At 36.5% G+C, this 144,179-nt stretch overlaps 2 protein-coding genes and 2 long non-coding RNA genes across 6 annotated transcripts; 3 read left to right on the plus strand and 1 right to left on the minus strand.

The window, feature by feature from the left end:
- Positions 1 to 24,478: 24,478 nt before the first annotated feature.
- Positions 24,479 to 37,369, plus strand: LOC116259394 (uncharacterized). Its single transcript, XR_004173917.2, has 3 exons — positions 24,479 to 24,624; positions 24,716 to 24,894; positions 36,822 to 37,369. It is a non-coding gene; the product is annotated as an uncharacterized LOC116259394 (long non-coding RNA).
- A 21,201-nt stretch (positions 37,370 to 58,570) lies between these two features.
- On the plus strand, positions 58,571 to 69,891 carry LOC116259691 (uncharacterized). Of its 3 annotated transcripts, none has more exons than XR_007574066.1 (7): positions 58,571 to 61,958; positions 65,492 to 67,880; positions 67,967 to 68,599; positions 68,737 to 68,774; positions 68,852 to 68,980; positions 69,107 to 69,254; positions 69,400 to 69,891. It is a non-coding gene; the product is annotated as an uncharacterized LOC116259691 (long non-coding RNA). The 3 variants fall into 3 exon arrangements; XR_007574065.1 differs by having other exon boundaries at positions 67,978 to 68,599; positions 69,397 to 69,891; XR_004173961.2 differs by having other exon boundaries at positions 67,978 to 68,599.
- Positions 69,892 to 121,462: 51,571 nt separating this feature from the next.
- On the minus strand, positions 121,463 to 134,401 carry LOC116258769 (glycerophosphodiester phosphodiesterase GDPDL3-like). Its single transcript, XM_031636149.2, has 9 exons — positions 134,103 to 134,401; positions 133,408 to 133,704; positions 132,835 to 132,944; positions 132,011 to 132,512; positions 126,571 to 126,609; positions 126,124 to 126,408; positions 125,277 to 125,416; positions 122,057 to 122,534; positions 121,463 to 121,890 (listed from the first exon to the last, which is right to left on the minus strand). The coding sequence occupies exons 1-9, from the start codon at positions 134,365 to 134,367 to the stop codon at positions 121,598 to 121,600; spliced, it is 2,409 nt and encodes an 802-aa protein (XP_031492009.2). The 5' UTR covers positions 134,368 to 134,401; the 3' UTR covers positions 121,463 to 121,597.
- On the plus strand, positions 126,616 to 131,602 carry LOC116258770 (insulin-degrading enzyme-like 1, peroxisomal). The gene has a single exon (XM_031636150.2). It carries the CDS (start codon positions 129,364 to 129,366, stop codon positions 130,390 to 130,392), a length of 1,029 nt encoding a protein of 342 aa, XP_031492010.1. The 5' UTR covers positions 126,616 to 129,363; the 3' UTR covers positions 130,393 to 131,602.
- Positions 134,402 to 144,179: the final 9,778 nt, after the last annotated feature.

A 144,179-nucleotide genomic window follows, 5' to 3' on the forward strand; every position in this document is an offset into this window, starting at 1 on the left:
GTGATACTGTGTAACCATGGCCAATGCAGTCACCGGCCGCCCTTACTCACTCCCGCAGCCTGGCCCTCTTTTATCTCACCATTTTTAACTTAAAATACACTGTAAAAAAAAAATTTAACCTGATTAGCCAAGTGGCCGAGTTAATCCACTTCAACGACCAATCAGCAGCCAAACTGAGCTAACCCAACCCCTCGGCCTGCCAACTTTGCTTGTTGCTATGAATTAAATGCAGTCACCTTTCATTACTGGGCCCTTAGTACCAAGTCGTTTATTACTTCTGACATAAGGAGTTAAGGTATCAACTTTCTGCAATACTTTCTTACGAATGTAATGAGTCCTGCACTGCGTTTGTCCCTTTCACCAAAAACATAAATGGATGCAATATGACTACAACATTGTCATTAGATGTACGTCTTCAGAGGAGTAGGAACTTGAAAACTCATTTCTTCTAAAATGGCCCTCCATGTATGTGATCGACTGATTACAAGTTGTTGTTGATGTCACTGAATTGTACTCGACCTTAGTTAGAACCGATTTGGGAGGAACAAGTTTTTTTGCTTCACCATGCAATAATACTATATCCCAACATACATAGAGAGACACATGAGGAAAGTTGTGTTGGACTTTGGGTCTAAGTCCGCCCCCTGATGTGCATCCAAACCATGAGCCAAGTGCTGTAGCACACCTCACCCGCAAGGTTGGGAGTTGCTTTTTTTCAATTTGATTGAAAACGTAAGGACTAATGGGAAGAAGGAAAATGGAAGAGCGAGTGGTGGGGTTGGCATTCGACACAAATGGAAAGATATCCATGCTAAGAGTGAGATGGGGATCACTTGGTTGATTGTTGGTAGATTGCAATAAGGATTGTGGATTTGGGCGTTCTTCAGGCTGCGAGTATGTCGTCCCCGTCGAGGCTTCAGAGTTGGTCTTCATCCGCTGCACTTTTGAGGTAACCAAACTAATCTGATGTTTAAGATAGATAGTATCTTTGTGTAATCCATGATTGGTATCAGAACCAGGTTATGGATCAACTTGTGACCTCGTGGAATTTTTCTTTTTTTCATCTTGACAATCAGTTAGCATGTTATTGCGGTTTTGTGGAAAAGAAATATCATCTTTGGGCACACAGTCATGCTGCCTCTAAAGCAAAGCCTGAGGGTGCATTTGCATGCCACAAACAAACGTCCATGGATGAAAAAACCATGGACGTCTGTCAATGGATTAAATACCATTGATGTTTGACATTGGACAAAAAATTGTCCACCGCTAGCACAAACAGACATCCATGGATGTGCCTCACCGTGTGTGGCTATAGCATGGATAAAAAATGGAGAGACAAAAAATGATACCGTTGAATGTTTAACACAAATAAAACGTGGAAAATGCCCACTGAAGCATGAGCATATGTTTCTTTGTTGGTTGACAGACAATCATTTGATGTTTGATGACAATTAAGTAGAATCTTATGGCGAATAATTGAAGCAAGGGAAAAAAGCAAAATTCAGTGAACAAGTTTACTTAAAGAATGCAATATGGAACCATGAAGCAGCATGATATCACAACAATTACAAAGATAAGGTTGATTCATCTTGTAAAGTTACATCTAACAAAAATCCACCATTGAAGTAGGTAGAACAGTACTTGGTTCCTTTCCAGATGAAAAGTGGGGATAATTTAAAAAAAATGTTTGGAAAGACATGGCAGTGCATTAAAGTCTAAAAAGGAAGTTATTGAGATTGAACTTGAGGAGGAGCATCGAATAAAACATGAGTTCTAGCGAGCTCGTGCTCAAGAAGACATTTATATTCTTAGGAATGGAAAAGTGCAACACCTATGTTCAAGGAACAATGTGATGGCACAGACCGCTCATCAGAAAAAATAACTTCATAACCTTCTTCAAATGTAGGTTGCTTTTGATTATAGATCGGAATTTCCTGATATAGTGTGAGAATGCGTTGAACTCTATAGTCAGTCTTTAGACATAGTCATTGTGGATTGACTTTATTATGTTTATTTTCTTAGAGCAATCTTCGAACATGATTATAGTGGGTCAATTTAGATTCATTTTTCATATTTGTTTTGTCAGCTTGTCATGCATGGACAATTTTTTGTTATGAAGAATTGATGAAATTGCATTATTTTACTAACAATATAATTTTTTTATGCATGAGTAATTCTTCAATTGTGCTTGTAATGTTTGGTTTCATGTGCATAATAATGAACATTGATTCCAATAGGATATTAGGGTTGAGGACAGCCTAGTTGTATAGTTAAAGATCATTAAGAGAGTGCGAGATGATTTTAAACTTAGTGACATTTTGATCCTACTACTAGTGTGAAGTACTATACAACTAGAGTTGTTGACTTAACTACATATATAGATGTGCAATACGTTTTCCTTGACATACATCAGTGACACAATTTAATAATTATGATGGTTGTTTTCTTTCTGATTGGCTTGGGTTATGTCTGCTCCAATTAAGTCAATCTTAGATTTGACATGTATTGAGAAGTTGAATGGAAATAATTACGATATATGACATAAAAATACAGTTTGCCTTAGAAGAGGCTGAAACTCTTGAAGCACTAAACCACATCATGACTAGACCTGAGGAAATAGTGCACAAGCACAAAAGAACTCTGATGCTTATAATGCATGGAAACACAAAAATAATGGCTAGATCACAATGTTGTGCTCTATCAAGGTAACATAATGTATCAGTTTGAAAATATACTACTGCAAAACAAATGTGACTAGCCCTTAAGGATAGATTTGTGGGACATCAGCCACTAAACTAAGAAAGCTCACTATTAAATGACTTTATATCATAAACAAAATCAACATACTATGAATCAGCATCTCAAGGAGATTGCTAATATGATTAAAGAGCTAAAGTCAACTAGACACACCTTTCCAAATGAACAACAAATTCAAGCAGTGATAAGGTCACTAGCAAATAATTGGGAGCACATGAAAAATTAATATGGCACATAACAAGAGCATCAAAACTTTTGATGACATATCTCAACACCTCAAACTAGAATATGAGCACTTGGAAGCTGCCAAATCTAGTGATTAGGCCTTCATGGCTGAAGTTTTAGGAAGGCTCCCAATCATAAAATAAAGATGGGTGATGGTCCCAGGTGGTTTAAAAATAAACGAGCAAAAGATCAGGGCAAGAAAAAACAAGATGGAAAATAAAGACGCCGTGAGACGCGTGGTGGGAATAAAGACAAAAGTAAGGTAAAATGCTTCATATGTGGGAAGCTAGGGCATTTCGCTTAGAATGTAGCGAACCAAAGAATGTGCACTTCTTTAACCTTGAGTCCTTATTCTTTTGCTTCAACTTATCTCTAATTGCAAAATCTCATCATTTGTGAATTGTAGACTCATAAGCAACATACCATGTAAAGCATGGTCGCAGTGCATTCATCGAATATCGAAAGTATCCAGCAAAAAAAAAAATGTAGTTGTTCTTAGAGAACAACAATAGTGTAGAAGTACGTGGGATTGACACTTGCCAACTGGTTTTGGCAAGTAGAGGAGATCTACTATTGCATGACGTTCTTTACGTCCTAGATATTTGACGAAATTTAGTATTTTTTCTTCTTTGATGACATTTGGCTATGAACTTACTTTTAAATATAACTATGTTGAGATATTGCCTGTAGACTCAGTTATTTGTTCTGGTGTATTAATGAATGGTTCTTTGTTTTAAATACTTATTCAAATTCCTGTTATGTGAATGATGAATGCTTTAATGTGCATGTTGATGTGGATGCATGTACCTGACATGCCCGCCTAGGGTACATTGTTAAAAATAGAATGATTAGACTAGTTCATGAGGGATTCATAGGGTTCCTTATAAATATCAATATGCTTAATTGTGAACATTGACTAGCAGGAAAAACAAGTTGAAAACCATTTGAGAAAGCAAGTAGGGCTTTTGTTCCATTATAGTTAATTTATTTTGACATATGTGGATCAATGGGTGTTGCATATACACATGGTGCATCATACTTAGCGGTCTTCTATTGACTACGACATATATCCTTAATCGTGTGCCCACAAAATCCATCTCATCAACTCCATTTGAATTATTGATGGACAGGCAGCTTAACCTTAGTCGTTTGAGGGACTATAGCATCTGTTTACAATCCCTCCCATCAGTATGGTAAACTGGTATCAAAGGAGAAGAAATGTATCTTCATTCGATATTGTGAACACTGAAAAGGTTATGTCATCCAAGGAAAAATGCTGATAGGAGTGTGACCGAGATAGGTTCCAAGGATGCTACATTCTTGGAAAATGATTTTCCAAGAAAGAAGATATAAATAGAGATGTTCAACTATACGAGTTAGATGACCCAAAACCTGCAAAGTCAAATGGTCAAGAGACAATGATACAAGATGTATGGTCTCAATCAATTATGATAGTGAGAGTGAACCACATGAGGGTTAGAGTCTAAATGTGTGCCTTGTCAGAGTGCGAGGAAAAGAATTTCACAACATAAATTTGAGATAGAAAGTGAAACTATGATGGAAATACCTGATGACATTGATGTTCCAAAATTTGTACATGAGGCTCTCTCTTGTGCAGAAAAAGAAGAGTGAGAGCAAGCAATAGAAGAGAAGATGAGATCCATGAGCAATAACAAGGTCTACGAACTTGTCGTTCTTCCTCTTGAAAGGAAGACCATTGGGAAAAAATAGGTTCTCAATGTCAAAAGAAATGTGTGTAGATCGATTGAAAGGTTCAAAGCTCAACTTATGGCAAAAGGATACACATAGAAAGAAGACATTGACTATGATGAGACGTTCTTTCTAGTTGTCAAGATGATTTCTATTCGCCTTATATTAGCTATTGTTTCATATGTGGATGTGAAACTACATCAAATGGATGTAAAGACAATGTTATATAAAATTTCATGAGATAGTAATATCTAATAATTTTGAAATAATTGATGAAGACTACTGTTTTTATATGAAATAACGAAAGGAGAAATTTGTCATTCTCTCCATGTATATCAAAGGCATTTTATTAGCTGGTAACGATAGAGAGTTAATCAAGTTAATCAATGATTAGCTATCAGATTATTTTGACATAAAAGCCATAGGCAAAGCAACAATTATATTGGGCATAAAGATTAAAAAGGATTGCTCAAAAAGGCTTCTTACTCTCTCACAAGAGTCTTATACTAAGGTCTTAAAGCGATTCCATATGCAAAGCTGCAAGCCAGTAGATACTGCCATGAGTAAAGGCGATAGTATTTTTGCTAGAATGTGTTCAGAAACACCAAAAAAAAAAATGTCAAATGTACCATATTCGAGTGGGGTTGGCAATCTAATGTACTTGACGATGTGTACAAGGCCTAATATATGATATGCAGTTGGGATGGCTAGTAGATATCAGTCAAATCCTGGACAGGTTCATCGGAAAGTTGTTAAAAAGATCATGCGATACTTAAAAGGCACTGAAAACTTGACATTATGCTATCACAATGGTGAATTACAATGTTAGGGGTTACTTGCAGATTAGAGAGGAGACTCTAGTAAACGTAAGTCTATGTCTAGATATGTATTTATGCTTAATCATGGTGTAATATCTTGGTGTAGCAAAAAACAAACGTGTAGCTGTATCTACCATGGAAGCTAAATTTGTAACTGGGTCCATGACAGTGCAAGAGGGTGTTTGGTTGAGGAAATTTTTCAAACACCTTAACATTGTCTCAGAAGCAAGAGCTCTGATTGATGTTTACTGTGATAATCAGACTACAAATGCTTTGCCAAGAATCCCAAATTCCATTGTAAAACTAAACATATCAATACAAGATGTAAGTACTTGCGAGATGTAGTACAAAAGGAAAAAGTGTCGTTGAACTACATTTTTACTCATGAAGTGGTAGCAAATCCTCTTACTAAGCCAATTACCATTGATGTATTTAAGAAACATGTAAAATTTATGAGATTCAATAAAATTTACGTTTCATTGGATGAAGAAAATCTCATGGCTAAATTCATGCATGTTGCACGTCTATATGTAAGTATGCAATTAGGTCTAGATTGTTTGCTTCCACAAATAGATCACCCCTGAGCGTCAAATGAGATGGACATAACCTAGAAATATATTTTTTTTATAGAGGTATAGGCTTTGTGGATCTTAAATGTCATCTATGAAATGATGACATTATATACAATTTTTTTTTATCGCATTGATTGGATCAAGATGATGTCTTATATTATGGAACTTAAAGACAAGCATGATCTCCAAAATCATATAGACTTGGTAACCAGATAAGAGGACTCAGATCATCTTAGTGAGATTAATAGAAACATCTTTTGTCGAGTTCATTCTATGGAATTGGACTCGTAGTGACCTGTATGACAATAAAAATTCCTTTTAGTGCTTGCATACACTCATTGAACATGAGTTCATCCATCGTAGTACGTAAGACATACCACATATGTTGTACTGACAAATAAGTAGACCAAAATGAGAGATGAAGAATTATTCTTGTTTCTTCATTGTGTGAGTCCCAACAAATACATGATGTAAGAATTATCCCCGTCTCCTTTTTGTTTGCCCTTATGAACTCTTGAGTATGTTCACAGATGTTGAATTAGTGTTGCTACTTTAGTATGCTTCCTGAGGCCATGAGAGATTCAGTTTAATGGGACATCTAGGAAAACAATTGATTCAAAATTTGTTGAATATATATAGCAGAGAAAGATCAAATTGTCACTACACTAGTGCTCATATTTACTACCGACAAAGTTGAATCACCAAAGAGAGAGGCTTGATTTAATAGTAAATATAAAGTACAATATGGGTTCTTAGTCTAACACATTTAGCATCATCAAGTGCTGAGGGATTGAATGTGTTGAGACTCATGTGGATGAATTTTTGATCTAGGGCACAACAAGTTATTATTGATGCATACAAATGCACAATAATTTTTTTTAAAGGAAAGGTCATTGTGTTACTCTAATCGGTATAAAGTTAGACAAGTTTACTATACTCACTGTTCACACGATCCTATTGCCACTATGTTGAATAACAACGTATAGAGAAGTCTTCCTGTCTCCTTACTGTCACATGTAAGTGGGAGAATGTTGTACTTCAGGTTTCAGTCTGCCCATGATGAGCAGGATCCAAACGATCAGCCAAGTGCGGTAACACACATCGCCCGCAAGGTTGGCAGTTGTTGTTTTCCAATTTGATTCAAAATGTAAAGATTAATGAGGAAAAGGAAAATGGAAGAGCAAGTGGTGGGGATGACAATCGACACAAATGGAAAGATATCCATGCTGATAGTGAGATGGAGATCACTTGGTTGATTGCTAGTAGATTGCGGTAAGCATTGTGGATTTGAGCATTTTCCAGACTATGAGTACGTCGTCCCCATCGAGCCTTCAAAGTTGGTCTTCACCCGTTGCACTTTTGAGGTAACCAAACTAATCTAATGTTTAAGATAGACAATATCATTGTAATCCATGAGTCATGTACATACTAACTTCTTTGGCAACATAAGCAGCATTTTGTTATAGTAATTAGATATATTAATTTCCTCACGACCATCTGATATTGTTTTAAATCAAATAATAACAAATCTTGTGCCATATCTAAATTATCATTTACTTCCATAGGATACTTAATAGGTTTTGGACCAATTTTTCTAGTTTCTATCAACATATCAAGAACATACCAAGAAGCACCACAATTTGCCCATTTTTTTTGCATCAAATATAACATGCAAACGTTTATTACATTTCGACATTATCATTCCCATTAATGATAATGTTATTAACATATAACAATACAAGGGCATAGCTATCTTGATAATACATTATAACCTGCAAAAAAATTGTCAGACATACTTTTTTCAAATACTACCTTAATGAGAGCCTTACTGGAGCTTAAGGAGATTGTTTCACCCATATATTATCATCTTTCAACTTACAAAACAAAGATTTCAACATCAACATTAGGAAGTGCTTGCATAGTATTTTTCTTCTATATCCCCTTAAAAAGAAAAATTGACATTAGATTGAAGTAAATTCTAGTTATAGTTTCATGCCATGGAGAGAAGGGTCCTTAAGATATTCATATTCTCAACAAGGGCAAAATACCATTTTAGTCTAATTCTAAGGTGCCATTATGCTTGAGCCAATAAATTCATTTGCAACTTACACTGCCTTCTTTCCTTTAGGAAGAAGTCATAATCCAACTGCTATTGAAATTTTCTAAGGCTTGTATTTCTTCCTTTTTGACTTTGTCATCATTTGGGGAATATTTCTTTAGCTTTAGTGGAAGAGCTGTTTGCTCTTCCATATGTCATGGCACTACCCTGGATCAGCGCCAATGAAGTCGCGACCCCAGCTTGTCAGGAACAGGTGTTTGTATGGGAGAGCAAGACTAGCTCTGGCACATCGGCATACAACCTCAAGGAGCCTCTTTCAATGGAAGGCACCACTAAAAGTCTAAAATGTCCATGATGGTGCCAAGTGATGAGATTAGGGCCATTTTCTATGACTTTGGTATGCAACTAGATGCAAATTAAATACATCCCCATTTCCAAAATAATAGAAATCTGCTTTCTGAGAAGGGTTTTATATCTTAAACGCCAAAACTTCTTTTTCGTGATAATCTGAATGGGGTTATTTTTCAGGACTAAGGTATGTATCTCGGTGGAAAGTACATCCCCATTTCAAAAATCATGCAAATTTGCTATCTGAGAAAGGTTCTAGATCTGAAACACCAAAATTTCTTTTCCATAATTATCTGAAAGATATTTTTCTTCTTAGATTGTGTTTTACAGTCAATCTCCGCTGTGTACTTAAACATAGTGAATACTCAACAGGAATATGGTACCACTACAACGGCCATAATTACATACTCGACTTCACTTTAAATTTTGGTTGTACAAATTAGTAAACTAAATTTCAACCGTTTTCAATCATTCATATACACTGAAATTTTTCTTGGTGTTAACCCAGCGCTAGTAGCTGCTCTATACGTGGTTGATTAATGCCCATGCCCAAAAGGTTTACACTCGGCGGAGAGTTGTAACATGCGGAAAGAATGCCATGGCGTTCACAGCCCCACCATCTCCCCAACTCAACGTTTTGGGTAAAATTAAACTTGGGGGGTCCAGGATTTTCACCCACCAAAGAAAACCGAGTTTCTACCGAAACTGGGTTTTTGCCAGACCTGGTTTAGGCGACACCCAAACCGAGCTTATAAACGAATCAAGCTGTCTGTACAAGGTCAACTCGAGCGGGACTCACTAGATTGAGTCATGGCTCGAGCGCGACTCGTTTCAGATTGTTTACAACTCTCCAGGTGACTTGATCTTTTTATTTGGTTTTTAAGTTTAGACATTACGAAAAAATAACCTAAATTAAATGAGCTTACTTGAGTTTAATCGAGTCGAGTCAATTTACTTGAATTCAACTTGTTTATAAGCTCGAGCTTTTAGTCAAACTTGAGCTCTACAAACAAGCCGACCTTAACCCAGTGGTAGAGATCAAGTTGGCTCAACCCATTGTACAGGAAGAGAAGAATAAGTACTCTGACGTAAAATTGGTGAATTAATGCCTTAATTAAATGCCATGTTATCGTGCCAGCCAGCCGCAGAAATGTACAATTGCTAGCTAGCCTACAGACCCACAGGGCATGCAGTACGCTGACATGAGGCTGCAAGATCACATTGTGATCCACTAAGCACGTCAGGGCGTGCAACTTGAACTTACGCACCGTAATTCAATGTGCATGGTGTCATTGATGTGGTTTGAATGCTCTTTATTTTTGTATCTGAACATATTTCAGGATTTGAAGACAGATTTAAATATGCACAAGATTTAACTGTCTTCCTATAATATTTTAAAAATTCAGAGGCGGGGCCATTGGGCCGAGTACTCAACGGGTGTCTGGCTCAATCGGGCCTGATCCCCAAAAACCCGACCCGGGTCGCCCCAACAGAGACTTGATTTTGCTGGATAAATTTTAAATATTATTTTTTATTAATAATATATATTTTATTGTTAAAAATATATTTTATATTCAAAAAAATTTATTTTTTTATATTTTAAAAAAATATTCTTTTATTGTAATCAAGTCGCGCCGAACCGGGCCAAGCCCGAGCTCGGGTTTCAAATATTGTGCCCACTCGAACCCAACTCTTATCGGTTCAGGCCTGCCCCCCCCCCCCCCCCCCCCCCCCCCCCCCGATGCCATTTTCAATCTAACGGTTACATTGGCAGCAAGTTGATTCCAGTGACATAGCCACGTATAAAATAACTTTATTTTCACATTTACTATATTTGATTATTTATATATTGGTATTCTTAAATGCATGAAAGTTCCTGAATTAGTATTTCTTCAGCCAAAATTTTCGCCACAAACACTGATTGATTCCATATTGTATAGTTGCTGATTAATCACATATCAACGTTTTAAGAATTGACAAAATACTTTGACAATTATTGGATTTTAAGTTTTTCAAAAAGTTGTTTTTGTAATGTTTTTAGCCTATTCACAGCCGAATCGTCAAACGGAAGGTTTCGCGCATCCGGTTCGCAAATCGTTTTTCACAGCAGTAGTTTTTTTAGGATTTCACTGTTTAAGTGGGATCCCAATCCATAATTTTGAAAAAAAAAAAATCAGAAACATTAGAATGAAATCCAGGATTTTAGGATAGACCACGGTGGGTTGAGAAAGTTTGGACTCCTTTTGATTAACCGACAATATTTTCGGTAAACTAGTTAGACTTAAAATGGGATCCAGAAACCCCGATTAACGAGTCGTCACCGCAGGATCCTCTAATCTTTGGGAAACTTGACTTGAACTTACATTTGAAAAGCTGTTTCTCTGTCCAAATGAGGACTCTACGAAATTTCATAAGAAAAACTCCCATCCCACCCTCCATCCCTTTCTACAGTCTATTTTGTTCATTTTTATTTCTGTTTTGTTTTTTAGTGTTGCATTAATTGCTTCTTTTTTTTTTTGTATTGTGGAGACAGTTTTTCACCAATTTTGTCAATGAATTTTTCCATATATATATATTAATGTGGCTTGTTTTTTTTAAGTTACACAACTATCTATTAGGCCTGTCCGATCAATCATGTGAACTGTTAAGAGAAAACAAGAAGAAAAAGGTGATCAGTATTTTCGTCATCTAATATTGGTTCATACATTTTTTTCAATGTATTTTCCTGTCATATGGGTTAGAAGGACGGTCAAGGACGGTCTTAGTTAGATGGCAGAGTGGCTATGGATAACTAGAGTCACATTATAAACCATTGCAGGATGTAGTATCTTGTTTTTTCTCATGCAGCTGCTTCATATTTTCTTGCTACACCAGCTATTAGATCCTTTAGGACCAGTATGAAGATGATATTCATTTCAGGTATTAGGTCTTCATATGAATGAAGCAAAATGTTCACTCACTCTTTTGAAATGCAGATGACAACCTAAAGGAAGCTCATGCATTTTTACCTCTCCAATTTTTAATCTTCCTACAAGCTTTTTGCAATTTCCTCTAAAGCTTGGGACATTTACTTCATCAGATTTGGCTGCCTGTGTCGACAAAATTAAGTCACGACCTTGCTCCTAGCAAGATAAATATCTTTATGTATATGGATGCACATTTGACTCTTATCAAACATGTTTTTTCTACTATAACTACACAGTTAATGTCCTTGGTTTCCATGCCTATCAAAGTTGCTAGCACTATTAATTCATGTGTGCTAAAGTTTTACTGCAATGATCCGCTTTGTAGCACCTCCAGGGTAGCTATTATTTGCCTCCCAGAAGAGAGGGGAGAGTTACCGGTGATGGATTCAAGAGTGAAAAGCAATGCATATACACGCACACGCACATTCACATATGATGACAGAAAATATATGATTAGAAAATATATAAAATTTTGCTTCCTAATATATAAAAATTATTTATGACATTTCATCTATATATGCCAAGGGTTTGTAATAGCTTTTTTCTAGCATGTAGTTTTGGACATTCCACATTCCTTTATGTAATTGGATTTGTATGGGATCAACACAAAAATGGTCGAACCAGTAACATTCCAACATTTAGGGGAGAGGGATCATGCATTATATATTTATGTATAAACAATTGAAATCTGCTGAATGTCAGATATTGTCAGACGATAAAAAAAATTAAAATCATCGCTAAAAAAGAGCCGTCACAGAGGTGTTAGCGACAGTTTAAGTGAAAGAGATAGTTTATGATGGTTTTAGAAATACGTCATTAATTTTTTTTTCGGCCATGATTTTTTATTTTTTTCAGATATTTTTTTTTCTCTCTGACAACGTCCTCGCAGCTAACAGATTTCAATTATATATATATATATCACATTATTAAGACATGTGATTTCATAGGTTTTTAGTCATATATTTTCAAATATTTTGCATTATATATATAAAAATCTATGAAATCACATGTCTTAATAATGTTATATATATGTAAACATTATTTAGACATGCGACCTCATAGATTTTCAGTTAAATATTATCAAATATTTTGCATTCGTTGATACTGTTAAATTTATAAAAAGTAATAACATTGAAAACGATGGGAGAAACAGATATGAAACACGTGAAGAGGCATTATATATATATGTAGATTGGGGTGAGGAGGGGAGGCCGATGCCCCTGCTGGTGAGAGGAGGCTCCGGTGAGGCCATCGGCGGTGGAGGGGCATCTTTCTCCCCTTGCCGTCGAAATAAAAAGGGCAGGAGGGTGAGGCCAATGCCCGTCGCAAAGGAAGGCGGCCGCGAAGGCATATGGGGCTTCTCCACTATGTGAGAACTGAGACATGTTCCATTAGCTAAAGCTAACCAGTATATGATTGTAATTTATTGGTCGGTGAGGTTTGAAAGGGACGTGGTGCACAGAACGACAACCTGGCTAAAATTTGTGATTGATTAAAGCTGGTAAGACATGAGATGGGAGGTGGAATGTTACTTTGATAGGTTCACTTTGGTCGCGCGTTCTCCATAAACCTTTTGAACAACTCGGTGCGTTGGCCTCTAACCTAGTTGATGCATTAGTAGAACTCAACGTGTTGGAGAAGCCAACAATAAAGTAGCAGTTAGCCTTTATATGTCCAACTTTTTCACAATGCTCGCATTTCATTCTTGACTTTCCTTTATCCCTTGCTTAATGAGTCTTATTGCACTCTTGAGTTTGGACAGTAGGAGTAGAAATATTTTCATCAACTTGAACAAGGTTTACATCTCCCTACCTTTCTTCTGGAATGAGAGGAGAATAGGCCTTCATGATCCATCGATAAAATTTGACCTCATTAAGACCCGTTAAGAATTGAATAGGTTGTTCTTGTTGTAGAAGGTCAGGTCAGCAAAGGCCTTGACCGACCTGCATGAGCAATCGGGGATGAAAATATATAACACTAACTCATCCCATAATCCCTTCCATTTAGTGTAGTATGGTGTGATGCAAGATTGGTGTTGTTTGCAATTAATGATTTGATAACACAAAACCCATTAGATTGGGAAAATCAAGTCTAAAGTCCCTTCCATGCTTCCTCAACACTTGGGCACAAATAGGGATGTCAACAGATTGAATATACCCTTAGTCATATCCGTCTTTTTAGATATTCACATATTCGATTTCAAATACGAATAAAGAAAAGTCATGTCCAAATCCAAAATCTGATTTTACAATCCAAATCCAATCTGAATCCATTTTTTATATTCATATCTGAATCCGAATCCAAATTTTGAAACAGATTTTGCCACTTTTCAAAATGTAATAGCATTAGATGCAGGATATTTGTCTAAAAATAAATCCAATCGGGCGTTTATGTAAAAAATGACATCCCTAGGCTTAAATAACATTAGCAAACAGGTTTTATGAACGAAACTGAAAATGACATCCCTAGGATATTTGCATCATTTCTATGGTGTCTTTAAGGAGGATGAAATTACATCCTTTGGAATGGAACCATCCATGAAAGCAAGTTTGTTTCTGGCAGTGACGAGGTCCACCTGAATGGTGCTTATGATATAGATTTGCAAGAGTTGGCTCATTGGTGGCACCATGCTCCAGAGGTTCTGAATTTTCTGGCGCATATTTCACTATCGAGTAGAGTTTTTAAGTACATAATGAGAGAACATTATCAAAGGAAAGTGGCAAATTATTCCACAAAATGTGGATCTTGATAGCCACGATATCTTATGTGGTAATTCCATTCTACGTCAATGCACTATACTTTCATTTGCACCTCTATTTTCAGGTGAGGTATTTCCATTGAGAGGTTAAAGCTTGGGGCAAAAACTACAAGGAATGGTTGCATAACCAAGAGAACTCAGGAGAGATACTTACATGAGCTTGGTTTACAATTTAAATTGATTTTATACATATTAATCTTCAGATTTCACTCGTCTTTCAAGAGCATAAATTACATTTACTGAAGTAACGTTGGGTTTCCAATTTTATTCAAGTTTGTTTGGATGTTTTCTTTCAACAAAAATATACAATTATAGCAAAAGTTTGTACATGTTAATTTTTCTGATAAGGGGATTTTTAAGTTAACAGAAAGAGCGTATAGATTTTATCCAAGTCCAATCAAGACAAACTCACCTAGTCTAAAACACATCTTAAGTCTCAAATAGATTGTAAGGTCAAGTTGAAATCCATATTCAAAATTCACTTGGATCCCTCGGGAATTTACATGTAAAACTCGATAATATATTTGGATAAGATTAATTCTTCATAGAGTCTAAGTTAACAATCAAATCCAACTTTTATTTATTTTTTTAACTCTCTATTACTCTTTATTAAGAGAAAAGCCTATAGAGAGAGGCTACGAGAAGGCACGTTTCTTCCACAGAGGAGTTCATTGGCTGCATTCTTTTCTATTCTCCTTCTTAAGCTAAAAAGTGTTATTCACTTTTCTTTTTACCAAAAAAAAAGTCATTGCAACTATTTCTATCAGCTTGGTTGATGTTTTAACAGGAGCTATTGGCAAGTTTAGGTAGAACGGGACTATGTCATGAAAATTAAAAACACGAGACCTGCTATTAAAATTATGGATCATGTTTGGGCATTTAAGATCTTGTAGTCCTTGGTTGATGCTCTCATTGTCATAGCTTATTGGCCCATACACATCAAACAACCTCTTTGTTATTGATGCAGGATATTTTTTTTTATTTTTATTTTAAAATCAATTTAAGTTACTTCTAAATAAATAAAAAATGGGTTGACATGGGTCATACTTAACTACAATATCACTTCCACAACATTGATAGAACTGTCTTTTCTATAACATTTACCATACCCTAATTAAAGTTAACAATCATCCCTCACTTGCTTGATGTAAACTGTTAATGAGCATGGAACATTATATCACATTTTCCAACAACATATTTTGAAAAGCAAGTTGTTTCCTTTTTAAAACACGATAATTCAAGCTCCTATTTTTTATATTCCAAAACTAACTATCCATACCAATATGATCGTAACGTCCAAAATGCTAAAGCAAAATAACGTGCATAAATTTTATGAGTATAATCAATCTGGACACACATTTTAAGTCTGGTCTCATGCAATACAATTCAATTCAATTTATACACCAAAAAACATGTTCTTTATGTTGATTTTAAAGGTCTTTAAACATTGATGTCAAATATGCAAAACTTGCATTCCACAACAACAGTCCAAAATGTAAGTTTTCTAAACAAAGCTATATTTAAAAATATGAGATTTCAATCCACATATGCTAGAAACCCTGCATTTATAAAGAGAAGACTTTATAAATTTTTAATGAAGTAATAGAGGAAGCCTAGACCAAAAAGTTCAATATTGAGAGCAAATGTTTCCTATAGAAGCTGTATCATTGTAAAAAACTGCATAATAAAGCAGTCTAATTGAAGAGCTGAGATTACCAATAAATAGAATAGGTAAGCCTGAGGTAGTTCCTTCAATCATGGAATATTGCTGTAGACTTCAAAGATCTAGAAACCAATGTTGTAAAACTTACAAGCCTGCCAATTATTCACCGATTCAGCTCAAATGGTTGTGGATTGACAAAAATTGTTAGATGTCTATAAAAAATGAAGGAAAATAAGTAAAAAACAACAAAATTCCAAAAATAGTATGAGAATGAAACATGCTGATTATAAAGAATTAGCCACCAAATTTAATTGGTTTGATTAAAATCAGCCGATTCACATGGAATTGGAGTCCAACCTCAGGATTGAATTACATGAGGTAGCTGGCTTTCATTTTGAAATGCTGTCATCTGTGGAGCTTTTTGATAGGTAAGGCACACTCAAGTTTTTGCTTATTGAAGGGTCTTGATGGGCATTTCCCAAAGAAAAAGAGAAAGGAAAGCTTTCTTCAATCAATCGGTTGGAACTTTTCTTTTACCCAAACAAACACATCAAAAGTTTTGACAAGAAAATAGTTTTTGAGAGCTCCTCATTTTGCGCTTGAAATTGTAGTTTTTTTTTATAAGTATTACTTTTGGCCCAATCAGATAAAAAATTCATTTGGGCCTAATCTAATTATAAACAAGGGCATGTTTAACTGCAACTTTACTATTTTGGAAACAGAAGGGCAGATAGAAAGGCTAGGCATTGGACAACATTACACATTTATAGTTAAAACATACTTTGAGTCTCAATGAATTAAGACCAAATTGAGATTTCAATTCCCCTTGCATTTTGATCTAAAAGGGAAGTTACTTGTAAAACTTAAGAACATGTTTGGATCAAATTGTCCCAAGAGTACTTCCAACAAACAAATCCAACTTTTAATGTGTCATTATGAAGGATTCCTATTTCTTTTTTATGTACATCACAAATCTCTTTTTCCTCATTTAATTCCTTCCATTATTTATTGTCTTCTTTGCATATACAAGTTATTTTTGAATTGAACATGGATTGGAAATAAAGTCATAACCCACACATTGATCTAGATCGGGTGCCATATCCAATTATATACATTAATATAATCAATCCGTTGACTACTCTGGCCCTTGTTGTTAATTTCTTTCTAGACACTTGACTATCCCTGTTAGGCTGCCTTTGTGTGTGTACATGTATTTCTATATATGTCAAATTCTTTCTTCTGCTTGATTACTTCTCATATATATATATATATATATATATATATATATATATATATATATATATATATGGCCTCTGCATCAAATCTTTCCTCCTAAATCTCAAGCCAATATATATATATATATATATATATATATATATATATATATATATATATATATATATATATATATATATATATGGTCTTCCTCTGCATCAAATCTTTCCTCCTAAATCTCAAGCCAATATATATATATATATATATATATATATATATATATATATATATATATGGTCTTCCTCTGCATCAAATCTTTCCTTCTAAATCTCAAGCCAAAAATTAGTGTGAGAATTGGTAAAAAGAGTTTAACGAAGTGATATCAGACCATTTTTTGGGATCAAATTGTCGAAGCTGCAGACCTAGTATTGAGTTTGGCTATATAATTACATCATCAAGACTTAATAGAACAACTTGAGTACTTTCACATGGACAATTAGACTTCATTTCAATGCATGTTCAAATCCAAGGACAAGCTTAATCACTTACTATATTGATTGACCACCATGTTCCCTGACTTAGACTCTATTAACATAGTAACAAGAAACCATGGTAAAGAAAGAAAGAAAAAAGATCAAATGTGAATGACACAAGATTTTACATGGTTCAACTAGATAGGGCCTACATCCAAGAGAAAGCTTTCTAATTATTTTGATAGTTTGATTAATTTCTCTAGTACATCATCCTCATTTTTTTTTTGTCAAAGATACATATGTAGTGTCACAAAGGCACATCTTTCTCTTTCATTACATATCCCTATCAGTTTGCACAAAGATGCACCAAAGGTTTTGAACTCTTGACTTCCCCCAACATAAAGGTTTTCAACTGCAAGTTTTTAGCCAGATAAATGAAGCTATTGCCAATATGCTGGGGCACATTGTCATTCAAATGTCACCACATCTAATCAAACATATCAGTGGAACCAAGCTACTTCCCATTCAAGTCAAATGAAACATGAATACACTACGAGATTAGGACAGCCCTCATTGTCCTGATCCTCAAGCATGTTGCCCTTAGTTGCATCCTAGCCTCATTCGATATTTCTACAAGTAGGCACAATAATTTCGAAGTTTACTTTCAACTACATATTGCCCAGGTAATGCTTTAGCAACAAATTGCACAAGATCCCCTAAAACTGAATTCTCCCCCTTAGTTTAAATTGTTCTCTTGATCATCTATGTGCAAAATACTTGTGCATATATGTTTCTCGATTCATTCCACACCTGAAATGTAACAATTTTAAAGTAAGATATATATTTCCTGATGAATACAAATTATGTGTACAAACAACTTGGCATCTATGAGAAAAACATTTACCTTGTTCATTTTTTGTGCATCCTAGATTTACATAAAAGTATGAAAATTGAAAAATATTTTGCCATACTATTCACGCTCCGAAACAATTACCAACAAAAATTATTCAAGTACTGCTATTCTTAGTAAATCAACCATGATATATAAACATATATGTAGGATTAGATTTGGTAGAAAGGAGGTTAAAATGCACTATAATTTGGTTTTGGTAATACAAAATATCTTATGTTTTCTTAAGTACAGTACACTTCTCTCATACATGTGATTGCAAATGATCTGTATAGAAATGCTCCCCAAAAGAATCAATATCTTTTGAGTAAGTAAGGAGAAAGAAACACCAATATCATTACCAACAAAAACTACTATACAAGTACTGCCTATTCTTAGTAAATCAACCATGATATATAAAAATATATGTAGTATTAGATTTGGCAAAAAGGGGGTTAAAATGCTTTATAATTTGGTTATGATAATGCATAAAAATCTTATGTTTTGTTAAATATATTATACTTCTCTCATGCATGTGATTACAAACAATATGTATAGAAAGCTCTCCAAAAGAATCAATATTTATTAAGTAAAGGGAAGAAAATATAGATAGCGGCAACGTAATTTGTTAAATGTACAGAGGACAAAGTAAATGGCTGAATACTTGGCAACGTACCATGGTAGCTGGGTTAGCTATGACCCTAATTTTCAAGGAAATTCGTTCATCATCAATTGCTTAAGGAAGGATGACCGCCATCTCTTCTTCTTCTTCTTCTTGTTCCTCTTCTTTACATGTTCTTTCACAACACTGATATCCTTCATCCACTCATAAAGAACTTCTTCACACACGTGTATGGCTTGAAGTGAATAACCAGGAAGAAGTGGAGCTCCTTCTGTGGAACACCTTAGCTTGCTTTCTTTACTCCCTTATATAACAAAGGCAAGTAAGGACAAAAGAAGGAGCGTTGCTTCCGAAAACAAAGCAGATTGAGGTGAAAATCAAAAATGGAAAAATCCAAATAAGGCAAACTATCTACTGTAACCTATATTTCTATCTAATAGTCAAGAAAATCATTTGTAGATATACAAATTAATGATTCATGATCTGATGAGATTGACAAGAGGGAACCCCATAATGACATACCATTTGAAAAATTTACTTTCTTAGAAATGGACATGCAAGGAGAAAGAGGGGAAAAAAGGCAAAGATTATTGCTTTGGGTTTGGCGCAGAGTGGGGGGATCAGAGACAAGCTGCAGAAAATCCAACAGGCCTGCATACTTGGTGGCTTAAGATGGGCAAGGTGAAAAAGTTGATAATTTTCATTTGGAGGTCTTTTTGTGGCTACAAGCCAGAAAAGCTGTTGCTTGTTTCTAATTTTGCTCATATGAGCCTCATTTTTGGTCTCCACTGTGATCAGTAAAGATTAAAGAACTCCAATTGAATCATTTGTGCTAAAGAGGGCAGGTTTAATATTTCAATATTATTCTTTTAACTTAGAGTTTAAAAAGTATTTTTCACCTTTATATGTGGAAGGGCATCAATGCCACTTCATTGAGCTAGACAGACGTTTCGACTATGGTTGTCAGGAAATGATACAATAGCAAAAGGGACTGACATTGTATCAGAAAAATGAAAAATGTACAAGGCATGTCTTTGGAATTATGGACAAAAAGGGATTTTCCATCTAAATTTTGTCTATGCATTTTCAAAAGTTCAAGAACTTATATTTTCGCATTGACTCAATAAATGAGATTTCACAATTGAAAAAAATCAACGTGTTATTGGTAATTCGTGGTAATTATTCAGTCATAAATACTATTAGGAGCTCTCTTCATAAATATTAAGGAGCTCCCTCCTATGACACGCAGCCCGGAGAGGCTTGCATGGAAGACGCTCTTTGCACGCATTGCCATAAACACAAGTTTGCTCTCCTTCATAAAGGGTGATATCGAGACCTACTAGAAACCGATCGACACGGGCGGATTTTCCATACATGGTATCAAATAACTGTTCAAATTTTAATATTTCTACAAATAACTGCATATTATTTTTAAAAATTGAAATGCTCACCTAATAGCTTCATCAAATTATTGACAAACAAGAGCTTCATGAATGAAAAAGTAGTAAAATATACTTAGAAAAGATATTTTTTTAAAAAATACAAATCTCACAAACTACGACATTTTAAGTCAATTTTTTTACAATTTCGTATCTTTCTCTTACTTTTCGTCTATATAGTAATACATATGCATACAAAAGCGAAATCACGAAGAGACTAGCAAAATAATGTAAAGTATAGTCATTCCATAAAAGCATCTTAAGTGTACTAGAAAGGTCTTTTAATGTTTTTCATTCATAAATTCTCCTGTTCGGGCTTCATTTTATGAAATTAGGAGGATATTTATAGTTTCTCAAATGTTAGGCATTCATTTGTAAGTATGGTAAAAATTGAAGTACGATTTTATGTAAATTTTTGAAAATACTTTTGTTAAAGTTGAATATTGACGGACAGGAAATACGGTCGGGTGAAGAGTCAAATTTAGTTGAAATAGTGGTTTGAAACATGACACCTTTGGGTTGTCTTTCACATCCTACACTGATGTCGGCACTTAGCCAACAGATTTGATTCTTCTTTCCTTTTCTTTTTTGGGCAACACCTGAAGAGAAATGGTCTCTCTCGTTCACTTTACTCATTCTCGTAGTAATCTTCGAAAAAATAAGCAGCTTGTACTTCTTCAAAAGAAATAGCAACATAAATCTGGAAGGGTTGGAATAGCGGGCCAGACATCGTCTATAAGTCGTATCCGTTTATTCTCACTGGGGATTTCAATGATTCCAACACAATCCAAACCTCAATTCAAGTTTAAATCCAAATACTTGGGTTTGATAAGTGACTTCTCCTTCCGATTAGCAGTCGGATGCAAACATGGGACTGAGGTCCACTGTTGCAAAGAAAACTAGTTGCCTTATTGTTCGCCTCTATCACTTCTGTCAACTGACACACAGGAAAGATTGGAGAATTATTAGGCAATTATAATTTTTTGGGTTTTTTTTAATGTATTGCAATAATTATTTTTTTGGTTAGTTTTTAAATAAAAAACAGAAAATAGCCTCATACGGGTCCATGCACATTGACCCAAATACTGACGAAAACTGGCCCTTAACAAGCACATATTCAAGCCTTAGGTTCATGAGTTCTGCAGCTGGCTACTTTGACAGAAACTGTGATGATCAAGAGACCGAAAGTAAGCCTTTCAAAAATCATTTTAGTTGCATGAATCTAATTTTCTATTAGATATTAATGGAGGAGTTCCTGGTGCAATTGGTTTGCCTATGTATGCCTGTGTGGGCAGGGAAGGAACAAAGGGGGGCATGGGCCCCCTCCCCAAGATTTTGAAATTAAAAAAATTACCTGTTAAAATTTTAAAAATTTTGTTTTGGTCCCTGTACGAATTTTGAAAAAATATATTGGCCCTTGTGGCAGTCAAACAGACAAAAATCCTGACTCTGCCCGTGCGTGGGAAGAACACATATTGTTGGTAGCTAAGGTTAATTTTCTGATGTTGCTCCAAGATGAAATTCACCTATTTTTAATGCTCTTACCCATTGGCTGTCAATGTGCGTTTGCCACATCTAGGGGCATTTGTGGAGAGACCTTTAAAAATAAATGAGATGAACATTGTTGCCTATGTCTTTACATTTGGATAAAAGCTGGCATTTGATAAATTGACAGCAGCAGAGCTATTTGCTGTGCCCACACCAGCCCATCAAAAGTCCATTACAATGTTTTAAAATCATATAGCCACGACTCAAAAATTACAGGCATTGCTCACACCAAACTTGTTTTGCCAACTGAAGTGGCCCTTGGCCAAAAAATCCTGACTTCGGCACTGATTGGAACTTGTCATGATCAGTGCAAGAGATACATGGGGGCTCGTGTGGGCAGTGGCCCGCACCACCCAATCAAAAATTTCTTTTAGGGTCAGGCACTTAAAGTTTACTATAATGATTCAAAAATTACTTGGGTTGTCCACACTAGGTGAAACGAGTGCCCCTCAGCAAAAAAATTCTGGCTCCACCACTGGTCATGATAATATAAAATGTCCCCTTCTAATTTTTTCACGCATATAAGATGCCCCATTCTAATTTTTTCACGCACGTTTGGGAGCGACTCAGGTATATTCAGTTGCCATGGTGTGGGGATATATTAGCAAGATTTTTCTTAGTGTGGGGATATATTAGCAAGATTTTTCTTACTTTTTGATAAGGGTGAGAGTTGCATGGAAGAAATGACTTCGAACTCGCTGGGATTGCTCGTCGCTTCTTCCTCCAGAGTGGGGACACTTCCTCAGTAGCATTCATATGTGGTCTCAGCGAACGGCCAAGGAAAATGCATGAATTGTGTGGGCAATTGCCAACACTGACCCATATAAATTATTTATTTACATAATAATCTCATTGTCTCATTTGCTTATTTACATATGATGCCCTTCAATGACTGACTGAATTTTCAAGGCAATGCATTTAATCAGCCATAAATTTCTGGCTTTGCTATTGCTTTCTTAAAATTAGATACCAATACGAATCCAATTGGATGCCATTCCTCAAATTTGAATTCGATCTGATGTTTTAATTTCTTTTCTATACCTAATTCTTTTAAAGTAGTTCAGTCAGATATATGATCCGAATCAGACTTATCGACATTCCACATTTTTAACTTCTTCCTAAATAGTTGATCATAGTATAGGATGAATGAAGGTGGTTCCAAAGAGCTTGAGAAAGATGGAGCAGTAATCCCCCAATAGTTGGGATTTTTTTTTTATTACTTTGAAACATTATAATTCCAGCTTGTTAGCCAGCCATTTTCACAAAGTAGCTATAACAATATGATTTTAATGGCTAATAGTCCAGAATCAAAACAAAAATCATGGTTAATTTTTAATTATTTATAAACTGGCCGACGTGTTCTATTCTCATAGGCGTTTTAGATTTAATTTAGGTTTTTTTAACATTGAGATACATAGACACACACACACACACACACACACACACACACACACACACACACACACACACACATATATATATATATATAACTCCCAATAAGATGATTTGAGAAGTAAAAGTTGCAGGGATCTTTTTTTTTAGCGATTATCTGACCATAATAAAAATAACTGATATGCACAAAAAAAACTCAGAGAAAAATGCAGTATCACTCTGAAACATTAACATGTTAAGCTGAACGCCCAAATTACCATCTTATTGAATTAGTTTCCCAGCTATCTGACTTTACCAGCGTGCCTTTTTGTGTTGCACGTGAACCACATTGCATTATTCTTTGGACTTTGCCGTCCCTTGTTGAGCAGTGCGGATCTGTAAGCCATTGAACTTGTTCAGACAAGTTGTTTAAATAACCACATCTATGTCAATCTGCTTACATGTTTTAAATTAAGAAAGAAAAGATACAGAGTCAGTCCATGCTCTATATATACACATGCGTACACACACACACACACACACACACATACATACACACAATTAGCCTCATAATTTGGCTTCTTATCCAATTCCTTTAATACTTCTAATGCAATATTAGGATTATTTTGTAAACAACCATTTATTAAAGTTCATGAGATTTTAATCCATACATTTAAAAAAACCTGTATTTAATCTTTAAGTAGAAAGTCTAGACTACAAAGTTCAATATTGAGAGCCAATATTCCATATTGAAGTTGTTTAATTTTTAAAAATTGCATAATAAAGCAATCTAACCCAAGAGGAGAGATTCCTACTAAAATTGAATGTTAAAGCCTGAGGCAATGCCTTCAACCATGGAATATTGTTACAAACATCAAAGATGTAGAAACTAGTGTGGTAAATTGTAAAGCATGCCAATTCATCAATAAAAATGTTATAAACAGGGGCAGGTCTGGCACTATTTTACTGTTTAGCTCTGGCACTGCAGGGAAAAGCGCAAGTGTTGGAATAAATCATTGGTGCTGAGTTTTGTTGATGCCATTAAACAATTTGGTGCTGAGTTAACCAGTAACAGAACCGGTCAGGGAGGCGCTTTTTGCCTTGAGAGCACCAGAGACACCATCGACGATTGATAGCTCCTGGTGCCAGGGGTTTGTGTAGCGCCAGTGAGAATTCTTTGGCATTGCTTAGGTAAGCACCAAAAATGAAGTATTTTACATGAATCACAGCTAACTGAAAGCTTCCCACTTTCATTATCTGCTTCTGTAACTTCCGGTGGTAGGTACCACTACCTTTGACCCTTCACGCCCGTCGAGAGTTCTACCTCTCTTGCAAGCATCTGCAATCGTGCGACGCTCGTTCTGCCTAAAGCTTCTCATGCCATTGATCCCGTCTGTTCGGCGACAACAGATTTTTAATCCTCTCGGTCTGGTGATAGCCTACTTGTGATGTAGGAGCAAGGTCTGCATTTCTCTCTCTATCCTCTTCCCGTCCTTGCACTGTTTTTTTGTTTTCGTTTGACATCAGTTACCACATACAATGGTGTGGAGATTTTTGCTTTTGATATGGGATTACAGCATTAAATCTCTTCCAGAAGAATCATTAATAAGGGATTTCAAGCTCTCCATGGAATAATATGATAATCGGAAAGCCACAAAGAGGGCAAAGAAGATCAGTCTTCCTGCATGGCTTTCTGAAGCATCATTTCATGGGGGAATGCTGCTCATTTCATTTCCTGATTTGCAGAAGAGTTATAATAGTAGAATTGAGCTCATATTTTTTGATTGCCAGCACTATATTTCATTTTGATCTAAGAAGTTAATGAAACTTGAAGTTGGCAGGATTGCTTAGGCTGTACATGATTACACATCTACTAGAATCTTATGCTTCAGTTCATATAGAGCATTGTGACTGTGTTCCTTGAATGCACACATTCTTCATATGTGACACTTAAATGTTGTGTGAAGTCGCAACATCTCCATCCTTTCCTCTCATTGTCATAACCAAGGAAAGCATGTCTACGTACTTTGTACCAAATTTGTTTATCAAGTTTCTTGTATAACAACATAACAAACATGTCTATTAGACACTTTTAAATAATTCATATTCACTTTTATCTTCCAAATTAAGATAATTAGCTTGTGACCAATTAGATTCCTAAGTTAAGCATGAATGTTCGCTTATTTGCTTGCTTAGAAACTTGAACCATTGGACCCAAAAGCCCCACAAGGACCATAGTCATACGTGTTGTTGATGCAGGAGCACAAGAAGGAAAAATCTAGTTATGGATTTGATTTTTATTTATTGTTTTGTTTTATGTGGATCCAGATTCAGGGATATGTTTTTAGTCTATATAAAGGTGTTTAGGCCTTATTTTTAATCAAAGATTAACTTCAATTAAACTCTAATCATTATTTTGTGTTTCCTTTTCCTTTTATGTTCCATTTCTCATCCTTTTCTGGTTCTTCTTAGTTTTGTTTAGGCGTTAATCATGGATTATAGGAGAAGTCGTCTTCCCCATTGTGCAATTGTATTCTAGCCCACTGCACTTCATCATGCTATCAACTCAAGCTAGTAGAACTGGCTACCCCAACTTCTCCTTGAAGAATCAACAAGCTGATGCTCTCTTACTTTTTCAGAACTAAGCTAGGCCCAACACCCATTCTCTGTTCTCATTTCAGTTCATTTAAATCCTCCTACTAGTCATTCTCAAGTATCTTTAGCTTTATGATCAAGCCAAGAAATATGATCTAGAGGTCCAACTTTTATTATTCTTTGGGACTGTTTTCCTTGACCGCACACATTCATGGAATATTGCATTCCAAAAAACTGTAGAGTTCTTGCTAACAAACATCCTCAAGCGTGAATGATATGAAAATTATTGTCTTCATATAACACGTTGTAAGGGCACTATTTTCTTATTTCAGGAAACATAATTTGTTACTTAGCTTTTTACTTTCTGAGGATGTTTACATCAACTTTTGTAATCATATTACTTGGAAAAACTTGGCGTTCTCCAGTATGTGTTCCAAAATAAGTGTACTAATAATGCTTAATATTTGTAATCACCTTAATGCTCACATGAAAACAACTGAATTTGTCTTTTAATTACTGAAAAGGGAATATCCTTTTTTATCTTGAGCACATTAATGCAGAATTATCCCTAATATATCAGTTCAGATAAGTTACAATACTCAAACCCAATTGTTTGAATGATGCCGATATAATCCAAACCTAAATAATTGGGTTTGATAAGGAAATTCACATCCGATTAGCAGTCAGATGCAAACATGGTATGAGATTTTTCTTACCGAATTCAGTTTACGTGTATTTGATTCTCAAATGCACCCTGAATCCAATTACAAGTAAAAATAGAAATTTGAATATGGTTATGCATTGTTTGACATTGGCATTCGAATCTAATTCCTGAATATCCATATAGGATATAGTCGGATAAGATGGTGGCTATATTTGATCTTGCCATCCAACGGACTTTCGTAATCCCCAATTGCAACTTAGTAATATGTAACATCCTGAACTAAGGGTTAATGTAGTATTCCATCATGGCTATGGTAACATCTAGGGATTAGAGGTCCCTCATTAGCAGCAAGAATTTGAATCTGGTACTGAAAGTGGGATGTATAAAGTAATTGAAATTTGGCGCAACTCAAACTCAAATACATACCACCACGAGATCCAACAAAGAAGGGGATTCAATATAATGCAAGATATAAAGTACTGGTTGTGTAAATTTGAGTCTGAGTTTGAACCCAATTAGGTTGGATTCAATATAATGCAAGATATAAAGTACTGGTTGTAAGCCATTCACATACCTAAGCTGTACTTTCCCAATAGCACCAACTTGCTAATTGAAAAGATGTCATCTGCCATAGCTAGCTGTACAATGTGTCGAGCCAACTTAAGCTCGACTCAAACTTGCTTGGTTAAGCTCGGCTATGAACGAGTCGAGCTCAAGCTTAACTGAAAGCTCAAGCTTATAAATAAACCAAGTTCGAGTTACATGAGCTCAACTTGATTAAACTCTCTCTCCCTCTCTCTCTCTCTCTCTCTCTATATATATATATATATATATATATATATATATATATAAATTTAAACCAAGGAAATATGGGAAGTTGGTAAAGAACTCATGCTGTTGCTAGGTCTATTGAGTCAAGCTCGAGGTGACGTTGTACAGCTAGATTCAAGCTTCGAGCTGGGCAAGATATGAGTCAAGTGGAGTTGGGTTGACTGAGCTCAAGCTCAACTCAGCTCATGTACAGCCCTTTAAACCAAGGAAAGATGGGAAGTTGGTAAATGTGTTTAAATGAGTTGAACTCAAGCTGTTGCTAGGTCTATTGAGTCAAGCTCGAGTTGACGTTGTACAGCTAGATTCGAGCTTCGAGCTGGGCAAGGTATGAGTCAAGTGGAGTTGGGTTGACTGAGCTCAAGCTCAACTCAGCTCATGTACAGCCCTAGGCATAGAACTAGGATCACTTGGGCAATACCTACATTAATTTAAGAGTCCATGATTCTAGAAATATCTCACAGTAATTAGGAAGACTATAACAGGCGAAACCAGTGTGACATAAGTTTTCAATGATTTCTCCACTATGGGGAGAAAAACACTTTAATTGCTACAAAGAAGCTGTTTGAAGATTCTGATGTGGTTTGAAATTGAGAGACGTTTGAGAATTCCAATCAATTTTGGCTTTTACAGTTCCAAGATAAAAAAAGAGATCGATTTTGTCAGAATGGTCTATGCTGGCTTTTGTGGTCCATTGTTCCAAGAAGACTAGTTGCCTTATTTTCAGCCTCTGTCACTGCCATCAAGATATACATATAGAAGATTGGAAAAATTAATGAGTAATTTCTTTGGTTTTTAAATGCTTTAAATTGATTACTTTTTTATTAGATTTTAAATAAAAAACAGAAAATAACCTGATGTAGAACCATTTATACTATCTCAAATATTGATAGCACTGGCTCTTAGCACTTAAGAGTCATTAATTCTGGAACCACTGTGATATAAAGTGTGATGAAGAGACAAAAAACAAGCCTGCCCAAAATCATTTTAATTGCATGATGCTAGTTTACTTTGAGACATTAATGGAGAAGTTCCTGGCTCAATTGGTTTGCCATGCCATTAAGGAGTGTTTGAATATCTTTGTGTGTGCCATGTTTGACTGAGTGATTCCTCACTTTCATGCATGATGTTCTTCAATAAAAGATAGGCATGGATTTCAAAAGGGACTTCCATTTTCTGTTGTCAAAACCGTTTAGAGTTCTCATTCCTCCCATCAAGCCCTAGGTTTCTTTCAATTTACCAAGGTCAAAAGTTCCATACATAATGTCTGAACCTCCTATTGGCTCTACCCTCGTAGACACTGTCACTTGATCTAGTATGATCATCTCTTTATCTCATGTGTTGATTTTCGTATCCGTTCAGGCCCCCATTGCACTTATTTTGTCAGTCACCATGATTAGGATGTTCTCTTGTGGCCATGTGGTTCACTTTATTTTTTAGAAGTGACCTAGACACTAGATGTACCCCCTCAGATGGATTTGTGCTCGACTGGTACCCACGGTAGCTTGAGTAGTTCATGGATGTTTTCTCTCAACGTCTGGCTGTAGCTTGGAGACTATGACGTATTCATGCATTGGTTGAAAGATAGAATCCATGTCAGCCTTTTGGCTTTCTTTTGGAGAAATGAGACCTCTCATAGATGAGTTCTCGTACATTTTATGATTGCCAAAACTAGCCAATCATCCCGAAGATCTTATGGACAATCAATTTGCAACTAACTTGAATGCTGAAGATGAAGGTAAAGTCACCCAAGGTGTAGCACATGACCAGAGAGGGGATGACTATCTGTACTGCCGGGTTGCTCATATTTCCCAATAGACAGGGTACCATGGATTTGCATATTCTCTAGTTTTTTCAGATGTGGGACAATGTCATGGCTCGACATTTGTCTCTCGCCATGGCAGTTTTAGCCTTTTTATACAATGCATTCACCCGGTTTGTTATATAGCACACTAATGATGTTAAGGGCTGTGTGTGGTTTCTACATAAGTGGTTTTATCAACATATCAGCTAGGATGGCGAAGCTTTCAGGCCCATGAGAGATAATGTTCTTTACGTCTACTCATATAGAGCATTGCTACATGATCTCATTGAGGTAAAAATATTCTAGGATTATTTTTACAGGAAAGAGCAACTGGCCTAGTACACTTATTATGACCAGAGGACAAATATTCTCCTTCCGGGACCATTCTTTATGGTCTCCTATCACCTAGAAAGATGTGTGGTGAAGTTCTCACGTAGATAGATGCTCTTTTATGCTGACAAAGGAGACTTTAGCACCATGACAGACTTTGACTTAGATAAAAAGGAATGGAAAAGGTGCTCGTGGCTTGGCCACTGTGGGGTGGTCATCTATGAGAAATGAGTTCTATGTATATGAGAAATCTACTAACGCTAGCATCTACATGGAATGGTAAAGGTGCTCGTGGCTTGGCCACTGTGGGGTGGTCATCTATGAGAAATGAGATCTATGTATATGAGAAATCTACTAACGCTAGCATCTACATGGAATGGTAAGAGTATGTCTGCCTTCTTCCTTACTGTTGTTGAGTTCACATCATGTCATGAACTCTGTTCAATTTAATAATATTTTGATTCAGTCTCCAATCTTCCAATGTGTACATGATTTCCTTTCAATTTTTTCAAAACAATATCAATTCAGTTTTAAATTAACCTATCGTTTTTCGGTGCAAAACAAGTAACAAATTTTTTTTATGGCTAAGTGCACCAGATCTTAAGGTGATGAGGATAGGGAGCCAAAGACTCCAAAGATCAAAAAGCCCCAAGCCAACCTGGCACTGATATTGGCCATCCAAAAGATGATTCAACAAATAATGAAGGAAAAAAAGTGCATCTGTAGGGGGACCTAACAATAAAAACTTTGAGAGCTTGACAAAGGGGAAGGATCATGAGACATCAACATGCTTAACACAAGACCCAGTGCAGTATAAGATCAAGGAGATGGAAAAACCATGAGAAGAATTCAATGGTCCTAAGTCTTGCAGCACTTCGTGCAACTAGCATCTATGTAGAACACTGGCATATGTTGCAGGCCTGGTAGCAAGAAATATTCAGGCCTATGAATACTTGGCAAATGAAGCCCTAGAGAATGTTTTGACATTATGTCATGACTGCAAGGTGGCCAATAAATTCCAGCTGCAAAAACAAGTCTCATCACCCCAGACCCCTTGGAGAAGAGGAGCAATGGGTTTTGGTATGAATACCATGTTTGATAACTTTGGGATTACATTGTAAAATATGAGGGCATAATACGGCCACTTAATGGTTTGAAGAGGATGTCATTATTTGGTAGGAGTTGGCATATGACAAAAATGCACTGGAAAAACATGGCAAGAGAAGGAAGAACAGACAAAAAAGCGATCCTTAAGAAGGAGATGAGTATGTTATGTTTAAAAACGGTGCAATTGAGACTTGTGTGCCATCGACATCTATGCAAGAGTTATATGATCATGGTGGTTTTACATCTCCTAATAAGTTTTTATATTATACACATTCTTTCCCAATTATGTGTTCTAGTTGTAAGCACATTTTGACGATCAATTTAATTGTTATAGATCCGTATGGATTTAGTTGGTCCTTTTGTGCACCATTTTGTACAAGAACATAAGAGCTACTTTCTTCAATTCTATCCAACGCAATGGCTCAGTTGGTCCTTTTGTGCACCATTTTGTACAAGAATGTAATAGCTAGTTTCCTCAATAATATCCAACGCAATGGGGAATATGTTATCTATAGCCATGTATGGGATAGTAAACATGTATTTTGAATATACGCCATAATGTTAATTATCAATTGCTACAACTTAAATGATTGCCATAAATTACTGCTTCTTTGAGTTAACCAATGTCTGTCTAACGATGTGATTAATGGTATGAGACAAAGAGTGTCTATTAGTGGTGTAAGATAAACGAATGTCTGCTAAACATAAGGACCGTCTGTTAATGGTGAGAGATAAGTATCTTCTACTAATGGTGTAAGATAATGAGTGCTTGTTAATTGTGTGAGATAACTACCATCTGTTAGTGGCATGAGATAGTGAGCATCTGTTAGAGATAACGACCATCTGTTAATGGTGAGAAGATAAGTTCTATTTGTTAATGGTGTAAGATAACAAGCGTCTATTATTGTTTCCATATAATGGTCGTTTGTTAATGTAGTGATTAATGGTTTGAGATAAGGACCATATGTTGACAGTGTGAGATAGCAAGTATCTATTAGTGGTGTGAGGCAATGATTGTTTAGTAGAGATAACCACACTTAATGGTGTGAGAAATAAGTGTCAATTAACGAAGTGATTAATGGTCTAAGATCAGGCAGTTTGTTGCTAGTGTGAGATAAACAATGTCAATTAGTAGTATGGGAAAACTAACATTTGTTAGAGATAATGACCGTCGGTTAATAAGGTGAGATAATGAGTATTTGTTAATTAAGTGATTATAGTATGAGATAAGGATCTTCTATTGATGGTGTGAGATCGTCAATATTTGTTGGTGGTGTTAGATAACAAGTGTCTATCAAAGATAACCGCTGTCTGTTGGTAGTGTGAGATAAGGATATTTGTTAACGTATTGATTAATGATCTGAGATAAAGACCATCTGTTGATAGTGAGTATCTCATATTGGTGTGGGATAATGTGTGTCTATTATATCTTTCCAACAGCGTTCGAGAGTGGTCTGTTAGTGGTGTGAGATAACAAGTGTCTGTTGCAACTTTTCAATACTTTTTGAGATTGGCAAAATGCAACCTTCACAAGCATTTGATATTTCTTAAAAAAACTTTTGCACACCTGTTTTCCAGTCATGCTTTTAAGATACAAGAAGCATGTTTCTAAGTGATTCTAATAATCCTGTAAACATCATCGTTGCTAAAGTTAGGTCTTATCCACTCATTATGTCACACATGTATTTGAACATGAACTCATCACAATCGTAGTTGTTTGCTTGTTGTAGACATTTAACTAGAGCAAGCTTGTAGTCCTAAAATAATTTGAGGTTGGAGACATCATTCATGCAATGATACTATGGAAGAACCACAAACTTTAGCATACCAAACACATGTTATCGTAAACACACTTAAGGTTAAACCATATACTAATTTACAAAGGTTTTCACTATTTAATTGTCGTCATGGCCCAATGATGTATATCCGCACTTGTTTTTTTACATTGTGGATGATGTACAGTGCTCAATGGTTTTGATCTTTTAACACACGAGGAAGTAAGACTTGAAACATAAGGGTATTACAGAGCAGTAAGGGAAAAACAAAGCGGTAAGTGAAAAATAGAGTAACAACCCTTTCAACTTCATCAAATTTCTATCACTAATTCCTGAATCGAGCTTAATATTGTCTAGTGTGGCAATCACATGTGAGTTCATTATTGGATGGAGAACAATTTACTATTATTATCCATCCATTTGAAGAATATTTTTTTGTATTCTAAATAATATAATAGAACAAGCAAGATGAAGGAAATGTGCAATGAAAGATGACTTTGTAGGAAACATTCCAAAGTTGTTATTTCCACGTGTATGCTCCAAAAGTTCAACAAAATAATTCATACTAACATCGCTGATTTGCTTGCAAGGGTGGAAATCTTCAATGTACATAGCAAGCATATTCTCGTTAAGTTGTCAACTATTGCACTTTGTTTCAGTCACCATAATAGAACTAGAGCTCAAAATGATATTATATATAATAGATAAAGTAGATGTTAATGGGTTAGACAAGCTAACTACATTACCTTTCCTCAAACCAATTGGATTTGCTAGTTTCTTCATCGCTGACAACATTTTTTGTGTAATACGTCATCCTTATTGGGCCAGTAGGTGGTTTGTTAGAGTCATCAGTGATATTTGTCATGAAACATGTCCTCCTCATTGGGCAGGTGGGAAGTTTGCCATCATGCAGGGTCTTCTTCTCCCTAGGCATTAATTATCTGTTCCCTTGATAGATATTTGTTAATAGGTTTGTTAGTAGTGATGGTTGTTCTTACTGGAGTCATTTGATATTCTGTCTTAATAAGATTTCTATAAACCACCTTTTGGGTATCCTGCCCCGCATAAAGGGAAATTGTCCTTTAGGCATCTCACATGTTTTAAGAAGAAACAAGCCAATCGCCTTTTGTCGAGTTTACCATTTTCAAAGCAAACCTTTGAAATTCAAACAAGGTGGATAATAGTTATACACATTCGTTATCTCGCACGTTCATTCAATTAATTTGATTATGAACATATATCTCAGTCTTGTGTATGTAATTGTTATGTTGATTACGAACTTTAAGTATTCCATGTGAATGTTATATTTAAACATTTTTGTTAATAAAGACTAATTTGATTAATTTGATTACAAACATATAGCTTGGTATTGTGTATATAATTGTTATATTGATGTTATTTATCATTGACTGTCGTTTAAGTCTTACATGTGGAGGTTATATTTAAACACATTTGTTAATGAACGTTGAGTCGATTGATTTGATTACAAAAAATATATCTTCGTATTGTGTATGTAATTATTATGCTAATGTTATTTATCACCAATCATAGTCTAAGTCTTACATCCGGAGGTTATATTTAAACATATTTATTAATAAAGATTGATTTGAATTTGAACTTATAGCTTGGTATGGTGAATACAATTGTTATATTGACGTTGTTAATCATTGATCGTCATCTAAGTCTTACATGTGGAGGTTATATTTAAACACATTTATTAATGAAGATTGATTTGATTGAATTGATTACAAACATACAACTTTCTAGTGCGTATGTAATTGTTATGTTGATGCTATTTATCACTATTCAACATCTAGCTCTTACATGTGGAGGTAATATTTAAACATATTCGTTAATGAATATTGATTCGATTGATTTGATTACAAACATATATTTTCATATTATGTATGTAATGGTTATTTTGATGTTATTTATCATCAATTATCATTTAAGTTTCATATGTTGATATTATATTTAGACACATTTGTTAATGATGATTGATTTGATTGATTTAATTATGAACTTATGTCTTCGTATTGTGTATGTAATCGTTATGTTGATGTTATTTGTCTTTGATCGTCATCTAAGTCTTGCATGCGGATGTTATATTTGAACACATTCGTTAATGAAGATTGATTAGGTTTATTTGATTATAAAGATATATCTTTGTATTGTATAAATAATTGTCATCTTCTTGTTCTTTATTATTAATCATCATCTAAGTCCTACATATGGATGTTAAATTTAAGTTTAGTTCAATTGTTTTGTTTACGAACATATATCTTGGTATTGTGTACATAATTGTTATATTGATATTGTTTATGCATTACATGTGGAGGTATATTTAAACACATTCATTAATCAAAATTGAATCGATTGATTTGATTACGAACGTATATATTGATTTGATTACGAACGTATATCTTCGTATTCTGTGTGTAATTGTGATGTTGATATTATTTGTCATCGATTGTCATCAAAGTCTTAATGTGAATGGTATATTTAAATACATTCATTCATGAAGATTCATTCGAGTGATTTGGTTAAGAACATATATCTTAGCATCATGTATGTAATTGTTACGTTAATGTTATTTATCATTGATTGTTGTCTAAATCTTACATGTGAAAATTATATTTAAACACATTCAATTATAAAGATTGATTTGATTAAATTGATTATGAATCTATAGCTTCATATTGTATATGTTACTGTTATGTTGTTGTTATTTATCATCGATCTTCGTCTAAGTCTTACATGTAGAGGTTATATTTAAACATATTCATTAATGAAAATTGATTCGATTGATTTGATTTCGAGCTTATATCTTTGTATTATATATGTAATTCTTATGTTGATGTTGTTTATCATCGTTCATCATCTAAGTCTTACATATGTAAGTTATATTTAAACACATTCATTAATGAAGATTGATTCAATCGATTTGTTTACAAACGTACATCTTCATATTGTGTATGTAATTCTTACGTTGATGTTATTTATTATTGATTATCATTTAAGTCTTATATGTGGTGGTTATATTTAAACACATTCATTCATGAAGAATGATTCAATTATGAGTGTATATCTTCATATTTGTATTGTGTATGTAATTGTCATGTTGATGTTATCTATCATCGACCATCGTTTAGGTCTTACATATAGAGATTATATTTAAATGCATTTGTTAATTAAGATTGATTTTATTACAAACGCGTATTATATATGTAATCACTATGTTGATGTTATTTATCATCAACCATCGTCTAAGTCTTACACGTGGAGGTTATGTTTAAACACATTCATTATTGAAAGTTGATTTGATTTATATGATTACGAATGTATATCTTGGTATAATGTATATAATTATTATGTTGATGTTTTTTTTATCATTGATCATCGTCTAAATCTTACATGTGGAGGTTAAATTTAAACACATTCGTTAATAAAGATTGATTCGATTAATTTGATTCCGAACGTATAACTTGCTATTGTTTATGTAATTGTCATGTTGATGTTGTTTTGTCATCGATTGCCGCCTAAGTTTACATGTAGAGGTTATATTTAAACACATTCATTTGTAAAATTTGATTCAATTGATTTGATTATGAGCACATATCTTCATATTGTGTATGTGATTGTTATGTTGATGTTATTTACCATTAATCACTATCTAATTATTACATGTAGAGGTTACATTTAAATGCATTTGTTATTGAAGATTGATTTGATTACAAACGTATATCTTATTATGTTGATAATATTTATCATCGATCATCATCTAAGTCTTACCTGTGGAGTTTACTAAACACATTTGTTAATGAAGATTGATTCAATTTGTTTGATTATGAATATATATCTTAGCATTGTGTATGCAATTGTTATATTGATAATATTTGTCATCAATCATCATCTAAGTCTTACATATAGAGGTTATTTACCATCGATCAATGTCTTACATCCCATAGATAACTGAAACAAAAAACCTTATGTAAGAACAACATGGAACATTAGTAGTGTCATATCACATGTATGTATTGCTGCAATGTACATTTCCCTTCTCGTTCTCATTCTGGTACAGCTAATGAAATTGTTGATTACTCCAATTGCATTAAATTAAAGCCATCAATAATTGCAACAAAAACAATTGTCAAAGAATATTCATTGTTCTATCGTGTGCATACTGCTAACACACAAACGACAAGATACAATTGAGATAAATGTTGTACTATTGTGTACTCTTGTTGTAGTGATGTGGTCATAATCAGTGTACTATTACATGCAGTTGCCTGCAGATGCATTAAATGTGCCATGGCAGGAAGAATTTAGAATGTATTAATAAATAAATGAGAGTCTCCAACATACCATTGCATTTGAGAATGTGAAAGCTATGAAGAAGGTGAAACAAAAGTTGTTCAGTGATGAGATACAACAGATTGTCGATGAGCTCAACCCAAACTAATGGATAAGTAATATCGTAAGTACACTATATCTTCATATAATAAGGGAATTGGTAGGTGGAACATTTACTTTGTCTATCTTCTCCTCATATGTTTTGCTTGATGCAATATATTTAATGTGACAAAGAGTAACAAATGAAAAGACTACATTCTCAGTCCTATTGTCATGGTTTTTTACATTTTGCAATACGTTTATTGCTTGCTTATTATTAATACGTTATTTATGATCTTGTATCATACTGTATGGAATGAAGCCCCTGGATGCCCTTCGGTTCTAGTTTCGTGCATGGTAGAAAGATGTTTGTTGACCCTAATCTGTTAGCTCATTTGAAGTTGTCTATATTCAACTGATTACCAACAAATGCATGGAGCATTCTTGCACATTTCATTTATACTCATGCCCAACATTGTCTACTACAGGTCATGCTTCCTACATTATGGGATGAGTGCCATTATTATGTATTGTACATGCTCGACATGTAGAAGATTATTTGCTGATACTATAATTCATTGGAAATACATAAACTAGTACATTTTGACTTGATGTTTGTGAAAGAACTCTTATAGAGTAAGTATGGGATCAACATGGCTCAGTAGCGTTTTTTCAGAGTAGGGAAGCTCCTTGCCAAAACAATGCATATGATTGCAGCATATTCATCATCCAATACACAAAAGCAATCTATAATGGTAGCGAACTGGCTTTTGCCTATGTTGGTAGGAGATAACCATCTCAAAACTAGGTTGTGGTTCTCTTCACAGGATGATATACCACATCTTAGAAAAAAGATATGTGACAACTTTGTGAATGATGTTACATCAAGGGTGGCAAATAGAATGCACATAAAGAAGAAGAAAGATAACATGAGCAATGAATTTTGTATATAGCAAACTTAGCATTGGAAAACAGTCATATCTCCAACAATATCACGCCATTAACAGACACTCATTATCTTACAACATTAATAAACGGTCCTTACCATTTCTATATAGTCATTATCACACATCATGAATAGACATTAGTTATCTCACACCATGGAAAGATGATCCTTACCATTTTTAAACAATCATTGTCTCATCTCACACCATTAATAGACATTCATTATTTCATACCATGAACAGATGGTTCTTGTTATCATTGAAAAACACTCGTTATCTCACACCATTAACGGACGGTCCTTTCAAATTTTTAGACAACTCTTATCTTACACCATTAACAGATACTCTTTATCCCACCTCATGGGCCGAGGATCCTCACCATTTTTAAGTAGTCATTATCTCACACCATTAATAGACATGCATTATGTGACACCATGGATAGACGGTCCTTACCATTTTAAAATAGTTGTTATCTCATCTCACACTATTAACAAACATTCATAATCTCATGCCATGGACAGACGGTTCTTATCTCACACTATCGAAAAACACTTGTTATCTCACACAATTAACAGACAGTCCTTTTCATTTCCAAATAGTTCTCATCTAACACTATTAACAGATTTTCTTTATCTCACACCATGGGCAGTTGGTCCTCACCACTTTTAAGTAGTCGTTATCACATATCGTTAACAGGTATTATCTCACACCACGAACAAACGATCCTTATTATTTGTGAACAGTCCTATCTCGTCTCACACTATGGACAGATGGTCCTTATCTCATACCACTAATAGACATTATAAACAAACCAATAAAGGTAGTTATTAATAATATACTTTTATTTTTATCGCAATGTTCATGCCATTTTGACTTTGACAAATTCTTACTCAATGTGGTGATTTTGCCAGCCAAAACGACAATATGCCTAATCAACGTGTTTGTTGCCACTAACAATCTGTCTTCCCCATTAAGTATCAAGGCGCTGGTTTGCAGTCTCCACATACTTTTAGTTTAATCTACTATGAATGTCTACGCCAAAATGCTCCTAGGCTTGTTTGATGTGATCTCCCTCCAAACCATGCTTCTCCACCAACGTTAGTGTTCACGATGGTGATCATAGTGATGATGATGATGAGACTATGGATGATGATCAAGGCAGACAAGTTTCTCTATGTGCGGATGGTGATTGAGGTAAGGAATTTCCTGCTATTGCATATCATAATCAATGAGGGGGCCACTTGATCAAAGAGCTTTGGGGCATGCGATGATGCACTGCATCCCAATTCTACCGACATTACCCTAGTACAAACCCCTCGTGTTGTAAACAACAACCATGTCACCTTGACCAGACCAGTTATGGAACTCCTTCATAAACAATGATTTATAGTTAAATCCAGTCCTGGAGGCCGTTTTGTTCTGTACTCTCGTGTAGGGCTATGGAATTGATTGGACTTCCATGCTACATTTTTGTCTCATTCATGTAGAATAATCAAACATTTTTGCATGATATCTCAAACGCTTTTATGATATTCCAACTGGTCTCTTTTCTAACACCGTATGAGCTAAACCACATCTGTACATAAATGAAAGTTCATACGTATACCAACATCCTCATTGGGCAAACTATTAAACAATATTTGGTAACAATATCTTATCCATCTAAAGATTCAATTACAATTGACCTGGATACATCAAGATGATGATAATCTCTAGGAGTGATACCTCTCCACTGTGCATGAATTGATCATGCCTTTGGAAATAGATGATCCACAATCGGTCTAATAGAAGGTATGTGCTCCCACATCCATAACTATAGAACAAGTCAAAGTATTATAAGTTGTGCGACAAATTTTTTTGAAATAAGTTAACTTTGATGAAGACACTATCTATACCTGCATCAACAATCAAAATCCTCCTACGAATTTAATGCACTCTTTAATCACTCCAATTAGCTGTACAAATATGCAAGCACAACCACCCCCTATGCATCGTTGTGCTTCTGGTCCAAATCTTCCAAAAATTAAACGTACCACCAACTTATTCTCAAGACCAAATTGTCACTAAATAGACAAAAGGCAAATAAATAAAAAAATAAAGGACTTCAACGCTTGGTCCATTTCTTGTGAGGTGCATCATGTTTTACATGCTACCGATTATGTTGTAGTGCTGCCACAATGATTGATGTCGACCTTCTCTTGAAGCCAACAACATTCTCGAACTCTAACTCCATCATCCCTAGAACATTGCTGCTCTTTCTTCTCAATCTATAGATGCATTTCTCCAACATAGCTTTTCATGAGCTCTCAGATCAAACAACCTTGCAACATCTTTCAGAGTAATCGACATCTCAAATCCATCAAACATGAATGGGTTTGTCAGAAAATCTCACTTTTGGGCAAGGGTGTACAAGGACCTCCATTGGATTTCCATGTTGACATGGGCCAGTAGCCCCTTGAATTTCATTTCTTTCAATCCATTTTTCTGAAAGTCTGAGAGTATCTCATACCATTCGGTGACAGAACACCGTTGGTAACACCCACATTTCTATACTACCATACTAGTGTCAAAGGCATCATCAAACACGAAAACTTTAACAAAAAATTGTTGAATAAACATCCATTATCCAACAAGGGAAACATCATAGATTACTTAGATCGATGTCACACATTCTGCTGCTTTTCTTCCAACCTTCCTCTCCACTTCAACAGTGGGTTACTTTGTTTACCTTTGCCTGACATCTCTAATTTTCAATGCAACTTCCTTCTGTACAACTATGCCCTGTTGCTCTCCTATAACTTCTTCGTCATCTGCTGTCTTTCTCCTCAAGGATGTGTTGCTCAAGCAGAGAAGAATATCTTCCACCCATTTGACCACCGGCTGCACAACTACTTCCTTTGCTTCCTCCAATAATCGATTCTCCTCCACAATCTCAAGTTTCAACTCTTCTATACCGGTCTTCTCGGCTACCTCCACAAATTCCTCTCCCTCATTTTTTATATTCCCCTTCATTTTCTTAATCCAGTTCTGCCAACAAAGGCAGCTTTAGCTGCCATATCCTCTGTCGGCTTTGCCAACTCATTGTTTACAACTATCAAGTCATTCCTTACCAAGTTCTCTCTGTTTGGTCCAATGTGCTGTTCAATTTCACACCAATAAATGTCGTACAATGGACGGTCAATATGATATTCTTCTATATGTGTTAAAAAAGTAGACATGATCGATCTATAAAAGACAAAATAGTCATGAAATAACATGATGAGCGGAATCAAATAACATGTCTTATAGCATCTATGATAACAAAACAGATGGAATGTCTTATAACATACGAGATAATGAATGAAGTATGAGATAACGAAGTGGGAGGTACCAGATAGCACATCATATGACATATGATATAACAAAAATGATATGAGTTAATGGAATGGCTGGAACCAAAAAATGTGTTCCATAATGACAAGGATATGAGATAATGAAATGAGTTCTATAGTACCAAAAATAATAATAGGAATATGAGATAATGATACAGGTCCTATAACATCTAAGATAATGACATGGGTATGAGATAACGACAAGGGTCCTATAACATCTGAGATAATGAAACAGGTATGAGATAATGATGCAGGTCCTATAGCATCTAAGTTAACGACACAGGTCCTATAGCGTGTGAGATAACGACATGAGTACTACAACATCTGAGATAACTACATGCCTATGAGATAGAGACACACTCCTACAACATCTGAGATAATGACATGGGTCATATAGTGTATGAGGTAACATTGCAGGCATAAGATAACAACACGGGTTCTATAGCGACTCAGATATTGACATAGGTATGAGATAACGAAGTAGGGAAGACCAAATAACATGTCTTATAGAATCTGGGATTACGAAAGGGGTATGAAATAATGAAACGGATGAGACCAAAAAATGTGTCATATAGAAACTGAGATAACAAAAGGAGTATGAGGTAACGAAAGGGCTATGGCCAAAAAACGTGTCCTATAGCATCTAAGCGAATGAAAAGGATCTAAGATAATGAAAGGGGCAAGACCAAGCTGGATGAAACCGCTAAGCTGTCATCATCAATGTTTTTTCCGGTCAGTGGACTCTGCTCACTTTGCTCCGAGGACGACCCTCTTCCTTGATGAAACCATTCGCTTTGCTCCGACCAATGACTTTATCACCTCTGCTCTCTCTTCCTTGTTGACTCTGCTCACTCTACTCTAACTGAAAACGTCCACTCACTCCAACAGGCAATGTCCACTCGCTCTCACTATGCTTCAATCGACAACATCTACTCTTGCTATTTTCTGATCGACAGGTTTCCTTCATATGTTTGAAAAACGATGATGCTTTTGCTGCCGAGATGGGCATGTTGGCCATAACAACCTGCTTCCTGCCATCCCCATCGAGGCATTCTTGTTTATCAACTACAGTTGCCGATTCGGTTTCCCCATGATGGACCTAGTTTCAAGGGTTGAGTAGACATGTAGAAGATAGATAGCCGACACACATTAAATTTTCATGCATTGAGGGGTGTAGATAACCCGTTTTAGAGAAGTAGTAATCGTCTCGCACAACAAAAGAGAGAGCAACATACGAGGTCCTCAACATTCCACTTAATGTTTCAGTACTAGACCTTTTCTATGCTTCTGCCACTCATAGACAAGGCTATGGAGGATGTGCATGGTAAAATTAAAGTAAATTTCAGTGCAACTACAGAAACTTTAGCATAGATAGTCAATTTTGTGATGGTCAATGGGCCCATCACATTCTCGGATGATGATTTGCCAAAGTCTCATCAGTTCCACATAGTGCACTCTATATAGTGGTGAGACCTTGGGGCATAAACATCTCACCCATCCTAATTGATTGCAGAAATAGCTTAAACATTTGTCTGGCTATGACTGTGAAGGCCCTAGGATTGAAAGAGGAGAAATAGACTCTGGATGACATGACAATATATGGTTTTGGCCAAAGTAGGCGAATAGTCAAATGATGCATCTACCTAGACCTGCACATTAACTACATCGTCCATACACTCTTGAGAAGCTTTTGCCAATAAATTATGGACACTAAAATGAAACCAAGTTTTATTCGACTTCCTGTTGATTTCTAGTAAACTAACCACTCGAAAGTTTCTATACCATTTTCTATGCACAATTGAAACACAAGGCATGAGCTGCATGAACACATATCAAGTTACTTGGTGGTTACCCTCCCAAGGTAAAACATATTTTGAGACCCTTTAATGTCCAACATGTTTGTAAAATCAAGCTGTGTAGACTAGTGGCATTTCATGTTAGCAAGCTTCTCTTTTCACATGTTGCTACTAATAAACGTAAGAGAAAGGTAGCAGTACGACTAGTTGATCAGTTGAATTTCTTCAAAAATCCATCCAAAATTTTCATCAAGCATTTTTACATAAACTACAAGCAATAAAAAGGGAGACAACACATAGGGCTGCACAATGAGCCGAGCCAATTGGGGCTCGACTCAAACTCGCTCAAAAAAGCCTGACTCATGTTCGACTCGTTTATAAACGAGTCGAGTTCGAGCTTACAAAGACACTCAAAACAATAAACAAGTTGAATTCGAGTTTCACGAATTCGCCTCGTTTATACTCGACTCGACTTGTAAGCTGGTATTCTATATAATATTGCCAAAACCGGTTTCACAAGTTACACGAACTAAGCACTTACATAAGTTAAATGAGTTACATGAGTTAAATGAGTTCATGCTTACACAAGTTAAATGGGTTACACTAGTCAAGTTTGAGCTCGATTTTTTGTAGTCGAGCTCGAGCTTGCAACAAGGAGCTTGACTCGAGTTTGAGCCAAGCTCGAGCTCAACTTTGTTGAGCCAAGTCAAGCTCGAGCTGGCCAAGCTTGGGCTCGACTCAACTCTTGTGCAGCCCTAATAACCCACCTATTGGGCAATAAAGAAAAGGACTAACATTACAAGTGGTTCACACCTAGTGCAACCAGTGCTGAAGAGATGCATGCCAAAACGAACACCCACAAAATTTTCAGCTATTTCACATACCTAATAGCTTAGAACGTACTTCTGCACCAAGCTTTAGTCCTCCAGAATCTTCAAGCATTGCAATCAAAATCCAACTTGATTGATAAGCCTTCAAGGTTCTGACTTTGTGTTGGACTAAGGCTTTCCTTCAAATTCAGTTATAACAACTTCCTCTATCTATAAGCCATCATACAGATGCATGTTGATCATCATTTCATATGCCTAGCTAGAAGGCACAATATGCAACCCGATAGAAATAATGAAAAGAGCAGCAAGGAGCAAAAGAACATACGTACTTTGCAAGATCAACTCCATAAAGTTGTCAACTAAGCTCGTCAAGTTTCTTCATAATGACCGCCAAAGTTATCATCTCTGAACTGGTTTCGCCCACAATCAAATTCAAACTATCCAAGTTCCATTTCTACTCCACAAAAAAGTAAATCTCCTACCCTACCATAGCCAACCCCACCACCATGAGCAAAAATTCAGCCAACTTCAACAAGCACTCACAAAACCCTCTCATGCCAAAGCTCCAAAGCCACTGATTGCTTCAAAAGCCACAAAACACCTATCGTTAATTCATGAACTTGTGCTCTCCCAAATCTGCAAAACCTGAATCAGCAAATTCAAATAAAATAAACAAAAGAAGAAAAAGAGGGAGAAAATTTGAATCCAACCTAATCAAATTCAGCTATATGCTAACTATAGACTAAGCAAAATATGTATATTCGAATTTTAAAAGGGACAAGAAATAATGTATAAAGGTTAATGGTTATAAGTTGATGCAACGTGAGCAAAGAAGATGCGATCAACAAAGGCTAGTGGCAAGTTTTTGGGAGTACGAATCGGGCCTGACACTTTTGAGGGAAACAAGAAAGGACAGTCGGCCATAGACCTGACTCAAAGAGATAAGAAAATAGAGTGAGTGCTAAGAGGGAAAGGTGGTCTGCCTCATCAATGCCTTAAAGAAACAATGAAAAACAAAAAAAGAGAAGTTAGCCATGGAGCTGGAGCCGATAGGTCAGCCAAGAAAACCAGACCGTTTAATTTTCTTGCTAAAAAATATTTTAAATAAAATATAAACATCCAAATATATTTATAAAAACTATTTTAATATAAAACATGCTTTGAATCAAATTGTTTTTATGAAAAATGTTGATTTTTTCTATTACTAAAATGTTGCTGCTATGAGAGCCATTCATTTTTGCTTATTATAAAAACAATATTAAAACTTTAAAAAATGATCAACTTAATATATACTTTGCATCAACTATCCTTATGATCCTAGTGGTAAAGTTTTCAAAAAAACACTTTAAAATATATATACATATATATATATATATATATAAGATATTGTATAAACATTCTATGGGTGATTCAAATGTGACGATAGTGGTTCTTTGTAACCAAATATGAATGGGACTAGTCATGCCAATAATTTACTATGATCAATATGATCAAACCCTAAAACAATCAACATTGAAGCCCTAAACACAATATTTACATAACTACCAAACAAAATATCCATGCTAAGACAAACAATATATAGACCACGTACTTCTATGACAAAAAGCGTTTTCGACTATATGTAGGCCTCCAGGTAACCGACGAGCACTCGTGACTCGCCCTGACAAGGACCTGGGTCTGGCTATTATTGCGAACTTGCGGGTTTCAACCTGTCCAGCCGGACAAAATAATGGACCGATATTCGGTAGCGAAACCAGGCTTTGGTGGGGCCCGATTGGCCCGTTAGGTCGACTGGACCTTGACAACTCATCTCGCTACTATTCACTTTCACTTTATCTCTTCAGTCTTCAGGGAAAGGAACTATGGAAACGTCGCCACTATGGGGTCCCTTACCTCAATCTGTCTGCCGTTGGCTCGTCGCTGCCATGGCCACTTGCTGAGGTCGGAGTCCGGACTGCCTGTCGTCACCACCGCCACCACTTGACAATTGTGCTGCCCCTGCTCTCCCTCGATTCCCTACCTTCCCTGACTGCCTACCGGTGTTGTTGCCCCTCGTGGGTGCGCGCCCCCCTATCGGACACTGACGTCTTACTAAAATCCCTGCTGGACACCAGAGTCCCTCCTTAGTCCCTCTAGCTGTCGACTCACACATCTTGTTCGAGTCCCTCATTCCATGTCTGTCTCTCGCCAAATCCTGACTCACCTATGGCCACCTGCTGCCGGACGCAGACCCTCTATCGCAGGATTTTCATGAGCGGCTCAACACAACCTCCCCCACCTCTGGCTACTATTAGGCATCAAGGTCCTCACTCTAGAAATTGGCCTAGAAACCACCACCGGTCCACGAGTGTGAATCTCCCCTTTCGTTGATTTTTAGTTAAATTGATTTGTGGCATAATTCTTTGTTTTGGCACACTTCTATAGACATTGGCCTTGCTTTTTGGTTAAATTGGTTTTCAGTTTAAGTGTATGCACATACATTCAGTCATTCATGATTTATGCATTTTAATTATTTTCATGTGTAGGTTTTATGAAACTAGTTTTCAATCTTCCTACGTAAAAGAACCCAATCATGAATCATCATGATTCATGAGTTATGCGGTCCCCTGATTAAATTTTATTTTGAAGAGTAGGATACGTATACGTGCAATCTCTTGTTAAAAATCATTTTCTTCTTTGGAAATCAGGTTGGGACACGTTTCCAAACTGGTTTTTAAGAAAGGGATCATTTTGTTGATTTTCGTAGTACAAGGCTATGACATCTTTTTCATTTCATTTTAAAATTTACTTAATTTCAGCAATCCATACATAAGGTGTATGCAAGTTGTTGAAATCAGACCATGCTTTACAAGAATTGGCTTAAGAATGTCAAAGTTTACATACTTGAAATGTCAATTTTCAGCTAATAAAGTGGTTATGCTTTGAAGAAAAAAAAAATCTGAACCTATCCAATCGTCAACCTAATACAATTTTTATGGGCTGTTGATCTCATTCATAAATTTTCAGATTTGCATGAGATTAATCATCTTCTAAAATGCTGAAAATTTTTATTTTTTTTTATTTTCCTAAAAGGGGGACCAACTATCCTAAAATCGTCCAAAGAAGTTGACGATTCCATTGGCATGAAATCTGAATTTTGAATAAGTTTGAAAGACTTATCATCTCTATCTAAAAAATGAGTCTCTCTCTTGGAATCAATTTCTACAATTTTCAGTTATTTAAATCAGCCCAAAATCTGATGTCATCCACGTCTTCCATCTAGTTTAAAAGCTGATTTTGGCATCATTTTTCATTATTTCGTTAAGTCTCAAGCTTATGGACTACATCTCTAATTCATGTACTTAATAATAGAATGAGCACATTTAGAGAAAGTCCTACATTTTAATTGAAATGAATCTTTATGTGTAGACTGTATGATATGTGATTGCAATGAATGGACTTTGAGAGATTATGAGAGAGTGAAGAGTGAATGTTTCATATGAATGAATTTTGAGAGATTATGAGAAAGAGAAGGATGAATGTCTCGTGTAGTTTCCCTTCTTATTTCATGCATTCACTTTCACCCAAAGTCAATAGCACCACATGCACATTTTCAAGAAATTAAGTAATTCAAATTTGAGTTGCAAAAAGTGACCAAGTCATATTGCAACAAGAATTTATAAGTTTTACTTAACTTCCAAAGAAAACATAAGCAATGCATTTCATAATCTTAGTTAAAATATGTTTAGAAAACAACATGTTTTCTAACAATTTAGAATCTATGTTTCATCAAAAGAATGAGCTCTACCTAACCAAATCACAAGTTTATAAATATCTTAAACCAAATCACATGATTTGGCAAAAGAAGAATTCAAAATCAGTTTTGATCATAAGATGATCATCATTTCAACTCATGAATCACCTTGAGTTCACAACAAAGAACTCAATTTCAAATCTTCAAAATGTTTAAGAATTGTGGATTTCAAATCAAATGACACCAAAATAAAGGTTTTTAAATCAATTTGAAAACCCTCCAATCTTCAAATCAAAGGAATTCATTTTCAAAACAAGTTCAAATCACTTATTCAAAATGAACTTTGGTTCTTGAATCCAACAAACCACTTTGGTTCTTGAATCCAAAATCTCAATGCATAAACATATAGGATTTGCATCAATAACTTGTACATGATCCAAATGATCCTTAATCTTTGGTTCAATTTCCCCTGTTAAAGGTGGCAGGAATGGTTGGACCTCGTACCGACAGGCAGATCCCTTTCTCTTAAAAATTTTCCTCAAAACCTCAATTTTGAAAAATTTTTGCTGATTCGCATTTCGACGCCCTTTGAGAAAGGAGTGGGTGTGAACATGATTGCAACTTGTGTGAAGTGTAAGATGTTCATCATTCAATCTAATTTGTTGTAGATATTAACATAGTTCTATGCTTACATTGATATGTGTTACAGTTCTCATGATGATGAAAAAAATTCCGATGGGAGAGGCTGACAGAATGCATGATTATCATGGTAAATCCTTTTCAATTTGTAGTGTTTCATATTTATGTAATTTGTGAACTAACTACTGAAACTCTTTTGCATGTCATATCCTTCCTGATGAAGAGGAAGCCTTGGTGTTTGGTGATTTCTTTGTTGATTATAACAACTCATAAAACTATTGAAACTCTTAGATATGCAAAACTATAGAAACTCTTGGTGATTTCTTCGATATAGATAAAGTCTTCGACAAAATCTTCGTATTAATGTTATTATTTTCATGTTGGCATTTGGAATGTTAATATTTTTAGCTGATAGTCTGTGAGCAGCTTATTTTGATGGCATAGAGTAAAGTTTTTGTATGGTTGGATTGAACAAGATTATAAGAATGAAATTGTTTTAGTTTTCCTTAATGTCTTACGTTCTTAAATAGATGTATGAGGCAGGAAGTGGTATCGGGATTCTCCCCATTAGCCATCCATATTCCATAATAGGTAGGTTGTGCTAACTCTGTTCTCTTTTCTTTTTGATATTGTTCAATGAAAGAATTTTTACATCTTTTCCCACCCATCACATAATTGTTAGGCATATTAAATCTAGTGTGATTCGGTAGATGTTTGAGATCTAAGGTGATGTAAGTTATTGTGATTTTAGATTCTAGGTGAAAAGTGCATGAATGGCAATCTCATTTTGTAGTCATTGTATTTCAGATCCATGGATCTGAAGATAGAGATCCTAAATTCACAATTCTCAACCAATGAATTTGAAGTGAGCTTTACGTTAAGTCAGACCTTGGATCTATTATATTTTCTTCAAATTTAACTTTAGCCTATTTCAACGTTGTCTGGAACTCTAGCCTATTTCAAACTCTTATATTAACGTTATACTATATATAGTCAAAGTTAGGCATCCAAAGTTTAGCCCATATGCATCGTCTCTCCTTACAGATTACCTCTAATCCTAACAATCAGAAAATTTCTTACAAAAACGACATAATGCCAAACAAATATTTGCCTTTTGCTATAAAGAAATTGTGATGCACAAAGTTTTTTAGAAATTAAGCCATGCTCTCCTTTCTCGATGCATAATTAAGCTGACCTGCCCCTGCCCGACCCGACCCACTTAACCAGTTACAAATGAACAGGCCAGGTCAGGCAGTTACAAATGAACAGGCCAGGTCAGGCCGGGCCTTGCACTGCATGATATTGGTCTGATACCTGGCCCGGCCCAGCCCATTTAATGGCGGGCTGGCCCAGTGTCTGGGTAAAAACCAGGCAGATTTTTAGTGGGCCGGGCCAGCCCGACGCCCAGGCCAGACTACATTGCTCATCCATGCATCTGCATTTCTACCTCAAAAGCAACCACCACCACTACAATCGAAAAACAAGCTCTCTGGCTGCCACATGGTGACCTTGCCTTCAAACTACAACATGTGAGGTGAGGGACTTGAGTGCAAAGGGCATCTCTCCTGCAAAAGGACACATGGGAAGAAGAAGCGGGAATGGGATTGTAGGAAGGGAGCTAAAGAGGCACCAAAGGGGACTAAAACTGACAGGCACTACGCAGAAGGGACGTTGTACATTTATGAGAATAATGAGTCGCTACCGGTTTGAGAACCTCCCTCACTGTTCTATTAAACAAATTTCTTAAAAGGGGAATATTTTGTAAATTAACCAAACCAGGGCATACGTTCAAAAGTTTTATGAAACAAAAAACTTCCCATTTTTACTTATAGAAGTAAAAGGTCAATCGAAGTGTTGGTTTGAGGTGGTATTGTTTTCCCTTTTTGCTATTTTAGAATTTTTCCTATTTTTCCATTATTTTTTGTTATTTATGACCATAATTTTGATGTGAGCATGCCAGCTTTGTAATATTACATAATATGTTCATTTTCTATCTGTAAAAGAAAAAATAGTTGGCACGGCGTTTTAGCTGATATGTCATATTACCTGACAAACTAATAGGACATTGAACCGATATTTGACAACATTTGAAAAATCTTATATGTCGAAATGAAAAAGTGATCGATTTTGAATTAGAGTAAAAAATTGAGCTTCCTAATTAAAATTTTATAGGTGTAATTTGAGCATAATCTTAACATTTTTCAAAAACATGAGTCCTACTTTTGGCAGCTGATAACATTCAAGCTAAATCACATGGGTACTTTAATAAAACCTCATACCTGTGTCATCATGTCAGAATGGTAAAGTAGGTACTTTTTAGATTGAAACTGATTCAAATTACTTATTTTTACTTGATTTAGTTTGTTTCCAACTCAACTTTCATTCTATTTTCAAGAGTTATTGTTCATTAACATGTAATGTTTTTATTTATATCACTTGCTCATATCTAAATGTTGGTTTCATTTAGAAAATTTTGTAGTATTTTGCGTGCATGCACACACACACCCATTGGACAGAGCTTTCAAGTTTCTCAGTTCGAGTTCGTCTTTTAAAACTTGTTAAAGTTTTTATTCATTCATGTTGCCTAAGTAGAAAAATGTTTACATCCTTTTATGGAGAAGGATATGAATGTCAGTATCCTCTTTATTCATATTTTTAATCACAGTTAAGAAACAGTTATAGGAGGAAGAACTTATGTAGTGACCTTAGTAAAAGTAAGGTCACAGTGAAAGTGGCCGCCTTATCAAAAAGTTTGGTGTTTTTTTTTTATGGGTGAAATGTTTTCCACTATGGTTAAAAATTGGCACAGAACCTTTCAATTTCAAATGCGACAAAATTCTACCACAGATACGTTCATCTTCTCAGTTTTTTACGTGGGGATTCTAAGAGTTCAACTTTCACCAATCCAAGATAAAGAACACCTTGGACAACTTCTCATCATACATACCCTGGTCCAACTCCATTTCAATATCCAAGGTAAAGAACACCCTGGATAGCCATCCAACATGCCCTAAACATGTGCTAAATTTGTGGTGAAGAGTGTCAAATGGGCTGTTTCATGCATCTATCACATGCAATCGAGGCACGAAAAGTGCGACAAGAAACAGAGGCAAATTATGATAAAAATATGTATATGACGCCCTTCATCGTGTTTGAGTGGAAGCGAGTATAGATGCTCGTCTCATACTCTCTCCACCTTTCAAACACGCCAAAAGTGTGACATGTTTTTAACGATTATGGCCAAAAGGCAACCATATGAAGATCCAATATAAATTGTGTTATTAAGAATCTGGCAAGAGTTGAATCCGCGTTTGGTGCCCACCGCATAGATGAATTAGCACAATTGAGAGCGCAAGCCATTAGATGGCTAGACATGACTTCAAACTTCACTGTATCCTCTCTCTCTCTCTCTCTCTCTCTCTCTCTATATATATATATATATATATATATATATATATATATATATATATATATATATATATATATATATATATATATATATATATATATATATATATATATATATATATATATATAGAGAGAGAGAGAGAGAGAGAGAGAGTAAATACAATTCAAGAAGTTCAATTATTCTTTACAGAAGTCGTCCTCATATATATATATATATATAGAGAGAGAGAGAGAGAGAGTAAATACAATTCAAGAAGTTCAATTATTCTTTACAGAAGTCATCCTTTGAAAGCAAGAGAACAACTCTAAACAATTAATTTCATATAATTTAATATGCTTCAATAGTATCTCACCACCTGCAAGAGGAAATGAAAGGAGGGTTTTCGCTGTAAACACTCAAGAACGTCAAGCCAGTTATATTCTAAGCATGTAACAGGAGGCTGAACAACAACAGCATGCGAACATAGAAAATGGTGCTATATGACAAGATTTCTGAGGCATTGCTCGGAGGCTGTGGTGGAGGTGCAGAAGATGGCGCAGTGGTGTTCGGCGGTTTCTGCATGACAGGGGCCAGGGCTTGTTGTGTTACATTTGTAAGAGATGCATATGGAGCTGATGTGGGCGGGGGATTTGAAAAAAGAGAAGACAGAAGTAAGCCTGGGCGTTGGGCTGGGCCGCCGCCGGGCTGGCCTGATCGGACCCGGGTCCGGGCCGGGAAAAACCTGGCCCGGGCGGGGCCCGGGCCCGATAGGCCGGCCCGGCTCCCGCCCTCCGCTCCCCCTCTCCCTCTCCGCTCCCGCTCTCCCTCCCCCTTCCCGTCTCCCTCTCCGCTCCCGCTCTCCCTCCCCCTTCCCGTGTCCCTCTCCGCTCCTGCTCTCCTTCCCCCTTCCCATCTCCCTCTCCGCTCCCGCTCCCCCTCTCCCTCTCTACTCCCCCTCTCTCTCTCCCTCTCTGCTCCCACTCCGATAGGCCGGCCCGGCCCGGCTCCCGCCCTCCTCTCCCCCTCTCCCTCTCCGCTCCCGCTCTCCCTCCCCCTTCCCGTCTCCCTCTCCGCTCCCGCTCTCCCTCCCCCTTCCCGTCTCCCTCTCCGCTCCCGCTCTCCTTCCCCCTTCCCATCTCCCTCTCCGCTCCCGCTCCCCCTCTCCCTCTCCCTCTCCCTCTCTACTCCCCCTCTCTCTCTCCCTCTCTGCTCCCACTCCCCCTCTCCCTCTCCCTCTCTGCTCCCGCTCCCCCTCTCCCTCCTCCTCTGTCTCCCTCGCCGCTCCGCCTCCTCCTCCATCTCCCACGTCGCTCCCCCTCCTTCTACCGGGCGACGGGAGGGCGGGGGGAAAGGGGGTCGGGAGGGCGCCAGGATGGGGGAAAGGTGGTAGAGGAGGGGGAAAGGCGGTCGGGAGGGCGGGCCTGGTCCAGGTCGGGCTGAGTGGCCCGACGGGCCGGGCCGAGACCCAGGCTGAGCGGCCTGACGGGCCGGCCCATCCCGTCCCGATGCCCAGGCCTAGACAGAAGCCCACCAGGTACTAGAGGTCGCTTGTAAGATGGTACATTTTGAAGATCATAACAGGCATTGTTTGCAATGGAGAACAACACCTGTTAGTTATCTGAAACTGGTAAAGAGACCACGTTACGTAACAGGTTTCTTAATAAGTTCGTTGGGATCATGAAAAGAAGTTTTCAGGTCCTGAACATTTCAAAGAAATCATAAGAAAAGCACCACCAGTGGAAGTAGAGAAACTTACTCAAGTATGCCTTTGCAGTAGCTGGAAATCCAGTGCTGAGGCCACCCAAACCTGTTTAAGATATGCACCAGCTTGTGTGTTTGGTTCAGAGAAAAAGTCTTCATAGAGAGAGGTAAACTCATTTCTCAAGTCATATACATATGCAGTCAAGTTTGCAGAAGTGATATTCTTAACGACACTCATTAATCCTGATGTGAAACCATTATTAAGTGTGAACACTGATTGCTTCCTTATGTACACAGCACTTGCAAACTTTTTAATCTCCTGGATAGCAGAAGGTAGGATGCTGCTAATGGAACGAGTAACCTTGTAGACAAGTGTGTAATTGGTTGATTCTTTTAACTTAATCAGCACCGCACTATCCACGGATTGGATCATCACCCTTTGCTTGGTTTGGTTGTTGTAACCAGCACTATCCAGAGCTTTGATTACACTATTCACTATGTCGAGGCCTTGGTTTTGTGCAAGGTAGGCAGCATTCTGCAGAAAAAAAAAAAAACATATTGGTAAGCCTGTTCACTTGTATGGGACAATGATAGCCCTCTTTATGAAAGCACTTTGATTTCCACAATGTAAGCCCATGTGTCCAGCATGTACATCTACTGGGCATTATGTCTCATGCATGACACAAGCGGTGTCTGAGTGATTCAGGCAAAAGCACCAACCAAACACATTTATCATACAACAGGATGGTGTGGATACCAGAAGGAAAAAATAGGCATGAAATACATTAGGCCACATCACACGGGTGTAGGATGTAGGGGTGGATGCAGGTGCACATGCACAGATGTAGGTGCACATGCACATGTGTGTGTGTGTGTGTGTGTACAATTGTCCACCGACAACAAAATTAACAAGTAACAAGCTATGATTCTACCAATAATGCAAGAAAAAAGAAAGTGAACTGGTAATCACCACAACCAAGCCACAACCACACCTGCACCAGAGTCGTATCATCTTGGGCGTAGCAACTTCTGTTTAACAACTTGGATGCAGTGACTTTTTGAAGAGCCCGTGTCCCTCGGCCATAAGAACTATTGCACTACTGCTATTTGGACACTATACAAAAAATTTACAAGGAAAGCCTAGGGCATGCGTTTTCAGCTAGAGAATTAAATCTATGAAAGGAGTGACTCGAAGAAACCATCTACCAACCTCTTATATAGCAAGCAGAGTAACCAAAATCAAGTAAACAATGACAATTTTATGTTTCCATTTGATATACTTTGCCACAATGATAAACATATGGAAAGCAAAATACCAGTCGAAGAAGAGGACAAATCAAAAGTCTGTAAATATTTATGAGGACTGTACAAATTTTCTGTCAGAGCATTTAACTGCTTGCTTTTTCCCAATGTATTTCAATTTCCCCATATAGCAAGCCTCTCGTCCTTTGTTTGAAAATCTTTCTCCTAAAATAAAAAGTTATGGTTTTTTCAGATTCTTCCTTGACTAGTCCCTTTCATCTTTGAAGATAAATATGTTGCTAATTTTCTGCTTATGTATGTGTATGACTATGACATAATCATCACACGAAATTCAGACAGTCATACTCAGAAAATGAAGAAGTTGTTGATGCAAAACTTCAAGATGAAAGATCTTGGAAATATAAGACATTTACTTGGGGCTGAAGTAAGAAAGGTGATCTTCTAACTCTTATGTAGCACAAATACACTCTTGATCCACTGAACAGGACAGTAATGATAGATTGCAATCCCCTAAGCATTCCTAATACTTTACACCAAAGTCTAAGCTCAAAGGATGATTCAACTAGATGTCAATGCACTGTTGGGATGCTTCAATATGTTACCTTCACTAAGCCAGATATTAGTTATTTCATTAGCCTAGTAGTTCAATTTATGGGAGCTAAGAACTTGTCATGTCAATATTGTGAGAGAATTTTAACAATATTTTGGGAGAGATAGCCTGGTTAATGAAAGAACTTAGCCTGACAAAGGAGCATGAAATTGATACTTTCATTGGTATATATTGGATGTGAAATCCCGATGAAAAAAAATTTGTCTATAGATATTGCATATTTCTTAGAAAAATCTGGTCTCATGGAGTAACAAGAAAGGAAGAGTTATTGTGAGATTTAGCGCAGAGATCTAATACACGTCTATGGCAGCTGGAAGAGCTGAAGCTACATGGCAGGCACTTGTTAGCTGGTCTAGGAGTTTCCTACTTTCATTTTGTGACAATGAGAATGTTATCAATGTTGTCTTTAGTCATGTATATAGTCACACACAAAATGGATCGACACTATATCAAACAAAGTTGAAGAAAATGAGATCGAGTCTCATCACATTCTAACTTGTTCAGTGATGAGTATCACAAAGCATCAATTTTAGTCCGTAAATAATATGTTACATGTATTTGAAGACCATGCACAACTTGAGGGACGGTGATAAGAAGTATTAGGATCTGGGTTGGATCCAAATCCATGACATCCACTGTTGTGAACTATAACCAAGAGTATTATATATCATGGCAGGATTTTATTTACCTTTTGTGTTATGTACTCTTAATTCCCTGTTATTTTGTATAACAATACTTAAAAGAAATTAGGTCCTGCCTCATGTTCTGGCTGCCATTTCTTTTGGGAACCTCTTCTCTATTTCTTCTCTTTCAGCCTTCAGGTGATTGAAGGCTGTGGTGGTCAACACAGCATCTGATTTCACAAATTATTTCAGGTACCACTTTCTACATTACGTGAATCACGCGTGCACAGTGCATGAGCCAACATGTACATACATCATATCAATGAGGCAAAAACTGCAAGCAGAATGGATTTAATGGAACCTTAGGAAAAAATTCGGTTGAGATGCATGTAACCATTTGAACTTCTGCAAAGCTTTGTTCACCTTAGATACTATTAGTTATTGGATAACAATACATACAAGTTAAGGATATAAAGCAGAAAGGCTTCATGGGTCTAATGAGTAAATGCAAACAAGTCTTCAATCAACTCATATTTGGATTTAAATGCATAGTGCATTATCTGATCAAAAGGAATTCAGAGTATCAGACTTCACGCACCTGAATGTCAATCAGGACCCCAGTAATAGGCTGATTTTTTGTGAAAGCCAAAAATTCTTGTTAAGGTCATAAAATTCCCAGCATTAGCATAACGTGGATCGAGGAAAAGACCTTGAGAACCATATGGACTTTCTATTACCGCTGCAAGAATTGGGAACTGAAATAAGACATTTAACAAACCACCTACTTTTTCCATCATTTTTACAACATGAAAGCTTTCCCACCAAAGTACAAGGTTAGCAGCTAAGTTTTTAGAAGATAGTTGAGAAATTAAACTGCAACAAGATGGATGTCAAAACTTAAAATTGAGGATATTGTGAGAGAAAAATGACTTGACACTGAGCATGTGATAATTATTGCACTACAAAGAACCAAAAAATAGGTTCTTACTACTTCAGACAATTAGTGAGCCATCTATGTCATTTTTGTGTGTATATGCAAGCACCCACATTCTATATGCAGATGGCTCATCAGAGTTTATAGTTGTTACGTTGCAGTAAATGTATTCAGCTTGAAATAGAGACAGGCTAGGGAATCAAATAACCATGGCATAGAGCAAAATCTACAGTGAGGCCTCTACTTATTGGAAAATGCTTCAGATTCATGAGTGTCAAAGGTTCTTATTCTCAAGTAAAAAGAAAGTGGGTCAATGGCGATTTACTTACTATTACCATTTCTTTTAGTTATGTAGTAAGTAGTAACTCTAGAACTTAAATATTTTTCAACAAGCTATTACTTACGTCTTAAGGTGCATGTGAGGTCGAAGGTAAAGACTCCATCTTGTTGCTGAATCTCTGGAATGGTTTCGAAAGAGAACCAAACTTTGATGTAGAAACTGTTGTGCTAGGCACAAGATCAATAGTATTTAAGCATATAGGAACTCCATCCTTTGTCATTTGAACTGGGCAATCAAGGATATCAGCTCCATCGTATATAGCTTGTTGATATGCAAGATCAGTGCAGCCAGCACATATTCCGCTGGATCCCAGAAAGGACATGACCAAAGGTTTTTCTGAAGTATCAAAAAATATATGAGTAATATGCATAAGACTAAACCATGGGTCCATGAGAAATCACCATGGCGATAAAATTGACACATAATATCTATTATAAACTGTATGGTCATAAAAGATTAAAAATGTTGTTACTTATTATCAAAACAAATTGATGCTTACCTAGGACAGAGGAACGATTTGAAGCCTTACTGAAGCAATCTGAAGCACCAAGTTTGAAATGTTAGGGATGTAACGAGATGACAACTCATAAAAGACAACATAGCCTATCTTAAAACGACAAAAAATATTATCTGCTGGAATTGGATGATGTTCACAAGATTATGCAGCTTGCACAATTAAGCCCTTTTGGCAATATTTATTATGTACCGGTCCGTTGAATCCAACGAGCCTTGAAGATGCTAGTAAGCATAACATGCCTTCAACCAATAATCTAAACTATAAAAAACTGCTTATGAGCGCAACTGCATATTATACTCCAATAGGAACTACTGTCATTTGCTAAGCTGACATCACAAGTATGAGACGCGCACATGCATACGTAAGAATAGTTGCACTAGAGAAGTTTATCTCCTAAGCATGTCCTGTCACCTCAAAGAGTAATATTTTGTTTATTGGTTAAGGCAGTTAAGGCATTTCATCCTTAGATGAGCTTTAGATTGGCCGAAAGATAATGGATCAACTTGCGCCAAGAACTTCATGAAATAGAAGTGAAGATTTATTTATTTATGTATTTTTTTTGTTGATACTTTGATCTAAAGCATGTTTTACTTTACGCATAATGATATAATGAATGGCAGATTGTACAACTGTAGGTATCATTTTGTAGCCTTCTAATTATAGCAGCTGTGTTTTCAAAAGGTTGTAACTCTTCTGTCCCATGAAGTATTCATGTTGAGCTCTTCACAAATTTTTATATAAGATGATAAAAACTCACAGATTCATGCTGTATTAGGTAGAAAATCATTGTTAGTGTCCGGGTTTTGGTTCTAGAATCGGGTCAAGGTCAGGTCTATTAGGCTGACCCAAAAAATGGCTTAAATAATGGAATTGGGAGGGTCTCCCACGACAACCTGATGCCTATGGAGGTCGTTGCAGAGCAATTGGGTTGGATAAATCGATGGAAGGTGAAATTAAAAGATTCTTTTAATAGGATCAATCAACAGATGCTTGACATCGACCAAAAATTTCAGACGATTAGGTCAAGACATTCATTATTAAGGAGCTGTTGCAAGAGTTGCTCCATAAGGTCTCCAAAGCATCTGAGCAGTTACAACCAGGAAAGATGCAACACCCGCTTTTTAGTTTCCTATGAGAACGCTTAACATGGACGATGCATCGATGGTCGTTGTTGCAGAGACCATGCTTGTAGCCAAGGGAGAGGATGCGGTAGCTAATCAGTCATGCAACACAATCCAGATGGTAGAGAAGCTTCATTTCCAGGTCATTTTGTTGCCAACCGTTGGCAGCATAATATTCCTGTTTCACCAATAATTCCAGATGCTATCGTGCAGCATGTTGGATGCAGAAAGGAACAAGTTCATTCAGCATATGACTATTCAAAATTATCTTTTCATTGGCAACAACTGGGTTGCTATGCTAGGTTGTCAATGGATGTGTTGAATCTTGAATGATAGTTATGGTTCTTTATATATGGAAAAGGCGAACCAAGGAGGCGTTAAGCATGGAGTGCCTATCGGAAGGCAGGGAGAGAGGGGGTGTAGCGAGAAGGGTAGTGACGAGAAGAAAATGTGGCCAAACATACTAAGGCAGCCAGAGAAACCCTCCTGGTATGGCAAACATGGTCACTCGATTGACAACAAAAAACCGTGGTTGAACCCTAGCTCTCATCTTCTTATTAAAGGTAATAACGGCTTCACATCAGGAGACGAAGTCCCTGTGCCACTTCACGATGGCTCTAGGATGGTGTCTCAGATAAGCAAGAAACGAAAGTTCATCGCAGATGGAGTCTTCTATGCGGATTTGAACGAGGTGCTGACAGAGTAAGGACTAGCGGCAGAGAACCTCTTGGAGCCGAACCATGGCAGCCAACATCATTGAGGGTGGGATTTGGGCAGGTAGTGCCGAACCGTTCTAGGGTTGACACATAGAAAGGTCGGCCAATGAGCTTGAGGAATAAAAGATATACTCGACTAAGAACAAAATACAGATGCCAAGCCCTCGCCCTCATCCTCTTGTGGAAGGTAACAATGACTTAGCTTCAGAAGATGTTGCCTTGGGCACATGTGGAGCTTTGCAACCCACTAAAAATCAAAGTATACAAGAAGCTCCGAAAGTGATTGTCGACCCTTTGACGATGCCCATCCTTCCAATGAAAGGAGCAAACAAGGATTCTCAGAACAAAGAAGACAATTAGTTGACTTGGCTTTGGGCCGCAGAACTACCGATGATCCAAAAATTGGTCAAAGTAAGGGTCCAACAGCAGATGAAGTTGGCCATCTGAGGTATGTCTATTTTCCCTTCTCATACTTGCTCAGGTTTTATCACCTTCAACCAGACTGGGACTCCTGAGATGGAATGAGAGAGGGTTCTTGAGGAGGGAGCATGACAGTTTAAGCATGATGGACTTGAAGGGGGCAGTTGTAGGCTTTCAAAGAGAGCTGCCTTAGAAATCAAGACCAAGGAGGCAGTTGCGGAGAAATTAGAAATAGAGACGAGGCATACTCTAGTGGGAACGTTGGACATTTGGATTGCAATAAAACAGAGGGGTTTGCCTATCATCAAATCCGTTTTGGGACTTTTGTCAGAATTCCTTCATGGCGACAGTGGTTGTTCGACCATCGAGCATACATTCACTGAGATATGCTCGGATGCTATGCTCTATGCACCACATGATTGCCTTGTAGGATCAACACTTCCTTATAAGTTCTGTCCAGACACCATCTACATGATACTAAAGGATCTCACTCCAAATAATCTCAGGATCTGTTGAGAATCAAAGAAATTTAAAGGCCACATAGATATGGAGTCGTGGTACCAAAATGAATTTTCTGTTGAGAAAATAACTGATGCCATTGTATAGAAATGGATAAATGCATCCTCTAATGAGGAACCTCATTTTTCTGCACCAAATTTATTTGTTCCCACTGATTTAGCAATCAAGGAAGTGCAACACTACAACAAGCCAAATATCCATTTTTGCTAAGAAAAACTTCTTTTCCAAGATTGTGGTACAAACCGGATGCCTTGTTCTGCACTCTGAAGGCTTTTGTCAAGATAGATTTCAGCTGTCCTTGGTCACACCATTCTTCTGATGCAGAAGTTGTCGCTGACATTTTCACACGTTTATTGATGGATTACTTGAATGATTATACTTATGATGCACAAGTTGCTAGTTTGATGTACAAGATATCTCAATCTGATTTTTGGGTTCCAGTTGACTGTGTTTGGATGCAACCAAAAAATTAAGCTATTTCTGGATGCAATAATTGAAAAAGTTGCTCAATTTGAAGTAAAACTAGAAAAAAATTCTGTACTCAAGGAAAGCATGGTAAAGGAGTATGAAAACTTCAAGTTTAGACAGCCATATCAGCAGGCAATGTACTATTCCTCTCTAATATTGGAGGACAATCCATGGCCTGGGAGTGAGAAACTTGAAGCTCTTGTTCATCTTGTAGCTGAAGACCTCTCAAAATTTTCTTATCTCTTGCTCTCCACAACATTTTTTGAGTTTTCTGCTGAAGGTAACATTGGACCTAGTGAAGCAGAGACCTTGGTTATTGATATTGAGAAGTTATCGTTTTATATTCCAGAACAGATATGCAAGACTCTGTTTGCTTCACAGTTCTTGACAAATAGAATTGTCAAACTTCAGACTGCAAGAAGCCATTTCTACCCCGTTCATTACCTTAACCAAGATAATGAGAATTCTGCACTATTATTCTATCTTCAGGTTGATCCAGATGTTTTGGTACTACATACAAAGCCTCAGCTCCATTGTTCTTGTTGCAAAGCAGCCAGCGTTCCATCAGCCCTGTACTGTTGAGCAGCTTGGTTACATTGCGATACTAATGCAGAAGAATGACTCTGGAATTCAAGGACTGCAGTTTATTATTCAGTCCACTGTGGAGGACCCTAGACTGCTTGATGAGAGGCTGGAGGCATTTTTGAAGATATTTGACGACAAACTTCATGCACTATCTATTGAGGAATTTGAGATATCTCAAGGAAAGGAAAAGGTTTATGGCAAAAGGATACCTTCCAATAAAAAGCTACCAGATGGGACCGACCTAAACTGGTACAAGAGTTGCTCAAATCATTTAACCAGACTAAATAATGGAGTTCCTAGACTGACTGCTTCAAAGTACTACCCACTTGTTGTTACCTCGTCTTCTAGAGCTGGCAAATTTTGCATCAAATCCAAATGCAGGCCTCAACAGCAGATTTTCAACTATAGAACAAGAAAGCTAAGGCACACATATTCCAATAACCCAACAGGAGGTTTGCCATTCTTGGGAGTCCTGTCTCATGCCAACTTGGAGGAAGTTTTTGAGCAGGAAGGTTGTAACTCTTCTGTCCCATAAACTATTCATGTTGAGCTCTTCACAAATTTTTATATAAGATGATGAAAACTCACAGATTCATGCTGTATTAGGTAGAAAATAGTTGACAGAAACGATCTCTTATTAAAAAAATAAAGAAACATTATCCTCATCACAACCAGCTGGAAAATTATGATAAGTAAAGATGAACAAGTTACATAAACACATGTATATTGCAGTTATCTTCTTATAAGACTGAATTATTACACAACTGAAGGCAATTACCAACCTTGCGTTGAGGTTTTCGCTTTTATCAAATCTTCTAAGAATAGGGATTTTGCAGATACCGTAGAAACTTTTTTAAGAAAATGTGATGAGGTATCAAAAGATATTCATATCTAGCCATTAGACAAACAAATAAAGGGGGCAATCAAATCTTACCTATTGCTACTTCTGCAGTTACAGGGAAATCTGACAGTACACCATCAACAGAGAAATCTGTACTTTAGACGTAGGACAGGTATTCAACCACAGGATCGTACATGTAATTGTAGCTTAAAGCATTCTCATTTGCAAAACCAGATGCAAAGACTATCAATCCTGCAGCATGAGCATCTAATACAAGAGATGTATGAGGAAATAGATACCGATCTGCACCAGTGGGCATATATAACTTTTTGGCACTAGAATTCCAGAAGCAAATGTCTTAAAAAATGTCAAGTTCTTCAAATAAGTGTTATAGGATAGTTTAGTAGATGATCAATTGATGCTGAATCTCGAAAGGTTAAGATTAGCTTGGTCTTGCTCCCATTAAAACTCAGTGCAATATCCTCAGAGAACCCACTTCAGGAGATGAAACGTAATCAATTGTTATGTTCTTTGATATAGTAAGAATATATGCTGTCATGTTCAATTTTGTTATGTTCTTTGATATAGTAAGAATATATGCTGTCATGTTCAATTTATGCTCTGTAAAGAAGATATCATGCTGAAAGAGAAGAAGAATTGAAACATTATTAACCTTACATAGTCTTAGTTACATGATTGAAAAAAAGAAAAGCACCAATCTACAGAATGAGATATAAACATGGATGCCATCAAAATTATCTACCTAAATTTAAACAATATACTCTTCAAAGGCCTCAAGATAGTTCAACATGTAGCATGACAATTGTTGAGAAAACTTACTGTTTTTGCATTTGAGGTTTTCTGTATTTTGGAATTTTAGTATTAGGTAGCTTTCTGAATTTTAAAGTTTTGTTGAACTCTTTATGCAAAGGGTTAAACATAACCCTAATTATTATTATTTAAAGGAAAGGGAGCAGCCGTAACAGGTCATCAGCTCCTTACTCTTTTTCCTCCTCACGTTTTCTTCTACTCCCTTTTCTCTACCTCTTTAAACAACATGGTATCAGAGCGTGTTCCTTCTTAGGACTGATCTGCTTCCCTTCATCCCCATCTCCACTCCTTTTTCATACCGATCATCTTCCCATTCCTCTACTCTACTTGCTGTTTTGAGCACAACAGTTGGGTCGTGTTTGTTGGGCTTGATCTAGGGTTTTCTCAAAAAAATTTCAAAACCCTAGATCGATGCCTTGTTGAAGTTGATGTGGCTGCAGTATAGTTAAGTGGTCTTCAAGATGGATGGACGTCTAAATACATCACTCAAGCAGTATGGTTTACGTTTCTGTTGAGGCTGCAGTTTACAAGTCTACCAGAGCAGCAAAGATATATTGGTCTGGCATGATTTTTTTTAAGTTGACGTTGTCAGCCAGATCTGGTAATTTTTTTTTTAAGTACTCTGCTGTTGGACCAAATTTCCTTATACCTGCATGATAGTTGGTGCTGATTATTCAAGCCTATTGCAACATTGCAAAATTGTATATCCGTTTTCAGTTAGTTGGTTTCCTAGTATTTGATGTCCATCATTTTTCTTGTCAATCTTTGGTGGCTGCTTGGTAGAAGAAGACTTTATTTGCAATACAACAGAAGCTTAGTCTGTCGTGCAGAGTTTTTCCATCCATTATTCTACAATCTATTGTGTGTTGACAGTCTATGGGTTTGTCATGGGGCTGCAGAAACAACGACTGTAGGGATATTCTTCCTTGTTGGAGATTAATTTGATATTGTATTAGTCAATATTCAGTCTATCATGGACTTTCATATTCTTCTATTTTCAAGGTTTTATGATGGCTGCCAATAAATCTTTACAACATGATAGAACTGAATCTGGAAATCAGCAAATAGAGGCTAGTGTTGAGTACAAAGCCTTCTCAAATCCCTTTTCTTTTGGATATACTATCAAACTTGATTGAGCCAACTACGATGTATGGGCTAGAACCTTCATGTTGTTAGACATTGGACATAGAAAGAAATATATATTGGAAGAAGATGAACTAGTTGAAAAGATTGGTAAATACGCACGGTGGGAGGAAGAAAACAATATAATCAGTGCTGGCTTATGAATATCACTTAGCCCCACATTGCTGCAGGGCTTTGTTATTATAATACAGCTTAAGATATGTCGAATTCTCTTCGGTAGACATCCTCTCAAGACAAGAACATCAACAAAATTTTATAGGTTCAACAAGAATTGTTACAAATGCAGCAAGGTGACATGGATTTAACTGAATACTTTACAAAGCTGAAGTTCACTTATGAAAAGATGAATTCCTTAAAACCGCCTTGTAAACATTGTCTCAAATCTCACATGGAGCAAATGATTGTTGTTAAATTTCTTGTTGGACTATCATCCGATTATTCTGCAGCCAAGGCTCAAATGCTTATAGGACCAGATTTTCCTGATCTTATGAGGACTTTAACAGGCTAAACAGATTGGCTGTTACTTTTCCTCCATCCTCAAACAACTCACAACCATCTGCTCTTGCCTCATTTGGAGGAGGACGAAGTGGACTATACTCTTCCCGTGGTAGAGGAAGATGCTGAGGTCCAGGAGGACGTGGAAGACTCCAATGTACATATTGTGGTCGTCTTGACCACTTAGAGGATAGGTGTTGGAACAAAGTAGGTAAGCCTAACTCATCCACATCCTCTACTGTGACATCCTCATCCACTTTTGCTCCAAACACACAGTCTATTAGTATTGTTCCTAAGGCGAAACACGCAATTGCTTCTGTAGATGTTGCATCTCTTAATCTAAGTCTGGCCGAACTTGATTTAATTATGGAGCATCGATCAAATACTACGCCTTCTACCACATCGACATCCACTTCTATCACAAATTCAGCATATTCTGTAGGTAGAACCTCTTCTAATGGTTGTTGGATAATTGATTCTGGAGCATCTAAACACTTTTGTGGAGATACTAATATTTCAAACATATAGAAATTTAATTCCTTACAGCGTGTTTGATTGGCAGATGAAAGGCTATCTCCGGTAGAAGGGCATGGAGATGTTCATCTCTCTCCATCTTTGCATGTTCATGATGTGCTATATATTCTTGAATTCCCAAAGAACTTGTTATCTGTAAGCAAACTAACTAAAGAGATGAATTGTCGAGTTATTTTTGACCCGGGTACTTGTGTATTTCAGGACCTATCGACTGGGAGGAAGATTGGTGGAGGCCATGAGAGAGATGAAATCTACTTCTTGGGGATAGAAGTAGCAAGAAGTAAAGAAGGTCTAGTCCTTTCCCAAAGAAAATATGTTCTTGATTTGCTACAAGAGACAGGTATGACTGGAACTAAACCGACATCTATTCCTATGAATTCTCGTATTCACTTATATGATGATAAAACTGAACCTGTTGATAGCAAATCATATCGGTCTCTGATTGGAAAGCTACTATATGTAACTAGGGCTGCACAACGAGTCGAGCCAACTCGAGCTCGACTCGAACTCGCCCGATAAAGCTCGACTTGAGCTCGACTCATTTATAAATGAGTCGAGTTGGAGCTCACCCTTCAACTCGAAATGTTAAACAAGTCGAGTTCGAGTTGCAAGAACTCGACTCTTTTAAACTCGACTTGACTCACTATCAACTGAATCAGTGAATCGTATAAACCGGTTCCTGAAACCGGTTCACCGGTTTAGGGTGAAATCTATTCCCATCTTGATTTTCCGTCTTGATAAAAACCTTTAGAAGTCTGCAAGGCAGGCTGCCTTTACCAGAGGGAAGCCAAAGCAACAACTGAGTGAGGTTAGCTACACTTTTTATTTCATATATTTCTGTCTTGATAAAAACCTTTAGAAGTCTGCAAGGCAGGCTGCCTTTACCAGAGGGAAGCCAAAGCAACAACTGAGTGAGGTTAGCTACACTTTCTATTTCATATATGCAATTTTTCTTGCTGTCAACCCATGCTTACCAACCCTTTGTTATCTTGATTGAAGTCATTTCATCATATCATTCTTGAGTTATTTGCTATAGTTTGAGAAATTACCTTGGTAAAGTAGCTAATAATACTTATCTCTTTTCTCCTTTTTGTTTGTTAAACACATACTTGTGCATCAATATGGAGAATGGTTGGTTATGTAGTAGTTGCTTGACTTATTTTGACCAAATATTCATGAAGCTAATTTTTGGACGTCCCATAGTCCCACAAGGGGATTATACTAGTGAGAACTTTGATCACGGTGTTTCTTGTGGCATCAATGGCTTGAAATATATGGATTTATGAATGAAGTGCTAAAAAAAGTCTGTTTGTTTCAAGAATGAGAAATAAAAAAGAAGATCATCCCCATTACAGTTGACAATGCTTCTTCTAATGATATTCTTGTAAGAACATTGGAAGAAATTTTAGAGAAAAGTGCTGTAAATCTATACCAAGGCCATAATTTTTTTCATGTCCGTTGTTGTGCACATATATTAAATCTAATGGTGCAAGATGGTTTGTTTGCTATTAAAGATGAACTTGGTAAGATTAGGGAGGCAGTCAAATATGTAAAATGTTCTCCATCAAGAATTCACAACTTTCAAGTTATAGTAGATGAATTTAAAATTTGTGGTCAAAAGAAGTTGGTTCTAGATGTTGCAACTCGATGGAATTCTACTTATTTGATGTTGAAGGTTGCACTTATGTACATACATGTTTTTGATAGATACGTTATGAAAGATGCTGGTTTTACTTGGTTGTTGGATGCAGATGAATGGGAGAGAGTACAAAAAATATGTACTTTTCTTGAAGCATTTTATAATGTTTCTGTGCTTTTTTCACGGTCCAAGTATCCTACAGCAAACCTATTTTTCTTAGAAATTTGGGGGGTTCAAGAATTATTACAAGAAAAAGTTGTAAATGGTTGCAGCTTTATGAAGAGAATGGCATCCAAAATGAAAGAAAAATTTGATAAGTATTGGAGTTTTTGCAATATGTTGATGGCTATTGCTTCTATATTAGATCCAAGAATAAAGTTTAGTTTAAAAGACTTTGTCTTTTCAAAGACTTTTAGTTAAATAGAAGAAAAGGAATATCAGATGACATTAGTAAGAAATACAATGCAAGAGCTTTATAACAGCTATGTTGCAAAAATTGAAGGTTTAAATAAAGATGTTGAATGTGATGCTACTACTTCTATGAGAGGAATTGACTCATCATGTAGGAACTCCAATAGATCAAGTGTAAGAATTTTTAGGTTTTTAATCAAAGCAGACAATGTTCCTTTTCAAGCTCCAAAGTCTGAGCTTGATATGTATTTAGAAGATAGATTGTTGAAATATGATGCTACCACTTATGATTTGTTTGATGTATTGATTTGGTGGAAAGATAAAGAATTGAAATACCCCATTTTATCACATATGGCACGAGATATATTATGTATTCCTATTACCACAGTTGCCTTTGAATATGCTTTTAGTACTGGAGGTTGAGTTGTGGATGAATGTAGGAGTTCATTGAGTCCAAAGACAGTAGAAGAATTAATTTGTGCAGGTGATTGGATAAAACAGTATGGCGACCCTATGAATTTTGTACCGGTATTGCGAAAGGTACGTCCTAAACAGTATATCAAAGTTTATCATGTTTATTTGTGCTTATATGTCATAGAAGTTGTCTATTGATCAATTATTGTTAGTTTTTTTGTAGGGTGTTGTTGAAGATGAGATAGCATGACATGATTCAACATCATTTCAAACATATTATGCACTAGCAACTAACAAAATATCAGGTATTATTCTAAGTTTAGTAGTTGTTTTGTTCTTAGATGTTTGACTTTACCTTGATGACAACAATATCAGCTGAATTTCTTTGGAACACTGTCAATATTGATTTCTTTTATGCTAACAATTTTATTTTGATATGCAAATACTATAAGTTTCAAGTGGCAGAATATCAGTATATTGCACAAAATATCAGTATATTGCAGAAAATTTTTGGTATTAGGCAATTAGGCTCAATGGCACTATGGGATAACTGTTGATCCTGATGGACATAAACGGGCTCTTATAATTGGAGGTGGCATTGCTAATTTCACTGATGTTGCTAAGGGAGAAGGTTAGGCAGATGTGCAATGATCAAATATCTAGTAGGAATTGGTCTTCTTCTGAGAACTCTCAAATCTAGACATGGTTTGAATCTGGTTTGATATGAATTTGGCAGTGGGATTCTCATACTGATATCATTGTGGGAAATTCAGGCGTAAGGGTGTAGTTGTGCTGGCCAAGAACAAGAAGAGAAACTTTATTTCAGTTTTTCATGTTCCATATAGGTAAATTTCTTTGGCATATTTATCTCCCATTTGTTGTGATCACAGTCTTCAATTTAGACTTGATAATATTTCGTTAATATTACAGTTCATTTACATGTATATGATGTTTTTCACTAAATTTTTTTTACCATATGCAGGAACATCAAGCTGACTCAAGTACTTAAAGATTCACTTGGTATTTTAGTAGGGTTTCATTAGCATGTTTTTTGCTTTCACGAGTTCACCATTCTCACGAAAGTGTTTTGGATGTAGGACTGGATTCAAAGGCTCTCATGGTCATTCATATAAAGCCCATAGGAAGATGACATCAATGAGACCATATGTTCTATGAATTTTGGGCAGAGGGCAAGGAGCATAGATTGCCACAAGGAATACCCTGTGGTGATTATGGGGATAACTTTTCTTTGATTACCATTTTTTCTTTTGTAGGAAGATCAAATAACTCTTGCTTTTTTTGCCATTATATAACTTATGGTCCTTAGACAAATAGGTTTTTGTTTCTCTCAGGAGTTAAAAAATTTGAGGCAAATGAAGATTGCAGAACTTGATCAGGAGATGAGAAGTGCAGAGAAAGATTGCCAAGTGACAAGAGACCATATCCAAAGCATTGAAAGCAAACTGGAAGAAAAGAAAAGGATATTGTCACTGTCAAATGGTAATGAAGATCAAACAGGGTCTCCAACATGTCCCCTATTTGTTCCTAGTGAACTTTTTGAGAGTCCTAAAGCTTTTGCTAAATCCATAACTAGAAATGTTTTTGTTTCTGTCCCTCGATTTATGTCATCAACTGCGTGCAGCAGACAGAGGCAGGTTGCTGAAAATGAAGCCAAAGGAGCAAAAGCTAACAGATCAGGAAGAAAATATGCCAGTGACGCAGATTTTCAGCTATCAGTATCTCGCATTCTTTCCAATCAAATTCTATTATCAAGGCAAGCCCAAGTCATGGACTATCACCAAGGACTAATGCCAAGAAGCTTCATATTGAAGAATTGAGCTCTATGCACCCTGATGCTCCAGTTCATGACAGCAGTGGCTCAAAGTTTTCAAAGATGTGTAAAGCATCTTTGTAATCTTGTTGTTTGGCCTATCAAAATCCATGTCAAAGCCTCCAATAGTGAATGGAGAGTTTTACTTTGCCAACCATTGTCTGAAGCTGTTTGGAGTCTTGGCTATGTCATGTCAAAGCCTCCTCTATTTCCATATGAATGGTACAACCTACTTGCACTTATATTATTAACTCTTAGTTGCTGTATGCATCTCTCAAGTGAATGCATTTACATAAATTACATTGTTTCACCAAGTGTTTACATGTATTGTCTACACTTATTGCCATAAGTTTTGTTAAACAAGTTAACAAGTTAAATTACGCCTAAACGAGTTAAACAAGTTAACACTAAAGAAGTTCACACCTAAACTAAACGAGTTAAGTGAGATAAGCGAGTCCAGCTCGAGCTCGACTTTGTATAATCGAGTCAAGCTCGAGCTTATGTTTGGGAGCTCGACTCGAGTTCAAGTCGAGTTTGAGCTCTTTGAGCTGAGTCGAGCTCGAGCTGGGCAAGCTCGAGCTCGGCTCGGCTTGTGTGCAGCCTTATATGTAACCATTACTAGACCTGATATATCCTTTGTTATGGGAAAACTAAGCCAGTTTATGGATAAGCCAAAAAAAGCCCATTGGGATGCAGCTATGCTATTATTGAAATTTCTAAAAGGTTCTTCTGGAAAGGGTCTATTATTTAGAAGAAGTTCTTCACTTTAGATAGAAACTTATTCTGATGCAGATTATGCCGGCTCTATTGATAACAGAAAGTCCACTTCGAGATTTTGTATCTTTGTTGGTGGTAACTTAGTCTCTTGGAGAAGTAAAAAGCAAGTTGTTGTTGCTCAGTCAAGTGCAGAGTCAGAATACCGAGCCATGGCCCAAACTGCCACTGAAATCACTTGGGTGAGGGCCATGCTAGAATGTCTTGGAATACAGATAGAATTGCCTATAAAAATGCAATGTGATAATAAAGTGACTACTTATATAGCAAATAATCTGGTTTTCCACGAACAAACCAAGCATATCGAAGTTGATTGTCATTACATTAGAGACTTGGTTCAAGCAGGAATTATTTCTACTGAATATATTGTTTCAGAAGATCAAACTGTAGATACATTTACCGAAACTCTTCCTATATCTGATTTCATGAAATGTTGCAACAAGCTGAGCATGATAGACATCTATGCTCCAGCTTGAGGGGGAGCGTTGAGAAAACTTACTGTTTTTGCATTTAAGGTTTTCTGTATTTTGAAATTTTAGTATTAGGTAGCTTTCTGAATTTTAAAGTTTTGTTGAACTCTTTATGTAAAAGGTTAAACATAACCCTAATTATTATTATTTAAAGGAAATGGAGCAGCCTTAATAGGTCATCAGCTCCTTACTCTATTTCCTCCTCACGTTTTCTTCTTCTCCCTCTTCTCTACTTTTTAAACAACAACAACTATTAGCAAGTGAAACACTGTTACACATGGAGAATTGTTAAGACAACCCAAAAGGAAAATTGTAACCAGCTAGAAAGAAACCCATCATAATGTAGACAAAACAGAGTGAAACTTTAGTGCCACAAGTAAAGCCTTACCTCCACGTTCAACCAAACATGTGAACATTCAACTTCGGCAGAACATCAATTGTAAGAATTCCATACATGTGATCAAACATGGGCGATCGTGAATATATTGCCTGAGCCACTGGAAAAAATCACAAGAAAGGAAAAAGAATTTCATGTTTGAGAACTCTTATCAGCTTGAAGGAAACTACTGTAAAGAATACCACAAGTACACCCAACCATTGTACAACTACACCATGCCCTTGCAAAGATTTTTTTAGGCTGCCGTCCCAGTGGGCAGAGCATGACAATGTTTTGTCTAAAGAGCAAAAGAATCTAAATTACTGGTGGATCTATTAAAATAACAAGAGTCTGTGCCATCTCTGGCAGCTATAGCTAATGAGTAAAACTCAAACTGGTATTCTTCTATTCGACAAGTACGCAAAGAACAGAATTTGATTCTCTGTAAATACTATTGGTTCAAAGAGGAAGCGACCACCAAAGAAGTATCTACTTTCTTCTAAGTTGAGTAGTTAGCGTGATTCACAATAGAGAATATAGAGTCGGTGATGACTGAAAGAGTTACAACTGATATTGGTGGTTAGGACTGATGAGTCATAAACAACGGTGAACCCGGTCATGGAAAGGCCATTAACGTCATAAGTCTTGCCCTCCTTTGGGAAGATATTTTGGATGTTGGTGGAATTGGCTAGATTGAGGTTGCGGATGCACGGACCAACTGCGTCCTTCGCCAACTGTACGTCGCACCAGGAAACCCCATTCGGGGAACTCAGCATCTACCCAAGGTGATAGGTGATCCTGCTTGAGTCCGGTACCAGCCCTGAGAACCCGCCTCTCGCCACCACCACCGGTCGGCTTCCTGCCAAACGTAGCCAAATGATGTGGATAGCGAATGGTGGCCAATCATATGAGCAAAATTCAGAAAAGCTTCAACTATTTTATGTCCTTCTGATGGGAAATCCACACGTATTGAATCAACACAAGAAGAGAGCCAAAGACAATGCTATGTGAAAGAATAAAAGGGAAATAAAAACGAATAAAAGGGAAATAAAAACGTGAGTTAAATGTGCTGAAGTTAATCATACTGGGATTGCTTCATGAAAAGCAGAGATTTTTCTGTTTCCTTTTTCATCTTTTCTCCTTTTGGAGGCATTCGAAGTAGCAGACTTGATAAATCATGAAGGAAGGATTTGTGGTCAAATCATCGAATTCAGAAACAATTCGAAACACAATCAGATGAAGTCATGAAGTCTGCGATTGAGAGACAGAGAGATACCGGTGAGAGTCTTCTAGGCACAAGTAGAGTTGGAACCTGCCTTCTGAGCGCTTATACCAGAAGCTCCTCTACTGGTTCACAACCGTATGCTCCAGACTTAGGCTTCAAGTGACTAACAGCAGAGATGGAAGAGACAGAGACAGAGGAGAAAGAAGAAGTAGAAGAGCAAGTTGATACTATCAGATTTAGGGGTTTTCTTCTAAGGGTGTCCTCTCAGGTAATCTTCTAGGGATTAACCAAAACACTAAGTCTTGCTGGGTATAAATAGCCAGCCCCTTAGGTTTTCCCCAAATCCCAGCGGCGGTTAGCGTGAGAGATTTTTTTAGGAAAATGTTTAGATAAAGATGAACTTCATCTCATGAGAAGTTTTGGAGTTAATCTCATAACTGCAAGGCAGTTATGAGATATCTGGATAGGGTTCAATGGCTACTATACAACATCTCCCACTTGGCCATGAGACTGTCAGTTTGCTTCCACTATATGTGGGTTTTCTTTATTTAGTTAGTTACATGGTTTTTCATAACTGGTTTTTTCATCGTAACTTTGTTCAAGATTTACAGCGAGGTTTTTCATTCACTGGTTTTTTCTTCACAACCTTTCAAATATATCTTCACCCCATATGGGCTACATGTTTTGAAAACAATCTTCAGATATTCCTTAGTTAATGAATCAGCTACCATATCATTGGTAGGCAAATATTCAACTGAGATTTCATTTTTCTCGATCATTTCATGAATATAATGGTATTTCACCATTATATATTTACTCTTTGAGCTAACATCTTCATTCTTCATAAGAGATATCGCTGTTTGATTATCACAGTGCAGTTGAATCGGTTTATGATTAAGATCTAATTTCAAGTATTTCAAGAACCGATTTATCCAGACAGCAAAAGTAGTTGCAACATCACATGCTACATATTCTGCTTCCTGAATGTGCTAGGCAACACATCCCGGTTTCTTACAGAACCAGGCTATCGCTCCACCTCCAAAGAGGAATACATATCAAGAAGTAGACTTACTGTCGTCTTTACATCATGCAAAATCTGCATCGAAATAACCAACTAAAGTTAGTTCATCTGCTTGATAGGACAATTTCAGTCCTTTCGTTCCTTTAATGTATCGAAAAATCCTTTTAAGTGTTTACCAGTGAGGCCATCCAGGATTACTTTGATAACGACTCACCAGACTAATAGGATAGCTTATGTTTGGTCTAGTAGCATTAAATACATCAGACTGCCAACTGCTTATGCATATGAAACATTTAATTTTTGTTGTTTTTCACCAGGACAATCCGTCCTGCTTAAGTTTGCTCCTTTAGCTATAAGAGTCCCAATTCATTTGCAGTATAACATACGAAATTTCTTTAAGATATAATCAATATATCGTTCTTGGCTTAAACTCAGGATTCTTGAGTTTCTATCTCGAGTGATCTTTATTCCTAATATATAGGATGCTTCGCCCAAGTCCTTCATTTCGAAGTTCTTGTTCAGCTAAGTCTTTGTTTAGAATATTATGTTGTTATCATTCCTGTTAATAAAATGTCATCAACGTATAATGATAAAATACAGAAAAAGCTCACACTTTTCCAAACATATACACAATGGTCAAGTTGGTTTGTAACAAATCCAAGTTTTGTAATAGCTTTGTGAAAAGCAAAATACCATTGTCTAGGCAACTGCTTCAATCCGTACAACGATTTATTCAGTTTGTACACTTTGTCTTCTTTTTTCTTGATGACATACCGCTGTGGTTGAGTCATATATATAATTTCCTTCAACTCATCATTTAGGAAAGTAGTTTTCACATCCATCTGACAAATATCCAAGTCATAAAATGCTGTGATAGCCAAAATTATTCTAATTGATGCAAACTTTGCAACCGACGAATAGGTTTCTGAGTAATCAATTCCTTCCTTTTGGAAAAAACCTTTCGCCACCAGTCTATCTTTGAATTTCTCGACTGATCCGTCAGCTTTATACTTCTTCCTTAGCACTCATTTACATCCAATGGGTTTTCTATCATTAGGAAGATCTAGTAATTTTCAAACTTTATTATTTTCTATGAAATTTCTTCATCCATAGCATTCATCCAATCTGACGATTCATGTGAGCTTATGGCTTCGTCATATGTCAGATTGTTAGACATTTCGTCAATATCTACTGAATAGTAAAGCTCCTCTGCAAGATATACATAATAATCATTTAAATATGAAGGAGGAGCTCTAGGTTTTTTATGACTTGATAACGTCTGAGATGACGAGGTACTCGGATCAATTGACTCATTACCTAACTGATCTTTAATTAGTTCATTACCAGACTGTTCCTCAGACAATTCCTGCTCAGTTAGTTCATTGCCAAACTGATCTCCAGTCGGTTTATTACCGAACTATTCCTCTAAATATATCAGATAATCCAGTACATCATTTTGATATTCAACTGGATCAATATCTTTATTATTGAGTTCTTCTAGGAACTCTATATTTCTACTTTCTATAAGTGCTATAGACGAATGATATAATCTGTAGCCCTTAGATTCTTTTGGACATCCAATAAATACACATTTTACTGACTTGTTATCTAGTTTATCCAATTTTGGAACTAGAATTTTTACGTGTGCTACAGATCCCCATCTCCTCAGATGTCTCAGATCTGGTTTTACACCAGTCCATCTCTCATAGGGAGTGGTTGGGACTGCTTTACAGGGCACTCGATTTATTGTGTACATAACTGTTAACACAGCTTCACCCCAAAAAACTTTTGGTAATTGTGCACCTGCCAACATGGATTTTACCACGTTCAAGAGAGTTCTGTTACACCTCTCAGCCACACCATTCTGTTGTGGTGTCCTAGACATTGTCTTTTGCCTATTAATTCCAAGATCTTTACTGTATTCGAGGAATTCATTAGACGTGTATTCTCCACTTCGATCAGACCTTACAACTTTGATATATCTTCCAAGTTGTCTCTCGACTTCAGGTTTATATTCCTTGAATTTCTCAAGTGTTTCCGACTTGAACTTAATCAAATAAATATAGTCAAATCTTCATAAGTAGTCAATAAATGTTAAGAAGTATAACTTGCCACTATGAGTTTGGACTCTAAAAGGTCCACAGATATCAGTATGGATTATTTCCAATAATTCAGTGTCCTGAATTACTTCAGACGGAAATGGTTTCCTTGTCATTTTTTCGTATACACACGACTCGCAATTCGCAATTCGCGAAATCATTTATATTGTTGTCAGGTATTAAACCTTATTGTGCTAGAGTCTTCATCTTTTTTATGCTTATATGACTTGATCTTTCATGCCACAAGTTTACATTCACACTTATTGCACAGTCGGAATAAGCATAACTACAAGTTTCATTCATATCATTAAGTTAGAACATACCATGTTCTTTAACAAATTTTTCATCGAACATGGTCCTTTCATGTTTTCCCTCTGTTACTTTCCCTAGAATAAACGAACTTCAAAACCTTTCCGAGTCAGTGCGGGAACAGAAACTAGATTCCTCCTCATAGAAGGGACATACAAAACCTCGTTAAGTACAACATTAGTACCCCCAACATTTAGTCGATATGCCCCAATTCCCATGACATTACAATATGAGTTGTTTTCCATGTAGACCTTGTTTGTTCTTGGACTCAGTTCTTCCATGTGAATCGCACCTTCCTTTGTCTACGCAATGTGATGAGTAGCTCCTAAATCAACCCACCAACTAGTCAAATCTCCATGTGCAAACAAACATTTTGACACGACACAGATGACTTCTCTGTCGGAGTCCCCTTGCGGCTTCCTCCTGTTGTTGTTGTCCCAACCATTGTTATCTTTCTTATTCAGGAATTTTGTCCTCCAGTTCTTCCTGATATGTCCAGGCTTTCCACATCTATAACATTTCACTACAATTCCTTGAGTTTTCTTAGTACCTACAAAATTACCCTTAAACTTGCCATCGTTTTGATTTTTAAATTGTTTGGGTCTTACAGGCACATGACTACTAGCAAGTTTTTAGTAAAAGTGTTGCGGCTTTAATTTTCAATAAATTTGATAGCCTTTTTGAAAAACTAACGAAATAGGTGGATGAATTTCATAATTTCCAAACTTTTGCTTTAAATTCATTCTGTAACCGAGTTTTTCATTTTTTCTGCCCTGTTTTTCTCTCTCCTCACGAGAGCTCCTCTCTCTTCTCATGAAACTCTTTCTTCTTGGGTTTCTTCCCCCTCGCCCTTTCTGTCATCGTTGTGTGAAACACTGCCATCGCAACTACGAGGAAGGCGACCTCCTTTGCTCCCGCCGCCAGGAAGATGCCCAGAGCTGCAACAAACGAGCAGTAGATTTGTGTCTCTGGTTGTCGCTGGAAAAGAGGCAGTGGGGAATCTCCGGTTGCAACAGAAGAGAAAAAAAAAAAAGATGGAGAGGGATCCTGTGAGGACGAGCCTCATCGTTTTGTTCCTCTTTGTTTGTTGCTTAATCTCTCCTTTCTTTTTGACATTTCTCCTCTTTCTCTGCTAGCACTTTGGTGACCGTTGTGCATCCACAAATCAGCAAACAAAGATCTGACCTCAGTTCCCAAAAGCAGCAGGCAATTGGAACGAAGAGAGGTTGATGGCGAACCTCCCATTCTCTGGTTTTCTACCGAGGGATTAAATTCACATAGAGGAAACAAGGAGGTTCACGAGGCTTACAATGTCTATCTATGCCAATCTTGTCTCATTTTTTGTTGCCTTTATTTTCCCTTTTCTATCAAACCTGCTTCTTGCTCCTCCATTTTCAGAGGGTTTTGCAGATGCTGTTTTTCAGCGAGCGCAGGAATACAAGGCTAAAGCCTGAACTATCATGCTTATGCTCTAGATTATGATAGTCTAGCATGCTTGCACAGTCATGAAACATTATCCAAATGACAACATACATACTCAGGCATTCATCATAGGCATCACAGAAGTCTAAAGCGACTTATTGGAACTCGAAGAACTTGATGCTCTGATACCACTGTTGGAGTGAAGGCAGCGGAACGGCGTCTCAAGCTCCTCAACCGGTTCACCACCGGATGCTCGAGACTTAGGCTTCAAGTGACTAACAGCAAAGATGAAAGACACAGAGACGGAGGAGAAAGAAGAAGTAGAAGAGCAAGTGGATACTGTCAGATTTAGGGGTTTCCTTTCAAGGGGCTCCTCTCGAAGATTAACCAAAACACTAAGTATTGCTAGGTATAAATAGCTAGCCCCAGGTTTTCTCCAAATCCCAGTGGTGGTTAGCGTGAGAGATTTTTTAGGAAAAGATTTAGATAAAGATGAACTTCATCTCGTGAGAAGTTTTTGAGTTGCAGTTACGAGATATCCGAATAGGGCTCAATGGTCACTATCCAACAAGGAGCATTGACAAGCAGCAGTAGCAGGAATCCTGTGAGGACGAGCCTCATCGTCGTTGGAAAAGTTGACCTTCTCCAAGCAAAGATTAGAGAATGGGAGAAGTTGATTGTACTCTCAAACAGAAAGACACAGCAAAGGAGGACAGAGAGGCTTGAGGAGACCACCGGCTCTCTATGTATATATGTATATATACCCTCACGACCATGAGGCTTCATTTTGTTTTTTACGCGGCAAATCTTTTATTCAGAATTGCGGGGTGTGTCGGCTCGCGGAGCGAAGTCGTCCGGACGCTCTAAGAATTGACTTCATTAATATGCCTTTTACTTTTTTTTTAATATTTCTAATTTTTTTAATGATAAAACTATCATTTAAGAATTTTTTCCATTTTTCTTAATAATAGAGCTATCGTTTAAGAATTTTTAAAATTTTTGTTTTGGATTTCCTCCAATAGGGAGCTTGCTTTCCTTTATTTTTAAGTTCAGTCCACTTAATTTTTTCATTTTCCCGATTGCGCCGAATAGAGGGCTTGCTTTCCCGTACGATTAAGTTCAATCCGCTGCACAGTTGGATTCAATTTTGTTTAACCGGTTAGTGCCGTTGTTTCATATCATTTCAATAGGAAAATTCACTCTTCCGGTGAGGGCAGAAGCTCCCCCTCTTCCACTATATGTAGGGTTAAGAGCTATTTTATCGTGAATATGTATCCTCATTGCAAGTCAACTAGTGCATACTTGCATCTCTGGTTGTAACAGTTTTGTGTGTTTTATTTTATTTTTTGGCTTACATATAATTGTTATTGCACCTATCTTCTAATCTAAATTGGCTGAAGCTACAAGTATGAAAATATGTTCTTGAGGGTTGATGCAATGTTCAAAGTGGGGGTTAGTAGGTGGCCAATTCTCATTTCAAATATGTGAGCGTTAACTATCTTGTACTACAAAAAGGGAGATCATTGATGCAAATTGAAGTGCAGCTAGAGCAGCATTTTGAGGCATCAAAAACATACTTTATGTGAACAAGGGGTTGAGTGGAAGTTTCGACTCTTTTTTAAACCAGAGTAAGATAAAATACTCTTTCTATTCACTAAATAAAAGCATGAGGATTTGAGAGGGAGTTCAATTGTTTGGAAAGTAGATCTCATAATTAAAGTATTAGGAGATATTAAAAGCACACGAATGGTCCATGTAAGTCGATACAGCCTGATATTAATTAATACGTCAATAAAACAATTAATTTAGTAATAATTTATTCTTAAAAGCCAGCATCGGTAAAGTGAGGCCGAATGCAATTTGACACATTTGTGTCTTGAGTGTTATTTTGTCCAGCTTTCATGTGGTGCGCGTGATAAGCGGGACGCAGCCCACCCTTCCTGGGCCCCTCGCTACTTACTGCGACTAATACAAAGTTCGATTTCGTGCTTGAATTGGCTATATTTATCCGCGACGCTTCCTCTTCGTAGCCTCGTTTCCGTCGCTCGACGCCGCGCTTTTGCTTTCTTGGAACTCTCGCGTTAGCCGTTGCGGGATCTTCCCCGTCTTTTGAAAATTTTCAGTTGCGGGCTTACCACTTAGGTATAATTACCCACAGCTCACATTTGTACTATTAAAAGGATGGCGGTTTGACATTTCTTCTTATCAATTCATATGAATTTATTACCTTATAAAATTCACTTGTCATGTTCAAAAATATATTTATGTCAATTCATATGATTTTATTTACCTTACAAAATTCATTTGACATGTTCAGAAAATATAGTTATGTCAATTCATATGATTTTATAATTACCTTACAAAATTCATTTGACAAGTTCAAAAAATATAGTTATGTCAATTCATATGATTTTTATTACATAACAAAATTCATTTAACATGTTCAGAAAATATAGTTATGTCAATTCATATGATTTTATAAGTACCTTACAAACTTCATTTGACATGTTCAGAAAATATAGTTATGTCAATTCATATGGTTTTATAATTACTTTAAAAATTCATTTGACATGTTCAAAAATATATTTGTGTCAATTCACATGTAGTAATAGAAGAAAAAAAATGCCCAATATGTAAATTAAATTTTATGAGTTGTGAAAGCTTAGAGGGTTAGTTTTAAAAGTCGTAGAAAGTATGAACTATACATCTAGCCTTCTTTTTCTTTTCATTCTATAAGTTACCAACGTTCAACACCTATCCATATAATATATTAAACTCGTTAAAGAAAAATATACATAATATTGAAGCGATAATTAAGAAGCTCTAACAACTTTTAACAAAGTTTACTGCTATTACATTCGATCCTTATAGATATGCCTCTCAAACTTGCATTGGCAGAGTCACGAAATGCCCACACCAGTCAACAAGTAGCCGCTACTGTCTCTTTGTATTTCATTTTTTTAACTGATAACTCTAATCGTACTGTCTAGATAAAAAACAAAATTGGGAGGGTTACTTTTTAAACCTTCATAATATCTTTTAATTACTTAGTGGTCCGGCACAAGAAACAATATGTTAATTTGCAGTTGATCTTCTGGGAAGGTGGTGTTGATGGTCAAAATCTAAATTTATTAATATCTAAATGGTGCGTAAGCAACATGTGATAGAATGCATCAAGAGAGAGAGCGTTCCATTATCACATTATTGAAAAAGCATGGTAACGTAAAGTGCATGTAAGTGCCATTACCATTGGCGAATGTTGGGTGCAATCAGTGTTCAATGGACAGGGATGTCAATAAATCTGATTTGGATTTGAAATTTAGAAAATGACATTAAATTGGATCGGATTGGAAATTTAGAAAATGACATTAAATTGGATTCGGATTTAAATAAATATTCAACCTGATTTGGATTTGCATTTAATTTTAATTAAAAATCCTCTATCTAATGTCCATATAATTTGAAAGTCGGTTCTTAACATATTATAATACGGTTTGGATTCACTTTGAAAATGGGATTGGGATTCTGATTTGGATTTAGACATTGGATTCTATCTGAATTCAAATTGTGATATGGGCTTAATTTTCTTAATTTAAATTAGAAAATGAATTTGTAAACATCTGGAAAAACCGGATATGGTTAAAGGTACATGTTATTCGAACATGATCCAGTGATATCCCTACCGATTTGAAACTAATGGCCTATTCTCTTCGTAATTGGATAACTAAATTAGACAAATAGAATCTGAATCCATTTCAAAGTAGAATTGAAAAAAGTTATAAACAAGATTTAGTTCAGAATTTCCCAGATTCGAATTATTCACCCTTTGTATCACATCCAACAAGTTGACACCTTTCTTGATATCTGATAATGACACAAAATTTTATGGACTGGATACAATTATAATTAGTATCCAGATTCCAGTATAGATTCTCGAATTTATATCCAAAACAGAAGAAAAGAAAAGCTAAATTTGCTGTACCTACACTCACGTTTTCTCTCTCTCTCTCTCTCTCTATATATATATATACACACACACACACACACACACACACACACACACACACACACAATTATGTGCAAATCTATAACATTCAATAGGAATATCTATATAGGTTTCCAAGTCGATTAAAGCTGTTTGTGATGAAATGTACTTGGAACATTCAAAAGTACATGATTAAGAAGAATTTTAAAATTTGATGGGCACATCAGGTTATACGATGAACCAACAAATCTAAAACTACTAAGTGAAATTGTTTTATAAAATCCAGTTCACTCGATGCTGTCTTTTTAAAATGCTGTACTTTTGAACACTTTAAGTACAGATTTACGGTTGGACATCTTTAGAGACTAGTTTTCTCAACTCGTTTTTCTTCTATTACTCTCACTTAATTTTTTTTTTCCTCGTCTCTGATTTTTTTTCTTTCCACAACCATTTTCTTATTGTATGATCCGTGAATTTTGTGAAGGAAAATGAACTTAAAGTTCAATTTCATTTTATAACTAGTCTCACTCATTTGTCACGGGGAGAGAGAGAGAGAGAGAGAGAAAGAGAGAGAGATATGCCTTGAAAACTATTGATCAGAGGTGAGCCACAAATTTCTAGTTAAAAGTAAACATTTTTTGTAAGTCTGTGTGGGCAGTTGCCCGCACATGCATCTGTGTCTCGATCTTTCGCTCATTAAAAAACAAAAAGTAGTAATTTGTGTTAAGAGTGGACAGTCCCATTTGGCTGCAACTTTGAGTTGGACGATGTTGACTCCAGTTTGCAAACCATTGTGAACATCCTGCTAATGATTTTTGAATAATATTTGTGCATCACTCGATGATTGATTTTGTCAATTACGATGTGCAAGGGAACATTTCGTGCTTAAATTGAAGATCTTCAGACTCCTCACCTGAATTAAATTGAAGATCTTCGGACTCCTCTCCTGAATTTTACGCGTCGTGGCCGTCTATGCGATAACTATCCCACCAAGATTGACTTTCTTTACTGACAGACAAGAACCGCCGCAATACAGTACTAACACGTTGTCAGCTGTATCAGCTTTCTGAACATTGCCCTTCTCTTTTTTTTCTATATTTTTTAAAAAATTTACAAACGGTTTTCTCAATTTAAAATTAAAAGTCGTTCTCACCAACCCAAATATTCTTGCAGCTTTATGTTTTCAGCCACAGTTGCTTACCAAATAGGCTAACCAGAGACTTTCGTAAAAAGCATAGATTTTTATTTGTAACGTAAAGTGTATGCCATTTTTATTTGCTATAGTTAAAACGGAGCGACGATGGAGGAGATATCTTAATCGTGGTGTATAATTTAAAAGCATCTCAAATTTACATAATAAACTTATCATGACATGCCACATAGGTTAAACACATAAACTTGGGTTTTTTTAAGATAAATGTCATAATGCCTGTAAAAGTGAGTGAGAATTACCAATAGCAAATAACAGACACAAGAAATATTCACCAAGAGGATTTCCGAGTATTTTGGGCATTTTTGAAAAACAAAAATTCAGATGCTTTTATCAATTTAATTTTGTTTTGTTTTCCATCTTTTTATTGTTTTTATGGGAAGCTTTGTGTAACACTCCGTCCTCTATTGAAAATTATGAGAGTTTTTTAAGGACTTATAAAGGGATTGTTAAAGTGTTTGATTGTCATTGTTATTAACTTTTTTAGAACTAAAACCAAATTGCTATGGTACGGATTTGGATTTGTTGGACTTGGCGCTCGAGATTGGGTCGTTATAGTGGTGGTAGCAGAACAAGGTTCAACATTGGGGCTTGCTGTTTCACTGGCGCAAGCCTGTGTGCTTGAGAGATTAAGGGCATTCTGGTCTTTTTTTTTCAAATTTTTGTTTTTGAATGATGGGATTTGTTTCATTGCCAAGTAAGTAAGGAAAGTATAGTGATAAGTTAAAGAAGAAACGAAACAATGTCCCGTGCGAAAGTCCAACCGAATTGCTGTGACATGACCAAGACATTTGAGTTGTCAAACAAACAGTGTTTTCTTGTCATCAAAATAGACCTTTTCCTTTTCTTTTCTTCCTTGAGTTGGCATGATTGTCATTGTCATTATATATATATATGTATATATATATATAATGAAATTTCAGCTGTCCAGCTTTATGTCTAATTATAATCACTAATGCATTGTATTGTTCGAGTATGATTAAACACACTGGCCCATGTAATGCATCGGACAATATGCTGTGATAGGATAGAAAGAATTCAAGGATCTATGTATATATGTTAAATCCAAGCCAAACAAGGTCGTACTGAAGATTTGGATTCAATTGAATTAGAATTAATCATATTTAAGTAGTACAAGCACAAACTCAGACCTTACTTTTATTATAGAATTGAGATTTAAGTAGTACAAGAACCAAATTCATGTATAATCAGGTCAGATTTCCATAGAGTCCTAGTCATATCTCGGGCTCTGATCCAAATTCAATTATCAAATTGCACACCAATCCAAATCCAATTATATATTGAAATTGGATGACATATCTGATCCATTTATATCCGTAGGTGCAGCCGCAAACCCAAATCCTCAAAACCGTAGCCAACCAGTTTACGCACTAAGTTTGAGTCGATCGGCATGCCATCGTTGTTGAATATATGGGCATTTTGGCTTCATTCGACTTTGGAGAAATGGTCGCTATTGATGAATTCAAGGGGATACACCACGAAACTTCAAGCCCACACAACACTCCCCCTTTTTCTCTTTTAGGTTCACATTAATTTGTCTTCGATCCCTTGTCAATGCCTTGTCCAACCTTCATTCTAAAGGGGCAGCTGACACTCACAAATAAACATATGTAGCTTCCCCAGTCCTCACATGATGAAATAAAACCTTCAACCATGAATTATAATTAGGGAAGAAGCTACAAATTTTTTGTTGCACCAGCTAAACTATAGTTTCAAAATTTTAACAGGAGCTGAAATAAATTTTTTTAATATACATTAAACTAAAAATTTTTATACTTCACATATAAATTTTTGAATTTTTTAAAATATGAGAGGAAGGGAGGGGTGGGGTTGGTGGGGCCAAGCCCCTGCCTCCGCCCCTGCTCGTAACGACAATCGAATTTGGAGATTATTAAACAAAATATATGATAAAGATATTAGGTAAAAAAGACACTTAAAAGGCGTGTTTGGATGCAAGCCCGCATTAATCTTTTCCCGGTTATTCATTTAAAACCAGTTCTTGTCATGCACAACCAAACATTTTTTAAAAAATTATATTTTCAAAACTCATTAAAAGAATTGGTTTTTACAAAATTAGGTTTTCAAAAAAATAATTTGTTTTTTCAAAGTATCATCCAAACACTATCTTAGGCTTGCAAACTCTTTATTTTAATTGGTCAAATGTCACCTTTTTAATTCTAAAATTCCACAATTCCGGCTTCATCAAACACCCCCTTAAAGCAAAGTGACGACCTAAGACGTAAATTCATCAATGTCGTTAGCAGCGGGCCAGCTGGGATAAAAGCTTGATCTAAACAACGGTAACAAGTTCTTGAATTGTTGTTTTCTGGCGCTAAAATTAGACTTGTTCACGATTCAAGTAAACGTCATTAGATAATCTACAGTGGTGGCATTTACTAGCATCAACATATCCTTACAATCGGACTTAGATCGATGAATGACTCATAGTCAGCATCCCCATAAAAGGTAACAATGACCTTCATTCTTTCTCATGTCGATATAGAAAACCTACAATGACAAAAAGAAAAGTTTGCAAAATTTTAGCATCAAAGGAAAGTAACATTGATACAGGAAAAGTATACATCCTTTATTGAAAACAACTTGCCTGCGGGCCTCATTGACGCTCAAAAACAAGAATTTCAGTCGTGGACGCTTCATCGATGCACCTGCTAATGAGGAGTCGTCAATGACTACTTTCAATTATGCCAACTTCCTTTTATTGGCAAAAAAATGTTATTGATAATTCGTTTCCTCACACTTGTACATAACTTTCTGTCATTAATTAATACTCGTAGCTTTTTAAATGCTTTAAAACCATGTGCCTATACAAGTTTGGTGATACGACCCCTGATTCATTTAAAAGTGGGTCATATACGTCACATTTATATATGCAGCCACTAGATCTTATCAAAACAACTTACAACGTTGACATTTCAATAGAACTTGCATACAGTTCTAGATAAAGGTAGGGATGGATCGGAGTTGAATAAGATATATTCTTAAGTATATCCGTTTTTTCGGATATTCACATGTTTACATTTGAATACAAATAAAAAAAAGTCATATCTGAATCCAAATCTGTTTTTACAATTTGAATACGATCTGAATTCGATTTTTACATTCACATCCGAATTCAAATCCTAATTTTTGAACCGATTCTGTCTAATTTTCAAATGTAAGGGTGCGTATTGGATGTAGGATATTGGTTTAAAACTAAATCCAATCTGAATCTGAATATAAGCAGCTTTTCGTGGAATGTCACTATTGTGTAAAGTGAACTAATGCAAGAAATGCATGGGTAAGTACACGATCAGTCTTTCCAAATCAGAATTGAGCAAGTTTATTCAAATTTTTATTAAAAAAATGAGATTGGAGATAGTGTTCCTCATTTTAATAATGTGTATCAGCTAATATGGGATGATATCTAGACAAAGAATGATAATATTGATTATCAAAATAAAAAACCAATTAATTTAAAACAAAAGGGATTCATTGTATATGTATCCTGCCACTACAACAAAAAGGGTTATTAGCTACCATCAAAACCTTAGCCTATAGACCAAAAAACTGTGAATGAAAGTATTTTCAGCCATGATCATTCTTATGGCTGGTAACTAAAGTGGCTGTGGCAATAGCCCTTGTGGATAGTGATCTTTTGCCATGGTTAAGACTGTGGCTGTTGCATTCATCAGCCATGGTTTACCTAGACAATCAGCTATGGTTTTAGCTATGGCTGTTACTTACAAAAGCCACAACCACTTATGCACTAGGAAAAAGTCATGGCTATAATACTATTTTACTGTAGTTGTGTGTTTGTCTGCGTGTGTGTGTGTGTGTGTGTGTGTGTGTATATATATATATATATATATATATATATATATATATATATATATATATATATATATATATATATATATATATATATATATATATATATATATAACGAGAGAGAGAGAGAGAGAGAGAGACACACACACACACACAAATAAGTAATTGTATCATAAAAAAACATTGCTAACACATTTCAAATATATAGAAAAATTGCACAAAAATATTAAATGCAAGGGAGCTCTCCTCCTTTCTCATTAAAATGCTCTGCCAATTACTTCAGAATCATCTGAGGTCCCTAAACTTGTCGCTTCCTTCCCCTTTAATGTAGCAACCTTGGCCATTTTTGTCTCCTTTTCGGTTGGTGCAATTTTCTTTTGAGAGTTTTGCATATTGTGCACAGTATCAAAGTGTCCCCCTTTTTTCTATGTTTCTGCAAGCCCCTCCATACTTTCATAGGGAAGTGATTGCCTGCGCAAAAGATGGTTGCACTGATTAAATAAGAGACCACAATAAACACAGCCCACAAGAGATGTAATGAAGAACATTCTACAATGTGTTGGCATAATACAACAATGGAAAGCACTAGTTCTAGTGGCATTGATGTTGATATGTGATGCCAATAAGCTTGTGTTGTTGATATTCTAGGTTGTTGTGTTCTTATTTGCAGTAACTATTCTCTAGCATGCGAAATCACACAACATACGAGTAGAGAAGCTTGGCAATGACTATGAAGCAGCTAAATGTTTGCATCCCCAAAATTTTTGGTTGGTTTTGGAGTGCTCCAAAAAAATGAGGTTCTTGTTTTGAAATAGGAAAGAAAGGGACTCGCTCGTCGGTACGAGGATTGACCATTTCCGGTGCCTTTACCGGGGGTAATCAACCCAAGGGTTATATTTATCATTGATGCATTTCGTTTTAACTTGAACATCTTTTTTATTCTATATGTGGTGTAAAAAAATATTGAAAGTTTGATGTTTCAAACTTTTGAAAAGATTCTTGAAGAGTCGCTTGAGAATGTGAAATGTTTTAGAGAAAACTAGAATTGGCAAATATCATTTGGAAGGTTTGGGAAAACATTTTGAAATCACTTTAGATTTCTCTTAAGACTTTAAGTAGGTTTGAGGTTTTGCTCTAATTCGGTTACTACCTAGTTAGAGCTTCATTTCATCTTGCTTAAGTTCTTTTACAGATGTGATTGTACTCATTTGTGATATTAAGTGAATGTGAATGCATGAATGCATTGACTCTATATAATTAAAAAATATTAAGGCATTCCTACCATGATATACATCCAAGATTTTGTTTTGATAAATAGCATATATAAGAAGGAAAAGTTTTTGAAAATAGATTAGAGTTGTAGACCATGAAGAATGAATCCAATATTGGGTCATTATATGGTTTGTGGTGTTAATGAAGTTGGTAAATAAAAAGATCATGAGAGGAGAATGTTAAAAAAATACAAGAGATAAAACACTCTCATGAAAAGAAAGAGAGAGATAGAGAAAGACATGCATATATGTGTACATACCATCACATATACACATATATGAAAGCTTAAGAGGAAAAGATGTATTGGTTTAAAGAGAAAGAGATGTTTTAGAGGAAAAGAAAAATATACACACGTATACATGAGTATGTATAAGAAATTCTGTAAGGGGAGATATTTGTCTTGAAAAGAGGAATAAATTATTTGAAAGAGAGGAAATAGAGCACATATGCATACGCATTCGTGCGCATATGAAGATTTGTAAAATGGAAAGTAAAAGCATAGAGAGAGAAAGATGGAGGGATTATCATGGGTGCATAGATGTATATAACATGTATATACATATGTGTCTTCACAAGATTAGAAATCGATGAATAGCTTAAAATTACCAACTTCAAGTTTAATGTGGGCCGGATGGGAGTTTGGACTCATGCAAGAGTCTAAGCATAGTCCCTAAAGCCGTATTAAAAATTTCTTTTGAAAATGTTTTGGAAAATATATTTTATAAACATAGAATGTTATTGTTTAGTTTGTTAAAAGGGATATATTTCTTCCACCGTTCGGTATGAAAGAAAAACAAACAATATAACGAGGCACTCGTTAGAGTTCCTAATTGGGTGATTAGGAAGAAAACTAACGCAAAATGACAGGCAAATGTATATTAACATGTACAAATTCGGGAAGGTTCTTCCCAGGTTGGACAAGTCTCAACCTCAAAAATTAATATGAAAATAGAAATAAAGAACCTCTAACCACACTCTCATTCCTACCATACATTTATATATAATTGAAAAACCAAACAACTATGCATGAATAATATATAAACAATATTCAAGGAAAGAAATATATAGAGAGAGAGAGAGAGAGCATGATGGAGAGAGGGAGAGAGAAAGAGCATAATGGAGAGAGTGAGAGAAAAAACATGATGTAGAGAGAGAGAGAGAGAACATGAGGTAACTATGAAATGATGTACCATCTCATCTTTCTATGCTCCCAGTGTACTTGAGCATAGCCTCTTGTCTTTAAAAAAAGATTGAATGTTTATCTCTTTTGGCCATGGAGAGATGAAAATGAGAAGAGAATGAAGAAAGAAAAACAATGATATATTCAATAAAAGAGAAAAAATCATTAAAATTAAATGAAAGATCATCTCATCTTTCCATGCTCCTGGTGCACTTGAGCATAGTCTCTTGTCTCTAAAAAGTGATTTAGTGTTATCTCCTTTGGCCAAGGGGAGATGAAGATGAAAAGATAATGAAGAAAGAAAAGCAATGATGTATTCAATAAAAAAGAAAAAAATCATTAAATGAAAGATCGTCTCAACTTTCCATGCTCCCAGTGCACTTAGCATAGCCTCTTGTCTCTAAAAAGAGATTGAGTGTTATCTCCTTTGGCCATGGGGAGATAAAGATGAAAAGATAATGAAGAAAGAAAAGCAATGATATATTCAATAAAAACATGATTCAATCATGAAATGGAAGATCATCTCATCTTTCCATGCTCCCGGTGCACTTGAGCATAGTCTCTTGTCTCTCAAAAAAGATTGAGTGCTATCTCCTTTGGCCATGTAGAGATGAAGATGAGAAGAAAATAAATAAAGAAAAGAGAGGGATGATGATTACGTACCTTTAATGAGAAATGACTTAAGAAAATGAACAACAATGCTTCAAATGATCTTGGACTTACCTTGAAAAAATCTCCAAGATGATGAAGAGGATGTCTCCAAGAGAGTTGTAGTTTGCTCCAAGTTGGAGAAGAAGATGAGAAATGGAAAGAGGAAGAGGGAGAGAGAGAGAGCTCAAGAGAAACCATAAATCTTCAAGTGAGAATATTCTAGGGTTTCTCCCAAGGGCCACTCTTACCCAAGAATTTATAGAGGATTTTGGAGCCAAAACCTAAATTTTGAATTTTTTGAATTTTATAACATTTTCATCTGAATTTCACATAATTTTGAATTATTTTGAACAAGAAACGATTTGAAATTGGTATGATTAGCCATTAGGCCTGTAAAAAATATTTTCTAATGTGGGAAGGGCTGTTGCCCACCCAAAAAGACCAACACCGCCCTCCAAGGGGCGGTTTTTTTTGTCAAAAAAAAGGGGGGCTGCAACAAGCAGGCCCCGGCTGGGTGCCAGGCGCAACAGCGCCTGGCGCTCTGTCGAGGGGCACACAGCAGCGCGCTCGCGCTGTCGCGCGGTTCCACGTGACCACGGCACGAGCGGTCGTGCTGCGTCACGCAACCGGGCACTCATACGCGTGGTTGCGGGATGTTGTGTGATCGTGCGGTCGCGCGTTGCAATCATGCGCAATCACGATGTGCGATCGCGCGCCCGCACACACGGTGGCGTGTGCGGCTGCAGATTTTTTTTTTTTTAATTTTAAATCAAATCAAATGTAATATTCTAAAAATGTTATTTATATAGAAATCATAAATATTTTTTATTTAAAATGTAAAAGAAAGGTTTTTTTGTCGAAAATGGGCAGCCGATTCTGTTTCGAGTCAATCCGGACTTGTCTTAAATCCAATTTTGGTTTAGTCGATTGTCGACTTGTTCGAGCATGCAACTTGGGTTTAAAAACATATTTTGGCGTGAGAAATGAGTTTTTAAAACAAAGGGAAGGTCCATGCACGCGCGACGCTCAAATTTTGTCGTTTCGAACGCGATTCGAAATTTGGATCTGAACTTGGATCTATTTTGGATCTTCAAAAATTTTGAAAAAAATTGGGGTGATTACACTAGAGAAAGATACAAGACAAACATTACGCCAAACAACTGAAATAAGAAGTAACTTTATGCTGAATATGGCAACGAAATCAACACCCACCTGCCATGAAACTGGAAATATGGATCCTTGTCCTTGTTGGTGGTTTCAAATTGATTTTTATTTCTTTGCTAGATATTATAAAGATGCTGATGCAACTTGCTATAGATATTATCCTCTAGAAGTTGCGGGTTGAAAAAATACATTGGAAACCAATAGTAAATGCAACAGACAGTTTGCAAAAAGTGATTGCAAAAAATGATTACAGTATACAATGTACGATTCACATATCACATAGTTGTAAATTTAGCTAGCTTGCTCTAAGTGAAATAAAGAAAGGGGAAGCAATATAATTAGCTTTTAAAGACAGGGTTGTACTCACACTACAAGTGCACTTGTAATCTTCATATAGACAAAAAAGGAAAGAATAAAAAATGCCATGCTTTTTCTCTTAGACCAATGAGGGTACACTTCAAGAAATACATGTGTAAGGAACACTATGGATAAATTAAGAACTTGTATTTGACAAAGAGAAAAAGGAAAAAGAAAGCAAACTATCTATCTACTTAATACAGAGTATCATAGAATGAGAAGTTGTATCTGGTGAAAATTGATGATCAACACATCCAAGATATAGCAAGAATTATTAAAAACATATAATAGCTAAAATCCATCAAACTTGCAACTCATAGAGCATGATCTACGTGAAAGTAACCATCTATCTATCTATCTATCAATCTACAAACTATGAAAGTGTTCACGTAGGGACCGTATGCCAATGCAACAAGCTAGAAATCAATTCAGTGCACCAACACAAGTTGGTCATAAATGGTTGGAAAAAAAACACACGCATACATGCATGAAGAAACAGATAAGGCTACTACAGATAACCTGTTCAAAATTGCAAGATGAACCCGTTGTAGGCCTTAGTTTTTGAACTCACACTTTTTGAGCTCAGCAAATGAGAAGTCAACAACTCCTAAATATCTTCTCAAGTAGTTTTTCACTACATTAAACAAAAAGGCTTAATTGTAAGAGGTAATATAAAACTCAAGAAGTAGAAGTTATGGTCAAGAAGCAATTGATTGAGAACAAAAACTGTGTCGGATAAACACTATGATACTGTTTGCATCCAAAAATTTTCATTGGTTTTGGAGTGCTTCAGAAAAATGAGGTTTAGTTTTGAAATAGGAAAGAAAGAGACTCGCCCGTCCGTACGAGGATCGACCATTTCCAGCGCCTTTACCGGGGGTAATCAACCCAAGGACTATGTTTATCATTGATGCATTTCATTTTGACTTAAACATCTTTTTTATTTTATATGTGGTGTTGAAAAATATTGAAAGTTTGATGTTTCAAACTTTTGAAAAGACTCTTGAAGAGTTGCTTGAGAATGTGGAGTGTTTGAGGAAAGCTAGAATTAGTAAATATCATTTGAAAAACTTGAGAAATCATTTTGAAATCATTTTAGTGTTCTCTTAAGACTTTAAGTAGGCTTGAGATTTTGCTCTAATTCGGTTACCACCTAGTTAGAGTTACATCTCATGTTGCTTAAGTTCTTTTAGAGATGTAATTGTGCTCATTTGTGATATTGAGTGGAAGTGAAAACGAATGGATGCATTGATCATATATGATTGAAAGAGAATGAAGCATTCCTACCACAACATTCATCAAAGGCATTCCTACCATAACATGCATCTAAGTTTTTTGTTTTTGTAAATATCATATATATGAAGGAAAAGTTTTTGAAAATGGATTGAGGTTGTAGACCTATCAAGCATGAATCCAATATTTGGTCATTACTTGGTTTGTGGTCTTAATGAAGTCGGTAAAAAATTAAAATCTTAAATGGTAAGATATTGAAAGAACAGAAAAGATGAAAGACTACCTTTCAAGAGAGATATAGAAAATGAAAGAGAGAAAAAGATATTGAAAATCATAAAATCATATGTTTTTAAAGGAAGAGAGATACGTATTCATACACATATTTATATATACATACGTCAATTTTTGATATAGGCCAGAGGGGAACTTAGGCTCATGCAAGAACCTAAGTTAAGTCTCCAAGGCCGCATTAGAGGGGTTTCTTTTGAAAATATTTTGGAAAATATGATTTATATAAAAATATTATGTCATGATTTTGTTGGTTGCAAGAGAATATGTTTCTTCCACCATTGGGTATGGAAGAAAAACTAGCAACACATCGAGGCACTCTTTAGGGTTTCTAATAGGGTGATTAAAAGGAAACTAGCGTAAAATGAGATGCAAATGCATATTAACATGTACATATTTCGTGAAGGTTTTCCTCGGGTTGGACAAGTCTCAACCTCAAAAATCACAAGAAGAAATCCCAACCTCAAACACTCACTCTCATCGTGCATTTGGTCATATAAATGAAATATTAGAATATCATGCATGAGCATCATTTCAAGCATAAATGATGAATGAAGACAAGATATCAAGCATATTTTTGGAGATAAATGAAGATATGGATTTTGTTCCGTCTTGCTCATACTCCTGGTGCACTCAAGAGTAGCTCTTGATTCAGGATCATTTGAGCTATCTTGCACGGCCAAGGGGGCCAGCAAGAGGGAAAAAGAGGAAATGAAAATAGAGGTTTACATACCTCAGATATGAATGATATTGGAAATTCCATGGAGAGAAGAGAAAATGAAAATAGAAATAGACGAAGATTAAATACCTCGAATGTGATTGATATTAGAAATGATCCCTCATTTGAATGATCTTGGACTTACCTTAAATGAAGCTCCTAAGATGTTGAAGATGAAGAGAAATGGAAAGAAGAAGAGGGAGAGAGAAAGAACTCAAGAGAAACCCTAAGTATTCAAGTGAGAATACTCTAAAATTTCTATGAAGGCTAACTCTTGCCCAAGAGGGGGGAAGTATGGGGTATTTATAGAGGATTTTGGAGTCAAAATTCGAAATTCGAATTCAAGATTTGAATTCAAGAGAGAAAACTTTTAAGAGTCAAAATTCGAAATTCAAATTCACGATTTGAATTCAAGATGGAAGAGTTTTAGAGCCAAAATTCAAAATTCGAATTTAGGATTTGAATTCAAGAGGGAAGAATTTTAGAGCTAAAATTTGAAATTTGAATTCAAGATTTGAATCCAAGAGGAAGTAGTTTTGGAGCTAAAATTTAAAATTTGAATTCGGCTTTGGAATTTGAGTTTAGAATTCTTGATTTGGATCTAAATTTAGATTTTGAATATAAACTTGGATTTTAAATTTATTTTAAAAATAATAGACCCAAAATTTTAATAGCCCCCTTTTTTGAAAAATTTGGGGTGATTACAGATGCTCCTCTTTGTTAATAAGCCGATGTTAGCCGTGCTTAGTGACAAAGATAAGCGCCACAAATTTTTCAAACAAAACATGTTGGGGGAGATGTTTCAGGCTTAACCCCTTGCCTGAATGGGTTGTTTGACCCCTTGCCTGCGTAGGTTTGCCGATATGAAATTCAGGTTTACCCCCCTGAATAGGTTGCCTTGACATGCATCGCAAGTTTATATCCTTACCTGTGTGGGTGGCATTTGCTTGCAGTGCAGGTTTAACCCCTTACCTGCGTGGGTTGCTTTGGCTTGCAGTGCAGGTTTAACCCCTTACCTGCGGGGTTGCTTTGGCTTTCATTGCAGGTTTAACCCCTTGCCTGCATGGGTTGCTCTTTTGCTCATAATTTCAGGTTTTACCCATTGCCTGAATGGGTTGCTCGAAAACAAATGGCAATGCCGGGAAAGAACCCTCCTCCCCTCGAATGCCTTTGTTGAAACGGGGGATAAGACCCCATTGCTCCAACATTGGTTGTGACAAGAAGTCTTCTTATCACTCCGAGTGACTTTTGGTGAAATTTTGTTTTCACCCAAGGCTGGATTTTGAATTTGTTAAAATTCTCCAAACTAATGTTTGGGTTGAGCTTGCTTCAAAAAAGCTCCTAGCCAAACGGCCAAGTTATGCTCGCTCCATAAAATTCCCTTGTCTAGCGACATGGTTGAGCTAGCTTTAGAAAGTTCTGAGCCTAACGGCCGGATTGCGCTTGATCAAATCTTTAGCTTAATAGCTGAATTGATTTGATTGGGATATGATCTCTTTTCTATGGACAATGATGATTGTTTATGAAAAATATTTGTCGCAAAAACATTTTGAAAATGTCTCGAAATAATAAAAATGCCCCAGTATTAGGAATTTACCATGATTGATAAATGAGAGAATGCTAGGTAGAAGATTGAGACTGAGGCGAAGAAAGTAATGGAAATTGCCTCAATCAAATAAGGTATGAGCAAAATTATATAAAGGAAATTGATATAGCTTCCACTAACAGAAAAATGAGGGTGCAAGGTAATGACATATATATGAACTTTGGTATGCAAGAATTTATGTTTTGTCTCTGAGGTAAAGAAATTGAGACAAAGCTTGTAGGAGAAAAATTTGTTATAAGAATATGATAGGTAGATGGTAATTGTCATGGCGAGATATCTAGTTGATAATGTAGCAAAACAGAGAATCTTAGTTTTGCAATGATTAAATCTCGAGTAGAGTATGAATATATGAGGTTTGACTCAGGAAGATATACATTGAACTAGGGTGAATGAATGAGTAAAAAATTAGATGTCCAACAATTGAAAATATAATATATCGGAGCATTAGCAATCTTGGAATAAATGATGACCAATAAAATCATAGAAGTAGTAAAATGGAAAGAAATACATTCCATATGTATTAAAGTTAAAAAATTATTGGGCTAAATGTAAGTGAGAAAACAAGGAATGTATGGCCCGAGTCAAGCACGTGTTGATCTCAGATTGAGCTTGAGGCAGAGAAAATAATGGAAATTGGCTCAAATGTATAAAAAAATTGATATGTAAGGGTGAAAGGTAATATCACGTGTCTACACTTGGATATGAAAGAATTTTGACACGTAATTGGGACAAAGCTAGTATGAAAAGAATTTGTTGTAGAAATATGTTTGGTAAATAGTGATTTTCATAGCAAGATAGGAAGTTGATAATATGGGAAAATAGAGAGAATTATGAGCAATTTATCACTTGTGAAGAGAATCTTAACTTTGAAACGATTAAACCTCCAATAGAGTATAATTAATACATGATGTTTGATTCATATGGATCCAATAAATAGAAACCACGTGTCTGACGATTGAAGATGGAGTATAATTGAGTAAAATAAATATTGATATTTAATTTGGAATAAATGATAGCTCAATGAAATAAGGAGAAAGATATGCGTGTTGAGACCAAAATAATTATGTATGACTTGAGTCAAATAAAGTTAGTAATTGAACTAATAGATGAGTCACATACTTGATAATAGGAGATTAAACAAATAAGGGATTGACAAAATATAGATTTTGAAGCAATTCTAAAAAAAGATTTGCCAAGGAATAATTGACGATCCAATGAAATTGTGGAAGAAGTAAAATATGAGGAAAGATATCCCATGTATTGAAGCTTGGAAAAATGTTTGGCTAAAATGATGGCAAAAGACTGCCTGACTTAAGTCCAGTAAAGATTGGTAATTGAGCCAATAACTGGCCATCATGTTTAAGAATATGAGGTTGGACCAATGAAGAAATGAGTGATTGAAAATGTAGATCTTGAAATGATTCTTGAAAAATGGATGACAATATTTGAAAAATCAATGTCATGTAGATAATAGGGTCCAAACATGATTTCATAGCGTGATCATGTTGAAGATTATATAGAAATGATTGAAAAAGACATTGATTTAAATAAGGAAAGGAGATGCAAGATTATTAAATTGATCAAAGATTGCATGAAGACACACATGTATTCATCATATAATGATAAACATCTAGTATTTTTGAAAGTTACCTTTATCATGCATATATTTGAAAATGAGCTTAGGACCATAATTGAATTTGGTTTGATCAAATTGTTCCATATAAGATATGCCAATATACCTTAGCCAAAAGGCTTAGTACGAGCATAGAATTCTCCATTAGGCAACTAAGGGTAAGGTTTATCCACTTCTTCTTGATCACTCGTCGATATACCATAAATTACCACTCATGGTACTAACGAGTGGGCTTTCCCACCCAAGGTGTGGTCTAGTTGTAAGACTTAGTCTTGTGCTACCGCCTAAGACCAAGTCCGGCAACATGATGACCGAGACAAATAGGTATTGAAATTTTGAAATATGAGAAATCATGAAAAATCAATTATCTCTAATGCAATGTTGCCTAAGATAGTGATTAAAATAAATAGAAGTGCAAACATTGTTTTCAAACCAGTCCTAAATTGATGAGGGTTGTATTTGACCCTAGATCTAGGTGAACATGAATGATCCTCCTCAATTAGTCTTATATGCAAGAGAGCAAGCACAATCAACAAGCAATGAAATGAAATGCCGATGTGGTCAATGCCAAAGTTGGGGACATGCTTTATCATCGGCAACATATGAGATGTTCAAGTTTTTGAAAAATGCATCAATTATAATCATAGCCAAACGATGACGGGTTCCATCACGGTCGCCATCTGTTTGCATCCAAAAATTTTCATTAGTTTTGGAGTGTTCCAGAAAAATGAGGTTTAGTTTTGAAATAGGAAAGAAAGAGACTCACCCGTCGGTACGAGGATCGACCGTTCCCGGCACCTTTACTAGGAGTAATCAACCCAAGGGCTATGTTTATCATTGATGCATTTCATTTTGACTTAAACATCTTTTTTATTCTATATGCGGTGTTGAAAAATATTGAAAGTTTGATGTTTCAAACTTTTGAAAAGACTCTTGAAGAGTTGCTTGAGAATGTGGAGTGTTTGAGGAAAGCTAGAATTAGTAAATATCATTTGAAAAACTTGAGAAATCATTTTAAAATCATTTTAGTGTTCTCTTAAGACCTTAAGTAGGCTTGAGATTTTGCTCTAATTCGGTTACCACCTAGTTAGAGTTCCATCTCATGTTGCTTAAGTTCTTTTAGAGATGTGATTGTGCTCATTTGTGATATTGAGTGGAAGTGAAAACGAATGGATGCATTGATCCTATATGATTGAAAGAGAATGAAGCATTCCTACCACAACATTCATCTAAGGCATTCCTACCATAACATGCATCTAAGTTTTTTGTTTTTGTAAATATCATATATATGAAGGAAAAGTTTTTGAAAATGGATTGAGGTTGTAGACCTATCAAGCATGAATCCAATATTTGGTCATTACTTGGTTTGTAGTCTTAATGAAGTCGGTAAAAAATTAAAATCTTAAATGGTAAGATATTGAAAGAACGGAAAAGATGAAAGACTACCTTTCAAGAGAGATATAGAAAATGAAAGAGAGAAAAAGATCTTGAAAATCATAAAATCATATGTTTTTAAAGGAAGAGAGATACGTATTCATACACATATTTATATATACATATGTATATATATATATATATACGTATATGAAATCTTGTAAAAATGAGGTTTAAAACAAATAGAGAAGAGAAGATCGTTTTAGAAAGAGAGAGATTTAAAATGGAATACATGTACATATATTCATATATACATATACGAGAGTTTGTAAAAGTATGATAAATCATCAAGAAAGAATAATAAAGAAAGATATTCATGTGCACACATACGTATATAACATGTATATACGCATATGTCTTCATGAGTATTAAAATCAAGAAATGAATTGAAAATAGCCGACTTCAATTTTTGATATAGGCCAGAGGGGAACTTAGGCTCATGCAAGAACCTAAGTTAAGTCTCCAAGGCCGCATTAGAGGGGTTTTTTTTGAAAATATTTTGGAAAATATGATTTATATAAAAATATTATGTTATGATTTTGTTGGTTGCAAGAGAATATGTTTCTTCCACCATTGGGTATGGAAGAAAAACTAGCAACACATCGAGGCACTCTTTAGGGTTTTTAATAGGGTGATTAAAAGGAAACTAGCGTAAAATGACATGCAAATGCATATTAACATGTACATATTTCGTGAAAGTTTTCCTCGGGTTGGACAAGTCTCAACCTCAAAAATCACAAGAAGAAATCCCAACCCCAAACACTCACTCTCATCGTGCATTTGGTCATATAAATGAAATATTAGAATATCATGCATGAGCATCATTTCAAGCATATTTTTGGAGATAAATGAAGATATGGATTTTGTTCCGTCTTGTTCATACTCCCGGTGCACTCAAGAGTAGCTCTTGATTCAGGATCATTTGAGCAAGAGGGAAAAGGAGGAAATAAAAATAGAGGTTTACATACCTCGGATATGAATGATATTGGAAATTCCATGGAGAGAAGAGAAAATGAAAATAGAAATAGAGGAAGATTAAATACCTCGAATGTGATTGATATTAGAAATGATCCCTCTTTTGAATGATCTTGGACTTACCTTGAATGAAGCTCCTAAGATGTTGAAGATGAAGAGAAATGGAATGAAAAAGAGGGAGAGAGAAAGAACTCAAGAGAAACCCTAAGTCTTCAAGTGAGAATACTCTAAAATTTATCTCAACGCTAACTCTTGCCCAAGAGGGGGGAAGTATGGGGTATTTATAGAGGATTTTGGAGCCAAAATTCGAAATTCGAATTCAAGATTTGAATTCAAGAGAGAAAACTTTTAACATCCAAAATTCGAAATTAAAATTCAAGATTTGAATTCAAGAGGGAAGAGTTTTAGAGCCAAAATTCAAAATTTGAATTTAGGATTTGAATTCAAGATGGAAGAATTTTAGAGCTAAAATTTGAAATTTGAATTCAAGATTTGAATCCGAGAGGAAGTAGTTTTGGAGCCAAAATTCAAAATTTGAATTCGGCTTTTGAATTTGAGTTTGGAATTCTCGATTTGGATCTAAACTCAGATTTTGAATCTAAACTTGGATTTTAAATTTATTTTAAAAATAATAGACCCAAAATTTTAATAGCCCCCTTTTTTGAAAAATTTGGGGTGATTACAGATACACATAAAAAGGGCACAACCCACTGTCATGTTCGTCTATCAAATATTCAAGAAAAGAATGACTGATTTTGAAGATTGGGTATGTCAATACAAGTTGATGGCACATTTACTTGCTAGAAAGTGGGAGATGTCACTGCATATAAGTTGAGATTTCCAAAGTATATTGCTTTTAGTTTTTTATCACATGTTGACCTCATTTCTTATTCATCCCTGCTTGTCTTGTATTTAACATGATTTTTTTTTTGCAGATTTATTATAATTACTATATCAGAGATAACTTGGCTAGCAGGCTCTTAAAAAAACCAAATAGATTGAGAAGCTACCAAATAGATTGAGAAGTTTGTTGGTGATTTACTCTCCACAATTAGTTTAATGGCATAACTTTCACTTAGAAGTTGACTCTGTTATGAAAAATAGTGAAGCTTACAAGTCAAATAGAACATGAAGGAGCAGGTGCAACATCACATTTGCTATCTCCCCATTGATTCCACTCCTTGTATTCATCAATGTTACGGAGCCAAAAAATATTTCGTTGCATCTTACTACATAAACATGGAACTTCTAACAGGCAGAAAAGCTCATGTGCAAAAAGAAAAGCTCAGTCAGATTTGGAGGTGCACAGGGATGGTGTACAAGTTGAATTCGCCGTATTTTGAATTCAAATGTCCCATTGAATGATTTCTAGTTCCTTGCCTTTTGACTAGAAGCAAATAATAGACATGCAAAGCTTAACAAGCACAAAACACAGAAAAAAATAGATGACAGAAAGTGCCTGGTATAGAATCCTAATGATAAAAAGGAAGATACTTTGTACTTGTCAAGTATATCTTCCCTACTCTCAAACAAGATGAGAGAAATACCAACGTCTGGTATATGTGCTGGAATTTAAAATACATGTGTACAACAACAAAAAGCCATAGATAGCCATGACAGTAACATCTAGTTGAGCGTAAAAGCGAAAGGAAATAAACAAAGTTGTAATAAGCAATGGTGAAGATAGCTAAAGAAAAGAAAGTAAATAGTGATACAACAAATGCAATTACAGGATTAAATATATACCCAACTGAAGAACGTCATTGAGTCTTTTGTGCTTTGCACCAAGCTGCATGCTTCGATAGCATGACTTAGTCAAATAACAGCCACCTGCAACTACTTTCATTGCTCTTCTAAACTAAGATATAGATTGAGACCCCACAATGGAGCGTAAGCCATAGGGAGTGATGGAATTACTTTTGGTTTAGCTAGAGGTGGTGCACGTTCATGTGACTACTCAGTGGAAATGGGAGGTTCATGTTCAGTGTCAGCAGCATGGTGATCTTCATGTTTAGTTGTGTCTCCAACACGTCAGCATTATGCATTTGCGTGACTAGGGATAGCATCATGGAAGTTGACTACTACACATTTTCTCCTTGCTCTTTACATTTAAGAAAGAAATTTTTATATTTTAATGAGGAATTTGATGTAGATGATGGCCCTGTTTTTCCAAAAAGAAAATATTTTTCAACAAACATACAATACTTGAAATATATATTCTACCTATGGTGACATGTAGGCACTGGTATCCTTTATGTGAGTGTTCGCATCCCCAAAAATTTTTGGTTTTTAGAGTGCTTTAGAAAAATGAGTTTTTATTTTGAAAATGAGAGAGAAAGGGACTCGCCCGTCAGTACGAGGATCAACCGTTACCGACGCTTTTATTGAGGGTAATTAATCTAAGGGATATGTTTATCCTTAATGCATTTAATTTTGGTTTAAACATCTTTTTCATTCTATATGCGGTGTAGTGTTTGAGAAAATATTGAAGATTCGATGTTTCAAATTTTCGAGAAAGTTTTGAAGAATCTTTTGAGAGGGTAAAACATTTTGATTTAAGAAATTTTGAATTGAGAAGTCTATAAATATTTAAAAAACTTGAGAGATTATTTTTTAAGACACTCTAGTATTCTCTGAAAACTTTAAGTAGCTTTGAAATTTTGCTCTTATTCGATTACAACCTTGTTAGAGCTTCATCTTATTTTGCTTAAGTTCTTTGGAGAAGTGCTTGTGATCATAAGTAATATTAAGTGAGTGTGAATGCATGAATGCATTGATACTATATGATTAGAAGAGAATAATTCATTCCTATCATAACATTCATCTAAAAGCATTCCTACCACAACATACACCTAAGATTTTTGTTTTTATAATTATCATAAATATTTTTATAAAAAAAGAAAAGTTTTTGCAAATGGATTGAGGTTATAGACCATCAAACATGATTTTAATATTTAGTCATTACTTGAATTTCGGTCTTGATGAAGTCGACAAATAAAATGATATTGAGAGAAAAATGTCCAAAAGAATGAAAAAGAAAAGATCCTCCCAAAGAAAGAAAGAGAGAGAGAAAGTGATTTCAAAGATCACTAAATGAAAGATTTTAAAAGAGGAGGAAATATGTAGCTTTATGTCTTATATATATATATATATATATATATATATATATATATATATATCTGTAAAAACTTTTGAAAATGAAGTCTTAATTTAAATAGAGAGGAAAAATAAGTTTTTAAAAGAAAGAGAGAAAGAAAGTGAGAAAGATAGAAAAAGATGTACATATATACATATATGAAAGTTTATAAAAAAAATATTGATTTGAAGAAAAATAGAGAAATATATATATATATATATATATATATAAGAAATTTATAGGGAAAAATATTTGACTTGAAAAGTGAATTAAAATAAAATGTAGAAACATAAAGAGAGAATGATAAAGAACATCATCATGTGCACATATAAATATATAACATGTATATACATATGTGTCTTCATGAGATTAAACATCAAGAAATAAATTAACACATCCGACTTCAAGTTTTATGTAGTCCTGAGAGGAGCTTGGGCTCATACAAGAGCCTAAGCTAAGTCTTCAAAACCTCATTAGAAAGGGTTCTTGTTTTCGAAAAACTTTTGAAAAGCATGATTTTAAATAATTAACATAAAACACTATAATTTTGTTTATTATAAGAGAGTATATTTTTTTCACCATTGGGTATGAAAAAAAATCAAACCACATAATAAGACACTCATTAGAGTTTCTAATTAGATTATTAAAAGGAAAACTAAATGCAAGAATAACATGAGAATGCATATTAACATGTACAAATTCGTGATAGTTTTTTTGGGTTGGACAAATCCCAACCTCAAAATTTAACATAAGAATAAAAAGAAGAATCTCAAACCACACCCACATTCTCACCATGCATCACATATAAAAAGAAAAAATTAATCAACTGTGCATGAACAATACATCAAAACAAATCTACATTCAACAAAAGAAAGATCATGTTTCAATCATAGAATGAACTGTCATCTCATTTTCTCATGTTTCTCATGCACTCAAGAATAACTTCTTGTCTTCAAAAAAGAAGATTTGAGAGCTATCTCATATGGCTATGGGAAGATGAAGAAGAGAAAAAATAAGAAAAAAAAATGAAACGAGATATTGGTCACATACCTCTAATGAGAATGATTTAGAAGAGAAATTTGTATTCAGAAGATCTTAGAGTAGTCACCAATTACTAAAGATATTGCCGAAAATGCAGCGCCTCTCATCCGTTGGTCTACCTGAGACGCGGAGGAGAGACAGCAACAGGGTCGGGCAAAGCAGGGGGCGTTGTTGCAGCCGAGACAACAAGTTCTACGTTTTGAGCTTGCTGGAAGATAGAGGCAGATTCACAGCCCTACAGAATTCTGCTCCCAGCTCGAACTTGCTCGTTCTATAGGTTGTTGGAATCACGAGGAAGCGAGGAAGACAGAGAGCCCACTCTTACAATTACCCACTAAAGGAATCCGAAGTTATGGCCCTGTGAACAGTAGTATGTTTTGTTGTAACAAGGACATCAACACAGGAATAGGGGAACAGGTGGCCGGAAAACTGGTGATTCCGGCCGACTCTGATCACCTCTCCTGTCAAGCTTGAGCTCCTTGGAATGGTCACACGCCGGTGGTTCTACCTGAGGATTTTCACAGTGAACGACCAGTAAAACAGCGGTGATGGTTTGAACAGGTTTATCAGGGTATTCTGTTTCAAAACAGAGGAATGTCGCATAGGGTCAAGTGGCTGGAAAACTCACCACTCTGGCCGACTCTGGTGGAGCTCTGGTCTGTTGGATCCGCAACACGCCCAAGGTCACGCCTGCGCAATATCTCGGCGAATGATCGCCGGTACAGACAGCGCCGTACATAGGACCAACCGTTGTTTCCTCCTTTGTGCGAGCGAGCAGGGGAAGGATACTGCAGGGATCAAGCCGACGGCAGGAGATCTATCGATTTTGGCATACGGGAGCCACGGCACCAGCTGTGCTTGGGCTCATCGGAACTATAGGAGACCGGGGAGCCAGTCTAAGCACTTGAAGGGCGAGGAATCGCCAGAGTAAAGAACGGTGGAAGGATAAACGGATCTGTCGGAAAGACACTTTGCTTGGAAACAGGGAGCTGATACAAGCTGAAGTGCAGAGGCGATTATCGTGCTCAAATCGACTAGGGATTGCTGTAAATTTTAGAAGACGATCGAAAGGTACCCTAGTTCTTCGTCGATGAAGGTTTAAATAGAAGAGGCGAGACTTGCTCGCATGTTGCCCATCATTGGAGAGGGACAAGGTGCCGCTTGACAGAATTGTTGGAGATAAAAGAGGAAAGATAGAATCGTTGACAGCAGGAAATCAGTCAGCAACTATTATGGAGAAGCTAAGGATAGAAGATCGTATAAGTGCAACAGAAAAATCTGTGATAAAATCAGATAAAGATCTACATCTTCCTGTAACAGATTTCCAGCACAAATTGAGGAGATTAAAGATAGAAGATAAATCTCCTATTTTTGTAAATGGATAAATATGGTGATTAATATATATATTCACACGATCTCTCTCAACATATTCATTGAGAAAGAGATCTGAGTGAGTCGTGGATGTAGGCTGACATTATAGCCGAACCACGTACCTGTCCTGTTTTTTGTTCTGTTTTCCTGATACTCTTTCATGGTATCAGAGCCAGGTTGCTAAGCAAGAAGAAAGGGCTCTATTCTCTGTTACATCTTGAGATGGCGTCAGCCGGTGGTAGCTCGTCTTATGCTTCTGCAAGCCTAAATCCTGCATCCTCCATACAGTGGAATGCTTTTGCTAGTTTGGTTTCTGTCAAACTAGATCGGACGAATTTCCTGATGTGGAGATCTCAGATCAAGGCTGTTATGATAAGTCAGGACCTGATCAAATATGTGGATGGCACATGTGAAGCACCTGCAAAAACCACAATCGGTGAAGGTAACACTATTACTGAAAATCCAGCCTATGTTATGTGGAAAAGATCTGACCAACTTGCGTTAAGTTGGATTCTTGCTACTGTCTCAGAACCTGTACTGGGACAGGTTCTTCATTTTGAAACTGCTAGAGAAGCTTGGCTTGCTCTTGAAAAGACATATGCATCTCATTCTCATTTACGTATTCTGCATCTGAAAAATGAACTACAAAATGTCAAAAAGGGTGAAAAGCCTATGTCTGAATATCTTGATAGTGTGAAAAATCTGAATGATATGCTATGTGTTGGAGGAGTCAAAGTTAATGATGATGACCTGGTTCAATTCACTCTCAATGGTCTACCATCTTCTTATGAAAGTTTTGTAACTGCCATTGCCACTATGAAGCAGTTACCACCTTTTGTTGAAATATTTGATATGCTCATAAATCAAGAAAAACGTCTTCAAATGATGGTGCCTAAACCCAACGTTGTTGAACAACATACAAATACAAGTACTGCCTTCTATACTCAAAAAGGTACAGGAAGAGGATCTTTTAACAATTTCAGAGGATTTAGAGGAGGAAACCGTGTTAATTATGGAAATCGGACTAGAGGCCGTGGCAGAGGCTTCAATCAAAATCAGGGAGATAAAAGGGAAGGTGTTATTTGTCAATTTTGTGGAAGGAAGAATCACACAGCAAAAACATGTTACGATATCCCAAAGGCTTTTGCTGCGATGGCGATCCAATCCATGAATGATAACAGTTGGTACGCTGACAGTGGTGCGTCACACCATATTGCTGCAGATGACACCAATCTGAATAAGACAAATGAGTACACAGGGATAGATGGAGTAGTCGTCGGAAACGGTTCGCAGCTTGCTATAGCAGGTATGGGATTCTTAAACTTACCCACCAAAGAAAAGAACTTTACTCTCAAATCTGTTTTACATGTGCCACAAATGAAGAAAAACCTGATCTCAATCTCTAAGTTCACAAGAGATAATGACTGCATTTTTCAATTTGGGGCTAATCAATTTTATGTGAAGGACTGCAAGACCGGGAAGACATTGGTGATCGGGAAAGCTAAAGACGGACTCTATGAATGGCCAAGAAATGGGATCTACAATAAGGCTGGAGTTTCTTTCAATGCTTTTAGTTCTACTTTGAATAAGGCATCCAAGTGGACCTGGCATTTGCGTCTAGCACATGCTAGAACCAAAACTGTTTCTTTTAGGAAATCAAAACAATATATTGGTTACGATGATAATGATATGCCATCATGTTCTACCTGTTCTGTGGGAAAAATGCACCAATTACCTTTCTCTATATCTGAAAATTCTGCTTCCTGCCCTCTTGAAATTGTTCATGCAGACCTTTGGGGACCTGCCCCAACGACGTCTAGAGAAGGATATGTCTACTATCTACTCATTGTGGATGACTTTAGTCGCTTTAGTTGGCTGTTTCCGTTAAAGAAGAAATCAGAAGCACTCTTTTTCTTCAAAATATTCAAAAGTTGTGTGGAAAAGCAGGTAGGCAAAGAAATTAAAATTTTTCATAGTGATGGAGGCAAAGAATTTTTGAATCATGACTTTGATATTTTTCTCCATGAACATGGAATTAAGAGATGGATCTCTTGTCCATATACTCATCAGCAAAATGGGATCGTTGAACGGAAGCATCGACATGTAACAGAAAGTGCCTTGTGCATGCTTATTCATGCATCTTTAGGCGCTCGGTTTTGGGTAGATGCTTTCAGACATGCTGTTTACATTATCAATAGACTTCCTAGTGCTAATACAACATATAAGACTCCTTTTGAGTTGCTTCTCCAGCGAAAACCATCTTTGGAATTTATCAAAATTTTTGGCAGTACATGTTACCCATATTTGGTGCCTTACAATCACAATAAACTTGAACCCAAATCATGCGCCTGTGTTTATCTTGGAGTTGGGACTAACTATAAAGGCGTTTTATGCTATGATCCTGTAACTAAAAGGCTTTACATTTCCAGGCATGTTCAGTTTGATGAAACCTCCTTCCTCTTTGCTCAAAGTTCTCGACCCGTTACTACTGATCAAGTCAGGGCATGGTTGACTAAGGAACAAGATGGTGCCTTTCCAAGTTGCTCACCAACTCTAGAAAGTCAGAGGGAGACATCAGCTAATGGTGGCGCTACTAATAATGAAAGCAGATTCATCATTCTCCCACCAGCTCCTACGACTGTACCAAATGAACAGTAGGGTCTACCAGCTCCTACTGGACAGCAAGGCATACCAGCTCCTGCTGAACAGCAGGGTACACCAGCTTCTACTGCTGTTACACGATCTCATCCTATGATCACTCGATCACAAGATGGAACCCGACGTCCCAAGGTCTATTTCTCGTCTCCTCATGCTTTGAGTACTTCTACAGTACGTCTTCTTACTCATGATGAACAAGAACCTACAAATTTAGTTCATGCTCTTACTCACCCAACATGGTGCAACGCCATGAAAGAAGAACTTGCAGCGCTGAATCGTAATGAGACTTGGGAACTCATTCCTCCACATCAAACTCAAAATGTTGTCGGGTGTCGATGGGTTTTTAAAATTAAAAGACATGCTGATGGCACTATTGCTAGACATAAAGCTCGTTTGGTAGCTAAGGGGTATAGTCAACAAGAAGGAGTTGACTACTTTGAAACCTATAGTCCTGTAATAAAACCAGCATCCATTAGAATGATTTTATCAGTTGCCGTCAGCAAAGGATGGGTCATACATCAGTTAGATGTAAATAATGCTTTTCTCCATGGACATCTTCATGAAGAAGTTTTTATGCACCAACCGCCAGGGTTTGAAGATCAAAGGTATCCTAACCATATATGTAAACTGAAAAGAGCCTTGTATGGTCTAAAACAAGCTCCAAGAGCTTGGTTTGAATGCTTGAAACACTACCTTGAACAACAAGATTTCGTTGAGTCCAAGGGAGATACATCGCTATTTTTCAAGGTGAAAAATGATGATCAAATTTTCGTGCTTATATATGTAGATGACATAGTGGTAACAGGAAGCTCGGAAAAGGCAGTCCAGTTCCTCGTTAATGACTTTGGAAAAAGGTTCTCTATCAAGGATCTGGGTCACTTGAACTACTTTCTCGGAATTGAGGTAGAAAGGTTTGATAATGGTTTCTTCCTAAGTCAAAAGAAATACATATATGATCTCTTGAATAAAACCAAGATGCAGGACTGTAAACCACTGGATACACCAGCAGCCCTCAATGAAAAATTATCAAAGGACGATGGTAAAGCCCTTGACGACGCTACAAAATATAGACAAATAGTGGGAGCCTTACAATATCTCAGCTTTACCAGACCTGACATTGCATATTCAGTCAACAAGGCATGCCAGTTCATGCAAAGACCCACGGATCGACATATGGCCTATGCTAAACGAATCCTAAGGTATTTAAAGGGTACTCTTACCATGGGTCTCCAAATTAAGAGTTCTTGTAGCTTTGACTTGCAGGTTTACACAGACGCGGATTGGGCCGGAAGCCCAGACGATAGACGGTCCACGGGAGGTTATCTGGTTTATGTTGGATCAAACCTGGTCTCCTGGAGAACTAACAAACAACAAACCGTAGCACGATCCAGCACAGAAGCTGAGTACAAAGCAGTGGCAGATGGAGTCTCTGAATGTTTATGGATTCAACACATGGTAGAAGAACTCGGTATTAAGACAACAAGATGCCCCGTCCTTTGGTGTGACAACATGGGTGCAACATACTTGGCTGCAAATCCAAAGTTCCATGCAAGAACCAAGCACATTGAAATAGATTATCACTTTATACGAGAGAAAGTGGCAAGCAACAAAATAGAAGTGAAATTTGTATCTTCAAAATTCCAAGTTGCTGACATATTGACCAAGCCATTAGCACGAAGCAGGTTTGATGAATTGAGAACCAATCTAAATCTTGGAGAGATAAGATTGAGAGGGAGTGTTGGAGATAAAAGAGGAAAGATAGAATCGTTGACAGCAGGAAATCAGTCAGCAACGATTATGGAGAAGCTAAGGATAGAAGTTCGTATAAGTGCAACAGAAAAATCTGTGATAAAATCAGATAAAGATCTACATCTTCCTGTAACAGATTTCCAGCACAAATTGAGGAGATTAAAGATAGAAGATAAATCTCCTATTTTTGTAAATGGATAAATATGGTGATTAATATATATATTCACACGATCTCTCTCAACATATTCATTGAGAAAGAGATCTGAGTGAGTCGTGGATGTAGGCTGACATTATAGCCGAACCACGTACCTGTCCTGTTTTTTGTTCTGTTTTCCTGATACTCTTTCAAGAATGATAACTGCAGCTCACTGGTCGTTCACGCCCTCCATCGGGAACCTCCAAACTGCCTGGTGGTCACCCTGCTGCTGCACGCTTGCCCTACTTGCTCGACTATCGCCGGTGGCATGCTGCCATCACGCCTGACTGTGTTTCATTGAACTCTGCCCCCTCTTGAAGATATTGTGCTGCAACTCGTCGGTCGACTGAATCCTCCATCGGGAACCCACAGTGTTGCCCCGTGCCTACCTGATTTCTTGTGCAGTCTGCTGGTCGACTGAGCCCTACCCACAACGCTGCCTGGTGCCTGCCCATTTTCTCGTGCAGTCCGTCGGAACCTGCAGCAGTGGTGGCCGAAAGCTGCAGCACGCCTTCCTACCTCTCGTGCGTGGGAGCCGATCGACCATGTTTGGTTCTCACCCGAGTTACACACAGAAACCAGGTGAGACAAGTTTAGTGAGTCGGGTCTTGGTTGAGACCAGACCCGTTAACACAAATCTAATAAAAAAAATGTGGGTCCAGGTTTTGGATTTAAATCCCACGTCTAAGGTTGACTTTCAAATTTGTGTTTTGGGTAAAAAGACATGGGTTTAAAGGTTTATTTTGGATCAAACAATTACAAATTTGTTTTGGGTCTAAAATTTAAATCCAAATAATAGTCTTTTTTAAAAAATTTGAGGTGATAACAAATGCCCATCTTTGTTACTAAGCCGACACTAGCCACGCTTACTGACAAGATTATCACCCTGGATTTTTCAAACGAAACATTTTTGAAAAGATGTTTTAGGCTTAACCCCTTACCTGAATGGTTTGTTTGAGCTTGTATTGCAGATTGAACCCCTTGGCTTGCGTTGCAGGTTTAACTCTTTACCTGCGTAGGTTGCTTTTACGTTGTAGGTTTAACTCTTTGCCTGCGTGGGTTGCTATTATGTTGCAAGTTTTAACCCTTTACCTGTGTGGGTTCTTCCTTGTTGACTCTACTCACTCTACTCTAACTAACAACGTCCACTTATTTTGCTCCAACCGACGATGTCCGCTCGCTCTTGCTATGCTCCAATTGACAATGTGTGCTCACTCTTGCCATTCTCCAATCGATGTGTTTCCTTTATCTGTTTGAAAAATGAAGATGCTTTTGCCACTTAGGTGGGTATGTTGGCCATAACAACCTGCATATACGTCCTGATACAATGATTCTTGCCTTCCCCATCAAGGCATTTTTGTCTATCAACTAAAGCGGCCGATTCGGCTTCCCCATGATGGACCTAGATTCAAGTGCTAATTAGACACACATTAAATTATTGTACACTAAGGGGTGTACATAACCCGCTTCGGAGGAATAGTAGGAATCATCTCGTACAGCAAACGAGAGAGCAACATACTAGGTCCTCAAGATTCGACGTTATGTTTTAGTACTAAACGGCTGAACCTTATCTATGCTCCTTCCACTAATAGACAAGGCTATGAGCATGTGCACGTTAAAATTAAAGTAAAATCCATTACAACTACAGAACCTTTGGCACAGACGGTCAATTTTGTGATGGTCAATGGGCCCATCGCATTCTCTAATGATGATTCGCCAAAGTCCTAATTGATTGTGGAAATAGGTTAAACGTTCGTCTGGATATGACTGTGAAGGCCCTAAGATTGAAAGAGGTGAAATAGACTCTGGTTGATATGATAATATATGGTTTTGGCCAGAGTAGGCGAATAGTTATATGATGCGTCTACCGTGACCTGCACATCAACTACATCGTCCATACACTCTTGAGAAGCTTTTGCCAATAAATTATGGACATCTGGTAAACACTAATGAAGTTCAATTTTGTTTTAGTATATGCAATGTTATTTCTTGAAGCATTTTGGTAACGAACAACTATAGGAGTAGTTGACTGCCCATAACTGTGAAGAATGGTAGTATCGGCCCCACCTAAAATGACAAAACAAGTTTTCCTTTGCAACCATATGATTAAACAAGGTGCGATCTTGGAACCATAATCTTATGCACACGTTGTTGAGTTAAAGAGTCATGGGATTGCAACCAATAGGCATATCATGGAATTTGTTTCTCTTCGTAAAGTCATTTGGGCATGTTAAGATATGGCCTTGAATTAGCTTTTGTTTTTTGACCTGAAGCAATTAGTCTCTTATTTATTCCTAATGCATTATGTAGGTAATTAATGATGTGGGCTTCTTGAACAATATCATATCATTGGACAAGGTAAATATTACACCTTTAACTTGTCAATATTTTTCTTTTGTAATCCCCTTGACATATTTTCTCTATTTACTTGAACGCTTGTTTTGGGGTGTGATTGACATCCGTTAAGCTGCCGAAATGTCAATAAGGTAAGCAAGGGAAAATCCCATGTTACAAAAGAAAATGGAATGCCAAACATGATTCCCTTTTATCAGCATTTTCAAATATTTGAATTTACTATCGTGAGAAAGGCCATTGGAATATTTGGCAAATAAATGCAATTTGTCTGGTAAGCTTAAATTTGCTCCCAATAATCTTTATAAAATATTCAAATACCTATATTTCAAATTAGGTGGACCATTAGGTGGCGGGCGGGCGTTTGATCCCTTACAAATTTGCTGTGGACAAGAAATAACATCCCTTATAAATTTTTGAAATCCATCCCGGCTTCATTAAACTGGGGATGGAAGGGAAAAATGCTCGTTGAAAACGATTCCAGAAATTTATTTTCGGAATTCTTGTCGCACCCCAAGGGTTGGGATGAGAATCCTTTGACCAAAAAACGAACCGTTGATTCCCGCTGCTCATCACCCCCAAGACGAAGGCCAATCATCACCCACCGAACGACTGGAAAAACCTGCGCATGTGAACAAATAGAAGGCGCCGAGAAGAAGGTCCTTAGACGAGAAAGGCAGATAGTTGAAACCCTCTGCAACGCCACAGAGGGCTTCATAATCGCAAGCCTTCTGCATAGACGTAGAGGGTTTCTGCCGTCAATCGCAAACCCTCTGCCGTCGACGTAGAGGGCTTCACACCGTCAATGAAACCCTTTGCCATTGACGGAGAGGGCTTCACAGTCGCAGGCCCTCTGCGTCAATGTAGAGGGCTTCATAAGTGCAAGCCGACGCAGAAGGCTTCACAGTTGCAAGCCCTCCGCATCAGCGCAGACGGTTTCAAAGGAAGAAACCCTCTCTATCGATGTGTGTGTGTGTGTGTGTGTGTGAGAGAGAGAGAGAGAGAGAGACTCTTACCAGGTTTCGTCTGCTGGCATATCGGTGGTCACCAGAGCTCCTTGAGTCAACACCTCTCTCGAAGGACTGAGACAAGGAAGAGAAATGGACATTTTTCTTTCATTGGCCATGATTCCGGCTTTAGGACCCTACAGGTTTGGTTGGTCTGGTTGTCCCCCCGGCGGTGGCCGGGCGGGCCCCGGTTCCATCTTTCCGATTCCACCGTTACATGGATCAGGACACCCCAAATGCAAAAGTATGCCGCTGAACCAGCTTTTATGCTCATTGCATATCAATTTCATACTAACCCCCGTATGCTGTCATATATTTTATCAATAACTTAGCATGTTTTGAAAAGATTACTTCAATGCCCATGTATTTTGTAAAATTTCAAACCACTACAAAATTTCCAACGGTTCAAACTTTCACTTTCCATGCCCATCACACTTAGAAACTTATTTCTAGACAAAGACATTCCCAAAATGCAAACACGAAAGAATTTTGGAAAAGGAGGTTTTGGTTTCCATTTCTCCAATTTCTGAAATTAGTTTCTGGAACCTTCTTTCCCCATATTTTCAAGGGATCAAACGCCCCTAAAGCATTTGGTTTCATCTATCATCTCTTTGATTTTTTTTTGTCTGCTTTTGATGGACTGCTCTAAGAACTGTTATCTTGGAGGTATTTTGCCTCTTTCAAATTTAGTGGTTCATCTTCTCAATTGATGGGCTGCAACTATCTATTCCTCGTGTATTTTGGCATCCAGTCATAATTGTTGTCTTCATGCAGAATTCTTCATTGTTGAAAGGAGCATTTGTCAATACTTCATTGGAAGGGTGAGACCATGCTTCTTTCCTGCTGCCCAAATGGACTTAACCAGGACAAAATGGTTTTGTCGACACTGAAAACTAGGTTAAGGTCTAAACCAAAAAGAGCAGGATAGTGGATGCAGACAATAGTTCGCAATGCTTGCGTTAAGTAAGCTTCTTGATAAAATTGGCAAGGTTCTACGATTAAAAATATGTAAATAGATGAAATTGTCGTTTTTTACTTAGAAGTGGAAGCCTTGTGGTTCTTATGAGTATGGCTTCCATGGGATGCATCAATTGTATGCTTGAAGTGTTATTACTTTTTTGTTATATGTTTATAGTTTGAGATCCAATTGCTTTCCTACCTGTTTCGTTCTCTCTCTCTCTCTCATGTATGCAAGCTCGGCTGATCACTTCACCAGTTCAGGTCACTCTTGCAGGTGTATTTGCTTAACAAAAGATATTTATATCGAAGAATAGAGGAAGCAAGGATGCTCTAAATTTACTTTAAAGCAACATGTTTTCTATTTTTTTAAAGCTGATTTACTAATTAATAATAGTCAATTTTTTTAACACTCAAAAGTTTCTATACCATTTTCTATACACAATTGAAACTCAAGGCATAAACTGCATGAACTGCATGAACACAGATCAAGTTACTTGGTGGTTACCCTCCCAAGGTAAAACATATTTTGAGACCCTTTAATGTCCAACATGTTTGTAAAATCAAGCTGTGTACGTCTAGTGGCATTTCATGTCAGCAAGCTTCTCTTTTCACGTGTTGCTACTAATAAACTAAGAGAAAGATAGCAGTATGACTAATTGATCAGTTGAATTTCTTCAAAAATCCATCCAACGTTTTCGTCAAGCATTTTTACATAAACTACAAGCAATAAAAAGGGAGACAACCCATAGGACTGCACAACGAGCCGAGCCAACTCGGGCTCAACTCGAACTCACTCGAAAAAACTTGGCTCGTGCTTGACTCGTTTATAAATGAGCTGAGTTTGAGCTTACAAAGACACTCGAAACAATAAACGAGTCGAATTCGATTTTCACGAACTAGACTCGTTTATACTCGACTCAACTCGCAAGCCGGTATTCTATATAATATTGCCAAAACTGGTTTCACAAGTTACATGAGCTAAGCGCTTACACAAGTTAAACGAGTTAAATGAGTTACACGAGCTGATGATTACATGAGTTAAACGAGTTAATGCTTACATAAGTTAACGCTAAACAAGTAAACACCTAAGCGAGTTAAATGGATTAAACGAATCAAGTTCGAGCTCGATTTTGTGTAGTCGAGTTGAGCTCAAGCTTGCTATAAGGAGCTCGACTCGAGTTCGAGCCAAGCTCGAGCTGGCCAAGCTCGGCCTCGACTCGACTCATGTGCAGCCCTAGTAACCCACGTAGTGGACAATAAAGATGAGGACTAACATTACACGTGGTTCACACCTAGTGCAACCAGTGCTGAAGAGATGCATGCCCAAACGAGCACCCACAAATTTTTCACCTATTTCACTTGCCTAATAGCTTAGAACTTACTTCTGCACCAATCTCTAGCCCTCCAGAATCTTCAAGCATTGCAATCAAAATCCAACTTGATTGATAAGCCATCAAGGTCCGGACTTTTTCTTGGACTAAGGCTTTCCTTCAAATGCAGTTATAACTGCTTCCTCTATCTATAAGCCATCATAAGCATGTTGATCATCACTTCATATGAAATGATAGTGGTTCTCTGTAACTCAGTATGAATTGGACTAATCATGCCAATAATTTACTATGATCAGTATGATCAAATCCTCAAACAATTAACATTGAAGCCCTAGACACAATCTTTTCACAGCTACCAAACAAAATATCCATGCTAAGACACAAAAATGTATAGATCACTTACTTCAAAGCCTTTCCGACTACATGCAGGCCTGTGTATCGGGCCAGGCCGCCAACGAGTACACGTCACTCAACCCGACAAGGACCCGGATCTAGGTACTATCATGGACTTGGTGGGTTTCAACCAGTCGAGCCCGGCCCAGCTTGACAATGTAACGGGTCGAGCCTCGGTAGCGAAACCGGGCTTTCGGGACCCTGATCGTTAGGTCAAATCGCCCTTGACAACTTGTCTCGCTACTCTTCACTTTCACTTTATCTCTTTAGTCTTCAAAGAAAGAAACTAAGGAAGCACCACCACTATGGACTCCCCCACTTCAATTTGTTTGACGTTGGCCCGTCAATGCCATAGGCATGTCGCTGTCGTGGCCACTTACCGACCCGCTCCTGTGGCTGTTGGCTATTGTCGCCGTTGTCATTGCCGCCCTGCCGGATGTCAACCATCCTGCCAAACTCCCTGCCAGACGCCGAAGTCCCTCTAGCCGTTGACTCAACCCTCTCGCTTGAGTCCCTCAGTTCCTGTCTGGATATCACCAAGTCCTGACTCACCTACGGCCACCCGCAGCTGGACATAGACCCTCTGTTGCAGGATTTGCACGAGCAACTCAACACAACCTCCTCCACCTCTAGCTACCATTAGGCATCACGGTCCTCTCTCTAGAAATTGGCCTAACCACCAATGGTCCATTGATGCCAAACTTTTAGTTAAATTGATTTTTGGCATAATTCTTTGTTTTGGCATACTTCTCTAGAGATTGGCCTTGTTTTTTAGTTAAATTGATTTTCAGTTTAGTTGTATGTACCTACTTTCAATCATTCAAGATTTATGCATTTGAATTATTTTCATGTGTTTACGTGTTTAGGTTTCATTTCATTCTATTCAAATAGTAAATTGTGCATTTTAGTTGTACAAATGAAGAATATCATTTGATTACATATATGAAAGAAAATGAATTGTATTCATCTATTGAGGGAAATTGCTTTCAAGAGAAAAAGAATTTCAATAGTGTACAAGGATTTTATATTGGTCAAATTTAAGGAAAAAGAGTATGCAAAATGCAAACATTGTGGTGAACTATTAGGTGGGCAAAGTGCTAATGAAACTAGTCACTTAAAATGGCACAAAGATTCATGTTTTAAAAAACAAGTTAGTGATAGAACGAACTTTGTCATTTGGAGTTAATGAATCTAGTGCAACTTCTTTTTGCCCACAAAAGTTTGATATGGAGAATATAAGGAAATGTATGGCTACTTGCACAATAATGCATGTCCTTCCTTTTAGTTTCATAGATTATGAATATCATAATGAGCTTCTAAAGACATGCAATTCAATGTTTATTCAATTTTCTATAAAATGCATACAAAAGAGATTCAGACAATGTTCAAGACTGAAAAAAAAAAAAGATATCAAATGCAAGTTGTATCATGTGCAGCAATTTCATTGGCATTTGATAGTAGTCTTCACAACAGACATTAGGATACTCATATTTGACAACACATACTTAATTTTATACATGTGCCTCTATCACACAATGCAAGTTGTATATGTGACGTTTTATTAGATTGTATTACTACTAAGTGAGAAATTCAATTGAAGTTCTTTTTTATTACTGTTGATAATTGTTCAACAAATGACAGTAGAATTGGTTTACTGAAAAGGACCACATAAAGAAAGAACAATATTTCATTACTATTAAGGAAGGAACATTTTCATATTCATAAAATATGTAAGGAATCACCAAAACAGGTACACGCTTTCAAGCAATGTAAAAAGGCAATCAGTTTGAATGAGAAAAAAAAAGTTTAACAACGAATGTTCCTATCCAAAGGAACTCTACATTTATCATTTTGAGAGATACATTGTTATTCAAAGTTGTCTTTCAACATTTGGCTTCATGTCATCCTAATTATATATCTTTGCCTTTTGATGATGAGTGGTTTCATGCATCTGATTATGTAAGTTTTTAAAGATATTATCAGCTACAACAAATGTTAAGTGATAGCTAATCTTGTTTTTGAAGAAATTACATCAATTTGCCAGCATTTGTGTAATCATCGCGTGACAACGAATGAACATATATGTGCATTAACATAAAAATACAAGAAAAATTTGACAAATGCTTTAAGAATTATAATATTTTTTTTGGAATTGCATTTGTTTTGGATCCTATGTTTAAATTGTTGTATTTAAAGCTTTGGCTTGACAGTTTGAGTAACTTGATACAATGGTTAAATATGAGATCATAGAAAGCACCTTTCGTAAATTGTATGCATTTATTGTCATAATTATAATTAAAGAATAGAATAAGTTTAGCGGGATATGAGTTCAAAACATACTTCAACATTGTATCTCTTATAGTCGCTCGTACTGATCTGCAAAAATATTTGACTGATCCAATGGAAGAAATTGCACATACTAAAGAGTTCAACATATTATCTTGATGGAAGGTGAATGAAAACAAATATAAAATTTTAGCCAAAAAGCGAGATGTATTAGCAATCTTTGTATCTACAGTTGCTTTAGAGTCGACATTTAGTATATTCAGAAGAATTCCTAATGATTATTGATATTCAACTAGTACTCCTGAAAATGTTGAAACACTATCTTGCACATAGAGTTGGATTCATATGAACGCTACCTATGTGAAGTGTAAGATGTTCATCATTCAATCTAATTTATTTTATATATTAACACAGTACTATGCTTACATTGATATGTGTTATAATTCTCATGATGATGAGAAAAACTCTAACGAAGAATGTTGATACAATGCATTATTATCATGGTAAATCTTGTTCAATTGGTAGTGTTTCATATTTATGTAATTTGTGAACTAACTATTGAAACTCTTTTGCTTGCAATATCTTTCGTGATGATGAGAAAGACTTGGTGTTTGGTGATTCCTTTGTTGATTATAACAACTTGTAAAACTATTGAAACTCTTAGATATGCAAAACTATTGAAACTCTTGGTGATTTCTTTGATATATATATATATATATATATATATATATATATATATATATATATATATATATATATATATATATATATATATATATATATATATATATATATATAAAATTTTCATGTTGGCATTTGGATACGTAGTATTTTTGGCTGATAGTCTGTGCACAGCTTATTTTGATGGCATAGGGTAATGTTTTTATATGGTTGGATCACACAAGATTATAAGAATGAAATTGCTTTAGTTTTTCTTTAATGTCTTGTGTTTATAAATAGATCTATGGGGCAGGAAGTGGTATCGGACTCTTGGCCATCCCTATTCCATAATAGGTAGGTTATGCTAACTGTGCTCCCTTTTCTGCTTGACACTGTTGAATGAAAGAATTTTTACATCTCAAATGTAAAAATTCAGTAGATGTTTGAGATGGAAGGTGATGTAAGATCTTGTGATTTTAAGTTCATATGTGAAAAGTGCATGAATGACAATCTCATTTTGTAGTCATTGTATTTCAGATCCATGGACTGAAGATAGAGAACCTAAATTCACAATTCTCGACCAATGAATTTAAAGTGAGCTTTACTTTAAGTAACACCTTGGATCTCTTCTATATTCTTCAAAATTTAAGTTTAGCCTATTTCAACGTTGTCCAGAACTCTAGCCTATTTCCAACTCTTATATTAATGTATACTATATATTGTCAAAGTTATGCATCAAGATCTTAGCCCATATGCATCGTCTCTCCTTATAGATTACCTCTAATCCTAACAGTCAGAAAATTTCTTACAAAAACGATATAATGTCAAACAGATATTTGCCTTTTGCTATAAAGAAATTGTGATGCACAAGTTTTTTTAGGAATTAAACCATGCTCTCCTTTCTGGATGCATAATTAAGCTGACCTGCCCCTGCCCGACCCGGCCCACTTAATCAGTTACAAACTGAACAGGCCAGGCCAGGCCTTGGGCTGCATGATATTGGTCTGATACCAGGCCTGGCCGGGGCCGGCCCTTTTAAAGGCAGGCCGGCCCAGTAAATGCCCGGGTTAAAACTAGGCAGACTTGTAGCGGATGCACATGCCTAACTACATGGCTCATCCATGCGTCTGCACTTCTACCTCAAATGCAACCACCACCACAACAATCGGAAAACAAGCTCTCTAGCCGCCGCATGGTGACCTTGCCTTCAAACTAAGGTCAGGGACTTGAATGCAAAGGGCATCTCTCCTGCAAAACGACATTCAAACTACAGCATGGGAAGAAGAAGCGGGAACGGGATTGTAGGAAGGGAGTTGAAAGGGCACAAAGGGGACTAAAACTGACATGCACTACGCAGAAGGGAAGTTGTTAGACCTAGGCAACAGGTCGGCCAGGTCCGGTCGGGGTCGTGTGGGCTTGATGCCCGAAACACAAGCTCGGCCCAACCCGATACCCGATAATCGAGCTCAGGCTCGGCATGGCTTGGCCCGATTAAAATTAAAATATTTTTTAAATATAAATAATAAATTTTTAAATATAAAATATATTTTTAATAATAAAAACATATATTATTATTAAATAAAAATAATAAAAAATTTAATCTTGACTGTATCGGGGACCGACACAGGTCCGGGCTCGAGCCAACGCCCAGACTTAGTCGTTGTACTTTTATGAGAATGAGTCGAGAGGCACTCGAGAAGGGTGGGTACTAGCTTGCCCTCACTGTTCTATTAAACATATTTCTTAAAAGGAGGGAATATTTTGTAAATTAACCAGCGAGGCATAAGTTCAAAAGTTTTATGGAACAAAAAACTTCCCATTTTTTTGATAGAAGTAAAAGATCAATCGAAGTATTGGTTTGAGCTTGTATCGTTTTCCCTTTTTGCTATTTTAGAATTTTTCCTATTTTTCCATTATTTTTTGTTGTTTATGATCATCACTTTGATGTGAGCATGCCAGCTTTGTAATATTATATAATATGTTTATTTTCTATCTGTAAAAAAAAAAAAGTTGGTGTGGCGTTTTAGCTGATTATGTCATATTACCTGACAAACTAATAGGACATTGAACAGATATTTGACAACATTTGAAAAATCTTACATGTCGAAATGAAAAAGTGGCCGTTTTTTAATTACAGTAAAAAATTGAGCTTCCTAATTAAAAATTTTATAGGTGTAATTTGAGAATAATCTTAGCATTTTTCAAAAACATGAGTCCTACTTTTGGCAGCTGATCACTTTCAAGCTAAGTCATGGGTACTTTAATAAAACCTCATACCCGTGTCATCATGTCAGCATGGTAAAGTAGATACTTTTTAGATCGAAACTTATTCAAATTATTTATTTTTACTTGATTTAATTTGTTTCGAGCTCAATTTTCATTTTATTTTCAAGAATTATTGTTCATTAACATGTAATCTTTTTATTTATATGACTTGTTTATATCCAAATGTTGGTTTCATTTAGAAGATTTTGTAGTATTTTGCACACACACACACACACACACACACATATATATATATATATTAAGTCTCTGGTTCGAGTTTGTCTTTTGAAATTTTCATGTTGCCTAAGTAGAAAAGTGTTTACATCCTTTTATGGAAAAGGATATGAATGTTAGTATCCACTTTATTCATATTTTTAATCACAGTTAAGAAACAGTTATAGGAGGAAGAACTTATTTAGTGACCTTAGTGAAAGTAAGGTCACAGTGAAAGTGGCCGCCTTATCAAAAAGTTTGGTGGTTTTTTTTATGGGTAACACGTTTTCTACTATGGTTAAAAATTGGCACAGAACCTTTCAATTTCAAATGCGACAAAATTCTATCACAGATACATTCATCTTCTCACTTTTTTACATGTGGGGATTCTAAGAGTCCAACTTTCACCAATCCAAGATAAAGAACACCTTGGACAACTTCTCATCATACATTCCCTGGTCCAACTCCATTTCAATATCCAAGGTAAAGAACACCTTGGATAGTCATCAAACATGCCCTAAACGTGTGCTAAATTTGTGGTCAAGAGTGTCAAATGGGCTGTTTCATGCATCTATCACACGTGATCGAGGCACGAAAAGTGCGACAAGAAACAGAGGCAAATGATGATAAAAAAATGCATATGACGTCCTTCATCGTGTTTGAGTGGAAGAGAGTATAGATGCTCGTCTCATAGTCTCTCCACCATTCGAACACACCAAAAGTGTGACTTGTTTTTAACGATTATGGCCAAAAGGCAAACCATATGAAGATTCAATATATAAATTGTCTTATTAAGAATCTGGCAAGAGTTGAATCCGCGTTTGCTGCCCACCACGTAGATGAATTAGCACAACTGAGAGCGCAAGCCATTAGGCGGCTAGACATGATTTCAAACTTGACTGTAACCTCTGTTTTATATATATATATATATATATATATATATATATATATATATATATATAGAGAGAGAGAGAGAGAGAGAGAGAGAGAGAATACGAAGTCGCTCTCTGAAAGCAAGAGAACAACTCTAAACAATTAATTTCATAAAATTTAACATGATTCAATAGTATCTCACCAGCCGCAAGAGGAAGTGAAAAGAGGGTTTTCGCTGTAAACAATGCAGAACGTCAAGCCAGTTATATTCTAAGCTTGTAATAGGAGGCTTAACAACAACAGCATGTGAACATAGAAAATGGTACTATATGACAAGATTCCTGAGGCACTGCTCGGAGGCTGTGGTGGAGGTGCAGAAGATGGCACAGTAGTGTTCGGCGGTCTCTGCATGACAGGGGGCAGGGCTTGTTGTGTTACATTTGTAAGAGATGCATATGGAGCTGGTGCGGGCGGGGGATTTGAAAGAAGATAAGACAGAAGTGAACCAGCTACTGGAATTTGCTTGTAAAGTGGTGCATTTTCAAGATCATAACATGCATTGTCTGCAATGTAGAACAACCACTGTTAATTATCTGAAACTGTTAAAGAAACCATGTTACATAAACAGGTTTCTTTATAAGTTTGTTGGGATCATGAAAAGTAGTTTTCAGGTCCCGAATTCAAAGAAATCATAAGAAAAGCACCACCAGTGGAACCAGAGAAACTTACTCAAGTATGCCTTTGCAGTAGCTGGAAATCCAGTGCTGAGGCCACCCAAACCTGTCTTAAGATATGCACCAGCTTGTGTGTTTGGATCAGAGAAAAAGTCTGAATAGACAGAGGTAAACTCATTTCTCAAATCATATACATATGCAGTCAAGTTTGCAGAAGTGATATTCTGAACGACACTCGTTAATCCTGAAGTGAAATAATTATTAAGTGTGAACACTGATTCCTTCCTTATGGACACAGCACTTGCAAACTTTTTAATCTCCTGGATAGCAGAAGGTAGGATGCTGCTAATGGAACTAGTAACCTTGTAGACAAGTGTGTAATTGGTTAATTCTTTTAACTTAATCAGCACCGCACTGTCCACAGACTGGATCATCACCCTTTGCTTGGTTTGGTTGTAACCAACACTATCCAGAGCTTTGATTACACTATTCACTATGTCGAGACCTTGGTTTTGTGCAAGGTAGGCAGCATTCTGCAGAAAAAAGAATACATACTGGTAAGCCTGTTCACCTGTATGGGATGATGATAAGCCTCCTTATGAAAGCACTTTGATTTCCACAATGTCAGCCCAGTCCAGCATGTACATCTACAGAAACTGGGCATTGTGTCTCATGCATGACACAAGCGGAGTTTGAGTGATTCAGGCAATAGCACCAACCAAACACATTTATACAACAGGATGGTGTGGATACCAGAAGGAACAAATAGGCATAAAATACACTAGGCCACATCACACGGGTGTAGGATGCAGCTGCACATGTGTGTGTGTGTGTGTGTGTGCACGTGTGTGTAATTGTCCACCGTCAACAAAATTAACAAGTAAAAAGTTATGATTCTACCAATAATGCAAGAAAAAAGAAAGTAAACTGTTAATCACCACAACCAAGCCACAACCACACCTGCACCAGAGTCGTATCACCTTGGGGTAGCAACTTATATTTAACGACTTGGGTGCAGCAACTTTTTGAAGAGCCCGTCTCACTCAGCCATAAGAACTATTGCACCATGATATTTGGACAGTATAAAAATTTACAAGGAAAGCCTAGGGCATGCGTTTTCAGCTAGAGAATTAAATCTATGAAAGGAGTGACTCAAAGAAGAAACCATCTAGCAACCTCTTATATAGCAAGCAGCTTTCAAAGTAACCAAAATCAAGTAAACAATGACAATTTTCTGTTTCCATTTGACATACTTTGCCACAATGAAGAGGACAACTCAGAAGTCCATAAATATTAACATGTAAGTTATAAAAAAGCAGCCATCTTATCAATCATTTATGAGGACTGCACAAATTTTCTGTCAAAGCATTTAACTGCTTGCTTTTTCCCAGTGCATTTCAATTTCCCCAGATAGCAAGCCTCTTGTCCTTTGTTTGAAAATCTTTCTCCTAAAATTTAAAAGTCCGTAAATATTAAGTTATGAACATGTAAGTTATAAAAAAGCAGCCATCTTATCAATCATTTATGAGGACTGCACAAATTTTCTGTCAAAGCATTTAACTGCTTGCTTTTTCCCAATGCATTTCAATTTCCCCAGATAGCAAGCCTCTTGTCCTTTGTTTGAAAATCTTTCTCCTAAAATTTAAAGTTATGGTTTTTGCATATGCTTCCTTGACTAGTCCCTTTCATCTTTGAAGATAAAGATGTTGCTAATTTGCTGCTTATGTATGTGTATGACTATGATATAATCATCACAGGAAATTCAGACTGTCATACTCAGAAAATGAAGAAGTTGTTGGTGCAAAACTTCAAGATGAAAGATCTTGGAAATATAAGACATTTGCCTGGGGCTGAACCAAGAAAGGTGATCTTCTAACTCTTATGTAGCAATAAATACCCTCTTGATCCACTGAACAGCATGGTAATGATAGATTGTAATCCCCTAAGCACTCCTAGTACTTTACACCAAAGTCTAAGCTCAAAGGATCAAGACCCATATGATGATTCAACTAGATGTCGAAGCACTGTTGGGATGCTTCAATATGTTACCTTCATAAGCCAGATATTAGTTATTTCATTAACCTAGTATTTCAATTTATGGGAGCTAAGAACTTGTCATGTCAATGTTGTGAAAGGATTTTAACAATATTTTGGGAACTATTAGAGATAGCCTGGTTAATCGAAGAACCTAGACTGACAAAAGAGGGCATGAAATTGTTACTTACACTGGTATAGATTGGACGTGAGATCCCGATGAAAGAAAATTTGTCTCTAGATATTGAATATTTCTTAGAAAAATCTGGTCTCATGGAGTAACAAGAAAGGAAGAGTTATTGTGAGATTTAGCACTGAGGTCTAATACAAGTCTATGTCAGCTGGAAGAGCTGAAGCTACATGGTAGGCACTTATTAGCTGATCTAGGAGGAGCTTCCTACTTTCATTGTGTGACAATGAGAACGTTATCAATGTTGTCATTAATCATGTATATAGTCACACAAAAAATGGATCGACACTATATCAAACAAAAGTTGAAGAGGAAGAGATCGAACCTCATCACATTCTAACTTGCTCACTGAAGAGTTTCACAAAGCATCAACTTTAGTCCGTAAAGAATATGTTACATGTATTTGAAGACCATGCACAACTTCAGGGAGGGTGATAAGAAGTATTAGGATCTGGGTTGGATCCAAATCCACGACGTCCACTGTTGTGGATTATACCAAGTGTATATCATGGCAGGATTTTATTTACCTTTTGTGTTGTGTACTCTTAATTCCCTGTTACTTTGTATAACAATACTTAAATGAAATTAGGGCCTGCCTCATGTTCTGGCTGCCATTTCTTTTGGGAACCTCATCTCTATTCCTTCTTTTTCAGGTGATTGAAGGCTGTGGTGGTTAACACAGCATCTGATTTCACAAATTATTTCAGGTACCACTGTCTACATTACGTGAATCACGCGCACAGTGCATGAGCCAACATGTACATACATCATATCAACGATGCAAAAACTGCAAGCAGAATGGATTTAATGGAACCTTAGGAAAAAAATTTGTTGAGATGCATCTAACTCTTTGCACTTCTGCAAAGTTTTGTTCAGCTTAGCAACTATTAGTTATTGGAGAACAATATATACAAGTTAAGGATATAAAGCAGAAAGACTTCATGGGTCTAATGAGTAAATGCAAACAAGTATTCAATCAACTCATATTTGGATTTAAATGCATACTGCATTATCAGATCAAAAGCAATTCAAAGTATCAGACTTCACGCACCTGAATGTCAATCAGGACCCCAGTGATAGGGTGATTTTTTGTGAAAGCCAAAAATTCTTGTAAGGTCGTAAAATTCCCAGCATTAGCATAACGTGGATTGCGGAAAAGACCTTGAAAACCATATGGACTTTCTATTACCGCTGCAAGAATTGGGAACTGAAATAAGACATTTAACAAACCACCTACTTTCTCCATCATTTTTACAACATGAAAGCTTTCCCACCACAGTACAAGGTTAGCAGCTAAGTTTTTATAAGATAGTTGAGAAATTAAACTGCAACGAGATGGATGTCAAAACTTAAAATTGAGGATATTGTGAGAGAAAAATGACTTGACACTGAGCATGTGATAATTATTGCACTACATGGAACCAAAAAACAGGTGCTATAGGCTGATTTATAAGTTAAAGTTAAAGTGTTAAACTAGTTGAAGTGGAACATCTATATAAGTTTTTCAAAATAATCGTATAAAGCAAATCAACTTAGAAAATGATAATTGCTTACGACTTCAGACAATTAATGAGCCATCTATGTCATTTTTTAGTGTATGTGCAAGCACCCACATTCTATACGCAGATGGCTCATCAGCAGTTTATAGTTGTTACATTGAAGTAAACGTATTCAGCTTGAAATAGAGACAGGCTAAGGAATCAAATAGCCATGGCATAGAGCAAATATCTACAGTGAGGCCTCTACTCATTGGAACATGCTTCAGATTCATGAGTGTCAAAGGTTCTTATTCTCATGTAAAAGAAAGTTGGTCAGTGGCGATTTACTTACTATTACCATTTCTTTTAGTTATGTAGTAACTCTAGAACTTAAATATTTTTCAACAAGCTATTACTTACGTCTTAAGGTTTGAATTTCCTCCCATGTGAGGTCGAAGGTAAAGACTCCGCCTTGTTGCTGAATCTCTGGAATGGTTTTCAAAAGAGAAGAAAAATTTGATGTAGAAACTGTTGTGCTAGGCACAAGATCTGTAGTATTTAAGCATATAGGAACTCCATCCTTTGTCATTTGAACTGGGCAATCAAGGATATCAGCTCCATCGTATATAGCTTGTTGATATGCAAGATCAGTGCAGCCAGCATATATTCCGCTGGATCCCAGAAAGGAGATGACCAAAGGTTTTTCTGAAGTATCAAAAAATACATAAGTAATATACATAAAACAAAACATGGGTCCATGAGAAATCACCATGGCAATAAAATTGACACATAATATCTATAAGGAACTGTATGGTCATAACAGATTAAAAATGTAGTTACTTATTATCAGAACAAATTGATGCTTACCTAGAACAGAGGAACGATTTGAGGCCTTACTGAAGCAATCTGAAGCACCAAGTTTGAAATGTTAGGGATGTAACGAGATGACAACTCATAAAAGACAACATACCCTATCTTAAAATGACAAAAAATATTATCTGCTGGAATTAGATGATGTTCACAAGTTTAGGTAGCTTGCATAATTCAGCCCCTTTGGCAATATTTATTATGTACCCGTCTATTGAATCCAATAAGCCTTGAAGATGCTAGTAAGTAAACATAACATGCCTTCAACCAATAATCTAAACTATCAAAAACTGCTTATGAGCACAACTGCATATTATACACCAATAGGAACTGCTGTCATTTGCTAAGCCAACATCACAAGTATTAGCTGACACTGTCCATGACATGTATACCAAAAGGTAAGCATAGACACATGCACATGCATACGCAAGATGAGTTGCACTTGAGAAGTTTATCTCCTAAGCATGTCCTGTCACCTCAAAGAGTAATATTTTGTTTATTGATTAAGACATTTCATCCTTAGATGAGCTTTAGATTGGCCGAAAGATAATGGATCAACTTGCACCAAGAACTTCATGAAATAGAAGTAAAGATTTTTTTTTTTTTGTTGATACTTTGATCTTAAGCATGTTTTACTTTACGCATAATGATATAATGAATGGCAGATTGTACAAGTGTAGGTAGCATGTTGTAGCCTTGTAATTATAGCAGCTGTGTTTTCAAAGGGTTGTAACTCTTCTGTCCCATGAACTATTCATGTTGATCTCTTCACAAATTTTTATATAAGATGATAAAAACTCACAGATTCATGCTGTATAAGGTAGAAAATCATTGTTAGTGTCCAGGTTTCGGTTCTAGAATCGGGTCTCCTCGACTGACCTAGAAAATGGCTTAAATAATGGAATTGGGAGGACTCAAGGGGGTTATCGATATAAGAGGGAATTTCCTCTGGTGAGGGTCGCTCTGAGTATTTCTAGTAGCAGGTGGAAGTTAGCAGGCGGTGGCTAACAATGGTATCAGAGCTAGTCTCTGACCGCAACTTGATGGAGGTCGTTGCAGAGCAATTGGGTTGGATAGATCGATGGAAGGTGAAATTAAAAGATTCTTTCGATAGGATCGATCAACAGATACTCGACATCGACTAAAAATTTCAAAGGATTAGCTCAAGACAATTCATTATTAAGGAGCTGTTGCAGGAGTTGCTCCACAAGGTCTCCAAAGCCTCTGAGCAGTTACAACCAGGAAAGATGCAACACCCGCCTTTGGAGTTTCCTACGAGAACGCTCAACATGGACGATGCGTCGATGGTCGTTGTTGCAGAGACCATGCTTGTAGCCAAGGGAGAGGATGCGGTAGCTAATCAGACCATCGTGTAGCACAATCCAGATGGTAGAGAAGCTTCACTTCCAGATCATTTTGTTGCCAACAGTCGGCGGCATAATATTCCTGTTTCACCAATAATTCCAGATGCTATCGTGGAGCATGTCGGATGCAGAAAGGAACAAGATCATTCAGCGTATGACTATTCAAAATTATCTTTTCATTGCCAATAACTTGGTTGCTATGCTAGGTTGTCAATGGATGTGTTGAATCTTGAATGATAGTTATGGTTCTTTATATACAAAAAAGGCGAACCAAGGAGGCGTTAAGCGTGGAGTGCCTATCGGAAGGCAGGGAGAGAGGGGTTGTAGCGAGAAGGGTGGTGACGAGGAGAAAATGTAGCAAAACTTACTAAGGCAGCCGGAGAAACCCCCCTGGTATGGCGAACGTGGTCACGCGATTGACAACAAAAACTGTGGTTGAACCCTAGCTCTCATCTTCTTATTAAAGGTAATAACGGCTTCACATCAGGAGACGAGGTCCTTGTACCACTCCATGATGGCTCTAGGATGGTGTCTTAGATAAGCAAGAAATGAAATTCATCGCAGATGAGTCTTCTATGCGGAGTTGAACGAGGTGCTGACAGAGGAAGGACTAGCAGCAGAGAATCCCTTCATCCCTGGAATAGGACGCAAAGATGGCAACACCAGAAAGTGGAAGAGGGGCTCAATAAGGCAGCCTGAGAAAACCTCTTGGAGCCGAACCATGGGAACCAAATTGAGGGGTGGATTTGGGCAGGTAGTGCGGAACCATTCTAGGATGGAGATATTGAAAGGTCGGCCAGTTAGCTTGAGGAACAAAAGAGATACTCGACTAAAAACAAAATACAGATGCCGAGCCCTTGCCCTCATCCTCGTGGAAGGTAACAACAACTTAGCTTTAGGAGACGATGCCTTGGGCACATGTGGAGTTTTGCAACCCACTGAAAATCGAAGTATACAAGAAGCACCAAAAGTGATTGTCGACTCTTTGACGATGCCCATCCTACCAATGAAAGGAGCAAACAAGGATTCTCAGAACAAAGAACGAGAATTAGTCGACTTGGCTTTAGGCAGCAGCATAACTACCGATGATCCAAAAATTGGTGAAAGTCAAAAATTGGTGAAAGTGAGGGTCCAGCAGCAGATGAAGTTGGCCATCTGAGGTATGTATATTTTCCCTTACCTCATACTTGCTCAGGTTCTATTGCCTTCAACCAGACAGGGACTCCTGAGATGGAATGAGAGAGGGTTCACAGTGTGCACAACAGTTAAGCATGATGGACTGGAAGGGAACAGCTGTAGGCTCTCAAAGAAAGCCTTAGAAATCGAGACCAAGGAGGCAGTTGAGGATAAATTAGAAATAGAGACGAGGCATACTCTAGTGGGAACGTTAGGCGTTTGGATTGCAGTAAAATAAAGGGGTTCGCCTGTCATGAAATCCGTTTTGGGAATTTTGTCGGAATTCCTTCATGGTGACGGTGATTGTTCGACCATTGAGCATACATTCACTAAGATATGCTCGGATGCTATGCTCTATCCACCACATGATTGCCTTGTAGGATCGTCACTTCCTTCTAAGTTTTGTCCAGACACCATCTACATGATACTAAAGGATCTCACTCCAAATAATCTCAGGATCTTTTGGGAATCAAAGAATTTTAAAGGCCACACAGATATGGAGGAGTCGTGGTACCAAAATGAATTTTCTGTTGAGAAAATAACTGATGCCATTTTACAGAAATGGATAAATGCATCCCCTAATGATGAACCTCATTTGCCTGTACCAAATTTATTTGTTCCCACTGATTTAGCAATCAAAGAAGTGCAACAAACCAAATATCCATTTTTGCTAAGAAAAACTTCTTTTTCAAGATTGTGGTACAAGCCGGATGCCTTGTTCTGCACTCTGAAGGCTTTTGTCAAGATAGATTTCAGCTGTCCTAAGTCGCGCCATTCTTCTGATGCAGAAGCCGTCACTGACATTTTCACACGTTTATTGATGGATTACTTGAATGATTATGCTTATGATGCACAGGTTGCTGGTTTGATGTACAAGATATCTCAATCTGATTTTAGGTTCCAGTTGAATGTGTTTGGATGCAACCACAAAATGAAGCTATTTCTGGATGCCATAATTGAAAAAATTGCTCAATTTGAAATAAAACTTGAAAAATTTTCTGTACTCAAGGAAAGCATGGTAACGTATGACTACTTCAAGTTTAGACAGCCATATCAGCAGGCAATGTATTATTCCTCTCTAATATTGGAGGACAATCCATGGCTTGGGAGTGAGAAACTTGAGGCTCTTGTTCATCTTGTACCTGAAGACCTCTCAAAATTTTCTCATCTCTTGCACTCCACGACATTTTTTGAGTGTCATGCTGCAGGTAACATTGGACCTAGTGAAGCAAAGACCTTGGTTATTGATATTGAGAAGTTATTGTTTTATATTCCAGAATAGATATGCAAGACTTTGTTTGCTGCACAGTTCTTGACAAATAGAATTGTCAAACTTCAGACTGCAAGAAGCCATTTCTACCCCGTTCAATACCTTAACCAAGATAATGAGAATTCTGCACGATTATTCTATCTTCAGATTGATCAAGATGTTTTGGTACTACATACAAAGCCTCAGCTCATTGTTCTTGTTGCAAAGCAGCCAGTGTTCCATCAGCCCCGTACAGTTGAGCAGCTTGGTTACATTGCGATACTAATGCAGAGGAATCACTCTGGAATTCAGGGACTGCAGTTTATTATTCAGTCCACTGTGAAGGACCCTGGACGGCTTGATGAGAGGCCGGAGGCATTTTTGAAGATGTTTGATGACAAACGTTATGCACTGCCTATTGAGGAATTTGAGATATCTCAAGGAAAGGAAAAAGTTTAAGGCAGAAAGATACCTTCTAGGAAAAAGCTACCAGATGGGACCAACCTAAACTGGTACGAGAGTTGCTCAAATCATTTCACCAGACTAAATAGTGGAGAAGTTCCTAGACCGACTGCTTCAGAGTACTACCCACTTGTCGTTACCTCATCTTCTAGAGCTGGCAAATTTTGCATCAAATCCAAATGCATTTGCATCAAATCCAAATGCAGGCCTCAACCACAGCTTTTCAAATATAGAACAAGAAAGCTAAGGAACACATATTCCAATAACCCAACAGCTGATTTGGCATTATTGGGAGTACTGTCTCATGCCAACTTGGAGGAAGTTTTTGAGCAGGAGAAGCTGACTTTCAAATGTATCTTTACGCTATCATGGCTACTGTCAAGCCATGTTTTTATTATTATCTACAGCCCTAGTTGGCTGCAGTCATGAGAGGACTCTGGTCTGTCAACATTTGATTTGGTTCATCACACCATGAGGACAAGGTGTTTTTAGAAGGGGGGAGTAATGTTAGTGTCTAGGTTTCGGTTCTAGAATCGGGTCTGGATCAGGTCTACTGGGCTGACCCAGAAAAATGGCTTTAAATAACGGAATTGGGAGGGGGGAAGGGGGTTATCGATGTAAGAGATACTTTCCTCTGGTGAGGGTCGCTCTAACTAGGTTAGGGCGGTGTGTTTGGGTGAGTATTTCTGGTAGCAGGTGGAAGTTAGCAGGCGGCGGCTAACAGTATCATTTTGTAGCCTTGTAAGTACAGCATCTGTGTTTTAAAAAGTTGTAAATCTTCTGTCCCATGAACTATTCATGTTGATCTCTTCACAATTTTTATATAAGATGATGAAAACTCACAGATTCATGCTGTATTAGGTAGAAAATAGTTGACAGGAACGATCTCTTATTAAAAAAATAAAGAAACATTATCTTCATCACAACCAGCTGGAAAATTATGATAAGTAAAGATGAACAAGTTACATAAACACACATATATTGCAGTTATCCTTCTTATAAGACTGAATTATTACACAACTGAAGGCAATTACCAACCTTGTGTTGAGGGTTTCGATTTTATCAAACATTCTAAGAATAGGGATTTTGCAGATACCGTAAAAACTTTTTAAGAAAATGTGATAAGGTATCAAAATACGTTCATATCTAGCCATTAGACAAACAAATAAAGGGGACAATCAAATCTTACCTGTTGCTACTTCTGCAGTTACAGGGAAGTCTGACAGTACACCATCAACAGAGAAATCTGTACTCTTGAGGTAGGACAGGTATTCAGCCACAGGATCGTACGCGTAATTGTAGCTTAAGGCATTATCATTTGCAAAACCAGATGCAAAGACTACCAATCCTGCAGCATGAGCATCTAGTACAAGAGATGTATGAGGAAGTAGATACCGATCTGCACCAGTGGGCCATATATAACTTTTTGGCACTAGAATTCCAGAAGCGAATGTCTTAACAAATGTCAAGTTCTTCAAATAAGAGTTATAGGATAGTTTAGTAGATGGATCAATTGATGCTGAATCTGGAAAGGTTAAGATTAGCTTGGTCTTGCTCCCATTAAAACTTGGTGCAATGCTCCTCAGAAAACCCACTTCAGGAGATGAAACGTAATCAACTGTTATGTTCTTTGATATAGTAAGAATATATGCTGTCATGTTCAATTTATGCTCTGTAAAGAAGACATCATGCTGAAAGAGAAGAAGAATTGAAACATTATTAACCTTAGATAGTCTTAGTTACATGATTGGAAAAAAGAAAAGCACCGGTATACAGAATGAGATATCAACATGGATACCATCAAAATTATCTACCTAAATTTAAACAACATACTCTTCAAAGGCCTCAAGATAATTCAAGATGTAGCATGGACAACTATTAGCAAGTGAAACACTGTTACGGATGGAGAACTGTTAAGACAACCCAAAAGGAAAATTGTAACCAGCTATAAAGAAACCCATCATAACGCAGACAAAACAAAGTGAAACTTTAGTGCCACAAGTAAAGCCTTACCTCCACGTTCAACCAAACATGTGAAACATTCAACTTCGGCAGAACGTCAACTGTGAGAATTCCGTACATTAGATCAAACATGGACGATCGAGAATATAGTGCCTGAACCACTGGAAAGAATAGCAAAAAAGGAAAAAGAATTTCATGTTTGAGAACTCTTATCAGCTTGAAGGAAACTACCGTGCTTTACAAAGTAAGTAAAGAATACCACAAGTACACCCAACCATTGTACAACTGCACCATGCCCTTACAAAGATTAAGTTCGTAGGCTGCCCTCTCAGTGGACAGAGCATGCCAATGTTTTGTCTAAAGTGCAAAAGAATCTAAATTACTGGTGGATCTATTAAAATAACAAGAGTCTGTGACATCTCTGGCGGCTACAGCTAATGAGTAAAACTCAAACTGGTATTCTTCTATTCGACAAGTATGCAAAGAACAGAATTTGATTCTCTGTAAATACTATTTGTTCAAAGAGGAAGCGACCACCAAAGAAGTATCTGCTTTCTTCTAAGTCGAGTAGTTAGCGTGATTCACAACAGAGAATCTAGAATCGGTGATGACTGAAAGACTTACAACTGATATTGGTGGTTAGGACTGATGAGTCATAATCAACGGTGAACCACCCGGTCATGGAAACGCCATTAACGTCATAAGTCTTGGCCCCCTTTGGGAAGATACTTCGGATGTTGGTGGAATTGGCAAGATTGAGGTCGCGGACGCACAGACCGACTGCGTCCTTCGCCAACTGTACGTCGCACCAGGAAACCCCATCCGGGGAGCTCAGCATCTGCCCAAGTTGATAGGCGACCCCGCTTGAGTCCGGTAACAGCCCTGAGAACCCGCCTCTCCCCACCACCACCGGCCGGCTTCCTGCAGAACGCAGCCAAATGAGGTGGATAGCAAATGGCGGCCAATCATATGAGCAAAATTCAGAAAAGCTTCAACTATTTTATGTCCTTCCGATGGGAAATCCACACGTAATTGAATCAACACAAGAAGAGAGCCAGAGACAATGCTAACTTGGAAATAAAAACGAATAAAAGGGAAATAAAAACGTGACTTAAATGCGCTGAAGTTAACCATAGTTGGATTGCTTCATGAAAAGCGGAGATTTTTCTATTTCATTTTTCTCCTTTTGGAGGCATTCGAAGTAGAACACTTGTTAAATCACGAAGGAAGGATGCGTGGTCAAATAATCGAAATCTGAAACAATTCGAAACAGAATCAGATGAAGTCATGGAGTCTGCGATTGAGAGACAGAGAGATACCAGTGAGAGTCTTCCAGGCACGAGTAGAGTTGGAACCCGCCTTCTGAGCGCCTACAAAGAGAGGAGCGCTGACAAGCAGTAGTAGCAGGAATCCTGTGAGGACGAGCCTCATCGTCGCCGGAAAAACTGACCTTCTCCGAGCGAAGATTAGAGAATGGGAGAAGTTGATTGTACTCTCAGACAGAAAGACACAGCAAAGGAGGACAGAGGCTGGAGAAGACCACCGGCTCTCTCTCTCTCTCTCTCTCTCTATACCCTCTTGCATGATGACTCTGCTCAGTATTTGAATAAAGTGATGCATGTTCCTGCGCCTCTCTTCCACGACCATGAGGCTTCTTTTTCTTTTTCTTTTTTACGCGGCAAATCTTTTAATCAGAATGGCGGGGTGTGCAGCTCAGCGTCACCCACCCGTTGGCAGTGCGAAGGCGTCCGGAGGCCCTAAGAATTGACTTTTTTTTTTGGTATTTCTCATTTTTTTAATGATAAAACTATCATTTAAGAATTTTTTTTTCATTTTTTAAAACTATCATTTAAGAATTTTTTCCGGATTTCTTCCAATAGGGGCTTGCTTTCCTTTATTTTTAAGTTTACCACACTTTCTTTTTCATTTTCCCGATTGCGTCCAATAGAGGGCTTGCTTTTTCCCCTTACGATTAATTCAATCCGCTGCACAGTTGGATTCAATTTGGTTTAACCGGTTAGTGCCGTTGTTTCATATCATTTGAGTATTTTATTTGTGGGTAAGCGAGGAAAACTCACCCTTCCGGTGAGGGCAAAAGCTCTCCCTCTTCCACTGGTTTTGAGCTATTTTAGTCTGAATATGTGTCCTCATTGCACGTCAACTAGTGGCACACTTGCATATCTGGTTATGACATGTTTGTGTGTTTTATTTTATTTTTTTGGCTTACATATAATTGTTGTTGCACCTATCTTCTAATATGAAGTATGAAAATCTGTTCCTGAAGGGGTTGATGCAATGATCAAAGTAGGTGGCCATCTTTCATTTCAAATATCTCTGATTCTTGTACTATAAAAAGGGAGATCATTGATGCAAATTGAGCAGCTTTGAAGCACCAGGTCCAAAAGCATACTTTGTGTGAACAAGAGGTTGAGTAGATGTTTTCTTAGTTAGAACACCTAATAAAAAAGCATCAAGATTTGAGATGGAGTTTATTTTTTTGGTAAGTACATCTCAAATTAAAGGATTGGTAGATATTAAAAGCACACGAATAGTTGGCCCATATAAGTCGATACAGGCTGATATTAATTGATACGTCAATAATTTAATAATAATTTAGTCTTAAAAGCCAACATCAGCCAAGCGAGGCCGAATGCAATTTGACACATTTGTGTCTTGAGACTGTCATTTTGACCAGCTTTCATGTTGTGCGCGTGATAAAGCGGGACGCAGCCCACCCTTCCTGGGCCCCTGGCTACTTACTGTGACTAATACAAAGTTCGATTTCGTGCTCGGATTGGCTATATTTATCCGCGACGCTTCCTCTTCGTGCCTCGTTTCCGTCGCTCGACGCCGCGGTTTTGGCTTCTTCGAAGTCTCGCGTTAGCCGTTGCGGGATCTTCCCCGTCTTTTGAAAATTATCAGTTGCGGCCTTACCACTTCGGTATAATTACGTGCAGAGCTCACATTTGTACTATTAAAAGGAAGGCGGTTTGACATTTTTTCTTTACATCATCTCACTTTTTTCTGACGATTGTGGCACGTACGTAATGACCTTTGCAACGGTCGAATGTCTCCGCACATCTGACGCTGGGAGCATATTCTCCAAAGAAAGATCGATCTTGGGGTTAAGATGTACACAATCGATGTGAAAATTGATTTTGTTTTTTTTATTTATTTACGTTTTTAGGTCATGTTGGATAGCCTCCGATTTGAGATGTGATGATATCATAAATTTACGGGCATCTTAAAATTGTGAGCTATCGAACTATGCATCTATGGTTTTTAATTTGCAACTTGTCAAATTTATTATTTATCTACTTACTGGATTTTGCATAGCAAATTTGAGTTAAGTGTCTGATATCAAATCCAAAGCTACCAAACATGGCCTTAAAGTGAAAAAAAAAAAAAAAGTTTGCTTCGTTTAATATAAAAAGAAAATAATATGATCCACAAGTTGCGAAATATCATAATCTGTGTTGTAAGTATGATCCCAGGAAAATGTGGTTCGGTAAAATGTCAGCTCGCTTATACGTGGACAGACGCTGATCTCATAGCACACCTTTATAGCACTAGTTTTAATAATTTATTTTTTTATCTTTTTCTACAAACCACTTACCATAATGCTCTTTACATGATAAATATTTTTAAATTATATAATATTCAAATTTGTAGATAAGATTTTGGTAAATACTTTTAAAATGAATAGCCTAAACCTTTTTCTTTTACCTTATAGAATTCATTTGACTTGTTAAAAACGTATGTTGGTGTCAATTCATATGAGTTGGTTACCTTATAAAATTCATTTGACATGTTCAAAAAATATATTTATGTCAATTCATATGATTTTTAATTACCTTACAAATTCATTTGACATGTTCAGAAAATATAGTTATGTCAATTCATATGATTCTATAATTACCTTACAAAATTCATTTGACATGTTCAGAAAATATAGTTATGTCAATTCATATGATTTTTAATTACCTTACACAATTCATTTGACATGTTCAGAAAATATAGTTATGTCAATTCATATGATTCTATAATTACCTTACAAAATTCATTTGACATGTTCAGAAAATATAGTTATGTCAATTCATATGATTTTTAATTACCTTACAAAATTCATTTGACATGTTCAGAAAATATAGTTATATCAACTCATATGATTTTGTAATTTCCTTACAAAATTCATTTGACATGTTCAAAAATATATTTGTGTCAATTCACATGTAGTAATAGAAGAAGAAAAAAATGCCCATTATGTAAATTAAATTTTATGAGTTGTGAAAGCTTGGCGGTTAGTTTTCATAGTCGTACAAGGTATGAACTATACATCTAGCCTTCTTTTTCTTTTCATTCTATAAGTTCCAACGTTCAACACCTACCCATATAATATATTAAACTTGTAAAAGAAAAATATACGTAATATTGAAGAGATAATTAAGAAGCTCTAAAAACTTTTAACAATGTTTACTGTTATTACATATGATCGTTATAGATATGCCTCTCAAACATATCTTTGCAGTGGCAAAGTCAGGATTTTTTTTTTGCTGAGCGACACTTAAGTTGGCGAAACAAGTTTGATATAAGCACCACATGTAATTTTTGAATCCTGACAACGTGATCTTGAAACATTATAAGAAGATTTTTGTTGGGCTGATGTGGGCAATTGCCCAAACCAGCCAACAAGTAGCTCCACTAATGTCTGTTTGCATTATTTTTTTTTTAATTGATAGATCTAACCGTACTGTCTAGATAAAAAAACAAAATTGGAATAAATATTCAACCAGATTTGGATTTGCATTTCATTTTAATTAAATATCCTATATCTAATGTCCATAAAATTTTGAAAGTCGGTTCTTAACATATTAAAATAAGGTTTGGATTCACTTTGAAATGGGATTGGGATTCTGATTTGGATTTAGACATTGGATTCTATCTGAATTCAAATTGTGATATGGGCTTAATTTCTTAATTTAGATTAGAATATGAATATATAAACATACTGAAAAACCGGATATGGTTAAAGGTACATGCTATTCGAATATGATCGAGTGATATCCCTACCACTTGTTTTGATGAGATGTCCGATTTGAAACTAGTGGCCTATTCTCTTCGTAATTGGATAACTAAATTAGACCAATAGAATCTGAATCCATTTCAAAGTAGATTTGGAAAAAGTTATAAACAAGATTTAGTTCAGAATTTCGCAGTTTCGAATTATTCACCCTTTCTATCACAACCAACAAGTTGCCACTTTTCATAATATCTGATAATGACACAAAAATTTTATGAACTGGATACAATTATAATTAGCATCTAGATTCCAGTATAGATTCTCGAATTTATATCCAAAACAGAAGAAAAGAAAAACTAAATTTGCTCCACCTGCACTCACGTTTACTCTCTCTCTCTCTCTCTTATATATATATATATATATATATATATATATTCACACACACACACACACACACACAATTATTTGCAAATCTATAACATTCAATAGGAATATCTATTTGGGTTTCCAAGTCGATTAAAGCTGTTTGTGATGAAATGTACTTGGAACATTCAAAAGTACATGATTAAGAAGAATTTAAAATTTGGTGGGCACATCAGATTATATGAACCAACAAATCTAAAACTACTAAGTGAAATTGTTTCATAAAATCCAGTTTTCTTGATGCTCTTTTTTTAAAATGTTGTACTTTTGAACACTTCAAGTACAGATTTACGGTTGGACATATTTAGAGACTGGTTTACTCTCACTTATTTTTTTTTCCCTCGTCTTTCATTTTTTTTTTCTTTCCACAAACATTTTCTTCTTGTATGATCCCTAAATTTTGTGAAGGAAAATGAACTTAAAGTTCAATTTCATTTTATAACTAGTCTCACTCATTTGTCACGGGGGGAGAGAGAGAGAGAGATGCCTTGAAAACTATTGATCAGAGGTGAGCCACAAATTTCTAGTTAAAAGTAAACATTTTTTGTAAGTCTGTGTGGGCAGTTGCCCGCACAGCTGAAATCAACTTCGATCTTTCGCTCATTAAAAAAAAAGTAGCAATTTGTGTTAAGAGTGGACAGTCCCATTTGGCTGCAACTTTGAGTTGGACGATGTTGACTCCAGTTTGCAAACCATTGTGAACATCCTGCTAATGGTTTTTGAATAATATTTGTGCATCACTCGATGATTGATTTTGTCAATTACGATGTGCAAGGGAACATTTCGTGCTTAAATTGAAGATCTTCAGACTCCTCACCTGAATTTTATTCGTCGTGGCCGTCTATGCGATGGCTCTCCCATCAAGAATGACTTCCTTTTACTGACAAACAAAAACCGTCACAATACAATATGCACACGTTGTCGGCTGTATCAGCTTTTTCAACATTGCACTTCTTTTTTTTCTATATTTTTAAAAATTTACAAAACGGATTTCTCAATTTACAATTAAAAGTCGTTCTCACCAACCCAAATATTCTTGCAGCTTTATGTTTTCAGCCACAGTTGCTTACCAAATAGGCTAACCAGAGACTTTCGTAAAAAGCATAGATTTTTATTTGTGACGTAAAGTGTATGCCATTTTTATTTGCTATAGTTAAAACGGAGCGACGATCGAGGAGATATCTTAATCGTGGTGTATAATTTAAAAGCATCTCAAATTTACATAATAAACTTATCATGACATGCCACATAGGTTAAACTTTTTTAGATAAATGTCATAATGCCTGTAAAGTGAGTGAGAATTACCAATAGCAAATAACAGACACAAGAAATATTCACCAAGAGGATTTCCGAGTATTTTGAGCATTTTTGAAAAACAAAAATTCAGATGCTTTTATCAATTTACGTTTTTTTGGTTTTGTTTTCCATCTTTTATCCTTTTTATGGGAAGCTTTGTGGAACACTTCGTTCGTCCCCCTCATTAAAAATTAAAAATTATGAGAGTTTCTTAAGGACTTATAAAAAGGTTGTTAAAGTGTTTGATTGTCTTGATTCTTAACCTTTTTTTTAATACTAAAACCAAATTACTATGGTGCGGGTTTAGATTTTTTGGACCTAAGACTCGGGACCAAATCGTTATAGTGGTAGCAGAACACAATTCAACATTCAGGCTTGTTGGCTCACAGGCGCAAGCCTTTATGTATGGCCTGAGAGATTAAGGGCATTCTGGTCATTTCTTTTTTTTAATTTTGTTTTTTTATGATGAGATTTATTACATTGCCAAGCAAGTAAGTGAGGAAAGTAGAGTGATAAGTTAAAGAAAAAACGAAACAATGTCGAGGCCTCGTGGGCGTTCCATCTAATTTAGATGGCATGACTTGGTGAGTCTGAGTTGGTATTCCCGTGCGAACGTCTCACCGAATGCATGTTTATCCACGTAATGGCAAATAAAGGGAAGAAATTGGGCCATTCAAATTCTATATCATATGGCTAGATTGATGATGTCCTTAGATGTCTACGCAAATCATTCATATATATATATATATATAATGAAATTTCATCTATCCTTCATGTATTGTGTTGTTTGATTAAACACACTGGCCCATGTAATGCATCGGACAATATGCTGTGATAGGATAGAAATAATTCAAGGATCTATGTATATATGTTAAATCCAAGCCAAACAAGGTCGTACTGAAGGTTTGGATTCAATTGAATTAGACTTGATCATATTTGGGTTCAAGCACAAATTCAGACCTTAATTTTTATTAGAGAATTGAGATTTATTCAGACCTGTTTATTATTCATGTATAATAAACAGGTCAGATTTCCATACAGTCCTAGTCATATCTCGGGCTCTGGAATTATCAAATTGCACATCAATCCAAATCCAATTATATATTGAAATTGGATGATATATCTGATCCATTTATATCAGTAGACGCAGCTGCAAACGCAAATCCTCAGAACCAGTTTACGCCGCAGGTTTCGGTCGATCGGCATGCCATCGTTCTGACACATGGATTGAATTCGTCTGTGGAGAAATGGTCGCTATTGATGAATTCAAGGGGATACACCACGAAACTTCAAGCCCACACAACACTCCCCCTTTTTCTCTTTTAGGTTCACATTAATTTGTCTTCGATCCCTTATCAAGTGCCTTGTCCAACTTTCATTCTAAAGGGACAGCTGACACGCACATATACACATCCCTAGTCCTCACTTCACAAAATAAAACCTTCCATATGAGTTATAATCAAGAGTTGAACTATAGTTTCAAGATTTTAATTGGAGCTGAAATAATTTTTTTTAGTATACGTTAAACTAAAATTTTTAAACTTTACATATACATTTTTGAATTTTTTAAAATATGAAAGGGAGGGAAGGGTGGGGGTGGTGGGGGCAAGCCCCCCTGCTTCCGCCCCTGATCGCAACGACAATCGAATTTGGATATTATTAAACGAAATATATGATAAGGACAGAAGGTAGAAAAGACACTTAAGTTGCGTTTGGATGCAAGCCCGCATTAACATTTTCCAGGTTATTCATTTAAAACCAGTTCTTGTCATGGCACAACCAAGCATTTTTTTAAAAATGATGTCATTCAAAAAAATTGGTTTTGACAAAATTAGGTTTTCAAAAAAAATCTTTTTTTTTTTTTTCAAAGTATCATCCAAACATTACCTTAGGTTTGCAAACTCTTTATTTAATTGGTCAGACGTCACCTTTTAATTCTAAAATTCCACAATTCCGGCTTCATCAAGCAAAGTGACGACCTAAGACGTAAATTCATCAATGTCGTTAGCAGCGAGCCAGCTGGGATAAAAGCTTGTTCTAAATAACGGTAACAAGTTCTTAAATTGTTGTTTCTGGTGCTAAAATTAAACTTGTTCACGATTCAAGTAAATGTCATTAGATAATCTACATATCCTTACAATCAGGCTTACATTGATGAATGACTCATAGTCAGCATCCCCATAAAAGGTAACAATGACCTTCATTCTTTCTCATGTCGATATAGAAAACCTACAATCGTAAACAGAGAAGTTTACAAAATTTTAGCATCCAAAGAAAGTAAAATTGATACAGGAAAAGTATACATCCTTTATGGAAAACAACTTGCCTGCGGGCCTCATTGACGCGCAAAAACAAGAATTTCAGTCTTGGACGCTTCATCGATGCACCTGCTAATGAGGAGTCGGCTGTCGATCACAACTTTCAATTATGCCAACCTCCTTTTACTGGCAAAAAATTGTTATTGATAATTCATTTCCTTACACTTGTCCATAATTTTCTATCATTAATTAATACTCGTAGCTTTTTAGATCCTTTAAAACCATGTGCCTATACAAGTTTGGTGGTACGAGCCCTGATTCATTTAAAAGTGGGTCATATACGTCACATTTAGATATGCAGCCACTAGATCTTATTAAAACAACTTACAATGTTGACATTTCAATAGCACTTGCATACTGTCCTAGACAAAGGTAGGGATGAATCAGAGTCGAATAAGATATATTCTTAAGTATATCTGCTTTCGGATATTCACATGTTTAGATTCAAATATGAATAAAGAAAAGTCATATCTAAATCCGAAATCTGGTTTTACAATTTGAATACCATCTGAATCAAATTTTTACATTCACATCCGAATTTGAATCATAACTTTGAATCAATTCTGGCTAATTTTCAAATGTAAGGGTGCACGTTGGATGTAGGATATTGGTTTAAAACTAAATCCAATCTGAATCTGAATATAAGCAGCTTTTCGTGGAATGTTACTATTGTGTAAAATGAATTGATGTAAGAAATGCATGGATAAGTACGTGATCAGTCTTGCCAAATCAGAATTGAGCGACTTTATTCCAATTTTTATTAAAAAATGACATTGGAGATAGCGTTCCTCATTTTAATAATGTGTATCAGCTAATATGGGATGATATATAGACAAAGGATGATAATATTGATTATCATAATAAAAAACCAATTAATTGAAAACGAAAGGGATTGATTGTATATGTATCCTGTCACTACAATAAAAAGGGTTATTAGTCACCATCAAAGCCTTAGGAAAAAGCCATTACTATTATACTATTTTACCGTAGTTGTGTGTGTGTCTCTCTCTCTCTCTCTCTCTCTATATATATATATATATATAAAGAAAGAGAGAGAGAGAGACACACACACAAACACACACACACACACACAAAAATAAGTAATTGTATTATAAAAAATATTGTTTACACATTTCAAATCTACAGAAAAATTGCATAAAATATTAAAAACAAGGGAGCTCTCCTCCTTTCTCATAAAAAAGCTCTGCCAATTACTTCAGAATCGTATGAGATCTCTAAACTTGTCGCTCCCTTCACCTTTTGAGATGTAGCAACCTTGGCCATTTTTGTCTCCTTTTCGGTTGGTGCAATTTTCTTTTGAGAGTTTTGCATATTGTGCATAGTATCAACTTGTCCCCCTTTTTCTATGTTACTGGAAGCCCTCCATACTTTGACAGGGAAGTGATTGCCTGCAGAATTGAATATTAGTATTAAAAGATGGTTGCACTGATTAAATAAGAGACCACATCAAACACAGCCCACAAGAGATGTAATGAAGAACATTCTACAACGAGTTGGCACAATACAACACTAGAAAGCACTAGTTCTAGTGGCATTGATGTTGATCTGTGATGCCAATAAGCTTGTGTTGTTGATATTCCAGGTTGGTACGTTCCTATTTGTAGTAACTATGCTCAATCATGTGAAATCACACAACATATGAATAGAGAAGCTTGACAATGACAATCAAGTAGCTAGAGAAAGATACTAGACAAACATTAGGCCAGGCAACTGAAATAAGAAGTAATTTTATGCTGAATATGGCAAAGAAATCAACCCCCACCTACCGTGAAACTGGAAATGTGGATCCTTGTATGCTTAATTCCATGGTTGGCCATTATTTCTTCTGTCCTCTTTTTGACAAACTAAATTCTACAATCACAATGGAAAATTAAATGACAAACATAGATTTTTACTTCAAAGGGAAAATCTAGCAGAAACATATGCAATCATTAATGAAAGTACTATAGTATCTCATTCCTTGATTGGACGTGATTGATAAAGCCCCCCATAAATCACAATGGATTTTATCAAATGGCTTAGAGGCTTCTTTATTCAAATTTTGGAAAGTAAGTGACATGAGTTTTGCTAAAGCACATCATAACATAGTCCATCAATCTATTTGAAAAAGAAGAAATCTGCCTATTTGTACTTAAGAACTTCAAACATCAACATTAATATGAGCAAGCCTCTAGTGCCAACTCTCCAAGCTCACAACCTTCTATTGATTTGAATTTTTTTTTTCTTTCATTGTGTGCTTCAACATATAGAGGTTGTATTGCCATCTCCCTTCAGGTATCCTTTGGAAAGTCTTCATGGTTTGAATTTTAAATCCACCA

This window comes from Nymphaea colorata, chromosome 8, assembly GCF_008831285.2.
Source record: "Nymphaea colorata isolate Beijing-Zhang1983 chromosome 8, ASM883128v2, whole genome shotgun sequence".
In the NCBI taxonomy this organism is placed as follows: domain Eukaryota; kingdom Viridiplantae; phylum Streptophyta; class Magnoliopsida; order Nymphaeales; family Nymphaeaceae; genus Nymphaea; species Nymphaea colorata.

Bases quoted from the DNA above. Each gene is read 5' to 3' on its own strand.
- LOC116258770 (XM_031636150.2), top strand. From the start codon at position 129,364: ATGAAATCCGTTTTGGGAATTTTGTCGGAATTCCTTCATGGTGACGGT.
- LOC116258769 (XM_031636149.2), bottom strand. From the start codon at position 134,367: ATGCAAGAGGGTATAGAGAGAGAGAGAGAGAGAGAGAGCCGGTGGTCT. The intron at 132,945-133,407 runs GTAAGTCTTTCA...TATTCTTTCCAG, and splicing joins CCTAACCACCAATATCAGTT to TGGTTCAGGCACTATATTCT. The intron at 122,535-125,276 runs GTGCGTGAAGTC...TTTTTTCTGCAG, and splicing joins GGGTCCTGATTGACATTCAG to AATGCTGCCTACCTTGCACA.